Raw genomic sequence first — 144,179 nt, 5'->3', positions numbered from 1 at the left:
GTTTATATGTGTATTATTTTATTTGACTGTCAAATAACAACTCCCGGCCACAAAAGGGCCACATTAACAAGGAAGACCACAGTAACATCTTTTGCTAGTGTGCCTCATCAGATCGAGGAGTGAAGTTTACCCGTTATGTGTAAGTTTTAAAAAATGCAGGTGAGGGAGCTCAGTGGCCCAGCGGTAGTAAGTAACGCTATCAGACTTGGCTTTTAACGCGATCTACACGGGTTCGAATCCGCCTTTGGCAGAGCTCGCGTTTATTTTTAAATGAAAGTTATGTTCTAAAAGTGGAAATAAACTGCGAGCAAGTGTTTAATAATATTAAAAGTGTTTATTGGGTAGGTTCATGGGAAGGTGAAGGAAGGGTTTTTATTCTCTCAATTTTCTCATCCATTTAATAATTTTAATAAATATAATCATTTACATTCTATGATATTATTGCATCCTTTTAATGTACAAAAATACTGAGGTGAAGTATAGATAGCATCTAATCAAGGCAGTAATCATGTCTTGAACACGGGGGTGGGGGGTGTGAACCTTTTTTTTAATAAACCATAAAGAAAAAAAAAAAAACAGTGAACGAAATTGTTGCTTATACAATGCTACATTTTGATGAAAGAAAATAACATCACAATGTCCAGATATCAATTTTAATAGTCAATTGAGAACTTATGTTTAATGTGATAGTTTCATAATACAATATATTGTTAGTTCCGAGATCCTTCAATTTAGTCAATAAATACAAAGATCGGCATCAAGCGATCAAAGTATCTTGTGGTCTAGTGGTAGAATTTTTGTTAACAGTATCAAAGTTTGCGTGTTCTACTCCGCCCTCGCACAGTTTTTTCCCCCCTCATTAAATCCACATCAAAGATGTCCATCAATGGTTGTATATCAAAAGCATGGACATGTTTGTGTGCATATGTTTTGTGATTTTACCGGAAAAATTGAAAAAAGTTATTTTCTGCAAAATTAGTATTTTGTTTTAAAGTGTAGTTTTCTTGTTTTTCTGACATATGGACTCAATAAATTGCAAAATTGCAAAATAAGCAAGCAGACATTAAGTAGGGTGAATTGCCCTAAAGTGGGACACTGCCTAATGTGGGACACCTAAGGTTTAGTGTTTGTAGGTCCCGCATAAATACATGAATGTCAGTGAAACTATAGGTTATCTGAAGCTGTGGTGCCATGTGCTCAAAATCACATAGCCTCTCAAATGTCCAGTCATATATGAGACTGTAGCAATCATCAAAAAGGAAGGACCTTGTGTGAAAGCCACCCAAAGGTCAATGACATAGAGTTTTGACAAACTTGACATTAAGGAGTATAAATTAATTTTAAACAAAAAAATCATGATATCTTTTGGCCTAATGTGCTTATGAAATGTATGCCCATCAAAAAATACTATAACATTGTATGTGTAAACTATATATTTTATATTTTTATCAAATTTCCTAGTGTCCCACATTAGGAAATGTGGTTTCAAAAAGTGGGACAGTATTATTGCCTAATGTGGGACAGTACTTTAGTCAGTCAAAAATGTGTATTGGGGCATGGTTTGTGGGACAAAAATGGTTAATTACAGTGTTTTAATGTTGTTGTGCAATAATAGAATGATTGTGTGTGTTTGTTGTTTAGTGAAATAGAAAACATTATGCCAAATAAACATTTATGCAGTTCGCAGCATTTTTATGAATTTTGACTCAATGTTAAATCTAGCCTAAAGTTTGTTCAAGGTTTTTTTTTTATTTATTTTTTGCAGGTTGCAAGATTTTATATTTTGCCTTCAAATAAGCCTAGGCTATATGTTGAAGAGAACAGTGAAGAATTCTGACTGTGCATTTAATTATTTTCTATATATTACATAACATAGCCTATGAAAATAGATGCCTAATGTCTTTACAATAAATGCATCAAAACTATCATATTGTATTATTTTTCTGATGATGTTCAATTATCAATCAATCCATCCATAACCAAGATAATTACTAACTTAAGAAGATTTTTACTATTCTGCATGAATCAATTGATTTTGGCCTTTTATCGTAGACTTTGGCCTTTTCATAGACCTTTTATTATTATGATTATTATTATCATCATTATCATTATTATTATCATTATTCTTATTATTATCATCATAGATTTTGGCCTTTTATCATAGAATTTTCAGTGTCCCACATTAGGGATACAACTGTCCCACATTAGGAAACACCAGATTGTTTTAGACGACTTGCACTAAGAGCACTAATATGTCTATAATTTCTTTTATGAATGTGTTATCTCCATTTTATCTTTTGATTTGATTAGGAGACATCCTGGGGTTTTTAAAATGGTATTGTGTGTGAATTTAATGTTTTGGCTACAAATTGCAATATGTCACAGAAGTCTGAAATGCAAAAAATGTCCCACATTAGGGCAATTCACCCTACAATGTATATCTTTTATTTCAAATATATACAAATGTCTTTTACATAGTTTTTCAAGAGATTGTATGCCCCGTTTTTGAAGAGTGCGCATGTGCGCACGTCCGAGCCTATACATGGGTTTCATGTGACGTCACTGTATTCTATCGCCGCCATATTTGGGACCGGTCACAGCTGCGCGCCCTATTAAAGTCTATGGTGGCAGCAGCTACAACTACCAGAGGAAGGCCAACAAAACGCTCTCAGAAGAACAACAAGTTTATAATATATCTTGGATGGTCCGTGTACGTTTTGATAGTTTGTTTTCCAATTTGAAATGAAATACGCAGAAACGAGAAAACGGTCGTTTCCCGTTTTTTCGTTTGTTAAAAAAAAACGGAAAAATGAGATTTTGACTCGATTTTCGTTTTTTCGGGTCACAGATAGAAAACGGAAACACGACTTCAAAACTCGTTTCCACATGTGGGCCGTCATTACACGCCCCTTTCAGCCGATTGGTCAATCAAATCTGAGCCAGTGACGTCATCTTCAGTTCGTTCAACAAAATAACAGTCCTCTGCCGCTATATGGCTATATCAGTAGATGACATAAATCGTCTTTCTTCTGTGCAACCTAACGCGTATTTCACAGAAATATTTATTTCAGAAATGTTAATCAGCACACAGACTGTTGTAATGCTGTTTGTAGTTTAATATGCATAGTGAAACTGCACTACCCACACAGAGGAGCGGATGAAAAGCACAGATTTTTTATTTATTTTTTTTAACAAAAAAACTACAGTTTTTATTTTATTCTATTTTGAATAAATAGAATAAATCACAATAAATAAATAGTGTAAGCAATTTTGAAAAAACGAACAATAGCTCATCTCTCTTTATTTATTTATTTTATATAGCCTAACATTGCCTACTGAATGGCTAATGTTAATAACCCTTTGGTTAAAAGATTGAGGGAATATGTAAAGATCAAACATTAAAGATCAAAATTACAGCTACATAGCTATTTTAGTTATGACAAAAATAATATATAAATGTTAAGCCAAAACGAATTAATTTGAACTGAAACAGAAACCGGCGTTATAACTACCTCTCTAGTTTGACACAAATCCAAATGTTTCAATATTCACGATTTGGAGGCTAAACTATATTTATTATTTAAACGCTTTTATTGTAGCCTACACAGACTACTTAAAATGAGCAGTATAACTTTTTATATATTTGGTTGAATGTATGTTATTTTGACAGTTAACAGGCTGCGATGTCAAGTTACTAAAACTGATGTTGCGCGTGATGCGCCGACGAGTTCACTTGAATTTTCTTATCCTAAAAGCGGAAACAACTTAAAATACTCAGACATTTATGGTCAAATATATGTAACACCATTCGAATCTGTGAAGGGTTAAATAGGCCTATTATTTTTGTACACTCACAATAAAAACAAAACATTGCTCGTAAAATAAACAAAGACATTTTCTGCCGTCTCGGTTTCCTTTCTGTGAACTTCTCAAAAATGAACCGACGCTCATATTGTCGCAATTTTCCCCTTTCATTTTGGTAATATGTTAATTACTTAAGTGAAATACATTTCGCGCATATAGGCTATTTATTCCCTTTATATAATTGAATCCTTTTTTCTCCGTTCACAGAAGCGCTGCAGGTGCATGATGATGATGAACCCTCATTTTCTGTTGTTTATTCTGCTATTTGTTCATGTAGGCTAAAACTAAACCCCTGATTCACAGACATTTATCAAATTTCGTTTAATTCTAATTTAATATAATCTTTGTCGGTTAATGAAACGATGATCGCATCAGTTAAAAAGTCAGGGGGAAAAAACAGAAATTATATTGCAAAGCAACAATAATTTTCGTTTAGTTTAATTTTTTCAAAACATCCACAGAACTGCTGCTGCATACAGTAAATTTTCCCGCTGTTTAAGCCACGAATATTTGCTAAATAAAATAATTACAAAGATAATAAAAGTTCTATGTTTAATATACGAGAGTTTTTGTTATGCTGTTGTCCACTAAAGCAATTGACGCAGAATCGCCAATAGCCGTTAAATCGAAATTGAAAGTAAAATGTTCAGGGCCATTTATAGCTAATTCATTCAAAAGCGAAGGAAAGACTGAAAAAGTGAGGATAGCAAGTAAACTGTGACATATAATAATGTTCACTGTTCATAAAAGTGTTTAATTTAAGAGATAAAGTCAGCATGGCCATTTATAAGCTAAAAAAAACTAAAAAGCCCCCCGATGGTGATACCGTTATTAGGTGTTGCCACCTAGTGGATAGCCTATTTTCTAATATGACTGCATAGTCTACTGCAAGGAATGCGTCTGCTAAATGATTGAATTTAAATGTATAAAATGTAAACAAAACATTAAGATAAGAAAAAAAATGAGTGCAGTAGCCACTGATCTATAACAGAGAATAGCCTATCATTATGTATAGCCTATTGATCGGTGGTAGTAGCCCAAAGGATGTCATGCGCTTGGTAACAGATGTAGAGGCATTTACATTTTAAAAACAAAATGACAGCTTAAAAACAGACTTAATTAAATTTATTGTAGGTTTTTTAAACTTTTTTTTATCTATGCAAAAATATTTCTGTGAAATACGCGTTAGGTTGCACAGAAGAAAGCCGATTTATTACATTTACTGATATAGAGGCAGAGGACTGTTATTTTGTTGAAGGAACTGAAGATGACGTCACTGGCTCAGATTTGATAGACCAATCGGCTGAAAGGGGCGTGTAATGACCGCCCACATGTGGAAAACGAGTTTTGAAGTCATGTTTCCTCCTTCTATCCGTGACCCAAAAAAACGAAAATCGAGTCAAAATCTCGTTTTTCCGGTTTTTTTTAACAATTGAAAAAACGGGAAACGACCGTTTTCTCGTTTCTGTGCGTTTCATTTCAAATTGGAAAACAAACTATCAAAACGTACACGGACCTTGGATATGTGGTGCTGTTAGCCGTTTCAACAGTAGTCAGAACTACAAATTTATTTGATCCCAAAGTAGTTAGATCGGCAGAATTATTGGCTTCATTCAGAAGGGACCACACCACTGCCAGCCAAACAGCAATGCACAACATTAATAACTGCTGGGACTGTCATTTACATAACATTATAACGAGAACACTATTGTAATAAAATGTCGTGAATTCTCTGTGTTGTTGTTTCAGCGTGTTGTTGTGGTAAGAGCACGTCGACTGAGTTTGATTACATTGATTACATAACTTGTTCAAACTTCACTTGTGCATTCGCGTCATTTTGTACAGATAAAACTTATTAATTTTATTAAGTATAAATATCTAATTATTCTCATAAATGATGTGTTTCGTTGAGGTAAATAACCCACAGAGCTGATCATCTATAGCTTCAGCGCGAGCGCTCAAAAAGCAAGGCAAAACATTAATATGATTGGGACTGTCTTCTTATACATGATATTATAATCGTATATAGCCTACTTGTAAAATAACGTTGTGAATTATTTGGGCTTATTTGCTGTGTTTCGGAGTTTCAATGACGTTACTTCAAGTTCATCTGTGCGTGATTTTGTGCAAATACTAGTTGCAATATTATTTTTATTTTGTATTAATATCTGTAATATTTATATAGGATGTGTTCCGTTGAGTTAATTAACTTTCAGCTTCAGCGTGCGCAGCACAAACAGAAATGATTAAGTCATTAATGTTTAACGTTACTACACAGTAATATTAAAACTTTAATATTTCCTTTAGAAAATGAATGCATTATTTTTAATAACTAGCTCTTATATTGTTCTAGTATTATTTTCATCAACACATAGTTTGATTAATAATAAGGATCATGAACAATAACAGATTTTTTTTTCCTCAAATCATCTCATTTTGATAACAGTATTATTTGAGCTGCGCGCGCTGAATGAACACCCGTAAACTGAAGCGCTTTGCTAGAAGGTTAATTAACTCAAAGGGACACATCCTATATAGGGTAATTTATATATATTTATACAAGATATACATAAAATTACAACTTATATTTGCACAGAATCATGCACGCATGTACTTGAACTAAGTAATGTAGTCAGCTGGTGTCGTGAATTTGTTTATCCTGTAACAACACGCCGAAACACAGCAAATGTTTAATTTGTAGTTCTGACGACTCTTGAAACGGCTAACAGCACCACATATCCCAGATATGTTGTAAACTTGTTGTGAACCTTCTGAGAGCGTTTTGTTGGCCTTCCTCTGGTAGTTGTAGCTGCTGTCACCATAGACTTAAACAGGGCGCCCAGCTGTGACTGGTCCCAAATATGGCGGCGGGCATAGCGGAAGTGACGTCTTTGAAACCCATGTATAGCTGCATTCACGTCACCTCGTATTTACCGGAATCTTGAAATGACAACACGTGACGTTATATTCGGAGCTGTGTAATAAATCAATCTGCAGCGGTCAGGTGGTACAGCGGCCACGTGGTACATCTGGGAGCTTTCAGAAAACTCCCAGCTTACAAGCTGTAATTACGAGCTCTACGAGGACGTGAACGCTTTTTACAAGCTAGAATCTTGTAACTACAGGAATTACGAGGCCGCGTGACACTCATTGAAGTATATGCGCGAGACATCACTGCCGTTTTCAGAGCGCGATCAGACATCACTAAAGGAGTCCTGAACGGAGTTGGACATAGTGGTGTATTAGAGGTAAAAAATGATATAAATACTGTTCGGTTTCTCTCACAAACCGATCGTTTCGTCTTAGGACATCAATGTGCCGTCACGAGCCGCAGGGTTTCATTTGGATTTGTCTAAGCAAGGTTTATTCACTCTTATAGATGAAGTTCCCATCAACCGCCATTATTTGAATGACAGAGGGCAGCGGTTGCAGTTAAAAATCATCATTTGTGATCGACTGAAGAAAAAAAGTCACCTACATCTTGGATGCACTGGGGGTAAGCAGATAAACATCAAATTTTCATTTTTGGGTGAACTATCCCTTTAAGACTGAAAATAAAGTAATAAAGTAAAATAACTGAGAAATATGAGAATTAACCTTCAGATGTCATGTCTGTAATTTATAGTAAAAAATCTAGTATTAATTCAATCTCAAATGGATTCATTTAAAGAAGTTATCATTTACCATTGTAGCTGAACGTGGGTGTCTTGACTTGCTACTGTTGCTGATTTGTTTAACAATGCATCATAGTGAATCAGCGAGTTACGTTGTTGTACGGGAAATGCACCCCAGATTGGAATTAAACGTGGATCACCAGCATGGGAGGTGAGAACGCAAAAAAACAACAACAACAACAAAACTGACCGTCATTTTTTAATTGAACATAACCGACATTAAGATCTCCTAACCCAACAAAACTGACCATCATTGAGATCTTGTAATCAAATAAAAAGGACAATCATTGAGCTTTTGTAAAAAAAACAAAAAACCAAAAACAAAACAACAACAAAAAAACATTAATCTCGTCTCAGAATAAAACATTGTCAATTAAATCTCAAAACAGACCGTTATTGAAATGTATTAAAGGAACAAAACTGACTTTGAAATCTCACAAAGGATCAAAATTAACCGTCATTGAAATCTTTCAACGAAACAAAGCTGACCATCATTGAATCCCATAATGGAAACAAAGCAACTGTCTTTGAAATGAACAAATCCAACCATCATTAAAAAGAACAAAACCGGTGGCCATTAAAAACTCGTAACCAAACAAAACCATCCGTCACTGTAATTTTGTAAAGGAACAAAACCGTCAATCATTGAAATCTTTTAAAGGAACAAAACTAACAGTCATTTTCCCGCTAGAAATTTTACGTCTCCACTAGTGGTGGTGGTGGTGGTGGCCTCCCACTGAACAAAGCTATGACCAGAAGACGTCTTTTCAATGTCTTTGTCACAAAAGTCAGACGTTGAACAGACGTCCACTGAGGAGCCAGAATGAAAGTTTTTAAAACGTCTTTTTTTTTTTTGACGTCTTCTGTATGTCCGATATAGACGTTCATTGAACCTCCGTACAAGGTTAAAATGATGCTAACCCAGCTAGAAATGTGATTGTTATAAGAATGTTTTGAGAACATTATGCTATGTTCAGTGGCAAGTTTTATTTTTGTTACCAGAGTATTCTCCTAAAAAGGTAAGATAAAATTATTTAAAAACATTGTAAAAATGTTTAGTGATAACATTGTTAGAACATTATCCCCTAACGTTCTTATAAAGTTTTTAGAGGGAAGTTTCCCATCGGGCACTGGATATGGACTTCAACATCACCCATAGACGTCAAACTTTGATTGAAAATGAAAATCAGGTTGATGTCTAAACACAAAATTGTTTTGATGTCAAGCTCCAATGTCATTAAACATCTCCAAAAACAGCATTACCAGATTCACATTACAAACCAGACTGACTTTATTTCTGACATAAATCTACAAAAGTTGTTATTGAGAATTACCAGAGGTTTAGATGTTGATGATTTGTTGAAATAAGTTTGGTTTGATGTCACCGTGATCGAGGTCAATGCTTACTTCAGTTAGGCAGTTTGACTCTTGACTGTTTTAATGTTAGTGTTTCTCTGGCTGTTCTAGCTGTTTGCTATGGCAAGAAAAGCAAGAGGTAATGTGTATAGCTGCTGTCAGCTGATTGGTGACATGAATATGATTGTCATCATGTCTTTACTCACTGATGTAATAAATGTTATATGAAAAAAAAAAAAGTAACTTTGAGCTGGAGCTTTCCTAGAATAATAAAACAACTGAATAAACCAGAACAAAATAACAAATCTGAAAATACAATGTACACTAAACACTTTAAAACACCTGTAAGATTAATTCACACACACACATCAAGAATCAGCGTATGATTCTCAACAATGGTGACATGCTTCATGCCGCAATGCATTCTGGGTGCCTCATACAAACAGAGGTGGGTAATCCAGGGGTCAGAAAATAAAAGTCCTGCCATATTTTTATTCCACCCACTGAAGCATTAATGAGATAAATAAGTGTTTAATTGAGTGATGATTGAGCATTATTGAAGACACCTGATGATAACAAGCAGAATCACCAAAGGAGAAAATCACAATTTTTAAGTTACCATCATCGAGGTCAAGGTTTGTTTTAGTTGAGCTCTTGACCCTTGACTTTTTAATGTTAGATTTTGTTTGGGCAGTTTTAACTGCATTAAAACCAACCAGCCAAGCAAAGTTAAAAGATGATCAAGTGCTGTTGGTCATGTTTTCAAATCATTATTATTTGATCTAAATCACTGAACCTTATCTAAAAATGCCCTATCTTAGTTAGATTTACATTATTGATTACAGCAGCACTGTGATTCTACAGCAGATCAACTTTATCAATACATTTTTTTTTTTTAAAGTTGTCCTCATCACAAAAAAAAAAAAAAAAAATAGAAAAATTAGGCACACATACATCAAGAATCAGTGTATGAATCTCAACAACGGTGACAAGCAACATATTCTGATAAACAGATCAATTCTGAACATTAGAAAACAAGCTACTAAAAAGTCACAGAAAAACAGCAAATTTTAAATAGTGAGAATAAAGAAAATTACTAAGACAATTCAGCTCATAATTTATTCATGCAGCAATGCATGATGGGAGGCATGGATGAATTTTGATTGGTGGCACCCAAAATGCATTGCAACATGCTTTATTATTCTCACCACTGTTGAGATTCACAGATTGATTCTTGATGTCTGTATGTTTAAATGAAACTTTTTTTTAGAAAATTAAAAAAAAAAAAAAAATTGATAAAGCGGAGCTCCTGCTGTAGAATCAAAGTGCTGCTGTAATCAATAATGTCATTCAAACAGATTATGTGAAAACATTACCAACACCACCTGATGATCTTTTAACTTTGCTTGTTTGGTTGGTTTGAATGCAGTTAAAACTGCCCAAACAAATTCTAACCTTAAAAAGTCAAGGGTCAAGAGCTCAACTAAAACAAACCCTGACCTCGATGATGGTAACTTAAAAATTGTGATTTTCTCCTTTGGTGATTCTGCTTGTTATCATCAGGTGTCTTCAATAATGCTCAATCATCACTCAATTAAACACTTATTTATCTCATTAATGCTGCAGTGGGTGGAATAAAAATATGGCAGGACTTTTACTCCCTGACCCCTGGACTTCCCACCTCTGTTTGTATGAGGCACCCAGAATGCATTGCGGCATGAAGCATGTCACCATTGTTGAGAATCATACGCTGATTCTTGATGTCTCTGTGTGAATTAATCTTACAGGTGTTTTAAAGTGTTTAGTGGACATTGTATTTTCAGATTTGTTATTTTGTTCTGGTTTATTCAATTGTTTTATTTTTCTAGTAAAGCTCCAGCTCAAAGTTAATAATTAGTGATGGGATTTATAGCTCTTTGAGGGGATCCGGATCTTCGCGATCCGTTCCTTTCAAAGAGCCGTTCAAAAGAACGGTTCTTTTGGCTCTTTTTAAATATTTAGTCAGTTTTAAGAAGCCAGCTTGGGGGCATCTCAGTTTATCCTGGAAATAATCACTGGGAGGAATGATGAGGTGAGATTTGTAGTCAAATAATTAAAACTCGGATATCACACACCAATATCTGAGTTTGAATTATTCTGAAATATTGATTATTACCTCATTTGTCATGTGTGGACTATATTCCATACACTGTAAAATTTTTCCAGGATTTCACAAGATATAACTGTAATATTTCACAGTTAATTACATTATTACCACTTCACAGGCTTTAACTGTGATAATTCACAATATAATACCGTATTTAGACTTTTACTGTGAAAATAATGCAGGCGCGGGGCTTTTACAAGAAACTACTGTGAATGCCGTCTTTTTTGACTTTTTTGAGTGGCAACTGCGGCAGCGTCATCAGAGCGTCATCAGAGCTCTCTGATCTACGTGGTCCCATTCGGTGGATTCAGACAGCGGTAAGTGTTTAAATGTCAAACTTTATCAATTTGATGTTTTTTTATATGATAGTGCATGTAATTTAAAAGTATGAACCAAATTAGCGTTAGTTGTAGGTTCTGTTGTCATGTTTTTGTAACTTAGCTGGAGCAGACTCGCGTCGACGTTTAAGCGCGCAAATTTGAAAAGACGTTGGTTGTAGTGTTAATTATACCGTATTAAGTTAACTGTGAGATGTCTGATTAGATACACCGTCGAACATTTAACTTTAGCTTTACTTAAAGCTTATATTAGTTACTCTTAACAGCGTTCTCTCTTTTACCACAGCTTCTACATTGACCGACGATACATAAAGTTATAAGGTAAGATGTGGCCTTAATGTGGGTATTATGACAGTTATTATCAACTAGATAAATTATGGTGTTTGTGGATTTGGGCAAAGGTGGATTAAATTCATCTAAAATTAGTAACTTTATAATTTTCTTCCCTGCTGTGTGTGTGAAACGGAGCAACCGTTGTCTTTCTGGTCAACAGAAAAATGAAGTGCGCATGTCCATGTATTTTTTTTTTTTTTTTTTTATCTTGTCTCTGGAATTTTCCACTGCCAAAATAAATGTTTTGCGCGGCAGTTTTCCCGCTGTTAGACCAATGTGCACTTATCTGTGTTTTGCCAGTACATTAATGTTGGTTATAACTAGACAGTCCAAAGTAATTGCAGTGATTTGTATCTGTAGGATATACGTTTGTAATTATTGTCTTTTAATCGTCATCTGGTAATGGTGTTTGTATATTCAACTTAAATACAAACCGTATAGTTTAGTTTCCAGTAGCCTACAGGGTGGTGATGTAGCTTTCCTAGCTACACTACACACTGTTCATTTTAAAGTTAAAAACCCGAGTAGTCCTTAATAGATTCTATATTTTCACATTTATCTTTAACTAATGTGTATATATTGTTCATTACTTTTTATGTGGTTCAGTAGTCTTTAGTAATTTAGGTGTGGGTGATCCAAATACAGGAGATCGTATTCGTTTTAATTCTCCGTTTCAAACGAAAACGCAGTAGTGTGGACGGGGCCTTAATTTGTGTTTCTGTGCTGGAGACCAGACCAGATTAGACCAGAGACAAAGCTTAAAAAAAGTCAGAAACAACTAGAAAACTGGGTGCTTTATTGTGAAAAAGATATAAGAAATGAAATGTTTATCATATCATCTGTGAACGGGTAATAATTCTAGGAGGAAGAGTACAAGTAGAAACAGCCATAGGGAGATGGAGAGGCAACAGGCTCTTACTCCATCCTCTGCAAACGGAACATGTAAATTATGTAAATTGTTGTGTGCGAATGCTTTGCCTAGGTAAATCACACACCTCTACTTTGGTGAAGGTCTATTCTTGACTGTGTTTGTGATGGAAATGTTTTTCAGTTCAGTTCCATGCATTTTTTTTTCTGAATTACAGTACTTACACCTGAATTACACCTTTGTTTAAACTGAGCTAACTTTAGTTTGACTCTGTACTGCAAAAGCAGTGACCCACTGAAGGTGATGACTGGGAACTGACACCTTTTTCATCACACTTGAATTAAACTAACAGGTTTCTTCTGTCTTTTTGTTTGTAGGTGCTTCTTGGGCATCAACCCAGAGACAGGCACAAAATCTAAGAGGCAGAGAGGTCACATGAACCAGCAAGTCTGCACTCTTATCAGGAAGCTCATTGACTTCGAATGGATGTCAATCTAATGTAAGCTGTGTTCCAATTTAAGAACGGACTAATGAAACACAGTATCTGTGTTAAAGGAACACGCTGACTTTTTGTGACTTTATCTTATTCCCCGTATCCCCAGAGTTAGATAAGTCCATACATACCCTTCTTATCTCTGTGCGTGCCGTAACTCTGTCTGACGCACCCACCGCTAGCCTAGCTTAGCACAAAGACTGGAGGTAAATGGCTCCAGCTAGCATACTGCTCCCAATAAGTGACAAAGAACGCCAACATTTTCCTATTTACATGTTGTGATTTGTATAGTTACAGTGACTCTAACCATCTTCTAACCGTATACATACTGGGAACTATATTCTCAGAATATACTTGGGGAAGTAGCAGTGCTTCGCCTTCTGAGAATTTAGTTCCCAGTATGTATACAGTTAGAAGATGGTTGTCTCATATGACCTTGTTATTTGTACACACTGTGACTATACAAATCACAACATGTAAATAGGAAAATGTTGGCGTTATTTTGTCACTTATTGAGAGCAGTATGCTAGCTGGAGCTGTTTACCTCCAGTCTTTGTGCTAAGCTAGGGCTAGCGGTGGGTGCGTCAAACAGAGGCACTCAAGGAGATGAGAAGGGTATGTATGGACTTATCTAACTCTGGGGGATACGGTGAATAAGCTAAAGTCCCAAAAAGTCGGCGTGTTCCTTTAAGCTAGATGTAGTTATGCAGTAAGAAGTTTACTGAAGCTATTAAAGGGTTAGTTCACCCAAAATTGAAAAATCTGTCATTAATTACATCCCCTCATGATGTTCCAAACACAAGAATTTTGTTCTACACAAATTAAGAAAATTTTAAGCAATCTGAGAGCTTTCTGATCCCACCTATAGACTACTATGTTATAACCATTTTCAAGTCCGAGAAAGGTAGTAAAACCATCGTTAAAATAATAATGACTACAGTGGTTCAACCTCAATGTTATGATGCGACGAGAATACTTTTTGTGCGCAATGCAATCACATGCATGATCGAGAACACATCACGTGAAACGCATCGGATACTGGCACAGAAAGGAAAAAAATTGTTGAATCAAGTCGGTATTCTATTTTGTGTTGTTTTGTTTCTGCGCAGTAAAAGTATTCTCGTCACTTCATAACATTAAGGTTTAACCACTGTATACATATGGACTATTTTAACAATCTTTCCTGGCCTTGAAAGTAAAATAATTGCTGTCCATGGAGGATACAGAAAGCTCTCGGATTTCTTAAAATATCTTAATTTGTGTTCCAAAGATTTTTGGGGTGAACTATCCCTTTAATGTGTTCTATAGTGTCTCCTGATTCAATGTAGAGTTTAGATAGACTGCAAAATAAATGTGTAAAATTAATTGTTTTTACGTTTATTTGAATTTAACATGCCTTGACGTCTAAAAAACGTCAAATTTACAGTACTTTACATTATTTTTAAGTGTAAATTTACATTACTTGCTACTGTGTTGAATTACTATGCAATTTAGCATGCAATTTTTACTTAAAGGGTTAGTTCACCCAAAAATGAAAATTCTGTCAGTAATTACTCACCCTCATGTTGTTCCAACCCCGTAAGACCTTCGTTCATCTTCGGAACACAAATTAAGATATTTTTGATTAAATCTGAGAGCTGTCTCACTCCTCCATAGGCTTCTAAGGGATTGAAACTTGCTGGCCCAGAAAAGTTATTAAAGACATCGTTAATATAGTCCAAGTGACTACAGTGGCTCAATCTTACGTTTACCAAGCAACGAGAATACTTTTTGTGCGCAAAACCCCCCCAAAAATAATGACTTTATTCCACTATTTTTTCGGGTGAATTCATGTAGTATAACAGCGTAGCGCTTCTGTGTAATATGTCACATGCATCACACACATGACCAGCGTCGGCCAATAGTGAGCATACGTGTGACGTATAACACAGAAGCGCTACGCTGTTATACTACAAGAAAAAACTCAAGGCCCACAGAGAAGGAAATGAATTGTGGAATAAATTTTTTTTTTTTTTTTTTTTTTTTTTACGCACAAAGTATTCTCGTCGCTTTATAAACTTAAGATTGAGCTACTGGAGTCACTTGGACTAAAGATATCTTTAATACATTTTTCTGGGCCAGCAAGTTTCAAACCCTTAGAAGCCGATGGAGGAGTGATCCAGCTCTCAGATTTCATCAAAAATATCTTAATTTGTGCTCTGTAATTACTGACAGAATTTTCATTTTTGGGTGAACTAACCTTTAACCTCAATCATGTTACTTTCAGTCCTGTTACTCACGTGAAAAATAATAGGACTGGGTAAAAGTAACAGGAGTGATAAGAGTCCTGGTTTGTTGATTTAATATTAATTAAGAGTACTATTCACATAATTTTTTTTAAATAGTTGAAATTACTTAAATTGTAGACATTTTAGGATTAGTGTTACAATGCGAGCACCATACTTACAGGGAGTCAGTCCACCACAGAGTAACTTAAACTTTTTGTCTTTCTTATCTTTTGTATATAGTGGATAGAACCCACACTATGCAGGTGCCAGCTGCGATGGAAGGAGCGAGACACCTGCGACCCTCTCTATTCCCACCTTTTTGTCTTTTCTTACATCTCTCTCCCTCACTCTCTCTTCTCTGTCTCCTTCTTTCTCTTTTGACACACGTTCCTGTTACCCAGTGTCAATCCCTGTTGCCCAGTGTTTTATTCATGTAATTAAATTGTATTTTACTTCTAAAAAATAAAAGTTATGTCACTGTTTTTATCAGTTTTGTTTGGTCCTTCATTTATGCTAAATCACAGTAATAGATAGACATTCACAGTTATGTACAATAATTCTACAGCTGCTTACTGCTAAATTACAGTAATAGATAGACTAATTTCACAGTTAAATACATGAATTCTACAGCTGCTTACTGTTAAATTACAGTAATACATAGACACCAACTGTAATTTCACAGTTAAATACATTAATTCTACAGCAGCTTACCGCTAAATCACAGTAATGCGATGTCATAATTACTGTGAAGTCACAGTATACAGCTGTCATTTCACAATAATTTACTGTAAAAATGTTACAGTAACTTACTGTGAAAGTCATGCAATTATTAACCTGCAATTTATTGTAAATTTACAGTCAAATAATTAACAGTGTAGGGTTGCAGAAATCCCTCTGCTTAGACAGTGACATCACTATTTTGGATTTACCTTTAGTACAAAGTGTGTGTGTGTGTGTGTGTGTGTGTGTGTGTGTGTGTGTGTGTGTGTGTAAAGCTACGTTGACTTATGTTATTCATACAATACCTACTCACAAATAAACATCAAAAACAAAGCCGGCTGCAATGAATTTCTGTGCAAAACAGCTTTTAGTGAAAAATTTCAATACAAGAACAGTATCACAAAAGAACATTTTGATAGAAAACAAAAAATATTTAAAGTAGATAAAATTAGAATAAATAAAATGGAAATGTCTACATACTACATACTATTACTCAGTGGCGCAAAAAGTGGGTATGCGCTATATGCGGCGCATAGGGGCGCCGCACCATGGGGGCGCCAAAGCGATGGTTAATTTTTTTTTAAATAATAAAAGTTATATAAATTTATATAAAAGTTATACATAAAAAAAAAAAAGTTATATAAATTTTAGAGGACTAACAGGCTAGAGTAGGCGCCGGTGCCCTCATAAGATTCCATCATAGAATTTAGACATAGAAGGGTAATATCGCGAGTGAGCGGGGCGTAGCGCTGAGTGAGCAGCAGTAACGTTAGTGAGTTGTAATTGAAACTCGAAAAAGATGGATAAAGCAAAAAAAGCTATCGGGGGCTAAAAATAGAAAAAGAAAGAGGGAAAAGGAAATGACATGTCAAGGGATGCGACAGCAGCTAAATAAGTGGATGGTGAAAGGCAACAGGTAGGATTTAAAATGTGACGTCTATGCTTGGAGGCTTGCAAATACGTTATTCATGTTAACAGAATAGCATTTGCTAATACTGGGAATGTAGCAGACAGAATATGTAGCTAGCTTAGAATATGCAAAACCGAGGTTGCTGAGCTGAAAACTGAAAAAAATATAAGGTAGCATGTACAATAAATGACAAGAATCTGGAAAACAACTTTAATATCTCTGGTTTACCGTGGAATCATATTTGCTACCAAACTTGGAGGCTTGCAAATATTAATGTTGACTGACAAGTGTTTACTAACTTACTGCAAAATAATGTTGCTGATATCTACATTAAGATTTTGGTTAAACCCTTTGGTACCAATCCCATTCATGACACATCTTAATTTTATTAAAGTAAAATGACAACTGGTAAATATAAGGTAGCATGCACCAGGGGCGCCTGCAGGATTTTATCTCTAAACTCTGAAACTCCTCCTGTCCGCAAAACCCGATTAAATCAATCAGTGAGTTGGTGGAACGATCTAATGCACAAATCGAGTGATCGACTGTCTCTTTCATGTTCCCCATTTAGAAAATCTGATGCATGTAACTGCACTCTGATGTGCTTGATGCTTCGTGAAATTTTTGTTTTGTTTTTTTACGTTGTCTCTGAGCAGCTTTGTCCCGAAATGTGGGTATTGTTTTCAGAGAAACGAAGCGTCGCATTTTTTTCCAGTCAAGTGAATACTTTGCGTGTCAGAATGTTTGAATCCAGACCACCATGGAAGTTCAAATCCATTTACTAAACATTTTAAATATATAAACCTGTAGCCTATACTACATCATCATATGTTCTGTCATATAAACAGTATTTACAATAAAATAACAACAATTTACTTGCCTCAAACAACTCAGTGTGCATTATTATTATTATAATTATTATTTTTTTTTTTTATCTATTTCATCTATTGCCAAATTTAATATGTGAATTATATTATTGAAATAAACACATTTAGCGTCGTCAGGCTGTTTGTGCTTAATGGATAAAACAGCGGAATTGCGCATTCAAGTTTTTGGGTGCTGTAAATTTTACCTGCCACAAGATGGCACTGTTTTCGACACTCTTGATGCTTTGAAACCATAAACCTTTCCCAAAACCTTTACAGAAAAGCTTCATTTCTTCAACTACTCAATAGTTTTAGGCCATTTTGCAAATGTTTCAGTCAAATTTAGCTGTTTTAGAGAGTGTTTGCTCATTTTGAGCCTGTTTTTAAACATTAACTATTTGTAACGTAATTTTTCATATGTGGAAAAAAACGAAACCAAAGTAGCCAATCAGATTTCTTTTCACCCATATCCCCCACGCCCACCTATAGATGCACATACACACCTTTGACTTTACAACACACAAACGCACACCTTTATGTATTCTCATTCTCTCTCTTTCTCTCTTAATATGTCGAGTGTACGCAGATAGATTTTAATAATCAATTTAAAAATTATGTAAAAAATAAAAACGGCATTAATTAGCGTCCTCTCAAGGTACACACAGTGCGCTGCAGGCGCCACTGGCATGCACAATAAATGACTAGAAGCTGGAAAACTTACTTATGCAATAAGGCTGGTTTATCATGGAAACAAATAGTTTTTTTTTTTTTTTTTTACATATATATGTGTACATATATACCATATAATTATGGTAGGCTTACAGTGGCTGTCTGATATACTTTAAAATAAACATTTATTATTTCAAACCCATACATGATGATGTCCGGCACACTTATTTATTTAGAAGTAGGGGTGGGGGGGCGCCAAAAATTTTTGTTGCATACCCCTTTAACACTGGATAGTTGCGCCCCTGCTATTACTACTGTAAACTTTGCAAATAGGACATCAGCCCCTTCAAGTCAATGAACAATAACAAAGTGGGCTGCAATGAATGTCTGTGCAAAACAGCTTTTAGTGAAAAGTTTCAATACAAGAACAGTATCACAAAAGAACATTTTTTTTTTTAACTGGAGTAAGCATGTGACGGCAGCGTGCACACGTCATGGCTCCGCTCCTACCCAATGACAGAGGAACGCAGGGTTTTTTTCCACTGGAGTACTCACGTGAAGGATGCGTGCACAACTAATAACTAATATCATCACGCTATAAAGGGTTGGCCTGCGCTGGGTGCGCCCCTCTCCCTATAACTGTTCTGTCTCGCGGAGGAGCTCATTTGTGTGCATCTGTGTGAAACACGCATAGGAAAGAAAAAAAAAAAACGACAGAAAGAACGGCTCCCCTCCAGCCGCGACTCGGCTCCCATCGTTCATGTTTATGAGCCGTTCAAAAGAATCGGTTCGTTCGCGAACGTCACAACTCTATTAATAATTTATTTTCATATAACATTTATTAAATCAGTGAGTAAAGCCACCACATGAAGACAATCATATACTTATCACCAATCAGCTGACAACAGCTATACACATTACCTCTTGCTTTTCTTGCCATAGCAAACAGCTAGAACAGCCAGAGAAACACTAACATTAAAACAGTCAAGAGTCAAACTGCCTAACTGAAGTAAGCATTGACCTCGATCACGGTGACATCAAACCAAACTTATTTCAACAAATCATCAACATCTAAACCTCTGGTAATTCTCAATAACAACTTTTGTAGATTTATGTCAGAAATAAAGTCAGTCTGGTTTGTAATGTGAATCTGGTAATGCTGTTTTTGGAGATGTTTAATGACATTGGAGCTTGACATCAAAACAATTTTGTGTTTAGACATCAACCTGATTTTCATTTTCAATCAAAGTTTGACGTCTATGGGTGATGTTGAAGTCCATATCCAGTGCCCGATGGGAAACTTCCCTCTAAAAACTTTATAAGAACGTTAGGGGATAATGTTCTAACAATGTTATCACTAAACATTTTTACAATGTTTTTGAATAATTTTATCCTACCTTTTTAGGAGAATATTCTGGTAACAAAAATAAAACTTGCCACTGAACATAGCATAATGTTCTCAAAACATTCTTATAACAATCACATTTCTAGCTGGGTTAGCATCATTTTAACCTTGTACGGAGGTTCAATGAACGTCTATATCGGACATGCAGAAGACGTAAAAAAAAAGACATCTTAAAAACTTTCATTCTGGCTCCTCAATGGATGTCTGTTCAACGTCTGACTTTTGTGACAAAGACATTGAAAAGACGTCTTCTGGTCATAGCTTTGTTCAGTGGGCTAGTAACGTTCCCAGTACGTTCAGATACGGTCACGATGTGGAGTTCTTTAAGGTTTGGGGGATGTTATTTGGTGGACCTTCACAGAACATTCGGGATGTTCTCTGAACGTTTATGGAACCATACTTTATTTGGAAATGTTTTCAGAGCATCCCTGCTCCCCTTGTCAAAAGATTTAATTGAAAATAAGAGTTAAAATGATTAACAAAAGCTGCTACTCAAACAAAAACTATTTTTCTTAAATGTCTTACAAAAGACAAAAAAACAACAACTGCACATGCATGTGCTAACGTAAGTGCTGTAACTCAGCAACTACAGCCTTTAAATAAAGTGACATACAGTATAACAGCATCGTTTTTGGATCATCATTGACTAAAGCACAGGCGCTACTCTCCAGGACAATGGTAACCTCACAAAACTCAGATAACAGAAACAGAACATTAAACACTAACAGATCTCTCTAGATCTATGCATCTTCACTTATTACAAACCACTCTGACTTTTTTTTTTTCATACAAATCTTCTTAATAAGGTGTTGATATTTTATGAAAATGTATAAATGTCACCGTTACGGAGGTAAGCGCTTGCTTTAGTTGGGCTCCTGACTTGGAATCCATGATGTTTTGACTTTATTTTCTGAATGTTGTAACTAAAGGACATTTGTTACAAACAATAATAATAAAAAAATCTGATCAAATATATTTGGTTGCTCATTATTGGTTATTTTATCATCATGCAATGGCCTTATTTATAGATCTCTGAATATTTTGTTTATTTATTGTTGTAGTCCTATATATGTATAATCCTGTCTTGCTTTGATATGATATACTTTGATACTACACCGACCAACTGTCACGACATTTTTGCTGTATAGCGACATCAACAAACAGAGAACGAAACACAATGGATGAGAAATTAATATTGCTGGTCTCCGAACATACATAGCAAGTAATTCCACATTGTGTCAACATTTTTAGTCTAAACAAATTACCTGAAAAATCAGTTATATAAAAATGCTCTCAAGCGTTCACAGATAGGTGTTTTCAGCTGGCTTTAGTGAACACACGGCCTTAGTGTCACCATTGTTGGTGTTCATATGCTGATTCATGATGTCATGTGTGAGTCTAAAAGACATTGCTCAAAACTGTCTTTATAATGAATTAAAAAAAATAAAACTTGTAAAAAAAGAAAAAAAAAAAATCGAACCATTAATTAACGCAAAACTAACAGTTACCAACAGTTACAGTTACCACTAACAGTGTGTGTTTAAATGAGTTAATTTTTTTTTTTTAATCAGAACTTTAAAAAAAAAATTGTATTGATAAAGTTGATCTGCTGTAGAATCACAGTGCTGCTGTAATCAATAATGTCAATCTAACTCAGAGATTGGGCTCTAAATGAGTTCAGTGATTCAGATCAAATAATGATTATGTGAAAACATTACCAAGAGCACCTGATCATATTTTAACTTTGCTTGGCTGGTTTGTTTTAATGCAGTTAAAACTGCCCAAATAAAAATTAATATTAAAAAGTCAAGGGTCAATTAATCACTTATTTATCTCATTAATGCTTCAGTGGGTGGAATAAAAATATGGCAGGTCTTTTACTCTCTGACCCCTGGATTACCCACCTCTGAAAGCTGGACGTAACTAAGTCCAGCGTAGATCTTACACCCAACTTTTTACGTCCAGCTGGTACAACCACTGTTGTAGTCAATATGCTATTTGACCAGGAGACAAAGCAAATGCTGTAATATAATGGAAAGATAGAAAAAACAAAAAACAATCAGGAGATCAAAAAAAAACACACACACACAATAAAATTCTAGGATGACACACAAAGACATCAAGATCACGAATCTCAACAATGATGATATGAAAAGTGTCATGCCGCAATGCATTCTGGGAACAATACAAAACTCCCAGCATGCATCACAGCATGAATACATTATGCAGCTGAATTGCAGAGGTGGGTAATCCAGGGGTCAGAGAGTAAAAGTCCTGCCATATTTTTATTCCACCCACTGCAGCATTAGTGAGATAAATAAGTGATTAATTGAGTGATGATTGAGCATTATTGAAGACACCTGATGATAACAAGCAGAATCACCAAAGGAGAAAATCACAATTTTTAAGTTACCATCATCGAGGTCAAGGTTTGCTTTAGTTGAGCTCTTGACCCTTGACGTTTTATTATTAGATATTAATTGTTTACTTTTAACTGCATTAAAACCAACCAGACAAGCAAAGTTAAAAGATGATTAGGTGGTGTTGGTAATGTTTTTGTTGTTGTTGAGATTCACAGGCTGATTCTTGATGTATGTGTGTGCCTAAAAAAAACAAAACCAACACCACCGTCTTTTAACTTTGCTTGGCTGGTCAGTTTTAATGTAGTTAAAACTGCCCAAACAAAATCTAACATTAAAAAGTCAAGGGTCAAGAGCTCAACTAAAACAAACCGTGACCTTGATGATGGTAACTTAAAAATTGTGATTTTCTTCTTTGGTGATTCTGCTTGTTATCATCAGGTGTCTTCAATAATGCTCAATCATCACTCAATTAAACACTTATTTATCTCATTAATGCTTCAGTGGGTGGAATAAAAATATGCCAGGACTTTTACTCTCTGACCCCTGGATTACCCACCTCTGCTGAATTTCCTATTATTTTCTTTAATTTTAACTATTTGCTTTTTTTTTTTTTTTGCTGTGGTTTTTGTTATCTTTTATAAGTTCAACTTCTGTAGATGAATGACAGAAATAAAAGGCAATCTGGTAAATAATATGTTAAGCTGTAATGCTGTTTGTTGAGTTGTTTAATCCTCCTCTGCTGAGATCTGGAGAGATTTAATGCCTTCTTTTATCTTCAGCTGATTTCATCTAAGGCTGTGGCTGAAGTCATTTGTAGCTCTTGTGTTGCTGTTTGTCCCTTTTTTATGTTCTCTTCTTTCCTTCAGTGATTCTGCTTGTTATTAGGTTAATGCTAAGATGATTCTATAAATAGTATAGAAAGATTTTGTGGCTCAGATAAGGTCAAGTTCTGGTTTATTTCAATGCTCTTGGCTGACATATGGTCTGCTTGTGGCTCAGATACGGTAAACAGGAGCAGTCCACCCAAATCCCATTATTTAACGCCACATGTGGCCTAGATCATGCACCATGCATGGCAGATATATTCTGAATCTGGGCCGGCACAAAGTTGCAATCTGAGTTGCTGTTTTTTGGAACCAATACATGTAGAAATAGGTAGAACCCTTAGTATGACTGCAGTTCATTTGTGCAGATTCACCCTGTGGAAGCCATAATATTGCTGTCTGTGAAATGTCACTGGCTTCTGAAAAATAATGATACAATTTGTTAGATTTTTTTAGGTTAAGTCCAAAACAATGATATAGGAAGTTAATGATATCCTATTGTATAATATGTTGCAGACTTATCACTTGAATTATCAATGATTAAGTCGTGTTATTTCTCCCTGTAGATTAGAAATGTCATAAATACAGAAGGAAATTATGAACGCTTTAATGGAGAGACACAGGATGTGGCATCTCTAAATCTGTTCAGAAATTTGCTTGTAACAAAGTATAAGTTTTGTGAAAATGCTCTGTTCACAAAGTATCAACTTTAAATTTGTCCAGATTCTGTTGGACTTGGTACTGTAGATATGAATCTAGCTTTTCAATAATATACAATAGATAATGAGCTCCCCCTATCGTTTTCATTTAAAATTACAGGTGTTACACTGCCATATAGTACACACTATTTCTGCAGAATGCAGTATTTTCTTTATACATGAAAATCCTGGATGATAGTTTGATGATGTATTTTCCCAAAATACACAGTAAGCTAAACAACAGCACATGTAGTGTGTCCCATAATGCAACATGCTTGACAAATAAATTGGTAATATCACTCACAATTTTAATTATTATTATTTTTGACTCAATATTACGATTTTCATAGTTGGCATTGTATAAAGTACTCTAAAGTTATACAGTAAACTCTAGTTGACCCAGACTTGAACAACTAAGAATGATTTCTCCCAAACAAATTTACTTTGTTTTAAATAAAGTGAACCAGACAGAAAGTGTTTTTATTTTAAACATAATCTCATCAATCTGTTTGTGTTATTCATTTCTTTTTGTAATATGTTAGCTTAATAAGTGTGCTTATGCTATTTATCTTTAGAATACAAGCAGGATAATTGCCATTTCAGGCGCAAGCCAAAATTCATAGGTCTGCCCTCCAAGTGAACCATCTAGCTTTTTGATCAGTGTTGTTTAACTGGCAGTTTACATCAAATATCTCTGGTGATTGGCTGCTTATTTTCATAGAAAGTAATTAGATATAACAAGCACATACTTCACATCTAAGTGACGGGATCTCCTCACGAAAGCTGACAGTTTCAAACGGTTCTCATTATTGGGCTATGAAGGACTGTTAAGAAATGCTGCTATATTTTACAGGTCTACTTAATTGAGCTGTAAAACTCTGTGGCTTCTTTCGAGCGCATTTCATTGTTCCACAGTGAAGAGTGTGTTTGTTCTAATATTTGTTTTTAATGGGTTCTGCTAACAAGAAATTCTCTCTGTTCTTAATCTTGTAATTAGCTTGTTGTGACAACATGCAACAAGAAAGCAAGTTTTTTCTTTTCTTTTCTTTGAGTTCACAAGATGTCCACAATGTCATGTCCTCAATATTCTCTTTTACAAAGGCTGTTATGAAATTCACCTTCTCAGTTTGTGGGGACTCTGCATGTTTCCAATTTAAGAAGAAAGAAAGAAAGAAACGGACAAATATGCAAGAGGCAAATTAGAGCAATGTGGTTGGTATATTTGAACAAAATGCTGAATTTTTTTTTATTTCTTGTTTACAATCATATTCACATGATCTATCAGTGTTTAAATGGAAAAGAACGGACTGCTGTGAAACACATTGCAAATATCTCAGGGAATGCATATACAGTGAAAACAGTTTACATGGATTTATCAAGTAGTTTCGCTATTATTATACCTGTCAATATCATCAGTCAATTTGTTTGGTAGAATGTTTTTTCTTAATCTTGGCTTACCGAATAGATGACTGGAGTATACAAAGAGTACACAAACTCCTTTTGAGATTTCACAGTGTTATAAAAACTTATAAAAGGTTATGTTTTGTCTGTAAACGTCTACAAAGGTGGTCCAGTTTTAGAATATACATTGTAGATTAACATTTTCTGATTAGATATTCTATGCAGAATTCCTAATATACTTTGATACTCATTAATATGTAGCATAAACGCACCAGTTGCATTTGAGTTGATTACTGTTTAATGGTCCCGATAACCTCAAAGCTGAAAGTGATCAGCTAAACGTGTTAAATGTGGTCTTGTTATGTAGTGGAATTTCCTCGGCCCCACGGAACTCAGCCGCAATGTCATCAAAAGTGCGTCCCTTGGTCTCAGGAAGACGAAACATGGTGTAAGTGAAGGCGAGCAAGGCCATACACATGAAGAGGAGGTAGACGTAGGCTCCACAAATTTTCTGCAAACAAGGCTCAGCTGTTAAAGTAAACTACTGTTTATGTCAAATACAGATCTTATTCTATATGTGGCTGAAAATAAGAGATGCACATACCAGCAGAGGTGGAAAGAGCAGTGCTAGTAAAAACTTCCCTCCCCAGTTAAGCATACTAGTGAAGGCCATGGCAATGGGACGGGCCGACTGGTCAAAAAGCTCTGCGGCAATGAACCAAGAGATTGGTCCAGGCCCCACTTCATAAGCTGAGATCAGGAAGAAAACCACCAGCACTTGAATATTACGGATGTCTGGAATTATGGTCTGCGGATAGAGAAAAGAGAAGGGGTAGAGATGAGCAAAAGTCAAGAATTTTGATCTAATTTCTGGAGTATGGAAACAAGATGGATCCTCAATCTCACCAGTATGGAATATGTGATGGTCATAAGTAAGTTGCAGAGCACTAGTGACAGAAATCCAGCGAGCAACAACTTCCTGCGTCCCGCTCTCTCCACCAAAAAGAACTTTGCAGAAAAGAAAAAAAAAAAAACTTTTATTTAAAATATCTTACCTTTAAAGTCTATTCAAGGGCTCAAATAAACTTTTTCCACAATTTTTTTTAAAGAACTGAAAAGCACTTTCATGTAATGATTTAAAAGACAATTAATATTCAGTCAATATCATGATATGCTTTGGTTTCATGTCAATGTTTTGGTTTCATTTTCAAAGACTTTTAGTTTGTTTCTATTTGTTTCCTGTTTTCTTTATTTCTATGTTCCCGCTTCTCTTTGGTTGTCATGATTATTCATTGTTTGATTGATTTCTCACACCAGTCCCTCATTAGTTAATTATTTCTCTGTGCATTTATTGCCTTTAATTCAATAATTCTTTATCTGGTGTTGTTTGTGGTCATTCATGCTGTCATGTTTCCTTTCTCTTATGCTGGATTATTGTTCTGTTGGAATATACTCTTGTTTTTGTTAAGTTCACACTGCATTTTAAGATCCTCTAAATCTCATATTTCGTCATCATCATCATCATTCGTCCATCATATTTTTAAATTAACTATACTGACACTATTATGAGAACAAAATTTTAAATTAATTGAGTTGGATAATAAACTTTGCAACACTGACACTGTTATTGAACTGAATTGAATCAACATTGAACCGACTTGAACTGAATAAAATGCTTATGCTGACAGTGTTTTAACTGAATTGAAACACAGAACTAAATTGAGCTGAATAATGACACTTCTGTAGAGCTGCTGTACAGCTCATTAGTTGCATAACAGATGAGTTTTGTGAAGCTGCTGTAAAATTATATGTATTGTATTAAGCCCTATATAAATAAATATGACTTGACATGAGATAAAGATTACAGCCATATCAGATGCCTAGAAGTAGTTTTATTCTACAAAAAGCGGGTCTCCTCACTTCTCACTTCTTCTCAACCCTCCTATTACTCCACTTTTTTTATCTTGAAAAAAAAAAGAGAAAAAAGAACAGCTAAACTATATAGGCCAATAGAGTGCCCCAGGGATGACGCGTTTTTGTAGGCAAAACCCGGAAGCGAGTTAGCATTTTAGGACTTCCGGTTCCAACGCCGTAAAGTCAATGGGTTTTTTGAATGGGTTTTTGGTAAATCGCCTGAAATAAGGTCTGTGGTTAACAAAGCCTCTAAATACTTTCACGTTTTGATCTATGACATAAAACACACCAGTTATAACCCACTTGTGATTTTTTAAACTTTAACTGTGTCTTCAAATCGGCGGTTGCTAACAAATTGCTAAAAGGGACGACTTCCTTTGGCGGGAACTTTAGACATCATCATTAAAAACGAGACATTTGTACAGCATTTCTCATGAAAAAGTGGATAAGTATTCATACACAGCGCAGATCATAATCAGCGAGCATGTTTTTAAATAGTGTTGTTTTCTAAATAAAGTTTGAGGACGCTTAGTGGTGACGACGCTGATCCGCGACCATGGTGTGCTGTAGTTCGTTTATAGCCTACTGTTAGCCTTTTATATCTGACGACTTTATTTAGGCTTCAAAAACTATAAATGTTGTGTTAACTTGTAAAGATTATCTTGATAGACAAAACGTGTAAGTGTCATAACCCTTTGTTAAACACAGAGCTTATTTTCTGCGATTTTCCAAAAGTCTATGGGAAAAATGAATAGGCTTTCAGTCGAGGGACGCTAACTTCCGGGTTGGCCTACAAAAACACGTCATCCCTGGGGCACTCTATAAAACACATAAAAAAACAAAACAAATAAATAAATAAAAACGACTGCTTAGTGCACAATTCTTTGAACAAATGACAGTAATCGCCAATAACAGCAGACTGAAATTACATCATGTAATAAATCATGTGATAAATACTCACTGCTACTATGGTGAATGCCACATTGACGGCCCCCACCCCTAGTGTCAGATATTTGGCTTCATCAAAATTGGACTGGGCAAACATTTTTGTAGAATAATTTATGATCTAGAAGAAGAGTAAGAGACATTTGAAAGAGTTATTCTGGGCAATTTTACTGAGCTTGGAGGATCCTTACAGACTATTTACCTTTGGAAACCTGGAATGGTATGAGAAAACATTATAAGCACATTTAGCTTGTTCTAATTTGAAATCAGATTCTTGATTAAAAGAACTTTAGTGCAACTGGCACTGAAATTAGCTACAATATGGAATTTATTATTATTATTATCTTGTTATAGAGACATGGGACAAAATGGGCAACAAAAATAAATGCTAAATTACAAGGTAATTTTTGCTAATACTCAAAAGGTGTCAATAAATCATATACAAAAATAGTGTGTAAATCAAGCCTTGCATTTAACTATGACTAAGAATGAAATAGTTTCAATCCAATCTATTGAATTTGCTGTCATCATTAGACTATGGAAAGAGGCGTAAAACCTTTACATATATCATAAATCATAACTCATAATATAGCCTAGAAAAACAAGTTGTATTTTAGTGTACAATCATGTTTAAAACAGATATTGCAATGATGGAGATTCAGGCAAAGGAACAATTTTTCAATTGGAAAACTAACCGCATTGAATCCAGATAACTGGCTGCCCAAGTTTATGATAAGCACAAGTATTATTGGCTGCCTATAGCGTCGCTTCCTGAGGAATTCTCTCACAGTCACTCCTGTTTCACTATGGGCAGCTTCCTCTCTCATCTCCTCCATTTCTTTCATCACCATCTCTGGATTTCCCCGAAGTCTCCTCAGGGCTGACAATAAAAAGTAAGATGCTGGATCGAACTTCTCTTCACAATAAGTTCAACATGTTTGCTTCTGTTCCACCAGATTTGCCATTAACTCACCTGCCTCTGCTTCTTTTTCTTTGCCCCTGTTGATGAAGAGGTAGCGGGGGCTCTCAGGGCAAAATGGAAGGCTCATATATTGGAGCGTTGCAGGAATAAGGGACAGAGACAACATCAGGGACCAATATTTCTCTGTACCCAATACCGTTTCCAAGCCCACCACCTAAGACATGCACACAACAAACCATCAGGCTTGCAATGATGAGATCCAGGCCTCAGTTATTTACAATTCATGTAACTTTTAAGGGCAAAGCTGGAAATAGAATGGGAGCAGGTGTGTCTCACCATGCCCAGCAGAATGCCTGAGGCAAAGGAGACCTGGTTCAGAGTTGCAAAGGCACCGCGGAGGTTTGTGGGTGAGACACCCTGAATGTACAGCGGGTTCAGGCTCATCACCAGGCCACAGAACAAACCAAAGATCAGCCGACCCACGATAAGCACTTCAAATGATGCTGTGGCTTTGCTCATGAACATCAGGGAGGCACCCACCACTGATAAGGCATTTACTATCAGAATGGCATTACGCCTACAAGGAAATGTATTGATAGAATTATTTCAAAATAGCACTCACATACTGTACATACTGTGGGTGGGCCACATTTAGGAAAAGGTGCTATTCTCCAAATTAATACTATGCTTTCTTTCTATCAATAATATAATTTCTCTTAATCAGTACCTATATCACTTAGCTATTTCAAGTGTTCACTTGTATTGACCTTATCAAGCTCTGAATTTCATTTGGGTAATGGAACAAAAATAGAGAGATGTTTTTTTTAAAAGTTTGGTAACACTTTATTTTGATAGTCCACTTCAGACATTCTACTAACTACAAGTACATTTGCAGGTATGCATCAACTACAAGTCATTAGAGTATTAGTAGACTGTTTGCTTAATATCAGCTAATACTTTATTTTTAAGCTTCCCCAACAGACATTCTACTTACTATAAATTTGCATGTACATGTCAACTTATTCTACACTAGTCAACATTTGAAGTGGATCAAAACCTTTCATCAAAGTTGTCCTAGAACCTTATTCTTAGGACAACTGAGTTCTTAGGACAACTTTGATTAACTTTTTTTGATCCACTTCAAATGTTGACTACTGTAGTAACCCTAATGCTAACAATCTACTAATACTCTAATGAGTTCGATACCACGTAGCTGCAAATTAATCAGAGTTATCTGACATGTAATTGCAAACTTATTTATAGTAAGTTAAATGTCTAAAGTGGAGTATTGAAATAAAGTGTAACCAAGAGCAAAAAGTACAAAAAGTGAGTTATTTTTAACTAGTTATAGCATTAGGGTTAGTAATGATGAATAATTATTATTACAAGGTTTGGGGGTAATATTGTATGAATTGACCATTGAAATGGATGGATGGATGGATGGATGGATGGATTGCCACTGAAAAACCTATATTTGTTAAAGGATTAGTTCACTTTCAAATGAAAATTTCATGATAATTTACTCACCCCCATGTCATCTAAGATGTCCATATCCTTTCTTCAGTCGAAAAGAAATTAAGGTTTTTAATGAAAATATTTCAGGATTTTTCTCCATATAGTGGACTTCAGTGGATCCCAAATAGTTAAAGGTCAAAATTACAGTTTCAGTGCAGCTTCAAAGCGTTCTACACGATCCCAGACAAGGAATAAGGGCCTTATCTAGAGAAACCATTGCTCATTTTCTAAAAATAAAATTAAAAAATAAAAAATTATATATGTTTTAACCATAAATGCTCATCTTGAACTAGTTCTCTTCTTCTTCTTCTCTATTAGAATTCCGGCAGCGTAGACACTGCTTAATGTATTACTGCCCTCCATAGGTCAAAGTTTGACTTGCACAAGCATATTGTATATGACAATTTAGTTCAAACTAAGCTGCACTGAAACTAATTTTGACCTTCAACCGTTTGGGGTCCATTGAAGTCCAATATATGGAGAAAAATCCTGGAATGTTTTCATCAAAAAGCTTAATTTCTTTTCGATTGAAGAAAGAAAGAAATACATGAACATCTTGGATGACATATGGGTGAGTAAATTATCAGGAAATTTTCATTTGAAAGTGAACTAATCCTTTAACCACAGCATCCCCCTAGTGGATTAACAATGAATCCTAATTGTTAATTAATAATTATCATTACTAACCCTAATACTATATCTCTTCAGTATTTCAATCAATGAGAAGATTTTTGAAAAGTAAGATTTCTCACCTCCCAAAAGTGTCAGCAAGACCTTTGACCCCCAGTGAACCAAGCAGTGCTCCAAAGTCCTTAATACTAACAGAAAGGGACCACATGAATGTGAGACTGTGTTCTGGTATCGACTGATTGTGTCTGGATCTCCATGTTGTGTTGAAAAACTCTTCAATGACCTCAGTGAAAAAAAACCAACAGATGTTAATCATATACCACACCTTGCTACGTGCTTACACATGTAATTTCATGATATATACTGTAGGCTATGCAATACATAATATAGTCTGACAATCTTTCTGCATGAACACACTAAATATAATCAGTTGGCTTTCAAAAATATTCATAGCATTTCAGTCTTTAATGGGTCTGAGTAATTATTAAACGAGTCAATACTTTCATTTCAGACACTACATAATGCATCAACAAACAAACAGCATACGTAATGTTAACATGGACAAAAACTCAGAGCAGCCTGTAATTTTAATACTTTACTCTGAAAGTGCATTTCACTTGCTTGAAAGACATGACTAATATCTTGAGACCTGTCCCAATGTTTTCATAATGAAAAACCGACCGGAGGGAACTGGACTATATCCACACACAGACGATAAATCAACACAAGCTAGACATCATAGCTACTGGTGCTCAAATACAGAGCTTTCCAAATCCAACGCTGGCTGAAGAGAAATATTCTGTGACTTGGTAAAGTTTATTCAGTGTTTTATGAGGACCCCGAGAAGTTTGTATGTAAACTGAGAAACCATGCTAACCAGCACCTGGCCCCCAAAGTCAACTTTACTCACTCTGGCAGGGGCATTGATGTTGCCTGTGTGGTATCCTATTTGGAGGGAGCCAAGCACTGCCGCCACGATGGAGGTCAGCAGCGGAACGGTCAGCTGATTCTGAGTGCAAGAATGTGGTTTATTGATTCAACAGGGCAATCACATATAAAGCATTCTTGGTTGTGTTCATATGGTGTTCAAACTATACATACCCAGGTTTATAAAGTGTATCTATACCCAACAATACAACTAATTTGTTTACAGATTATAAAGGAATTTTTCTTATTAATCATTATTATAAATTAATGAGTTCATGATATGCACTAACCTCTTTAAAAACCATTGGCCTTGAATGTATCTCACCACCTAAAATGAAGGGGGTGAAAATGTATTTTAAAAAAAACAATTTTACAGCTTCTTGAATTGCTTTATGAAGGGAAAATTAACTGTCAAAGTTGCTCAAGTGGTTATTTAGACTGCTGAAATATAACGCAAGATTTATTGAATGACTTTGAGGTTCATTCATGCTCAACGTGTGACATGAATTGCTAGTAAATATCACAAATAGGCAATTAAAGCTTTGAATTAAATGTGAAACACTTTAGAATGACTGAAATAGTATTTTCTTGTAAAATGTATTCCAGTAATCTTTGCTTTACTTACAGTTTAACATGAGTTTCAAACTATTCAAATGTCTAATGTCACTGTATTTTATAACATACAGAGTTGATGTTTTTATCCCAACAAATATGTCAATGAAGTATTTGTGCTGACAAATTCTCTTCAATAACAAAATGACATATCGCTTACCGGTGTGTAACAGTCAGGTTATGGATGCCAACAGCTCGGCTCAGAAATGGCTGACAGTGGCTCAAAAATTTCCTCACTGTTCCCTGGCACTTCTTGTGTATGTCTTGACTTCATCCATGAAATTACACCTCACTGTTCAATAGCACCATTGGAGACCGGCGTTCTGCAGAATGGCACCCATCTATCCCAAATTGTCTCTGAAACCCCTGTCACCCCACCCATTCCCACGGTTTCTCTTTTTCCTCCCCCTTTCCTTCTACGTTGAACCATCTCTCACACCCCTACACCTACCAGGACTCACACCACCGTCTCTGGGACCCCTGAGAGCCGCAATGAAGTCACACCGGACTGGTGAATTTGAGCTGGGTCTGATGGAATTGCAGCAATGAACCTTCACTGCTCATGGAGCTCTGGGCCTTTTGACTTGGCCAGCATAAAGGTATATTTTCCCTTAGAAAATATTTGATTCATACATCTGGTGTTTTATCAATATTACATTACATTTAATTCAGTTTTGTCAAAACGTACATAGACATAAATACTTAATTTCAATAATGGTGACAACAACCATTAAGTGAAAAGAAGAGCTTGCATCACACCACACAACAAATAACTGACCTCATGACATAAAACAACAACTACAGTATACATATACTGGCAGTCACTAAAAGCAAAGCAAAAAGGTTTGTAACACTATAACCACATCATTTGCAATGCATGCAGGGAGCTTTATGTAATTGTATAGTTTAGTTTGGCCAGACAAACTATATTAGTTGTCTATGCATTATTATATATTAAAATAATATATAATAGAAGCATTTTTGCAGTGTCAGACTTTGGACTGCTTTGTGGGGATGTGAATGTGAGATATTGTCAAAAGTTGGCTCATAATGCTTAGTGCGGAGGACCACCATAGTTGCTTCAACCACTGCAATGCAGTCAGTAAGTAGAGCTGTACGATTAGCGCATATGTATTATTGTGTGTCTATGAGTGAGTGCGTCAAGGTCTCATGCATTTCACAAGAACATGCAACAATTCACAACCTTTGTAGTTCAGTTCAGTTCATGTGTGAGCGCTTGAACCGCTTCGCTTCATTTGCAATGTATGGAAAAGTTTCATAGTTGAAGTTTTCATTTAACTGTTAAGAAATTACATTTTTGCACTGTTGAAGTGCAAAACAAGATTGCCAAATGAATGTTCCAGATTTAAAATAAGTGCTGTCATCAGCAGCATTTTGACTCATCTCTCAATTTTTAATGTGCTGCTGTTATAGGCAGATTAACTTATTATCTTAAGTTATGCAATGCTAATGTAATTCCTGTGGGTGGAATTTACTTATGAACAACACTGCCATAATCTGTCCCTTTCTGGTATTTTTGCACACATCACATGGATATTAGTTCTGTAGCCTTTGCTGTACTGTATGTGTTGTAACTGTGATGCAGCAGTTTAAATGATATTATTAATGAATGTACTCAATTTAGTCTTTGTATCTATCAAAGATATTGCGTTTACTGTAAACCAGGGGTGTCCAAACTTTTTTAAAAGGGGACTCATCTGAGGGCCAGTTCCTTTTCTATTTTATAATATTAAATATTAAAATATTAAAATATTAAATATTAAATATTAAACATGGTTTCTTGAAAACAACAGATTTGTCAAAAGCTTGAGCTGACAGTAGAGTAGTTTAAGATAGGAAACAGATGCAAATTTAAAGGGTTAGTTCACCCAAAAATGAAAATTCTGTCATTTATTACTCGCCCTCATGCCGTTCCACACCCGTAAGACCTTCGTTAATCTTCGGAACACAAATTAAAATATTTTAGTTGAAATCCGATGGCCCCGTGAGGCCTGCATAGACAATGACACTTCCTCTCTCAAGATCCATAAAGGTACTAAAAACATATTTAAATCGGTTCATGCGAGTACAGTGGTTCAATATTAATATTATAAAGTGACGAGAATATTTTTGGTGCGCCAAAAAAAACGAAATAACGACTTATTTACTGATGGCCGATTTCAAAACACTGCTTCATGAAGCATCGGAGCATAATGAATCAGTGTGTCGAATCATGATTCGGATCGCGTGTAAAACTGCCAACGGCTGAAATCACGTGACTTTGGCGCTCCGAACAGCAGATTCGACACACAATCAGTGTCGAATCACATTTATGCTCCGATGCTTCATGAAGCAGTGTTTTGAAATCGGCCATCACTAAATAAGTCGTTATTTTGTTTTTTTTTGCCGCACCAAAATTTTTCTTGTCACTTTATAATATTAATATTGAACCACTGTACTCACATGAACTGATTTAAATATGTTTTTAGTACCTTTATGGATCTTGAGAGAGAGGAAATGTCATTGTTCCATATGCAGGCCTCACGGAGCCATCGGATTTCAACAAAAATATCTTAATTTGTGTTCCGAAGATGAACGAAGGTCTTACGGGTGTGGAACGGCATGAGGGCGAGTAATAAATTACAGAATTTTCATTTTGGGTGAACTAACCCTTTAATACACAAACAATATCTATAAAACTTAACCCAGTTTTTAAAGGGTGAAATTTAAATATTATAACGGAGTTAGAACTCTATTCTTATTTAAATTAAAAGTAACGTTACTCTAATTAGATCACCACAGGTAAAACCACACATGGCACTTCACTACATGGTAAAAAGTAAAAAATATTGTTTCTATATCTAGAATGGCTTTCAGGTATTTGGTCTATAAACACATTTAATATAAATACGAATGCACAAAACTGCAAGTTTATGACAAAAACAGTCTGTAATATGGCCTTACTGGCATTTAAGTCTACATTAAAAATGAAATAAAATCAGATATCAACCTACATTCCTGACAATATACCACGGTTACAGTTAGTGTTACCACAGTAAATCCATGATAAATGTTGGCGAATTGGTTGAAAAATATTCTAACTGGATCGGTTCAATGTTTCTCCTGATTTGCACATTAGTGTTGTTGATTAAGTCAGCGCTGTTTCAATGGGCTTTAAACTGAATTAAATCACAGAGAGATTTGCAGCTTGTACCTGAGACCTCTACGCCGAACACTTCTCGCTGGCTGTTTAGTGGTCGTGTGATCGAGACACTCAGCAAGTAAACACATTTGTAAGCTCGTGAGTCGCACAAGTAGCGCTGTTTCGTTCCGCTTTTGGTGCGTTAATGTTTCCTTTGCCTAAAATCTAGTACTGCCGCCTTGTGTTGATACTGCGAAACTGCACGATTTATATATTATGTATGGCGGGACACACATAATATATTTTAATAGACAAGCTGCGGGCCGCTTAAAATTCACACCCCAGTAGTTTGGACACCCCAAACTACCTATAAACTGTGTATAAAAAGCAAAATTGTAATATTTATTGAAGACATCAATCCTTCCAATACATGTTTTGTCTAACCCTTATTCAATATGGTAAGCCTATTATAAGTGTTTTTATTTTAGACCTGTTTTTTTTTTTACATGGTTTTCACAGGAAATTGCATACATACATTACTCACCCCTGTGTGTCTCATATCCAGAAATAGAGAAAAGTTGCTTAGGCTACTTTGACATGTGTCTGGTGTGGGAGTGGCTAAATCAGCTAAATCTCTAACCTAAAGGGAATCACCCCTAAAAAAAAAAAAAAAAAAAATGCAGAACAGAGCGACAGAGCTCATAATAAAACCAGAATCAACACTGGCTTAGCTTTTCAGAGATAGTGAGAACCGAGGGATTTGATAAAAGCGATGCTGAAATGGCGTTTTTATTAACAGGTTTTTATTGAATGTATAGATTTAGCTATTTAATATATTATATAAAGAATTAGTAAATCTTAATAATAAAGAGGAGTAACATGAAGCAAGTTCAAGACACTTTGTATAATAAAAGATGCACAGACGCACCCCGAACACGTTTCAAATGTGTGAATTAGCATATGTAAAAGTTAAAATTCCCATATGCTTCAATGTGTTGTGATGCATCAGTAATTTATCTTAATCTAGACTTCTACACATCACACATTTATCTTTTCCTCAAAATAAATAAATCAATAAAAATACTAGAACAAACCAATTGGAGTTGAACATGTGGGGTGCTTCAGCTGTAGCCAGATTTACCTACTCATTAAGGCTTTAGAACATGATTTATTGTACACTTCATATGCACTGAGTAAGTGAAGCCAATTGGGAGGCAAAGAATTCCCAGGGTACTTCATATGTGCAGCCAATCCAAGAGAATAAAAAGGGGAGGCCAAACACAGTGGGATAATGAACAGAGGTGAAGAGGCATTCCTGCGCACAGACCACATCACAAGTGGGCAGAAACAGCACGACAATAAAAGTGGGTAAAAACACTATAAAGTCAAAGTGCCCTCTGTGTGCCCTCAGGGGTGCTGAGTTCCAGGTAAAGCATGTGACTCGCTGCTGTTAGCGTAGTGACGACGTCATTTGGCTGCTCTCGTGTTTCACTGTGCTTAGATTTCTTGAAATTCAAATTTAACTGCCTCGCTGATTTTATTTCAAGGGGTTTTGAAAAAGTGGATACTTAAGCATAATGTCACTTCTCCTATCAGGGGCCAGAAGTAAAATTGGACGCATGTTTTTTCAATTGTCTCCCAACAGGGGGCCCACGTTCACACAGAATGACTTGCCCGTCTATAAATACTGCCAAAGAACTACAGTAAAGTTGCTGTTGTTCCATTTTAATAGACCATAATGTGCATTACATTAATTTGCTTTTCTTGTTTATGGTCTTTAACATAAGAACTAATCCCAAAGCATTTATGTGTGTCTTTATAAATTTGTAGCAGTACTATTGTATTTAGAATGAAGCAGGTCTAAGGTTAATGACTTGCAAAGAGAGTGGATTATGTGATCAAAAACGTCTGGCCTAAAACCAGTCCTTTTTTGTTTTTTTAAACAGAAATTACTGAAATTCATAAGCTGGAAACTTTTTCCATACTTTCCAAACTGGCAGTGCTGGTGGAATTGTTCATCAATTGCAGTAAATGGTGAATTTAGAAACAATCCGAATACAGTTTCTTCCAGTCCACAGATGTTCCAAAACTGAATCCAAAGGAGTATAAATGCCAAATGAGTTTTTATTAAATGTTTTAAATTAGCTCTCCATCACAAACAGATAATTTCTTATATACCATACACAAATTTTCACAAATTTTTGATTTGTTGTTGGTTTTATTAAATACCCTCTACTGAAATTAACAAAATAGTTAGGTCACACTTTACTTTGATAGTCCACTTTAGACAATATATTAGTAACTATGCAACTAACTCTCATTAGAGTATCAGGGTTCAAGAGAATAAGTTGACATGTACTTTCAAAGTTACTTATAGTTACGAATCTTTTATTTAAAATCAGTGGTTCGGAGTGTGTATCAAATTGCCAAAATCACGCCCCCCATTGGTGAACCGTTGAAATTTCGAAACACTTATGACGTAACAAAGCCTCGTTTACTTAAATCACGTGACTTTGACAGTTTGATTCACGTTCTGAACCACTGATTCGAAACAAAAGATTTGTAAAGCTGCAAAGCTTCATGAAGCAGTGTTTTGAAATCGCTCATCACTAGACATTGTTGAATAAAGTTGTTATTTAGTCTTTTTGGCACACAAAAAGTATTCTCGTCGCTTCATAACATTAAGGTTGAACCACTGTAGTCACATGAACTGTTTTAAATACGTCTTTAGTAGCTTTCTAGGCACTGAAAGTGTTAATTGTCTTGCTGGCAATGCGGGCCTCACTGAGCCATCGGATTTTATCAAAAATATCTTAATTTGTGTTCCGAAGATCTTAGGTCTTAGACCGAAGGTCTTATGGGTCTGGAACCACATGAGGGTGAGGAATTAATGAAAGAATTTTCATTTTTGGTTGAACTAACCCTTTAAAGTTAATAGAATGTCTACATCGAAATGAGATTCAACTTAAGTCAGTTTAATATAATTTAAGTGCAAATGACAAATTTAAGGCAGCAACTTCTGTTTTAAAATAGGTGGATGTTTATTTATTTATTATTTTAACATTGTAGATATCTTGCAACCCAAAATTAGCCACATAAAAGTGTAGAGTGGTGTAGTTAGGAGCTCCTAATCTGAACAAAAATGTCATAATTTGTGTTCTTACAGGTTTGGAACGACAGAATGACAGAAATTTCATTTTTGGGTGAATTAACCCTTCAAGTGCAAAGGTTTAATACTTAGGATAAATGTTTATTCAAATGATGTTCAACTTGCCCTTCCATTTCCAGTCTGATGAATGAACAAGAAGTAATATCTCCAAATATTTCTTATTTCTCCCTAGACTTATCATTTGATTGGACTCTGAAGAATGAAAATGCTTTTACAAAAGCAGTTGTGTGAAAATGGTGATACTTTCATCAAAATTCTTTGATGAATAGAAAGTTTTTGCATTTATTAAATGTATTTATTGAAGAATTATATTAAGCATTATAGATGTCTTCTCTTCACTGTCACTTTTGATCAATTTTAATGCATCCCTGATGAATAAAAGTATTAATTTCTTTCTCTCTTTTTAAAACATTTACCACAAATTGCAGCAAAAACAACAGTTTCAACATTGATAATAATAGCAATGATATAATAAATGTTTCTTGAGCAGCAAACCAGCATATTTGAATGATTTCTGTGGGACACTGTGACACTGAAGACTGGCGTAATGTTGCTAAATATTCAGCTTTGTCATCACCGGAATACATTTTTTAAAACAGAAAACAATTATTTTAAATTGTAATATTATTTTGCAATAATACTTTGTTTTGATGAGTTGAAATAAATTTTGATGAAATAAATGCAGCTTTGGTGAGCACAGAGACTTCCAATTTTATGGCAGGCTGTATACTTGCAGTAAACAGTAAGCAGTGCTTTAGTATTCCATTCTGATAAGTAGCTCAAGATGAAGGGTAAAAAAGGACAAACACCTGCCCTGATTAGTCCAGCTGTGTTCTCAATCACACATGCCCGTTTGAGATATGACCTTTGACCTTAGTCCTAGGCCTCCTGGCAGGTGACCCCTGGCCCTGGAGAGCACGGCCTGTTAGGCAGGTGCTGCTCCAGACAGACAGACAGCAGTGTGTTAGACACAAATGGTTCACACTGCTAGACCTAACATGCCCCTTTCCAATTTCACAAGGTATTTTGCTTTAACTATTAAGTGCATTATTGTCTAAATGACTGCCCTCCGTGAGCTCTAATGTGCTTTATAATGGCTTACAGAGTTTTGCACATGTGCGGAACTGCTTATGTAAGATCCTTATTTCACACAAGGGCTAAAGCTAGTGAATCACAACATTTGGACTGACTCTTACAAAATAATGCATTAAACGCATTAAATGGTCCATTTCTTTTAATCAAATCTGGTTATTTTTCTTTCTCAGAAGGAGTTCTTTGTAATAAAATAAAATTCTTTCTTTTTTTTTGTTTTTTTGTAATTCATACTAGACTGCTGAAATGACTTTAAGTGGAAAAATTTTCCTTTTGTTTTAAATTCTGGATTGTGTCCAAACCTACATAATATACACCCAAAATATTTTTAAAAAATGAAATATTGTTGTTGGTTTTATTAAATACCCTCTTACTGAAATTAACAAAATAGTTAGGTCACACTTTACTTTGATAGTCCACTTTAGACAATATATTAGTAACTATGCAACTAACTCTCATTAGAGTATCAGGGTTCAAGAGAATAAGTTGACATGTACTTGCAAAGTTACTTATAGTTACGAATCTTTTATTTAAAATCAGTGGTTCGGAGTGTGTATCAAATTGCCAAAATCACGCCCCCCATTGGTGAACCGTTGAAATTTCGAAACACTTATGACGTAACAAAGCCTCGTTTACTTAAATCACGTGACTTTGACAGTTTGATTCACGTTCTGAACCACTGATTCGAAACAAAAGATTTGTAAAGCTGCAAAGCTTCATGAAGCAGTGTTTTGAAATCGCTCATCACTAGACATTGTTGAATAAAGTTGTTATTTAGTCTTTTTGGCACACAAAAAGTATTCTCGTCGCTTCATAACATTAAGGTTGAACCACTGTAGTCACATGAACTGTTTTAAATACGTCTTTAGTAGCTTTCTAGGCACTGAAAGTGTTAATTGTCTTGCTGGCAATGCGGGCCTCACTGAGCCATCGGATTTTATCAAAAATATCTTAATTTGTGTTCCGAAGATCTTAGGTCTTAGACCGAAGGTCTTATGGGTCTGGAACCACATGAGGGTGAGGAATTAATGAAAGAATTTTCATTTTTGGTTGAACTAACCCTTTAAAGTTAATAGAATGTCTACATCGAAATGAGATTCAACTTAAGTCAGTTTAATATAATTTAAGTGCAAATGACAAATTTAAGGCAGCAACTTCCATTTTAAAATAGGTGGATGTTTATTTATTTATTATTATTTTAACATTGTAGATATCTTGCAACCCAAAATTAGCCACATAAAAGTGTAGAGTGGTGTAGTTAGGAGCTCCTAATCTGAAGGATGCTTATTTGATTCCCACAAACGGAAAGCCAGAAATAAATCTACTGTAATTGTGTCTACTAAATGGCTACGTTCGGTACACGTTCTTGTTTCCTTCTTTAAGTGAACTTGATCATAATAAATGAACACTTAATTGATATTTTAATAAATATAGTATGGCTGAAGTAAATTAACACAGCATGAAACCACCCGACATGACATTTCTAAATAATTCAATTTTTTTTTAAGGAGTCAATAGGTTTTTAAGAACAATGGAAATCTATTATCCTCCTCCGCAAAGCACCCACACACACTCTTTCATGTACACATCCTTAAGCAGCTGCGTCATTATAAAATTCTTTTGAACTTCACACTGAAAGTCAAATGCCACATGTGTCAGTGTTAGACACATGTATTCCAGCTGCTTTACAACCCTTATTTCATTTCTCCACCCCCACTATCACTAAAATCCTTGACCCCACCTCTGACACCATCCTCGTCTTCAAGAACTTATCTCTGTGCTTCTGCTTCTAAGGGAAGATTAAACTTTGATACCTCAATGCTCTACTGCATTTCAACAATGATCTCACTTCCTCTTTGGATCTGTCCTTGTCGATATGTATCACTAGACATCTGATCAGTTGCGCACCTGGGAACAGGGAGTTGTGGCCCTTTCTTTAATGCTGCCGGAACAGGGACGTTGGAATGGCGATGGTTTAGGTCAATTTGGTGGTTGGACGGATGGTTTAGACCAATTCCCTGTCTAAATACCTTTCTTTTGAGGCACCCTCTGTCTATCTGTGATATTAACAGTAATCTGTGCCTCTCTCCAGATCGGCTCCCTCGTTTGATTGGCCGTGATTACAGCTCAAACAATTTGAAACATTTAAAATGTGATGAGGCCTCAGCTGAGGTCTGGAAGTACTTCAGGGGATGCACAGACCTGCGTTTCAGGTGGGCGTAAAAGAGAAAATGGGCGGAAGCTGTGAACAAGGGTGTGTTTACTTCTCTATTAAAAAACATAGCTGTCCCAAGACTACTATTGCCATGCCCAGTTTCAGAGTTATTACTGAATGTGAACCATTAAATCTGCAGGCCTGCTTAAAACATACTTACTGACAATTTTTTTTTATTTTTTTTTGATTAAATGTTGTTTATTAAAAGAATTTAAAAGTAAATAAGAGGTTAATTTCATCAAAGTCAACAGAAGGGGTATAATTAGGCATTACACAATTTGTACATTTTCTTAACTTATGTATTTTCTCTTAAGATAATGAGTAAAACAACCAAGTTTAGTTTAGTGTGCTTAACTGTACTTGTAGTGTACTTAAAAATAAGTGTTCTTAAAGAGAGTACACTTTTAAAAGGTGCACTTTGTAATAATGTGAAATTAAAAGTTTTACTTTAAAATACATTTGAAATCATTGTTTTAATATTTTGTTGTGCTGTAAAAAACTTATTTTGATGTGGTGACTAGCATGTCTAATAAGTACTTGATTAGCATCATGACTGTAGTGTTATGTATGGGAATATATGATTTGAACTCCTATGAGCAAAAGATGCACATTATCGGATAAAAAACAAATGGACACAGTTAGAATTTTTTAAATGTGTATTGTCACTGGCTCTCATTTTTACATTGTGTTGAACAGACTTCAGAAAAAAAAACAAAACAGACATTTCATGATGAAAGCAAAACAGCCTACTTACAATTTCCTCAATGATATAATCTAATTGATGTTGACATTGCCTTCAGAGTTTGTTAAACAATGTTTTAAGAATTGGAGAAAAGACAAAAAAAGAAAAAAAAAAAAAGAAAGAAAAAAAGCACATGTGATAAATATTTACAACTTGACTATTTAAATTTTTTAGCCAAAGTAATGGCTTCCAAGTACATGTCCATAAGACACACACACACACACACACACACACACACACACACACACACACACACACACACACACACACACACACACACACACACACACACTTGTATATGTGGTTTATTGGGACTCTCCATAGACGTAATGGTTTATAAACTGTACAAACTATATTTCCTATCCCTCTATACTACCCCTACCCCTAAATCTACTTAATCACAGAAAACTGTCTGCATTTTTTTTTTTTTAAATTTTGAATCTTTTAGTATGTTTTTTGGTTGACGAGGACACAGGAAGTGTCCTCATAAACTATGTTTACGTTGTAATACCCATGTCATTATACATACTTGTGTCCTCATAAACCATGTATACAAGAACACACACACACACACACACACACACACACACACACACACACACACACACACACACACACACACACACACACACACACACACACACACACACACACACACACACACACAAAACAAAACACATCTTTCCTAAAGCAGAAAGTTATTGAAAAAGAAATAAGGGGTAAATATATTTATGTAACTCTATTTTTATTGTTTTCTTGCAAGACGCTGGAAGTCTCGCTTTTGGAATGGACAAGAATTCATTGTTCATTTCCAAGAATTGTTCATTTTCAAAGCCCAGTAAATGATGACATAGAATGTTATTTTGAGTCAATGTAAATACATCTATTTATTTACTTTTTAATCAATTACCCTTTGATATTTGTTCCTGCATCATTACTACACAACTGATTACATTGGCTGAGAAAAAAAAAAAAAATGCTTTCGAACATCTTTCGAAAATCCTCTTCTAGCCAGAGAAGAAAATGTGAAAAGAAAAAAAAAAAAAAAACTGTGGTAATACCATGGTTTAATTACGCTGTAATTTTCCATGTCACTCCTAAGTACTTCAAAGTATGGTACATGTCCAAAAAAAAAAAAAAAAAAGTATTACTAGTGAATTTTCTGTTAGTGTGTGCCAAAACCCATATATATGGAAAATTGTTACACTCAAGTATGTCTTATGAAAGGATATTATAAATATGGATCCTAAACTAGGCCAGTTGCGTGCATTTATCAGTATATAGCAATTGGAACACCCTGTACTATTTCATGTCATATTTAAGGTTCAAGATTTGATAAAGACATTGTGAAAAAGCAACAGAACACAAGTTGTTATGTATGTGAGACACACCATACTTACTGAATAATCCATTTGAAGAAAGTAAAGCTAAGTGAAGTGTTTCGTGACTTTTACAAAACTAATTTTGCATGAAAGTGTTTTTGAACTCTGACTTCTGAACAAACCATGTAGAACTTACTGCTAATTCTCAGGCGATGGTTATGTGTACATTACTAGTGTCCTGAGGTGCAAGACTGAGAGATTGTAGCTAATGTTTGTTGACAGAAAAGATTTTGCTCCATTTCTTGTTCACTAATGCTCCATTAGGTCCGTTGCTAAGGTGAACAATGGAGCAAACATACTGGTTGAATGGACATTTTTAAAAACATCAGCAAACACAAGAAGAGACATTTCAAGGCAAGCTAATTTCAAAATGGAGTGCTTGCTTTTTTTAATTTTTAAATTGACATTAAAAAGTTCTCATTCAAAAACAACTATATAATACTGTCTGGATTAACAGTGAATGTGGATGCGCTGAACATGTGGACGGTAGCAGGTAATCGATCAAACACAATCGGTGTTCTCTGACATACGTTTTTGTCAATCTTTAAGTCATATTAATAAAACGTTTATAACACAAACAAAGGACATAATAAAATGCCTAACAATGGGAGGAGAAAGTGCAAATATTTTGGCTCCGTGATATCATTTTCCTCTTTTTTTTTTTTCATTAGGAACCTCATAATAATTTCTCAAAATCCTTCGTTGTACTCTTCCAGCAGTGAACAGATGCCTTCCCACTGTGCTTTGTGCTACTGCCTCATCTTCTGGAACTTTCTGTCTTCAGACCAGACGACCTACTGGAAAACAGACAGTCTGGTGAGATAGGTGAGCGGCGAGGTGTTTGCGCTCAGCATGCTGGCTTACAGATGCGCCAAAACACAGCCATAGCGTGACAAGACGGCAGCATTCTTCAGATTATCTGCAATCATGCATGCACATGTTCACATATGCGCACATACATGCGGCCTAGATCTTGTCTGCGATCTCCCACACACATGAAAAATAGGAGGAGAGATATGGGGGCAAACAACATTGCGGATGTGTGAGCTTTGTCTGCGAGCAGAACATCTCCAGATGCACCAAACGCATTCAAGATGATATGTTCGATGTCAGCTCCAAAGATGCACTGGCTTCATTCAGATTATGTTGTGCATATGTGAGCATCTTAATGTTGATGGAAGGATGAGAGGCCATGTTTGTTCTCTCTGCAAAGTCATTTGGGAAACAGATACTTCCCCTGCGGCTGATGTGTAATTTTTTCTCTACTGCTACCTCCTTGTCTTAAGTTTTCTCACTTTTCCATTTTGCCTTTGAGGCTGGGACGTTTGACATTGGCTCACAAATTATTGGCGATTCGTGCTGCTTTTCAGTATAAAAATGTATTTACATAACATAAACCCAACATGCGGCAGAACGAGTATTTATCCCATGCAGTACAGTAAACATAATGGATTCATGTGGCGTATAATTGGATCATGATGGCATTGGGAACAGGGACATTTGGCGTCCACAGTTTGGGCCATAGGACTCCTTTTGGGGCTATCAATCAGAGAGAGTCTGAGGAACTTGGGAGATGGGTAACACAGACAGATTGCTTGCAGATGGTTGCTGTAGAAGGGAGTACAAGAGTTCCAGTGAAGAACCCCCTCCTCTACCCCATGGGGGAAGGGACTGACAGGCAGAGGGGGGTCCCAGGCCCTGGAGAGTCCATCAGATGTGTGTGTATGTGTGAGGTCAACAGCAGGCATTTGGGGGTGGGGAAATGCAGGTGGACGTTCAATCAAAAGAAACAGACCTGTTTTATCAGCTATGCTGAATTTATTACTTACACAAACGTATGCTTAAAGTATACTTCACATTTTACACAAACGCTTACAGTAGTGTATGCATATAGCCAAATGCATTGGCTTTCAAAGTATAGAGAATGTGAAGCTGACGTCACGCAGTGTTGAGTTCTGGGTCTTGTTTAGCCGCCATATTCGGACGATCGCGCTGCCTTTCTGCTATTGAGTTTAATGTGTTTTTTTTTCTTGTGATTGTGAAAAATGTCACCATTGTAGGTCGTCGACAAGTGCCATAGTAATAACGCGCCAACATCGTTGGCAATGGAAAAACTGACAATGTAAAAAATGTTTTCATACGTAAAAAACTAAGGGAAGCAGGTTGAGGAGGTCAAATAATCCAAAATTTCAAGTGAAAATTTTGTATTTTGTTTGCTTTAACATTACCTTTGCACAGTTTGTTGGCTTGTGAAACAGCAGAACTTGCACACAGCCACTACGAAACTGTTCACAAGCTTCTAGGGATTTGATTTTGGTGGTTGTGTGTTGAAATAATCAGAGAGATAGAAAATAAACAACAACAACAACAGTGTCATGTCTGCTGGATTGTGACCCACAGTCTTTGATTCCCCTCCGTGACCATGGGAAAGTGAATATTTACAATGACAACAATAAAACTTGAGTTACATTTAAACGTTTCTAACAAAGAAATGGATCAACTTCTTTCAGCTTGTTGAACACATTTTTATTTAGACATTTCTATGGCTGAAGCAGCGCCCAGTGCGTGACACTGTTTTCATGGTAACCACATACATTGTCAGCGGAATTCTACACAGTGAAAACATCAAATGATCATGCACTGCAATAAAATAGCTTCTCTTCCATGCAAACAATACCATAAACAATGTGCATATTTAATTTATAGGCAAAAACAAAACAAAAGGTGCAGGTATTGGTATTAATTTCAGTATCTGTAGCAGAGGGCCCAAGATGGAGGTGCCGCCCCAGCATGCAATGCAACGTGACTTAGCTTCACATTCGCTATAGTACATTTGATAGTGTGTGCGAACACTGGCGATCAACACATGCTCACTCTTCATCCAGTGCCTGTACTATCTCTCTCCAGAACTTATGACTGATAAAAATATACTCGTTTAAACTAGAGTTATGAGTATCCTTTAACCCACTTAGACAAGCGCTCATTAAAGCAGGCATTTACTGTTGTTATGGTCTAAAGTAGTTTTGTTCCTTCCCTTCCATTAGTTTTTCAACTGTAAAACATGACCTACCAGTGTTGCCACCTTGCGAACAACTTAATTAGAGCAAAGAAAAAAAAGTGGGGTGGGGGTGGTTTACACACGTACAGTATGCAGAAACATGCTGCTGGTGAAATGTACATTACACACTCTGTATGCATACCCTGGAACACATAAAAAACTAAGCATAGTTTTGGCTTTAGTTGAAACCACAACTTTGGGGATTAACTAACTAAAAATGTCTCTGCTCAATTCAAAAGTGTACTGCGGAATATTTTTGCCTTTTTTTGTTTACCCCATTTGGCAGAACATGATTTATGTCATTTGTCCTTGCATGCAGCTACAATGGTGTGATACAGTTACAGCTACTTATTTGTGCTGTCAATAAATTTTTTGCCTTGTATGACTTTCTTTTTAATGTCAGTGGGTCTTGGAGTAGAATGAATGACCTGTCATATAAAAAACCAGACGATGGCGATAGTGATGCTACAGTTCCATAGTGCATCTTTAACTTTTTCCGACTACGTTTTTACAATAATGTAGTTTTTACCTACTTTGAACAACTATCACTATAAAATCTTGATTTTTAGTGTCTGACTGAATTGTGCCATAGCTTAGTTCACAGTGCATACAGTTAACTGAAGTGAGGTTTTACACGCTACATGCGGTACTTTATCTGAAACGTCTGTTGGAGAGTCTGATTCATTCTAGTCAATTGGTTCACACATGTAAAACAAATCGATAAAAACAACTTTTGTTTGTTTAATCATGAGTCACTGCAGAATTTTACTTTGTACGTTTTCGGTCATTGCAACTGTTTTAGCTTTAGGTTCATTCATTGTTTTCACCCTGATTGCTAGAATTACCCTCTTAGCTTCAATATTGTTAGCAAATTTTCACTATTAGCTTGTAGAATAGATAACCTCTGTTTCAAAAGAGCAGTTTATTTAACTGTGGTTGAGCTTTTTTAAATTATATATACACTGTAAAAAAAAAATCCCAGTAAAATTTACGGTAAAAAAACGTAACAGAACTTTACTGTAAAAAATACAGTAGCAACGTAAAAAAAACGTTACATTTACAGTAAAATAACGTATTTCATTAACTGATATAATGTTAATTTACCAACCTAATGAAGTACTAATATCTGTTTTGTACCTTTATAATACACTGTCAGTCACCAATCACAGTGGTGATAAGAGTCACATGATGAATCAAAGTTCATCACAAGCAGATTTTCCACAAGCTGAGAAGGACAACACTAATATATAGAAGGTGCTAGAGTTGTGACGTTCGCGAACGAACCGATTCTTTTGAACGGCTCATAAACATGAACGATGGGAGCCGAGTCGCGGCTGGAGGGGAGCCGTTCTTTCTGTCGTTCTTTTTTCCTATGCGTGTTTCACACAGATGCACACAAATGAGCTCCTCCGCGAGACAGAACAGTTATAGGGGGAGGGGCGCACCCAGCGCAGGCCAACCCTTTATAGCGTGATGATATTAGTTATTAGTTGTGCACGCATCCTTCACGTGAGTAGCTACTCCAGTGGAAAAAAACCCTGCGTTCCTCTGTCATTGGGTAGGAGCGGAGCCATGACGTGTGCACGCTGCCGTCACATGCTTTGTATTTATTTACATTGCATTTTGTGTTCATTTAAAACTTGTTCTTTTAAAAACATTAAAAATGTTCTTTTGTGATACTGTTCTTGTATTGAAATTTTTCACTAAAAGCTGTTTTGCACAGACATTCATTGCAGCCCACTTTGTTATTGTTCATTGACTTGAAGGGGCTGATGTCCTATTTGCAAAGTTTACAGTAGTAATAGTATGTAGTATGTAGACATTTCCATTTTATTTTTTCTAATTTTATCTACTTTAAATATTTTTTGTTTTCTATCAAAATGTTCTTGTGTGATACTGTTCTTGTGTGGAAGTGTTTGTAGTAAAAGCTGTTTTGCACAGAAATTCATTGCAGCCGGCTTTGTTTTTGATGCTTATTTGTGAGTAGGTATTGTATGAATAACATAAGTCAACGTAGCTTTACACACACACACACACACACACACACACACACACACTGTACTAAAGGTAAATCCAAAATAGTGATGTCACTGTCTAAGCAGAGGGATTTGTGCAACCCTATGGAATATAGTCCACACATGACAAATGAGGTAATAATCAATATTTCAGAATAATTCAAACTCAGATATTGGTGTGTGATATCCGAGTTTTAATTATTTGACTACAAATCTCACCTCATCATTCCTCCCAGTGATAAACTGAGATGCCCCCAAGCTGGCTTCTTAAAACTGACTAAATATTTAAAAAGAGCCAAAAGAGCCGTTCTTTTGAACGGCTCTTTGAAAGGAACGGATCGCGAAGATCCGGATCCCCTCAAAGAGCCATAAATCCCATCACTAGAAGGTGCACACAGTGTCATTCACACGCACACTAAACACCATCATGGTAACATGCATGAAATTTTTAAAATGCAATAAACATTAATTTAACAACATTAGATGTAACATAAAACCCTAATGTACATAACTGATTAGAAAAAATTGAGAAAAACTAAAAAGAAACAGAGTTATTTCAACAAAAATATATCAAATGTGAAGTGTCACGCAGGGAATTGTGGGAATGTCAATTTACGTTTTTTCACTGTAAATTTTACAATGAATTGTTATTTTTCATTTTCATAAACTGTTAATTTAACGGTATTTTACCGTAAAATGACATTAAATGTACAGTTAGATCTATTAAAGTTATTCACCATATATAGTACGGAAACTTTCTGTAAACCAATTGACAGTTTTTCACCGCAGCATTTTTACAGTCTTTTACTGTTAAAATCACTGTCATTTTTTACAGTGTAGCTTGCAGTTTTATAAGCTACAGTTTAAGATAGTTTCCCACTGACAGAAACATGTTATACTGTAGGTATTATAAATTCATCACAACAAACATACCTATTAAACATAGTTGTGGGGGTGGTTTTGAGGTGAATTTGAGAGTATGTCTTGTTTGTCCGTTAGCGTGGAGAATTCTTTTAGCTCTCAGTGTCTGCATACTCATTCTCCTCAAAAGCCCAATTCCCTTCGGTAATTAACAGGCACCAGAAAAAGGGTCCACTTTGGCCTCTACTCTTTCAGAGCGGTAAAGTGATGAAATGACTGTGCCATTAAGGACACAAAGCCTCTCCCTGCTCACCCCGTCCCCCTCATCTGATAAAGGCTGGGGAAACCAGATCCAGTGTGTCTGAGAGCTGCCTTACCTGACTGCTGATCTCTGATTAAGCCTTACATTGGAGACCTGGAAGAGTAGGCTACTGCCTGGTGGCAGAAAAGGTGTGCAACCAGGTGCATATACCAAAAGTATATTTTGCATGATTTGCACAACATTTATAGGGGTACTACTAGTATTGTACAAAATCAAGTGTTGTTACAGAATATATAGTGGTTCTCAACTTGTCTTGCTTAAAGGGATAGTTCACCCAAAAATTTAAATTATCCCTTGATTTACTCATCTTCTCTCAGACGAACACAATCAGAGCTATATTAAAAAAAAATATCCTGGCACTTCTAAGCTTTATAATAGTAGTAAATGGTGCTCCTGATTTTGAAGCCCAAAAAAGTGTACCATCCATCATAAAAGATATCCACACAGCTCCAGGGGGTTAATAAAGGCCTTCTGAAGAGAAGCGATGGGTTTTTGTAAGAAAAATATCCATATTTAAAACTTTATAAACTATAATAACTGGCTTCCAGCAAAAGCCGTACGCCATACATGAGTATAGTTCCGGCGGAAGAGTGATCTCTGACGCATAACATATTGATGAATGCGGAAGTGCAGAGGATAAAGCAAAACAAAACAAAACACCAGTCATGAATTAGAAGTCTAAAACAAATGTCAGAGGATTTTGATATAAGAGAAGATTAGCTTGAGTTTGTTGACCAGCCCTATTTGTTTGAACCACGAGAGGCATCTACTCTCACCAATGCTTATGCTACTCCTACATCCTACGTCATACAACGGGTCAGAGGTCACTCTTCCGTCAGAACTCAACTTGCGTATGGCCGTTGCCATTATAGCTAATAAAGTTTTGAATATGGATATTTTTCTTACAAAAACGCATCGCTTTGCTTCAGAAGGCCTTTATTAACTCCCTGGATTACTTTTATGATGGATGGATGACTTTTTTGGTTTCAAAATCTCATGCACCATTCACTACCCATTACAAAGCTTGGAAGAGAGAGGATACATATTTTTTTAACATAACTCTGATTGATGTAGAAAATCTTCTTAAAGAAGATAGTCATATACACCTAGAATGGCTTGAGGGTGAGTAAATTATTAAAGACTTTAAAGTACCAATGGTGTTTTGACTCAAAAGTCAACAAAAATGTTCTTAAAATCAAACACTGAAATTTATTATTATCACCCTAAATCCAATAATGACCCAATAATGTGCAAAATAATTAACAGGACATTGGCTGAGGTGGGTTATTTTTTCTTCTCAATAATAAAATACATACATATTTTTTTCTTTTCTTTTTCTTTTTACTTACTCTCAGACCTGCAACTTGCTTTTCTGGACCACAACTCACTAGTTATAAAAAATATTGGACACTGCTAAAACAGGAAATTGAAAGCAAATGCTATATACTCTGAACATACAATAAACTAAAGTTAGACTTGTGCTTGTATACAAAAGACTACAGAAAAGGACAATTTAAAAAAAAGCTCCTAGACAAAAAAAAAAAAAAAAAAGCTCCCACTGTCTCCTAGACAGTGCCAAATTTTCCAAGTTAGCAAGTAGTCTGCTTTCTTTTTTACATACTCCATAGAAAACATCACCATGATGTCATCCATAATTATCGTAAATGACTAAGATGCAACAAATCAGTGTGTCTGCAACATTCTCCCAGCCAGATGCTTAAAGCGTCTTTTTCACAAGGCTAATGGCACGCACAAACAAAGCCTCTTTCTAACGTAAGAAATAAGAGTCGAGTCTCACGTCTGCTGTCAAAATTAAAGCAAACAAACTGACGTATTTTCCAGCTCACTAAAACTTCTTCAGTCTGACATTTACTTTTTGTCCATCCAAGAGCCACTGGCTAGTTTTACCTCTTAAAGCTCAAAAACAGTTGAGTGGCATGCATGCTATCTTAAATATGCTGCTAAAACACTTTAAACTGCATTAATGAGAGGAAGTACCAAAATAAGTGTTACAATGCACTGGTAGAATCTGTAGAAATGTGCAGAGCAGGTGGGTCCCATATAATGATATTACTCCTTAAACAATTAGCCTGGAAGGATGGCCCACCTGTTTTAAGAGCCCTCTTAATTTCCAACAAAGACATAAAAGCTAAGCGGTGCATTAGAGACTAATAATTGGTGCATTTAGTTCTGACATTCTTACATACAATGAAAAGAATGCCTGTGTGATAGATGGTATGATAGTGAATAGCATATTTCACTTTTTTAAAAAAAATATATATATATCTGGACCTCATGTCTAACTTTGTATTGCACCTCCCATTCAATAAATCGCAATAAGCTTTGTCCTTGATTACTTTTGATATAAAACAAAATCTGTCCAAAGTCTGTGAAATTCAAACAATAAATACCATTTTAGCACTCTTTAATGGGACATGAAAGATCGTCTCAGCGTCTTAGATCTCTTCATCTCTTCCACTTTACTACTAGTTACAGCCAGAGCTGGGTAGATTACTTATGAATTGTAATCAGTTACTGATTACAAATTACATGACAACATTTGTAATCAGTAATATAATCTCTTAGATTACACATTTTTAGTAACGTAATCTGACTACTTTTGGATTACATTTAGATTACTTTTGTGCTAACCCTTATTTGATGTCACATATATTGTAGGGTAATCTGCTATTTTCACAGATACAAAGAAAAAATATATTCCAAAAAATATATTCTATTCACCAACAAGAGCCTCGACAGATTCTTTTTAAAGTGCAACATATGGGCAGTTAATACTTCAAAATACTAACACTACTGTACCTGTTAGTGTTTGCTGATAGTAACACTGAATAAAACAAAATCACATCTTATGATTTTAAAACATATTTACTTAAAATTAAGTAAATTTAGAAAACGCAAACATTACAAAAACAAATATTGAAAAACATTTAATTCAGAGCAATATCATTGCTACATCAAATATTTAATCTAGATTTTATATATTATTATTTCATATAAATATTTCATCTATATTTCATATATATATTTATCTATATTTCCCCCTCACCGCCGGAAAAACTTGAAAAATTACGAACGTATATAAGCTGCAGGTTTATTATGAAAAAAATATAAACATAAAAAATAAAAAAAAAATATGCAAGGCAAGGCAATTTTATTTGTATAGCACATTTCATACACAAAGGTAATTCAAAGTGCTTTACATAAAGAAGAACCAAATACATAATAAAAATACAGAATCAATGAATTGTGAACAACTTACTGCCATTGTGTAAATAATATGTAATCATTTAATCCAAAAAAGTAACTGTAGTCTGATTACAAGTATTTCAAAAAGTAATTTACTCTAATTACAAGTACTTTGGAATCTGATTAAATAATCCAGATTACATGTAATTCGTTACTACCCAGCTCTGGTTGCAGCACAAAAGAAACATGAATGAACATCAGAAGGTATGTTGAATAATATAGTACAACTTATCGCAATCCGTAATGTCTCATGCATGTCTCATGCAATGTCATGTAATGTTACATTTACCTCAGAAAAGTCATTCAAGGATCACAAACTCGTTAGTCTACTATAAAAATTAACTCTAGAGAGGAATATTTTGTACTATATTACATATTCATTATATTTTTACTTAACGTGTTCTTCAATATTTAATGTATGTTTGAATAAGTAAACAAATTTCATCTAGTGGAAACTTTGGATTGTGCCCAAACACAATCTTACTAAAAGCTCATATTTTCAGACATCAACATCAAACTTTGATTTTCTCACATTATTAGAGTAAAACATATTTTAGAAAATATATTTTATATAAAAACTTGAAAATAATATTTTTGTGCATTTTTCATAACATACATAGCTTTTTTTTAAGTTTTTTTTTTTTTTTTTTTACTCTTTTCACTAGCAATAATCTACCAAGTGTCTTCTTTCAAAAGAGACAAAACTTAAGTCTGTGCTCCAAAGCATTCAAGATTTGACAGTTTATGACAGTTTATTAGGAAATTTCATTTTCAGGTCTATGCTGAAAAAGTGGTTAACAGGTAATAAGTGGATTATAATTACTGCATAAATATAATTCAGTACCATAAAATCCCTAAAAGTACAAAATTGTCCATAAAAAACATTATGAAACTAAAATATAGTACATTCATTTTATTTAAATAAAGAAGAAAAAAGACATTTTTGAGTGCCTCATGAAGAATACCAGAGGGTTAAGAAAACCTCGATTTCAAGACCTCTGTATTTATAAAACCCTGCGTATGTCCCTGGTTATAACCATATATCTAGTAGTAAGGAGCACCCTCAACATTTTTAAAAGATAATTCTGGTGTCTGGATTTCAGTAACTGGTATTGTACCTAAATAAATGTTACTATTTGTCATACATTGTTGTCAAACAGCCACAGCCTGATGAAGGAAACGTCCATTGGCTCTCATCATGTTATAGATATTTTGGCAGTGCGCAGTCCCAAATCATGACTACATCAGACTCATCAATTTTACTTCCAGTACACTTAAGCGACAAGACATAAAACTGTCTTTTAGGAGAAGCTTGGCCCAATTCATCAACCCTCAAGTGTGTACACGGGAGGGGGGTGTCGAAAAGCAAACTCTTTGGCTGTGGGCAGGAGAAGCCCCCTCAGCTCTCCAAACGAAGCAGCTGTTTATCTTGGCAGTGCTAGTCACGGTCCACTGGGCCTGACTTTCTGCCCGCTCCCGGCCACTGTTTTTAGGTTGAAGTGGGCAGCGCCAGGGTAAACACATGAGCTCAGCCCTCGCTGGGTCCTTGGTGAGTCTCTGCTAGGCTACCAGAACCCACAAGCCAGGGTAAACAGCAGCTATGCGACTAATAACAAGGAAATCCCACTGGTCGGAGAGCGAGCTGGCGAGAAATGGTGCTAGTGGGCTAGCGAGCCTGTCATCAAACGCTAAACACCTAACTACGGGCAAAACATTATGGCTGGCAAAAGTCAGACAGTGAAAGCAAATGAGCGAGAGAGCGACTTGTCATCGTGCTATGAGACAGAACGTCTCTGCTTTCTGCTCTGTCTCTGAAATAGTAAAAAAAAAACAACAAAAAAACATACATACACAAGTGAGACAGTCTCAGTCTCAGAGCTATTACAGTTGCCATCATTTCAAATAAACAGTCATGCTTCCAAATAAGTGTGTTTTTTCTCTGGCTCTAAAGAAAATATCACTGAAGACTACCACTAATCAAATGTGAAGTAAATGGTGCCACAAAGTCTTATTCAAACCAGTTATAAAGCTGCGCATGACTTCTGAGCGTCTACACACAGGAGCCCAATGAATTAAACCTCATGCTATAATTTAGCAAAGAGAAACAGGTGGGTCTGGACACACTGAATTATAGCATTTAGATAAATAATTTCTCCCCTTAAGTTCCACTTTAGAGAACCACAAACCAGAAGAGGCCAATATGGAGATGCACATCAGGATTAATATTAAAACCACACTTTCCTTCTCATAACCCGGTAATATACAGCAAAGTCATGACAGTACTGTAATTTTTTTTGCGATATAAAACGGAAAAGAGTAAAAAAAAAGGCCAGGGTCGTGACTCCTGGTAGTTATTTTGGAAATCGTATTCTCCTACTAGATTTATGAGGTTGGAAACATTTTACAGTCCTACTAATGCACTTGTCATTGCTTATCTATGAAGCAGAACAAATGATGTGTTTCAGGAGAAGAGAGTAACTCCAAACCTGCAACTTTTGTCCAACAAAAGCTATTAGACGGGATGTCTTCTTGTAATAAGTAACATAAGTAGCAAGTCTTTTGGCCAGTGATGGAGTGGCAGAACTTCTGGTAGAGCTAATGATGGGATATAACATTATTTTAACTCGATCACTGAGGAATCAGGTGGATTGTGGGCTGCCGCACCATCTGGCCTAGTTATCTGAAGTAAGAAGTAGTTGCTTCCAACCCAAGGGCTGTTCACCACAATTTACTGTAGCTGGTACACGAACTAACTACACCATTGTGGGGGCAAAAAGCACATTTTACTTAATTTGCTTTGTGCGTAATGCTGGAAACTCATACCAGCATTCTATATTGTCGCTGTCAGGCGGAAACCTTGTATGACCAAAAACGCTACTTTTTAGCAAATCTAAAAAAAAAACCTGTATTTGATATTGTGACTTGTATATGGTCAGGTGCTTGCATGTGTCATTATATTATTAACATTTTGCCAAAATCAAGCTCAAATGGAGTTTTTGACCAGCGTATTTCTGAGAATTTCGGACAAAGGTGTTTTGTCCGTCATTAGAATAGCCGCATGTGAGGCAGTAAGTGCATCGCATTACATTTTCATCAACTTACAGGTTATAAAAGTTATTGTAGCTATGTGGGCACTCAGTTTTGTGTGTGTGCAATTTGGCTAATATCTCATGTTTTTAAAGACTAAGTGCTATGCACAGGCTGTTTAAGACAGTACTGGCTATGACTCGATGACAAACTCTAGACCGAGACACTCTTCTCCGCTTCTCAAATACATACAACATTAGCCTTTATATACAGTGTTTCTTGAGTAAAGAAAACTCTGTACTTATTCAGATAACCAGTTCTTTATTTAACGTTGCATTGTATACAAGCAGAGATGCTCCAAACTGCGTCCGGCACTTCATTTACAATAGAGGTTTTACTGACAGTTTGAGGATCCAACGGAGTAACGAGGTTTAGTCACAAGCTTGTTTTAATACTCGTCATTAAATAAATAACCCACCAACAGATGTTGACCAAAAGCAATGATTTATGGAAAAAAAACAAAAAACAAGTTTGCATCTGAGCAAAATGTAAATACTTAGAACTATGTCACCTAATCAGAATTGTGCATATACTTTTTCCGTAACAACCTACAACGTGGACATTGAACAGCTAAAGCATGAATTCACAACATTGTTATACAATAGTGTACTTATTTGTAATGTTATTTCTAAAGTTTTCACAAAAGTTTTCACATGTTGTTTTTGTTGTGATTTCATTTCATTTGTACGTTCTTGTCAACTAAAAAAGTGCCTGTGAGCAAAGATTTATATTTTCCTCATTGAGATGACAGCTCAACAGTCTCTATGAGTTTAAAGTGAATTTTCCACTAAATTACTCTCTGTAATGATGTCACTTTCTTTTTATCTACTATTTTTTAGACCCTGATTATTCTCTGAGAATAGTTCACTTCTGACTCAATTACATACAGCACCAGGACTACTGTGAAAAACTATGATTAAAGTAATCATCTATTGAACCCAGCTCACAAAGAATACATGCACACAGACGCAGACTATGTGGGTGGCCATAAAGATGCATCATTCATGCCGTCTCCATCATAAAAGGCCAAGGTTTATACTGTTCACTATGTTGCTTGCTCTCTATTCATATTGTTAATATATTATAATTTCTGCTCTCTGCAGCTGCTGAGGCAAATGTTAGTGCGAAAGCAATTAGTCAGGCCTTACTGAACAAATTTGTCCCTTGCCTTGTCCCCTGACTGCTGCTGCTTGTGGTGCTACCTGCAAACAGAACAAACAAGAAAGACAGATGTATGTTAATAACAAGAAAAAGATCTGAGTAACATGTTTTCCCAGACAAGTGTCTCTACCAGACTACCAATTTTCCTGTAGTCAGAAACTACTGAAACTTACAAAGATGTCACTGTGCCAGTGTTTGACTCATGTCATACAGTCACTGCTCAGAACCTTGAGATTTATAAAGAATGTTTTTCAGTTGTCTTTCCTCAGCCTTATTTAACCCCATGTTCTGTTTGGGGTTTGAGTACACAGCAAAATCTCCAGAGTTAAATCAACTCTGCTCAGAGTACATATGGTCCCTCTATAAATAGTGTTAAAATAACGTTGAAGCAGAGTTAAAGTTAATGAGATAATTAAGCAATTAATTAAGTAATGATTGCGTATTAGTGATGAACACCTGCTGTTAACAAGCAGAATCACTGAAGAAAAGAGAAACCCAAGAACTACAACTGACTTCAGTCACAGTCTTATTAATTGCTTAAGTATCTCATTAACTTTAACATCGGCTTCAGTGTTACTTTAACACTATTTAGAGAGGGACCATATGTACTCTGAGCAGAGTTGATATAACTCTGAGGATTTTACTGTGTATGAACACTAAGCTTGTTTTTGACTTAGAAGTTAACTGTGATATAAAGTAAAAATAACATAACATCGTGAACTTTAAACTCACAACTGTGAGATTTAAAGTCACATTTTGAGTTAAAAAGTCATTGACAATGTCACAACTATGATAAAATAAGTCACAATATAAATATATAATATAAAGTCCCACAATTTGCAATTTGAAAGATATCAATTCACATTGCGAAATATAGTCACGTTGTGAGATATGAAATTGTAATTATGAGAAGCAGTCACAATTAACTGTTCCATAGGCTTCAATAGAGAACTTTGTCTAATCTTATGGGAACTTATAAACAAAATTTGCATTAATAATATGCATCAGTGGAGTAACACATGATACAGACACAATACACTTCAAAAATATATTTCTACTGATTTAGAGGAAACAAGTTTAATTTCAAAAGTAAAAGTACTACCAAAAGAAAGTAGAATTTCCAACAAAACATGAGGGGTAATGATTGACTAACTACTGCTAACTGAATACATTGTTACAGAAAACCTATTAAACAACCTGGAAAATAGCATCTACATTCATATGTTTATTCATTAATTTACAAATACTTTTCAGTCAAACGTTTAACATTGTATTATCTTCCTTGCAATGTAAATACAATTACCAGAAACTACTCAGTCCACCATATCAAACTGGTAGGAAGTTTTGTTGGAACACCAACTTTCATTGTGTATTCAGTGAAACAGGAAGTAGCAGGGGAAATTAAGTAACTTCCGTAATAACCTCACAAAATGTGGTTCCACCAAAGCACAACACTACCACTGCAGTTCCTTTAAATCACCAAATGTAATTTGTCATCTGTTTTTACATCATAAATGCATTTACAAAAATTGCACACCCTCTTTATTGACTCCTAGGCATCCTTTGAGTTCTTGAAGGGAGATGGTCTTGTCCTTGTTAAGGTCACAGTAGTCGGTGAACTTGCGGGCGCATCGTTTGGGTTTGGCTTTCTTCTTCACATAGCGCTTGAAGGGCTTCATCTCCTTCTTGTTGATATCGAAACTGCCATTATTATCCAGCTGGGCAAAGTACCAGTGAACCACCCGTTCCTCCAGTGTGTGGCTTGGGTCAGGCTCAACAAACCTGGAGCAGAAACAATCCCAGTTGGAGCAGTATACTGTATAATACATTTAACATAAGTCAAACTTATTTTTCATTTAAAAAGATAGTTCACCCAAAAATGAACATTCTGCCATTTACTCACGCTCAAGTTGTTCCAAACCTGTATGAATTTCTTTCTTCTGCTGAACACAAAAGATATTTTGATAAATGTTGGTATAACCAAAGAGTTGATGGGCCCCACTGACCTCCATAGCATGGAAAATGGGACCCATCAACATCTTATTTGTGTTCAGCAGAATAAAAAAAAATAATACAGGTTTGGAAAAACTTGAAGGTGAGTAAATGATGATAGAATTTTCATCTTTGGGTGAACTAACCCTTTAAGATTTTTTGTTGTTTAATTTGGCAGAGAGAGAAGAGAGACTGGAAATGGCTGAGGAGAAAGGGGGGATGGTATTGGGACACAAAGGTCTGGCTACTGCTCTGACTCCAATTGAACATTTTCACTAGAAGCAAATTAGAATCACTTCACACTTAGGCAGATTCAGATTTCCTATATGAATTGTATTCGACTTAAAAAACAATAAAATCACCATGCAACTTTCCCAGAACTATTTGTCCTATATGTACATTAATGATACCTCCTTTGAAGAATTGCAATTAAAACATGATAAAACTGATTGATCACACTGAACACGTAACACCTTTGGCCAATAGGCCTAGAATATCAGAGAGATGGGGGAAGTTAAGAAAAAATAGTCAGAATTTGTGAAAAATATGTCATTGTGGTGGGACGTTTTGCACAAGCAAAACTACTCATATATAATGTATACACATATCTAGTTATTATTTCGAGACTATTCTCACTCTGACTTTAATCTCAAAATAAAGCTTTTAAGTAAATGAAGTCATCAAGTTGTAACACTACATTAGTAATATTTTGAGAAAATAAAAATTACACATCCATTTCTAGCATTGAAAACTTTGAAATTTAAATTTCTGATAATTTATCATACTTTTTTCTCAGCCTTATTCTCAATTTTATGACTCTTCAATTAACAATACAGCTTATTCTCAGATTCATACAAATATATTCTCATATCATCAATTTCTTTTTTAATTAATGATTTATTTTAATTTGAACTAAAATGCTGTTGCATGACATCTATAAATAACACATTACTTTATTAAGTTCTTACCTCCCACCACCAGAGGGGGTTGGTGAGTTGATAGCTTGCACCATGTCAGTAGTAAGGGCATCCAAAAGGCTGGTTATGAATTCCACTTTCTTTCCCTCTGGACACCCTGTAACATTTAAAGAGAGACCCGCATTCCCATTTAGAATTGCAGCAGCACACAAAAGAAATATTTCACCATTAATTTTTTCTTAGACCAACTTGTTTTCAATTATGCTCGCCGTAGGAGAAGGAACTATTAAGCTGTCCCAATGAAAAATACAACATAATGCAATACGGTTGTTTATCAAGGCTATAAATGTCACCGCTGATATCAGTTTTAACATAGCCTACCATAATCAACAAAACATGGCAAACAAAAGATGTTAGCATTTGCAAATGCTCGAGTGCATGTGTGAAATGTGAAGTAGCAAATAGAGCGACAAGGTGACGAGGGCACTTTCGCAGACCACCGCAGCCCGTTAACTTTTACAACACATTGCTGAACACCTTGGGTAGCACTTTTTTAACTGTCCCAGATGCTTGGCTGCAATGGTGTGCTCGACTTGAGTCAATGTTTTGGCCTTAATTGTATCTCTTAAAGGGTGGCTTAAAACAGAAGAATGTAATAAAATAATCTCAGTTTTCACTTTGGTTAATTTTGGTTTTCTCGTGATGTACTCTCTACCTCAGTGCCACCACCTTTCTTGATTTTCCTCACTCTCATTTTGCTGGTTCAATTTTGCTGGGGCCCTGTGGCTTACCAGGTGACTCCAATTAGTATATGTAAGGTTTGGACAAGTGTGATGACGTGCCGGCTCAGTGCTTCTCAGCCCAAGTGTTAAATTAGAACATATGGAATCAGACTCATCTTGTCAAACGTCCCACACTGTATTCGACAGATGTATACTTCATAAAGCCAGCTTGTGGGAGGCTCTGATGTAGATCAGTCATGAGTTTGTTTGTTTGTTTGCACTAGTACGATGATGCTACAGGTAGGTCTTGTAGTGGAATTTGGCCCATGGCTATAAATGGTTATAGTACATCTATACAAAAGTTATTTTTTCCACATTTCTATATTGAAAGGATGAAACCAAGACTCTTTGCTTTGGTGCCAGGTTGCTCTCAAGTAGAGTACATAAAAATAATTTGACTGAAGTCCCCCTGAGCACTGACAGCACCTCTCGGCCCCCTGCCGCTGTCCTCCCCAGTGGTCCACGCCGTCATAAACTACTCCACACATCTGTTACCCAGTCAGGAGCCATGTTTTACTCTGTAAACTTACCAGATGGGGAATTAAAAAGGAGTTACAATGAAACTCTAAATGAAAAAGAAAGAAGCGAGAAACCAGAAAACAACTGGAACGAGCGAAAGGCTAATATTTCAAGAGAAAACCACTTTTAAATGCTAACATGTGGTAGGCCTACTGCATATTCTTGTTAAACATTTGTCAAACATTATTAGCAAGCACAAAACAAAATCCATTTTTTAGCAAGCAGCATAGTCAAGGAAAATTAAAGTGTAGAGAAACATATTAACAAATGTTGCACATAAAAAAAGCATAAGCTTTAGCTAGATCTCAGCAATAAGCCGTGATTTGCTACTTGCTAGTCAGTTGCAGGGGAAAAGATATTCTCATTCAAAAGTGCATCTGATTGGGAAAATAATAATCAATAATTTTGGTCCATTGTCCCAGAAGTGAAAATAGAAATGCGTAAATCTAGCAAGGTAGTCAAGCTAGCTTATAGCTTATATTGAGCTAATAGCGAATACACTGTATAACCAATCAGAAACTACCTATTTTAGAAATTATGTGCATATAAACTCAGAAGAATGAGTGAAATACACTCACCTAAAGGATTATTAGGAACACCTGTTCAATTTCTCATTAATGCATTTATCTAATCAACCAATCACATGGCAGTTGCTTCAATGCATTTAGGGGTGTGGTCCTGGTCAAGACAATCTCCTGAACTCCAAACTGAATGTCAGAATGGGAAAGAAAGGTGATTTAAGCAATTTTGAGCGTGGCATGGTTGTTGGTGCCAGACGGGCCGGTCTGAGTATTTCACAATCTGCTCAGTTACTGGGATTTTCAGGCACAACCATTTCTAGGGTTTACAAAGAATGGTGTGAAAAGGGACAAACATCCAGTATGCGGCAGTCCTGTGGGCGAAAATGCCTTGTTGATGCTAGAGGTCAGAGGAGAATGGGCCGACTGATTCAAGCTGATAGAAGAGCAACTTTGACTGAAATAACCACTCGTTACAACCGATGAATGCTGCAAAGCATTTGTGAAGCCACAACACGCACAACCTTGAGGCGGATGGGCTACAACAGCAGAACACCCCACCGGGTACCACTCATCTCCACTACAAATAGGAAAAAGAGATTACAATTTGCACGAGCTCACCAAAATTGGACAGTTGAAGACTGGAAAAATGTTGCCTGGTCTGATGAGTCTCAATTTCTGTTGAGACATTCAGATGGTAGAGTCAGAATTTGGCGTAAACAGAATGAGAACATGGATCCATCATGCCTTGTTACCACTGTGCAGGCTGCTGGTGGTGGTGTAATGGTGTGGGGGATGTTTTCTTGGCACACTTTAGGCTCCTTAGTGCCAACTGGGCATCGTTTAAATGCCACGGCCTACCTGAGCATTGTTTCTGACCATGTCCATCCCTTTATGACCACCGTGTACCTATCCTCTGATGGCTACTTCCAGCAGGATAATGCACAATGTCAAAAAAGCTCGAATCATTTCAAATTGGTTTCTTGAACATGACAATGAGTTCACTGTACTAAAATGGCCCCCACAGTCACCAGATCTCAACCCAATAGAGCATCTTTGGGAAGTGGTGAAAGGGGAGCTTCGTGCCCTGGATGTGCATCCCACAAATCTCCATCAACTGCAAGATGCTATCCTATCAATATGGGCCAACATTTCTAAAGAATGCTTTCAGCACCTTGTTGAATTAATGCCACGTAGAATTAAGGCAGTTCTGAAGGCGAAAGGGGGTCAAACACAGTATTCGTATGGTGTTCCTAATAATCCTTTAGGTGAGTGTATAATATTATAATGAAGATAGTTAAGCCAGTCGCACACTTGATGACAAACACCATGCCGTGTCTAAGACAGCTCACCGGTATCCCACACTGGCCGTGTTAGCTTCTGTTCAAGACGACAGTGCAGTGAACCTCAACACCAAATAGACAAAAGTTCACTTCAATGCATCAATGAATTTAAAGTTTGGTGTTTGGAAAAAGAGAGAAAGTGTGATCAATATTATTATAGGTCTCTATATGAAGCATATAGGTTTTTCCAAGCCACATAAAGTTAAACGTTTCACTGCAAAAATTCACAATACACAATGGTGGTGCCTGTGTGCATACACTCACAGAAAAAATGATTGAATATTAATGACATGATTCGGCTTCTCGTCCAGTTTGTAACCCCTTATAGTTGTATCCCAAATTACATAATATAGACTACATTATGCACTACGCACTATGTACTTTACCATCTAGTGTGTGACATTAATGACAGGTTCAGACTACACAATATCAGCTCGATTTTGGCATGATCCTTTTAACGTAGGGTGTCGTGTTGATTCGTCGGGATGCAAGAATCGATCGTTTTATCTTGTGTAACGTGTCATAATGGACGACAACCGATGGCTGCATCTGCAATGCTTCACAACGTCCCGACATAAAGACTAGCACGTTTAATTTTTTCCATCACATCTGTGACGATGACCAATAAGAGCACAGAAGCTCTTCCGTACACAGCTTTCAAACATGGCGAAAAGAAAGAGGAAATGTATGTGAAGCAATGCCAACAATACACCTGCTTTTAGTCGAGGGACTACAATGACAAATTAAAAAAAGATAAATGCTGGCAAACGATAGCGGTGAGTACTGGAATTTGCATTAGCATTAAGCTAACACTTTAGTTTGTTTAGGTAGTTTGTTTACACTCTTGTTTCCAGAATATTTCTGTTTCTCGATGACGTCAAGCACATTGTTAAAGACAAGCAATGATTGGTTGGCAAGCAATGTGTAGTCTGTGTAGTTAAAAACCACATAATCACAACAGAAAAAAAAAAAAAAATATTATGTAGTCTGAACCTGGCATTAGGAAGCTAGTTTGTCATTAAGTATCAGTCTGGCCCCTCCCCTTCTACAGCATAATTATAAATGTGATCATTAAGTGCACAAAGTGTCCAAAATTTTTGGGGTTAAAAATAAGTGAATCATCCTGGTATTTGAAGTACTCTTCTTGTTTAAATTTTCAGTAGAAACACACTATTCATACTATTTATACTAAGTATGCAAATTGGGAAAATTTGGGTTGTACCTCATGCCATGTCAACCATTCTGCTCACCTGTCAGATCTCTGTCTCTAAAAGGGTCTTCCATCTCTGAGTCTCGAGAACGAGCCGCACTGTCACACTCTGGTTTTTTATACCTGATGGAGAATAAAACATGAGGCACTTATACAAGATTCATACCTTCTCTAATATCTTCAGTATATTTTTCTGTACAAAGCTCTATCTGGAGCCACATTTATTCTGTTCAGTTTGTAAAAGTCAAACATCTGAGAGTAAAAACATCAACTTGCTGGAGAGCTGCTTTATAGTCAAATTGAAGTTGTAATTCTAATTGAAAGTGACATTGACATTTTTCATGTTTACTACTGTAAAGCTGCTTGCTTTAAAACAATGTAGTATATAAGGTGCTATATAAGTAAACATGACATGATTTGACTGGAATGCCGAACTGCAGAGCCCGGCATTGGGATATGCTCAGTATACTGCTGTAAAATACATTTCAAACTTATTTTTACCTCTAAGTGAAGGACGAAAAGAACTTTGCCATGAATATAATGGGGCTTTTAGGAATCTTTTGACAGTAGGCAACTGCCCAGAACTTCCAAGCAAATGCTTAGCAATTTGTCTACTACATCTCAGAACACATTGATGACCACAAAGTATGAATTTTGCAACCAAAATAATCATGGACAAGTATTACACATTTTCTCGTTAGTAAAGAATGTAGAGTTTGGCCTTCACTGTAACAAGCCCTCAGAGACAGGACCAAAAAAAAAAAAAAAAAAATGCAGCTATAGTCCTGTCTCAGTTAACACAGCTATCCAAACACATGAAGAAATGACAAACTCTAAGTATTTGATTTCATTGTTTAATCAGATTTGGTTCACTGGTTTTTACTACACAAAATTGTACTAAAATTGAGTAAGACAGACATAAGAATGCAAGCTCACACAAAAACAACAAGAAATCTAGAATTTAACGGAAACATCCAGAACATCTATCCAAAGGATCAAGCCATCACAGCATGGTTCAGAGGCAGCGTGTGCTCAGTGACTGAATTCAGCAAGAACCAGTTGGGTAAACCGTCTCAATATTTCCAGGGCAAAAAAAGAGAGCAATTTACACATCTCCAAAAGTGGAAAATAAATCAGAGCTCATAATGAGTAGAAACACATCAGGACGTGTCACGCTTTCAATTTGAGTGCTTTCTAAACAAAATTCAGCACTGACAACTTTGCTCATGGAAAAATAAAGACTGTGGTTTGGAGAGAAATTCGATTGTCATAACATTCCAATACTAACTAATCAGTCACATTGGATTGTATTACTGATGATTGCCATTTTTATAGCATTTTGAGATGTTTAGAGCATGCAAGCTCATCCAGAAACGTTGTATGAATAATGGGGTTACAGCACAAACTTGACTCAGTGGTAATGACACAATTACAAAATTGGTCATAAGAACAGTTTGTCTCTGTCTTACCTTGCAGAAGTTCCAGGTATGGGTCTCCCAGTGTCCACCAGCACACACCAGCAGTAACCAGTGGACTGGTGGCACTGCACCGGCTTGTACAAGCCCTGCAAGCCGCAGTCAGGGATGAAGATGGCTTCCCGTGGGTTCTGCCGAGCCTCATCCTGGGCCGTCTGCCTCTCCTGGTCACAAGAGGGAACTTTCTCTAAAACCATGAGAAACACACTCAATACAGAGAAATCTTTTAATGCACTGTAAATCCAAACAGTATAATTAACTTAAAATGGAAAGTACCTTTTACTCAAAATGTGCCAAAAGGTTTAACTAACAGTTATTTTTGAGTTCATTCAAGTTTTTTTAGTTTTTACAACTCCGCTAAAGTTTAGAGTTCAGGGAACTTGAAAAAATAGATTCAACCATAATCAAATATTTTAATGTAAAAAAAAAAACGCCCTCTAGTGGTGTTTTTTTATTTTTTATTTTTTTTTTATCAAAATGTGATGTCATGAACATGCACTCAGACGCTTTCCCTCCACACAGATACCCAGACGTTCGCAGGGCGGTTGGATTTGACAGCTGGTCAAATCAAGTCCAAATACATGCAATTTTATTTCGATAGCTACAAAATATGCAAGTATTCAGCTGTTTATAATAATGGTGCAGGCTGGTCTAATTAGTATCTGCTGCACTCACATCATCCGCCCACAGGCTAGGTTAAAACTTTAAATTGCATTAAATTAAGATAAACAAAACACTAAATATATATTTTGATTTAAATTAATGTTTATTTGTAATTTACAGTTATTCAAAAAACTAGCTCTGCTTACTGATGATATTTAAGTTTGCAAACGTACAAAAATAGAGGCAATCAATTGCCTCAAACAAAGTCCCTTTAAGACAAGTCATTTCACTCGGCGGCCATCTTTGAAACGCCTCTCGGGCATCCTGGGCATCATGCAATCTCTTTGAATGAGGAAACATCAAATTCTCTAAAACTGTTCACCAACCTTACGATTAAATTTCATATTTGAAATCACCAATGAAATCTAACAACAACCGGCTCATAAATTTAGTTTCTAAATGCTTGAATCATGACAAAAAAAACTATTTTTCAGGCTGGATCAAGCTAATGCGCACGGCAGACCTAAATGCGCATCTCTTCGGAGGCGAGCATCTGACTGTTTCTATAGAAACCGGTGATTCTAACGGCTGCTGAAGTGACGCGATGACTTTAACAGTCGGCGATTGGCTCTTATTTAGAAGGCGGGACTTATTCCGCCATATTGCGCGTTACACTTTCTCCCATTCAAAACAATACGAGTGACATGTCTTGTGTTATTCTATAGTCTTTGCTTGTCTTAAAGGGACTTTGTTCTAATGGCCGCTGAAGTGACACGATGACTTTACCAGTCGGCGATTGGCTCTTATTTAGAAGGCGGGACTTATTCCGCCATATTGTGCGTTACACTTTCTCCCTTTCAAAAAAGCATGAGTGACATGCCTTGTGTTATTCTATAGTCTTTGCCTCAAATTTGTTGAGTTAGTAGAACTTATCCGCATTTACAATGTGTAATTCCAGCAGTTTTCAAAATGGTCTTCTTAGGACTACTGTTAAAAAGACTATAATGTGGAAAATATATGTGGAATATATAATATCACTCCACTGTAACCTGGCCTCTTTATACTCAACTTTATACTCTCTTCCTGTACACTGTACAAAGACAGAAAAAGATTGGGATCAGTAAGTTGTTTTTATCATTTGAAAGAAGATTCTTATGACCAAAGCTGCATACTGTATATTCGGGTTCAGATTCAATTGTGTCATCAAAAATTAGATTTGACTGAGATCAGCTACAATAAAACTTGACCAAAATTGTGTTAAAATTAACACAAGGCAGAATTGACTTAAAAACTTTTCTGTTCTTTTCAGTTCTGAGCCATTAAGATTGAATTTTCTTGTATTTATTAAAACAAAAGACAATTGAGAGATGTTCTTTTAAATGTTTTAACACCTTGTCTCATAAATCTCTATTTATGTTGAAATCCATTTAGTACGCTGCTCACTTGTAGTGCATCGGGCCAAGTATAATAGCACCAGATGTTGAAGCTAATCCAGCTAGCAGGGTGCTGAAGAGCTTTTTAGCTCTCCTGATTGATGTCATTTTTAATCAGATGTTTAGTGAATAATGTGCCGCAAGAACAGTTATCAGAACCGCTGTTTTCCTCTGCACGACAGCCTGGGACAATCAAGTTGTTAATCATTAGATTGAACAGATGCATAAGCTATACAAAACTCCCTCAAGTCTTTTCTTTCTCCTTCCTCGTTACAGTTTCTTCATAACTAATTCTTCATCAACTTATTAATCACACAAATTACACATTAAATCCAAATATATCTATTTATATGTACCTCAACCTTAATTTTTGCATTCCTTTCACATTCCAGTACTATGTTATGACTTCAAAAATTTATAAACAAATACATTTCGACATTATGCATCACATATCCAGCTTCATATAGCTTTTTTAACTTGTTGGTGCCGGTTTAGCACTGCACTTGCGACGCAGAGAGTCCCATGAAGCACAAGTCAAGATAAAACCGCTCAAAGACTTGTAGAAGCAAGCTGAAATGGCATGGTTGCTTCAGCAAATGTGTTTTTATGTCAAGTTTAGTGTAGGGTTCAGTGTAGGTGGTATGCTATTTTCAAACGCGATAGAGCATTAACATTTTAACAACGTAATAAAACGTAGCTGTGTTTGTTTTGGTGATTTCAAATATCAACATCATTTCTCAGAAAACGCTTACTGCATCTTTAACCAAAGGATTGAGTTTGGGGTAGGATTATCTGTTTGTCCAAACAATGGAAGATGGAGCATTTCGGGCGCTAGGGTAGTGTGGGAAATATGTTTGGAAAACATTATTCTTGCAGTTCTATTTTTCCCTGCTCGTAGCACAAAAATTACACATCGCCCGCATTCTGTTTGTAAAAATAATGGGAAGAGACAGAATTTTGCATTGCGTACTCAAGCAGCACAATACAATGTGCATAAACGTGTCTAATCCAGATTCCCAAGTATTGTTTGGGCAGGGGGAGGTGGGGAATCTAAATGGTCCCTAAATGAATTTCTGCCGAAGTATAAAATTCCTGGCTGTAGGGTGAGGGGTGGTACTGAGGTAGGACAAGATCCGGAGTGTGAGAGAATTAAACAGAGAACAGCACCACCCACTCAGAGTTATCGTATGAGCCTCCAAATGAAAACCATGAGCTACAACCCCTTTCAGTGTAACCAAATCCTGCTGTTTTTGCTTTTGTCTTCATTACAAACAGTTCTGGTAAGGGGACTGACAGCGTTGGCGTGATCGGGAACAAGGCTTGGGGTGTTTTAAGTGGAACATGACTGCGAAGACAAGGAACAGGGGAGAGCTAGCCATCTGAGCATTAATATGTCCTCTTTTCCAGAGATGGGCTCACAATCCGCACTCAAGTGTTCACGGCAGAGTCCATGACTCCTGCGCTTCCCGCCAAGGTTCCTTCATATCTAAATTATTTAGCACTGTTTATTGTAGCTAGGGTATACTTGCGCCAAGCAGATGGGATTCCCAAAAGAAAATTGTTTTTTTTTCTCCCCTCTTTCTCTTGCCCTAATACAATAAAACAGGACAGAAAAGGATGGACAGTCTCAGATCCTATTTAATCCTATTTACGTCATGCATTTTTGTTATGCATTCATTTTTTTTAAGATCTGCACGTAAAACTCGATCCAAGCCCCCTCTCTTTTCAGAGTCATTTTTATGCACTCTGTCCCTTTTTATTCCAAGAAGTGAGTCGCATGAGTTCTGTTTAAACAAACAGACATAAGTGAGAGTACAGCCGAGGTGAGACCTCATTGCTCATTGCTCCCCAGAATGCTTTGCTGTGGTTCTCTCTCATTGTTTACAGGCTGGTATTGATTAGTTTATGCGCAGTATGTTGTAGGTAAACTCTGCTGATTTCCTCACTATCACGGCTGAAAATCAGAGCCTCATGTGTTTCATCGTGCCAAGACTGGCCAAACAAAATAGCTTGAAACTCAGACTTATCAGCCTCCTGTAAACACAGCGTTCTCTCTCCTTCTCTCTAACTCTCTCTGTCTCTCTCTTGTTATCCCCCTTTCTGTTTTAGATGCGTATATCTTACTCTCTCTTTCTATCGCTCTTTCTTCATATGCCATCCCCCCAATTGTTTTCAGCTGTGGGGCAAGTAATCACTCCAGTCTTGGATCTATGCATTCTGCGCTCATAACGTAACAGAAGAGGGTATAATGGGCCAGAAGAGGAGGGGTGGGCACCATGTTCTCCTTACAATTTTGTATTTGCTACATGGAAAGGTTTATAGGCAATCGAGTCAAACATTTCCTCATCCTCAGAAGTATTCTAACGTCTTCATTTTTTATTTCCCTGATGTGGCCAATAGTAGGTTTGATGACTGGATGTATCGAGAAACACAATGTATTGTTTTTCAAACAGAATAACCCAATGATGCGTAATCGCTTAAAGGGTTAGTTCACCCAAAAATGAAAATTCTTTCATTTATTACTCACCCTCATGTCGTTCCACACCCATAAGACCTTCGTTCATCTTTGGAACACAAATTAAGATATTTTTGATGAAATCGATGGCTCGGTGAGGTCTGCATTGCCAGCAAGACAATTAACATTTTCAGTGCCCAGAAAGCTACTAAAGACATATTTAAAACAGTTCATGTGACTACAGTGGTTCAACCTTAATGTTATGAAGCGACAAGAATACTTTTTACAAAATAACGACTTTATTGAACAAGATAGGCGATTTCAAAACTCTGCTTCATGAAGCTTGGAATCTTTTGTTTCTAATCAGTGGTTCGGAGCACGTATCAAACTGCCAAAATCACGTGATTTTAAAAAACAAGGCTTTGTTAAGTCATAAGTGTTTCGAAATTTCAATGGTTCACACTTGGGGGCGTGACTTTGGCAGTCTGATACACGCTCTGAACCACTGATTTGAACAAAAGATTCATAAAGCTTCGAAGCTGTTTTGAAATCGGCCATCACTAGAAATTGTTGAATAAAGTCGTTATTTTGTTTTTTTGCTGGAAAGAAAGTATTCTCGTCGCTTCATAACATTAAGGTTGAACCACTGTAGTCACATGAGCTGTTTTAAATACATCTTTAGTTGCTTTCTGGGCACTGAAAGTGTTAATTGTCTTGCTGCCAATGCAGGCCTCTCTGAGCCATCGGATTATATTAAAAATATCTTAATTTGTGTTCTGAAGAGGAACGAAGGTCTTATGGGTGTGGAACAACATGAGGGTGAGTAATAAATGACAGAATTTTCATTTGTGGGTGAACTAACCCTTTAAGAACTTCCTGGGCATGTGACACATCTTGGTTATTTGCCATATAGCAGATGCTCTTATCCAAAGTGATTTACCATATAGGGGCATTCTGAGAAGTTGGAATTCTGAAACAATTTGTGCCTCATTTATGTCCCCATGACTTACTACTAACTTTAATAAACATGATACATAACTTAGTCATATAGTGTAGTTTAATGGTTTTTACAAAAAAAGAAAAAAGAAAAAAAAAATAGATTTTGCATTTAAATGTTTGTTATTCATCGAAATATCAGCTAATTGCATTCACAGTCAATAGAGGGTTAAAAAATAAATAAATAAATAAATCAATCACACCGGTAACTATCAGGTAACTAAATTTGTCTTTCAGTCTCAGAGAATCGGTATACTAATTATGTTATGGGATAAATAATATAATATAATATAATATAATATAATATAATATAATTAATATAATATAATATAATATAATATAATATAATATAATATAATATAATATAATATAATATAATATAATATAATATAATATAATATAATATAATATAATATAATATAATATAATATAATACCCATAACAGTCATTTTATTTCAAAGGTTGGAATTCACTTATTTTATTCAAATTATAAATGGGTGGTCCCCAAATATCTATGGCAATTGTGACCCTAGTACTTTTTGGTGTGAGGTGGAAAAATATGTTTCCCTTTCATGGGAACTGTCGACATTACGTTATATAACGTTATGGGAACCCTCTGCGTGATTGTGTCGTGAAGCACTCTTGTATCTAACAAATGACGTCACGGACCAGGAAACTATAAAGCATCTATGCAGAGAATGATCTCACTTGCTTATGAGGTGGCCGGACAGCCATCTCCATTAGCTGTCCGTGTCCACTCTACTATGGGTATGGCGGCCGCAAAGGCCTTAATGTCAGGAGTATCCATTAATGACATATGTGGTTCAGCTGGATGGTCATCCCAGCACACATTTATTAGGTTTTACAACCTGGACGCAGGCTCCACTCCGAGGTCCTCAGTTCTGTCTACAGGATAACAGACAGGTACTTGGTTCTACGGCGTAGTTGGGACAGCGTTCCCATAACGTCATATGACGTAGTGTCGACAGTAGTTGGGACAGCGTTCCCATAACGTCATATGACGTAGTGTCGACAGTTCCGATGAAAGGGAACTTCTCGGGTTACTTGTGTAACCCTGGGTCCCTGAATAAGGGAACGAGACACTACGTCACGTTGCCGTACCCCCAGCATACCTGTGAGTGTCTTGCTTCAGCCATAATCCAGAAGCTAGCTTTCTTTGTTCTGGGTATGCTTTATAGTTTCCTGGTCCGTGATGTCAACCGCCTCTGACGTCTCGTCACATTATTGGTTAGATACAAGAGTGCTTCACGACGCAATCACGCAGAGGGTTCCCATAACGTCATATGACGTAGCGTCTCATTCCCTTATTCAGGGAACCAGGGTTACACAAGTAACCCGAGACGGGGTTTTTTCTACAGTACTAATTTCAACAGAAACCTTTTAAATAAATACATTTTAAGACACAAAGGGCAACGTTTCCTGAGAATGACAAAATTGCAGGTATACAGTCATTCTGGAGCATCAGGGGTTAAAAGAATTTTCATGAGCTTGTGGTGTCACGGTAACTCTATATATTCATTTTTTTTTTTGCCAAGTATCTATAACAGCACTTGATCCAGAAGGAAGCTTCGTATACCGTAGCTAGTCCAAACCTGTAATGTGACTACTAACCCCAAATCTTAGGGGACACTACGATAATTATGCTTGTTCTGTTTCATGGGGACCACAACCACAATTACCATAGAAACACACAATTTACCTCACCTTAGATGAGCATGTTCACTGTTAATGCTGCACGAGTTGATGTGTGAAAGATCTAACTGATGCATACCACCCACAATGCACAGAGATGGAAACTTGGCTTTCTCCGAGATTTACTTTAGCAGCAAAAGCAACATCTCAGTGTTTCAATTTACTTCAGATCCCACACACGCTCCCATGAGCAGCAACGGTGGAGCCTGATGCCAACTCCGTCACTTCTGTATCAAAAGCACCCCTGTGATGACCATGGATCTGCTATTCTTGTTGGAGTCTTGATGTGCAACAGATGCTAATTGGTCACAGGAGGAGACTCTGAAGTGTTCCAAAGACTTGTCAGTGTAGATATACAACTTGTCTGCTCAAGGTAAGTGTTTCTTTGAACACAGAATATTTTTTGTCAAATTTTTGTCAATTTTTCTCTGGTAAAATAAATAGATTATTTTTCAATGTTTACCAACTATAGAGCACATAGCCATAAAGCATACACGGGAACACCATAACTACATATAGATGCTTTGACGTATACACACACATACATTGTGTTTCCATGCTTTATGGGGATTTTCCATAGACATAATGATTTAGCGTACAAACTGTATATTATATCCCCTAAACTAAACCTACCCATCACAGAAAACTTTCTGCATTTTCAAAAAAACATAATTTAGTTTGATTTATAAGCTGTTATCCTCATGGGGACTAAAAAAAGTCAATAAAGTCCCCATAAAGTAGAGTATACCTGAACCACACACACACACATACACACATCTCTGCCCTCATTCAGTCTGCTCTCTTACTGTGCTACAAAAATTCAGATTTCCCTACCTCTCAACCTCACACTGCCCAAAAAAACCTCACAGAGCTTGACGGAGTTGACTGAGCATGCCCAGAGGGTGCTCGACTCATTTGAAGGAAATTGTAAAGGAGACACAGAAAGCTAAACAAATTACACAGAGGAGAGCTGAGACAAACAGAGAAAGAGGGGCGCCATAATTCTAGCGGTGTTAGGTTTCTCGTCCCTGGACATGCTGAATATTAAATCTAAGACTGGAACAGAAATGTTGCACAATCAAGTTCACTTGAATATACCAACTTGGACGCTGCAATAATGATGCTTTGAAATATTTTTGTAGTATTGTGTAGGCTAACCATCAGACTTATGTGTCAGCACAAAATTCTGCTTGAAAATGTGTTTTTGGTCATTGCTTATGGGGTTAGATTCATGCCTAAAGTATTGTGGTCACGGATCAAAAAATAAGCATGTTTCAATTATAAGCGTGAATCAAAAATTTAAAAAACACATGTAAAAATATATAACACAAACTTATTATATAAAAAAAGATTAGGGTTGAAGGGTCTGCACTTACCAATGCATGTTATAGAAATATTAATTTAAATGGCCAGTAGGTGGCGGAAAGTTACTGTCTTTGAGTGAGTCTTTCATTTAAACGTCTCGTTCAAATCAGGAATGCATTAACGAAACACTGCTGTGTTGCTCGGAGACGAGTGACGCTGTTCTACTGTGGCTTTGTTTGATACTCCTTTCATCAAAATTACACTCAAAATTAACTTATTGCTATATTGATTTATACAAGAGCTCAATAAACATTTGCAATCGCTCTAATATTGGGGAAACACTCTTGTTGGTGTGAAGGCTATTGCAAGCATAGGACAACAAGCAAGCATATATTATTATTGTATGAATACTAAAAATATTTAAAAGTAATAGTAACAGGTAGACGAGCCAGACACACATAAGAGTGATGTTGTGAGGCCGGTGCATAGTGTCAGTTGCGTTTCACGGTGCAGGTCCAGGTAGGCGCATTAAAGGTGAATATAACAGTGATGGATCTTTAGACAGGCACTGTCTGTGACAGGCTGTCATTAGGATGGTGAATTTAACAGTAAACGATTGTTCAGGTAGAAGTATATACCGGTGCCAGGTCGAGCTGCAGGTACATATACAGTATAACGATAAAGATTTTACCCCAGCTCCCTAGCCATGAGTCGCATTGAAGTGATGCCATCTCCATCTCGTTGATTGATTGGCTAGAGGAGGAGCTGTCAATCTCGAACTGGTGGACCAATGGAGAAGCTTAAAGGGTTAGTTCACCCAAAAATGAAAATGATGTCATTAATGACTCACCCTCATGTCGTTCCAAACCCGTAAGACCTCCATTCATCTCCGGAACACAGTTTAAGATATTTTAGATTTAGTCCGAGAGCTTTCTGTCCCTCCATTGAAAATGTATGTACGGTAGACTGTCCATGTCCAAAAAGGTAATAAAAACATCATCAAAGTAGTCCATGTGACATCAGTGGGTTAGTTAGAAGTTTCTGAAGCATCTAAAATACATTTTGGTCCAAAAATAACAAAAACTACGACTTTATTCAGCAGTGACGCTGCTGACGTGTTATCTAGTGCGCCCGAGCTTCGTTCACAGTCTGAGGGAGACGCACGCTGTATTCAAGCTATTCTACATCGTTTGCATTTTGGTATTGCTATATTTTTTAAAATGGTGCGTAGGTGTGCATGTCAAGGATGTCCTAATCGCGTCACTGTCCGGAGCAGAAGGGGGCGGTAATGCATCAATAAGCTGGATGCCAACCGCCGTAAAACAGGAAAGAAGAAGAAGAAGATGCGTCACTGTGGAGTGAAAGCGGATATACAACAGACCCGGAAGAGAATACAATGCTGAATAAAGTTGTAGTTTTTGTTATTTTTGGACCAAAATGTATTTTAGATGCTTCAAAAACTTCTAACTAACCCACTGATGTCACATGGACTACTTTGATGATGTTTTTATTACCTTTCTGGACCTGGACAGTCTACCATACATACATTTTCAATGGAGGGACAGAAAGCTCTCGGACTAAATCTAAAATATCTTAAACTGTGTTCCGAAGATGAACGGAGGTCTTACGGGTTTGTAACGACATGAGGGTGAGTCATTAATGACATCATTTTCATTTTTGGGTGAGCTAACCCTTTAAGCCTGGCCTAATTTACATGAAAATCGAACTGCAACATTTGGAAGCGCAAGAGTGGAACATGGAAAGAAGAGCAAAGAGAAGAACAGCACAAGCGTACAAAAGAGTAAAATATGAGCAGAAAATGTAAGAGAGCACAAAGTACAGAGTAATAAAAGCAAGGAAAACAACTTTTAAGAACACATAAACACAAGTTTAAGATTTGTGCAATATAATTTTTAATGTGTTTAAAGTTTTGATTCATGCTTGTTATTTTTTTAAATGCGCTTTTAATTTTTCGATTCATTGTTATTTTTTGATCCGTAACTGCAATACTATTGGCGGAAATCTAACCCCATTTTTGCTGCTCTAAGAAGTAAAAATGGACTGAAAGGATTTTCTTTTCATTTATATCTGTTTTAAATCAAATCAGCTATTAACCATTAGACAGGTATGTCTATTGTGAGACAACTTAATTTTGATATCAGAATTTCAAAATTAAAGTTACAAATGGACTGATAAAGTTAGAAATAATGATAGGGATAGACAAATTGATTGATTGATTGATTGATTGATCGATTCTCACCTGACTTCCTGCCGATTGTACTGTTCTGTTTGTTCTCTTTGTACACCAGCTGCTTAATCCACAAAGTGGGAGCTGTAATTTCTGTGGTGACACAACATTAAAATTGATTTGTACTTGAATATCAGCAAAATATACATAAATGCAAGACTCATGCTTGTGGTGCTTATTTAGCATGTGGTCCAAACTTACCCTCACCTTCTGGGACAACATGCGTCTCCATTGTTGGTGTGGGCTTGGAGCCATCATCTGGATTGAGGGTGAGAAAGAAACGGAAAGAGACTACCATTATTGAGGTTAATACAATCTACTCTCCACAACTGTTGAATGATTGGGATTTGCACATGGCCCGGCCAATAGCACAGAAAACAAAGTGGGTGAGGGATAGATGGTACAAAGAGAGAAAATACAAGTGAGAAAACACAGATAAATAAGAGTATTCATCCACTCAGTAACACACACACACACACACACACACACACACACACACACACACACACACACACACATATACACATCAGAATGCATAAATTAGCTTTCATATGCATACTGTTGAGATAAATAGGAATAAAATTGTGTATAAAAAGGCAACTGTAGATTATTTAACACACTTAGTCAAAATTGTCATGATAATTGAGAAAAGTCAAACGTCCTACAGTACTTACCCACTTTTGTTCTATTGCATTCTGGCTGATTTCCTTGTGGCTCACTTCATTGTAGGCCGTGGCAGTGGAGGGGCCAAAGCCACAGTGCTAAAGCCACAATAAGGTGGCAGTGTTCAAAGAATACATGTAGTGCGCTGAACTGAATTACAGTCAATGTTACATAGTAATTTTCCCTGTCCACTATGTTTACATTTAAAGGGATAGTTCACCCAAAAATTATTCCATGATTTACTCACCCTCAACCCATGTATATGACTATCTTCTTTCAGACAAACTCAATCGGAGTTCTATTATAAAATATCCTGGCTTTTTCAAGCTTTGATGGTAGTGAATGGTGCTTCTAATTTTGAAATAAAAAAAATAATGCGTCCATTTGTCATAAAAGATATCCACACGGCTCTAGGGGGTTAATAAAGGCCTTCTATAGTGAGGCGATCAGTTTTTGTTAGAAAAATTCCCATTTTTATATCTTTATAAATTAAAATAAATAGCTTCTGGCAGACGGCATATGCAAATCGACCCCAAAAGAGTAATCTTTGACCTAAAGCATGACGCATTGATGAACACGGAAGAGAAGAGAACAGAGCAAAACAAAACATCGGTCCTGAATTAGAAGTCTAAAATGAGAACTTTTAAAGAGAAATATCAGAGGATTTCAATATAAGAGAAGAGGAGCTTGAGTTTGTTGCCCAGCCCTATTAGTTTGAACCGTGAGAGGCGTCTAAGCTTACTCTACTTCCTACATCATACAATGTGTCAGAAGATACTCTTTTTCTAACTGCCATCAACTGGAAGCTAGTTATTTTAGTTTATTTAAGTTTTAAATATGGATATTTTTCTTACAAAAACCCATCGCTTTGATTCAGAAGGCCTTTATTAACCCCCTGGTGTTGTATGGATTACTTTTATGATGGAGGAATACACTCTTTTGGTCTTCAAAATCAGGAGCACCATTCCCTGCCATTATAAAGCTTGGAAGAGCCAGGATATTTTTTAATATAACTCTGATTGTGTTCGTCTTGAAGAAGATAGTGATATACACCTAGGATGGCTTGAGGGTGAGTAAATCATGGGATAATTTTTTGGGTGAACTATCCCTTCATTTATCATTTCTGTGTTCTGGAAAAATAAGTATATGTTCTGAAAGTGAATTTTATTATTCTTTGTCTTTTATATAAACAAGTGTAATTTACAAAAATAACATAGGTAGTAATATGAATTATAAATTGTTAAAAGCCAAAAACCTTTTTTGTTTGTTTTTAAAGACAAACATTTTTAAATCTGTGTCAGAGAATGTGTCATTGACAACAACAGTGTCAAACACACATTTGTTTTTGAAAAAAAAACCAAAAAACCAAAAAAAACAACCAGCTTCAAGATTAATTACACCATCACAGCATTTGATTCAAAGTAATTGAAAATTTGAGAAAAAAAGGTGCAAGATTGTGTTCGAAAATGTAGAATCACTACTGTGTTTTAGGCTTTACATGATTGTTCAATCACAGAAATGTTTCAAAATATCTTGTTTTGTTCTTCAGAAAAAAAAGAAAGAAAAGAAATGCAGGTGTGGAACAAAATAAGGGTAAGTAAATGATGACAGAAGTTTCAATTTTGAGTGAACTATCCATTTAATGCAGCATCACAGATTAAATAATGTTATGCATGTTGCAAGCTAGCTAGCTAAGGAGTGCTGACCTCCACTAGCCTGTTAAAAAAAAGTACTACAATGGGTTCTACACAGTCAGATTTTTGCTAGTCTTGTGTAGCCAAACCTTCAGACTCCATTGGACTCCACAGCAGCTTTCATTGGCCAAGGACCGCCCAAGAGGCCGTCTGACTGACATGCAGTAATGGGAATAACGGTTTTATAAATAAACAGTGTTACTAACAGCGTTACTTTTTTCAGTATCGAGTAGTTCGACAAATTACTTTTTCCCCCGTTACAACGGCATTACCGGTACTGACAAAAAAAAAAAAAAAATAAATAAATAAAAATGCTGCGTTACTATAACTGAGCTCACTGAAGCGGTTTTCATCCGAGTAGGCTCTCTCTCAGCCATAGGACCTGCAAAGTTTTTTTCTCTGGTGTGTGTGTGTTGGACTAATAGTTGTTCATTTAAGCCATTAGTTGACTAATCGCATTTATATTAATTTGATTTCTTAAATACTGGAGAGAATAAACCATAATAATGAGCGTTTATGTAATATAGGCTATATATCACTCAAGTGCACGCATAAAGCTTGCCATAAAGAACCAGCAAAAGTAATGATTATGAATGTGACAAAAATAGTAAGGAGACATTTTAATTATTTATTAATAAATTAATGTTTTCTGAATCCGAGGCGGGTGCAAAGTTGACATTGCTGACTCTCATCATCTCCGTGGACGCGCTTAGAGAGAAAATGCACATTTCATTCACATTACATAATCAGAGAGTAGCGTATTTCTTTTTGTTTTGAATTATTTTGTTTAAAAGCAGACATTTCAAGCTTTATATAGATATATTTCTCATGTCTGTGAGGCAAGCAGCCGCTGAGTTTCGGTTCATTTCGCCTATAAGACGCGCTCCAGTTCACGTGCAAGTGATCGTGCCGGCGCCATGATTATATTTTCATGATTAAATTTTCTGCTATATTTGCTTCTTATTTATTAAATCCAGGAAATCGATTGATGAAACATTGATTAAAATTAAGATACAATTTTTACAAAACGAAATTCACTTCGAAGAAAGGATTTCTACAAAACAAAACTTAATGTGGAAATCATGTCTGACCCACTCTATGTTGCACATCTTATGATGTATTCTATCTTACTCATGCTGTTCACTCTTCATAATCAATTAGATGAATTTAAAACACAACTTTAAAGAAATAATAATTTATTTTTAGACATATTTAATATTGGGGGCATCCAAGTTAATTGACAGTGTAATGCACTAATTACTTTCCCTGGTAATTAGTTACTTTTATAATGATGTAACTAATTCAGTTACTATTTGTGAGAAGTAACTAGTAACTATAACAAATTACTTTTTTTAAAGTAATGTGCCCAACACTGCTGACATGTAAAGCAACCAATCACGGTTTAGGGGCGTAAAAAATATATAAAGTCGATGGTCCTACAATAACAGACAGAGGTGCAACCAATAGATCATTCATTAAAGAACGCTGTGAAAATTTACTACAACAATGGCAAAAGTGAGTCGCCGAATTCCATTAAAAATCCAGCGTTTAGTTGACACGCTCATTGTGACAGTTGTAAACACAATGGCTTTTTTCTTCCATGAAGAAGGCTTTTGGTTCGGCTTTATTTCCAACTGCCTCTCCCAGAAATCTTGTAGAATTCAACCAATCAGATAACGACTTTAGTGTTTTCCAATTTTTAGCCAATGTTCCAGTGGCATGAGCAGCAGACTAGCAAAGGCTAGTTAAACTACCCGTTAGCTAACTACCTAGCTGAGTACATGTTATTTTGAAGCATTAAAGCCTAAAACACAATAATGAAAATATTCTTTATTTTTAACAAAATCAGAGCTTATTGTGGGTCTTTCTCCAAAAGTTTATATGTCAATTATGCTATCAAGAGTGTAAATGGCATTTATACTTCTGGAACCCTGCAGTGAACTCTATAGGGCTGAGTGCAAAAGACTCACGTACAGTGGCACACAACCACAGTCCACCTGCTGGTGACATAAACATCTGTTGCACATGCACTTTGTCTTGAGTGCAGCCCAATTCAGAAGAGGTGAAACAAGATCTGAAAAAACAGAGGCAAACTCCAATCCGAAAACCCTACCACACATTCCCAGCACATCCATCTCCCACCCCAGTGGTACAAACTAAAAACGCACTCTCAAACCCCAATACATCACCCTCGGGGCCTGTAAATGACAATCTGGCTTTCCTGAGTTAAGGCCCACAAAAGTAGGTGCCTGCCATTGCTGCTGTTAACATCTATATTAGCTGTTTGAGATTTCACTGCTGTAACAGAGCCCAGCCTTTGATGTGTGCGAAGTTCTTACACTGGCTGTTAAATGGAACAACTGGAATAGGTTTTCATCCTTTACGGCCCTTAGAGAAACTTAAGTCTGAAGTAAAAGCTTGACAAAGTTGAGTCACAGTCAGGCCAAATGAACATGTCAGAGTAACATGAGGCAAAAGTTGACATCTATTTAAATGTGCCGAAACACATTTATTCTTTCATAAATAAATAAAAGGAGACATAAAACACAAAGTTTAGTGGCGCTGCAGTATGACATCCTTCTGATTTGTTAGTTTTCAATATCTCTCATACATAAGTGCACGCACACTCACATTTCTGCGAAATTCAACTCACCTTTTCTGCCAGAGCTAGGAGGTCCTGGTGTCTTATCGGTTATTGACCCTTTAAAGAGAGAGCAGATTGTTTACTTAACTTTTGCAATGCAGTACAGTAACCACCTCACTTTGGAAGAACAGGTTAAATATGTCTAACTTGCACTTGTAGGAACACAGCATGCACTTTGGAAAGTCAGATACAAAAGAATACAAAATGTGAGTGACAACTGTAAAACCCTATCTTACGCAAATGGGAGAAACGGCTCAAGAAAAAAGTGAAAAGACACCCCCCCCCCCCCCAAAAATCAGACCACAACCACTAGATCACTCTGAAACCACATTTTCACTGCTAAATAAGTTGAAATGTTATTATCTGCAAATTAAGTTTCCTGTAATGTCAAACTCCATGTTATTCCAGGTGTTGGGGGCAATCATTCATTATGGATATGAAAAAAGAAATAAAATACACACACGCATGCATGCACACACACACACAAAATGTTTCCATGTTTTATGGGGACTTTTATATATATATATATATATATATATATATATATATATGAAGAGTTTCGTTGCAAAACGAGATAAATCCGTTTTTAACATTTTTGTCAAAACATGTTTATTATTATGTTATCATGTTATTATTTTGTTTTATGGTGCTACTTAGCTGTATTTTTTAAGTTATGAAGGTTTAAATCAAAACAAACCAACTGCAGTTGAATTGATATTAATTGGAATGCACAACAAAAAAACAAGATTTTTGAAAAATTAAAAAAATGGATTTATCTCATTTTGCAACGAAACTCTTCATATATATATATATATATATATATATATATATATATATATATATATATATATATATATATATATCGTACAAATGTATATTCTATCCTCTAACCCTAAACTTACCCCTAACCCTACCCACCACAGACAACTTTCTGCATTTTTACATTTAAAAACAAAAAACAAAACAAAAAAACAATTCTGGATGATCTATAAAAAAAATTGTTTACCAGTACCACACTCACACCCACACCCACACGGAAAAATGGTTTGCACTGCTACATTCATTTATTTGGGTAGTGAAAATCACCACATCCATTGTTACAGTTATTATACATTATTATTATTATTACTGTTATTGAAAATAGCACTGTAGACATACCTTCCTGCAGAATATATTTCCAACCGTTTTTTCTAACGCAGATGTTTTGAGAACTTCTGTTTGGAATGGAACTACAGTGTGTTTTTCATGATTGAAGTCTTCTGAGTAGACATCAGTGTAAGGATAATTGATTAGCTTGTTCTGTTGTGTTTGATTAATGTTGAAACAAAATTCTGCAGCAAGATAGATCTCCAGGATTGAATACCCATTAATAAAACACACTTTAATGTGACACAAAACAGATAAAAAACATTGAGGATAGGATAGTTACTGACTGTATGCACAAACAATCAACAATCACATTGATCCAAATACGTGCAAATGCTCAGGATTAAAGGCATGCATAAATTCAAGATTAGACAGTCAAAAAATTAAAATGCTGGAGAGAAAGAGAACTTTGAACAAAAGGGCTATTTGGAATGAAATTTACTACCTGACAATCCACTTGTCCCAGCATGAGTTCCCATAAATTCACGGAAGTTTCCTGCAAACGTGTGCAAGACATTTCACTTAAGTGGTGATTCATGGGATTCACTCATTTCTGGGACAGGACTGGTCCATCTTTTGAGCATTCATAAAATGTAGAACAGTGAGCCAAGGTTGAAACAAGAGAATGCATCTGAGTGTGATATTATTGCAAAAAAAAAAAAAAAAAAAAAAAAAAATGGTTAGCACCTCAATGTGAATCTTTTACTTTTGAATGAAACAATAATACAATTATGGGATCTTATGCAGGACAACAAGCAGCAGGAAGAAAAGCTAGAAACATTTGTTATTAAACCAGTATTAGAAAGAAATACTTTCAACTATTCCAGCTAAATATGCAGAGACAACTATAGCCTAAGTAAGCCTTTCATTTATTGAAGCACTGAAGCTGTGATCAGAACAGAATCTTGTTTACACTGAACACTGTCTATTATTTTTAAAAACTAGCATGTGAAATAGTATGCTAAACAATTCAAACAGTAGTGAGCTAAAATGTCATTACCTAACAGCATCTAGCAAGTGCCTTTCAATGGTCATCCAAAAAATGTAAACATTTCCTCTGCAATTTAATAAAATGTAGTGTAAACAATATTTTTTTTTAAAAAAAGAGAGTCAAATCAGATGTTATGGGAAGGTTTTTTTTTTTACAAATCTTTGGTTATAAAGAGTGCTGCAGGGATGACATATTTTTGTGGGCCAAAACTTGGAGATGAGTTAGTATTTTAGCTCTTCCTAAAGTCAGTGGGTTTTTTTGTATGGGTTTTTGTTAAACGCCTGAAAGAAGATCTGTGGTGAACAGAAGCTCAAAATATTTTCACGTTTTATTCTAATGACAAAATACATTAGTAATACTCTCTTTTGATTGTTTAAAGGTGCCCTAGAACCAGTTTTTACAAGATGTAATATAAGTCTAAGGTGTCCCCTGAATGTGTCTGTGAAGTTTCAGCTCAAAATACCCCATAGATTTTTTTAAATGAATGTTTTTAACTGCCTATTTTGGGGCATCATTAACTATGCACCGATTCAGGCTGCGGCCCCTTTAAATTGCGTGCTCCCTGCCACCCCAGGTCTCGACTATAATACAGTGCATTTAAAAAGTTCACACAGCTAATATAACTCTCAAATGGATCTTTACAAGATGTTCATCATGCATACTGCATGCATGCATCAGATCATGTGAGTAAAGTATCTATTTGGATGTTTACATTTGATTCTGAATGAGTTTGATAGTGCTCCATGGCTAAAGCTAACATTACACACTGTTGGAGAGATTTATAAAGAATGAAGTTGTGTTTATGCATTATACAGACTGCAAGTGTTTAAAAATGAAAATAGCGATGGCTCTTGTCTCCGTGAATACAGTAAGAAACTATGGTAACTTTAACCACATTTAACAGTACATTAGCAACATGCTAACGAAAGACAATTTACAAATATCACTAAAAATATCATGTAATCATGGATCATGCCAGTTATTATCTGCCATTTTTCGCTATTGTTCTTGCTTGCTTACCTAGTCTGATGATTCAGCTGTGCACAGATCCAGATGTTAATACTGGCTGCCCTTGTGTAATGCCTTGAACATGAGCTGACATATGCAAATATTGGGGGCGTACATATTAATGATCCTGACTGTTACGTAACAGTCGGTGTTATGTTGAGATTTGCCTGTTCTTCGGAGGTCTTTTAAACAAATGAGATTTACATAAGAAGAAGGAAATAATGGAGTTTGAGACTCACTGTATGTCATTTCCATGTACTGAACTCTTGTTATTCAACTATGCTGAGGTAAATTCAATTTTTGATTCTAGGGCACCTTTAAAACCTTTACTTGTCTGGAAAAAATGCTGTTGCTAACAAGTGGCTAAATGGAACTACAGAGGTTGTAGAGACATTAAACTTCATCATATAGAACAGGTAAATTCATCTACTCACTAGTTCTAAATTTCAGGGAAAATATTTTAATTATAATAATATTTATAATATAATTAATATTTCAATATTTTAAGAGTTGGTGGAAGTTTAGTGATTGTGATGCTAAAGTCATGTGACCATGGTGTAGTTTGTTTATAGCCTACATTTTGCTTTTTATTTCTGGCTTCTGTATTCAGGCTTAAAATTCATAAACGTTGTGTTCATTTGTGAAGATTATTGTGATGAACAAAACGTTTAGGCAAACTTTTGTTTATCACAGAGTTGATTTTCTGGAATAATCCACAAGCCATATTATCCACAGGCTGATACTAACTTCTAGGTTGGCCTACAAAAATATGCCATCATAACAGCTCTCTATAAATTCCAGTTAATTTTTCGAAAAGGAAATTGAATGTCAAGTCAAGTGCATGATATGATGTTTCACGCACCATGCCCTGTTGTATAGTATATATTTTGGCAAATGTGGTCTGTTATTCCAATCATAAAGAAATTAATGTTGTAGTGTACTGTACACACTGCATACTGCAGAAATAGTATGGTAGCATGCTATTATATTCTCAGTCTGTTTCTCTGTGTTGCTAACAAATCATTGCTGTTTATTTGAGTGGCCCAATATAATAACAGTAAGAGTGTTCGACTTCGGCTGGATTTAAACAATTGGCGAGATCTGCCGCTTGCAGTCAGGGGAGGAGTTGAAAATTGAGCCGTCAAGTCAGAGCCAAGTATTTGTCAAATACAGATGTTTTCATGTAGCAACATGAACATTTTTCATTCAATACTTTATGCACTGCTTAATACATCATCTGTATGTATAAGAATAAAGTTAAAATTTTTAAATACAAATAAAGTGGGATGTATTTGTTTTATCATTTTTATTTTGATAAACGTCACAATATAATTTATGATTACATGAAACTGTTGTAAAAACACAAAATGTGTAGCCATATAATTCCTCCAGTCCTACCCACCCTGCTCCGAGAGGGTCTCGAACCAATGTCATGGGAGGCGGGCGCTCTAACAAGGATGCTAAATACTGCAGTCTCTAGCGTCACTAGCTAGTGCGCCTCTTGAGATTAAAGGAAGTGAGGTTTACCTGCACAGCTCTCACCAGCTGGCCTCCGTTACACTCCCCCCTAAACCTGACTCCCATCCGGGTCACGGCACCAATGTAACCCCTCCTGTCCTACTCAGGGAGTGAGGTTTACTTGCAAAGCTCTCAATAGCTGTCCTCCGTTACAGCCGCTCTGGAGAAACTTTGCAGAATAAACCAACTGACTGCAACAGTGCAACATATGCAACAGTGACGTGGTGTCGCCGCCATCTCAAGTCAGACAAAATTTCTAACCGGCATGCACTGCTTCATGTTAGACACTGTTCAGACTTTGCAGTGCCACATGAAGTTGAACAAACTTACTGACTCAACCAATGTCATAAATTTGAGATCAAAATAATAAGTGTTCTGTCCCAATTTGCCTATTTATACTATGCACTAAAAGTTTATGTAAAGGAGGCCAGCTAGTAGTCGCTGTGTAAGTAAACCTCACTCCTCTGATCTCAAGAGATGCTCTAAACAATGATGCTAGAGGTTGCAGACCTTAGCCTCCTTGTTAGCGTCGGAGACCCAGGTTTGAAGTCTGGGGAGAGCAGGACCTGGGTGAGGGGTTACATATACTGTTTTTGTGAAGAGAAAGTACATGCATTTGAGTGTGTAGCAGAATGGTAGGCAAGCTTTGGGATTCTACTTCTAATTGCATCTTTAACATTATGTTCCTTAGTTAAGTTTGCATGCTCTCACCATTTAAACTGCCCCATCAATCATCATGTCACAGTTCAAATCCTCCAAATTCAATTTAATATAATTTCCTACTGTATCGGTCGGAGAGAAATGTAGTAGCATGCTGATCTGCCAGCGGTTTTGCATAATAGTGCATTTAAAAGTTAATGACCAAACGTATCATTATAAAAGTGCACAGTGCTGTTGCAGATGACATATAATGTAGAGAACACTAAATAAATATCTTTTTGTCAGGTTAGATACTGATTATTAATCACTCAAACTCCTTTATCTAAACCTCTCTACTTAACTATTGATCTCACACATCCGTCATGTTTGCTGTTTTTTAACACTTTTTCTTCTTGTTTGTAGTTCTAATCAAATCCTTTTCCAACACGCAATGGGTTGTGGGAAATATTAGCTATTAGAGTATGCATGGATCTGCACATCACACACTAGTTTTAATTTTCACGGATAATATGCAAAATGGGACGTAGTGAAAATGCTAGGGAAATATGTTTGGAAATTGTTTGGTAATTACATTTTGCAATTCTTTGTAGAAATAGTAAAAGTGTTAAGTCAACTTAAGGTAATATATTCATAATAAAAAGAAACATATTTGAATACAATTATTAATTATATGGAACAAGCAAAAATTCTAAAAAGTTTCACATGTGTCTCTGCAATGCGCTACAGATGAACTGAACTGACAATGGTTGAAGGTACCATCCAGTAAACTAGTAGAAATGTAACATCAGGGTTAGGTAAGCATGTAATCATAAAATGTCAAGACACACACACACACACACAAGACTAGAACCAGGTGCTCCAATCATAATGTAATCCAGCTCTGGCAGCAGTTGGTGGTGTTATCTCCAACAGAACAATCAAGGCCATTAGAGCAAAGTGTTCCCATTCATTTATGAAGAGAAAAGCTCCCTCATTCCAACCGTCCACTGAAAGCAGTTATACAATGAAAAGAGAACGAGAAAGCAATGATGGAGAAGAAGGAAAAATTGTAGAGAATGAAACAGATTAAGACAGAGATTGATTGAGTGTGAATTTGGAAAGCGACAGAAAGAGAGAAAAGCAGAAATGTAGAAACCGTAGAGAAGAGAAAAATGGATGAACTTTCGGAGTCTGCCTAAGTCCTCCAGGATATTATCCATCACCTCTTGGTTCCATGCACAAACACAGTAGAAGTAAACTAAACAGAGCGGTGGCTAGAGTTTAACATCACGCTGACTCCACCAAAACAAAGAGCACAATTTAAATCAAACAAAGTCTAATGGCTTTGAAAGTGATGGACTACAGGCGCAACTTCTTGACCGAGGCACCTGATGGTTTAGCGGTTCTGCTTTTCAGCACGACCTAAACACAAAGCGATAATCCAAGCAAACAGTCTAGAGATACTATCTGCATACATACAGTACCTGAACACACTGGCGTTTTGTTCTGGACAGAAGAGCCGCTGACTGGCTTGCCATCTGTCGTCACGCACCAGCAGTATCCTGTGAGGGTGTGACATTGGACCTGGAGGAGATACAGACGGATAGAGGTGAGAGGAAATTCCAGTAACTGCTCTTGTATCTCCTGGACGACCCGCACGAAACGTCCCGGCGCTTGCGCTGGGGGAATACAATTATTCAGAGTGAAAAACGACTCTCATAAACGATGAGGCATTAAAAGCTTAGGCGGACCGGATGATCGCTGTTTAACAAAGCAGAGGCGCAGGTGAAATAAAGGCTGCGAGTCTATAAATGCGATTTAATGTACACTTTCCATTCAAATTCCCTATGCGGCCGTGCTGATGAGAAACACAGGGAAGTGCAATTTTTTTTGGAATCCTATCAAGGCAGGGGAAGATGTTAGAGGGCTAATTTGTCCACTTTGCTTTAGGATTCATCGATGTCAAAAGCAACATATTAAGTGTAGCCTTCCGGGACTCTGACAGACCTGGGCAAATGTTCCGTCGTCATTGCATTCTGGGATAAAAATGGATTCCTGTGGCCTCTTGGCCTGTTCCAGAGCTTGAATCCTCTCAGTCCGACATTTCGTCTGGCCCGCTTCTGCAATACAGATGCAAACATGCCTAATTATAAATTTGCCGTACAAGTATTGCTACACTTTATATTTATAAGAAATTATTCCTTGAATTCACTATATGTTGCTTTGGAAAATATTATCTAGGAAATTAATAAATTGAATAATGTTGCTGAGTAATAAGGGGTAAAAATCACATAAGACACCAAACACACATACACATACATACACACTCCCACACTTTTCCCATACTTTTAGTGTACTCCCGTGACTTTTCCAGTTGTTCATGATTACTAAATAGGGATTTTTAATAGAAATTTCACTGAGAAATTGCAATTATATTTAAGCACTAAGTAACTAGAGAAATGTATATTCCTGATATAATTTCCATGTCATGATCTTTTAAGATATCACTTGAGTTGATAGTTTAAGATATCACTTTTGAGTTTTTCAGGCCTGGAAATCACCAACTGAAATTGCTTGACCATGACCATGGAAATCCTAAAAAAAGAGCATTTTTGAAGATATGATTATTAGAAAAGCAATCTTATTAAACAGCTTTCATTTGTTTTTATTTTTAGAAATTTTACTCACAAAGAGCAATTCTATTTTAGATATGATATATGTATATATAAAATTGCTGGATATTTCCATGACCATGGAAATTGTGAAAACAATTAACAGGCGGATTTCTGAAAATAGGATTATTGGAAAAGCCATCTCATTCAACAGTCATCTAAAGAAGTCTCATCACTTGCGGCAAGAAATGCATCATGAAGATTCTTAATCTTGAAACATCATCTAAGCAAGGAAAATATGAGGTATTGAAATGGCAAAGCTGAGTGTTGTGTTCCAACATGTAGGCACTTTGTATGAATACAGAGAGTATTTAGTCATCCTGGTCAAATAAACAACACTTACAAGTTGGACCTCAGTGCTGGACTGAACCCAAGAAGTAGGGAGGCTAAAAACCGGCATACCAGCAGTGATACCAGCAGATATTTTAACTTTTAATCTATCCACAGTTTAGTCCTAAAATTCTTGCATGATACATTCTTGAATATATGAAATCAGATAGATGTAAGTTTAGCAAGCACACAAAGACAAATTGCAAAACTGCCCTATGCATGCCTGTGAGCAGATGCTCTTAAATCATCCATGATGCAGAAATGAGAAACACCTGTTGTATCTGTGAAGTCTGTGACCGATCGTTTGGAAGAGACAGGTGGGCTGCAGTCAGCCCCCGACAACACAAGTGCTTATTATACTGAGATATACAGAACAACCAAACTACAACACATCAGTTCTTAATCTGATATTTTTTATTGTAGAATATATAGAAACAAGCCTTCAGACAAATTATATATAATAATAAAAATTAATATAATATATTCACAACTCATTAAATTTACATATGTATCCAAACTCAAACATCAATGCTTTACTCTCAAATGTACATTTCTATGGGACAAAATATGCAATATTTTTGGGTAAATGTCTTTCTTTGTTAGTCTGGAGCCCTAATAAAGCTAACTTTCCATTCATTTTTAATGATCAATTTCCTATTTCAGTTTGCTAAAGAGTATTTTTGTTTGTAATGTATGAACTTTACGCCGAGTAAATAATGATAAAGTTTCTATTTAGCTGTACGCAACCTGAAATATCTAAAGAGAGTTTGTTAATAGTCACCGATTAGTGTTTTTCCTAAAAACAGTGATGACAGCGATCATTCCTGTCACCTTTAACTGACAGTTTAACACGGTCCAGTCTAAGAAACTGATGATGCTGCAGGCTGACCTTGACTTAAAGCCAGTCAATCTGCCTTTTAGTATGTGAACACGGCCTGCAAAAACTTACATGCATACCATTGGGCATACACATTCCCTTGGTAGTTTGCTCTAATGCTCCAGGGACTGTATATTCCTTCTAGACTGACACACACACAGATGTGTTGATTTGAGATCAAGCCAACAACACATAAAAGACAAAACCGCATCCTAATTTGAAAAATGTCACAGCAGATTTAAACACATTAAGCTAAATGCTAAAGGTGTAATATATATATGAGCAATATCACATGAGTAGGAGTGCGATATGGCTCACTTCCTTCTGCCAGGAAGGAAGTGAGCGTTTAACAGATGAGCCCAAGCCTCTGTTACTAATTCGAAAATGTCACTTTAGAACTAGTATTTTACACTTTAGAAGTTTAAACAACTACATTCAAGTCTAAAATCTCTTAAAACTACATTCCATGAAACAACAACAACAGTAGTATTTGTAAAATTATAGTGGGTATAATACAAATGTTGAAACGGTCATAGCTCATACCTTTCATACCTGTTAGCTCTTTGACCTCTGAAACCAGTGTTGGTGCAGGAAGAGGCTGATCAATCCTCACAAAGTTTTTACCTGAAATTTCAATATTAAAAAACAAAAACATTCACATATTTATTATTAACACAAACACTCAAGGAACAGTCTAGCTTACTGTCACTTACTGTTTAATTTTGTTCTGGCTTCATGTTTTTGAATTAGGTCTTTTATTTTGATATGTGCTTTCACGTTGAAGTTCTTGTTCCTAGTTCCTGTTGCCTTGTTCATTGTTTCCTGTCTCTCATGTTCCTGTTTCCTTTATAACTAGTTTTCAGCACTGCGTTCGAATATGCATACTTCTCTAAATAGTATGCAAAAAGAGTAGTATTCATAAAACAATAGACAAAAAGTATCCAGATGACCTACTACTGATTCTGTAGTGTACAATATTTGATGGACGCTTTTACTATCCCAAGAGGCCACAGGAAAGAAGTCATGAATGCCAGGTAAGCAATGCAACTGATGCCTTAGATCACATGACAGTGCCAACACGGAGGACATATACATCCAGTTTACATTCATACTAAACACATTCATAGAGATTGTTTTAAAGAAGTCATTTAATCACGTGGTACCTACACGACTTCGGACAAAGCGCAGGTTTTAGGATTAGCTTTCATGTGTATAGACCGTAGTTAGGGTTGTGCTATATTCAGTTTTTGACAGAAATTAAAACAAGGCTGTGAGGGATAGAATAATAGTCTTGCTTTAGGGATATTTAAATATTCAGATGATGTGGAGTGATGATGCACTCCATAACTACATAAACAGATGTGTTATCAGTGTTACAATATCATGCATCACTGGAGTGCTACTGTAAACCGCATCTGTTTTCTAAAAGAAATTATACAGTTCTCACATGCAATTCAAGATGCCTCAATGGTTTTCAGAAGTTATCACACAAAAGTTTCTGATGTCCACTGACCTTTGCATCGGCCCCTGTGGGCAAGGGTGAGAGTGCGGTCCTTGCATTTCGCCCTCTCCAGGTCACAGTTGGTATCATAACTGCGTCCGTCTGACCCACACACAGGCTTGCCGTGACTCCTGGAGCATGCAGGGGAACATGGGCTCTCTCTGTCCCCTATAAGCCACTGCACACACATGTACATTTATATGAAGTTTATTTAAATGGAGCAGTGAGGGCATGAAAGTACAATAAGCCACTGAGCACTTGACAGAATACCCTGACTAGACTCTAATGATTGAGCAATAAATTAAACAGAGCTGCTGAGCTTTAAAACAGCTCAATGAGTTTCACAGGTTTTAGTAGCAGAAACGCTCAGGTCATTTAGTGGAATTGCCGGGAATCATGAATCTGAAAATAGCTCAGCTGAAATATCTATCCATCCATCCATCTGTCCGTCCATCCATCCATCCATCCATCCATCCATCCATCCATCCATCCATCCATCCATCAATACATCCATTCATCTTTTTCTGGTTATCAGTCCATTAGTTAAATTCTGACATGCCTGACTAATGTTTAATAGATGATTTGATTTATTACAGATATAACTGGAAAGAAAATCCCTTTTCTTTCCAGTCCATTTATGTCTTAGAGCAGCAATGATCTTTTTAAGCAGAGCTGCTTGCTGGCCTGGTAAAACAGAAATATTTCAATTTTTTTTCCTTTCTTTCTTTTTTCTTTTTTTTTTTTTTTGTCAAATTCCATAGACTGATTTTTTGCTTCAAGTCAACTTGACACTCCATTCAAAACTAATTTTACTTCCAAAATGTGTTGTATTTACAAGTGGGACTGGACTTAATGTGAAAATAGTATTCCTTACCAGAATGGAGGCATTTTTATATCCATGGAATAATGTGCACTCATGAATCATGATCGATAAGACTAGGAATGTGCATTATAAACTAAACAATATCATTTCTGATTTCATATTTACTTTATTAAAAGATTTGTTGATGAAAAAGTCAAATAAAAATATGATTTTCTTATTCTCCCTCACATTGAGAAGTCAATTCATCAATTGTATCTTTTTTTCTTTTTGCTTAACTGCATTTATAATGTAACAGGCCAACTCATATACATAATAACATTCTTGATTTTCCACTATTTCAGAAGGGCGCATATTTCCCCAACCTTTGAGAGGGATAGAAGAGTCAGAACAGTTTAGAGGTAGAGAGAAAGAAATGCCAGCTTAACTCAGTGTAGATATATGCTGGCCAGCTACCTAGTACACAACAAATTTGCTATAGATTGTGGTGTAGCTGCTGGACTATCATGCAGTGCGGCTTTTGACAGCACAGCAGGTATACAAAACTGGAAATCCTCTACTGGAAAAAGAGTAGCTTTAGCCAGAAACAGGGCACATTTTCCATTTTAACCAGACCCATCTGAATAAACAGAGCTGACCGTTTCTGATCACATACACATACATAGAGTACACTGCAAACAACAAAAGGTTGCTTCAGGACTGAATCTCTTGAGTTGAGCAATTAAGCAAATGGAACCAAATGATGTCACTAATATACTAGACATGGAGTGAATCAGTCTGAATGCCTGATGTCAGAAAGTCCAGCTGAGAGTATGTCAGTATGGTTCCTTTACAACACTGTACTAAATGGTGCTTATATATTAATGCTATATTAGTTCAGTATACTACATTAGTTTTGTTTTGTTTTGTTTTTAATACACGCTAAATGTAATTCACTCACAAGTTTCCATTTATGTCCATATCACAATGTATACTTTTTAATTCTCACTTGGGTAAATAATCCAGAACAGCCACATTAAAAATAAATGCCAAAGCAAATCTTTAGTGTTGTTTAAGACAGGCCAAAATATTCCTAGTGAAAGCTGCCCTGTCTAAGTAGCACTATAAAAGCTTCATCCAAAGCAAGCTGTTTTAAAGGTGATTTAGAACTGAGTACACGTCCAGATAGTGAGTTGACTATTTGTGCATTTTCTGTGAAGAAAACTAGAAAAAAGAAAGCAACAGGCAAAGCTTCCATAGACAAAAAAAAAAAAGTTGTAGTTTCTCTCAGAAAACTAAAGTGCACTAAGATACTGTAATATTTTTTCACACTCATGTTGCCAATCTGCATGATTTTTTTTTTGTCTGTGAAACAAGATAATACAATATTTTACAGGATGCCCAGGCTTTTAAACTCTAAAAACGACATGAAAACCACTACAAAGGAACTTGTTAGGACAAATTAAGTTTACTTTAAAATTAATAAATATTAAAATTTAATTGATATTTAATAATTTTGTTGTGCTTTAAAGAAGTACACTTCTTTTGATGTTTTGACTAAAGATAGTTAAATAAATATACTAAAGCACATGTAAAGTACGTGATCATAATTTTAACTGTAGTGTACAATATTACATTTGAAGTTAATTTATTTTTAAACATACTAAATTGCAACTTTATTACAAATGTGTAATTACAAATATATTTAAAGACATGCCATTTAACAAATTTAAACTATAATAAATTTTCCTTTTATTGTAAACATAAGAAGGGGTTTTGAGAAGTTAACCTACACCACTGATATGGTGCAGATGACATATTTGTGCATCACTCGTATTGAAAGCATAGTGACATATGACTAAGTCTGTGAACGTGTTTATTTGTAAAATATGAGCTTAAGTGGAAATGAATCACACCCATTCTGTCAGTTTGTGTGGGCAGGAGTTTAGTTAAGCATAGAACTCAGAGGAGCACAGAAGCCTACACACTTTTGCCACTGTCACATTTAACAATTTATAACGTCCCCAGAAAGTATTTGTAGATTTTGGGGACACTTAAAGGTGCCCAAGAATGCTTTTTCACAAGATGTAATATACATCTAAGGTGTCTCCTGAATGTGTCTGTGAAGTTTCAGCTCAAAATACCCCATATATTTTTTTTAATAAATTTTTTTAACTGCCTATTTTGGGGCATCATTAACTATACACTGATTTTAGCAGTGCGCCGCCCCTTTAATTCGCCTGCTCCCTGCCACACAAGCTCTCGACTATATTACAGCGCATTTACAAAGTTCACACAGCTAATATAACCCTCAAATGGATCTTTACAAGATGTTCGTCATGCATGCTGTATGCATGCTTCGAATTATGTGAGTAAATTTGATGTTTACGTTTGATTCTGTATGAGTTTGAGGCTACGCCAAATGGCATTTACAAACAACTGATTCTAATACTTCTCTTACAACTAACATTTTTGCAGTTACTTTTAAAAAGTGGCCACAAGGCACTTTAAAGGGTTAGTTCACCCAAAAAAAATGAAAATAATATCATTAATTACTCACCCTCATGTCATTCTACACCCAAAAGACCTTCGTTCATCTTCGCAACACAAATTAAGATATTGTTGATGAAATCCGATGGCTCAGTGAGGCCTGCGTTGCCAGCAATGTCATTAAACCTCTCAAGATCCAGAAAGGTATTAAAGACATATTTAATTTTTATGTGAGTACAGTGGTTCTACCTTAATCCCGAATCAGGGGTTCGGAGCGCCAAAGTCACGTGATTTCAGGTCTTATGGGTGTAGAACGACATAATAAATGACATAATGTTCATTTTTGGGTGAACTAACCCTTTATGTGGATGTATAAAGTCAACTCCCTCAAGTTCACACAACAAGCAGTGGGACCAATATGAACAAGTTCCAATAATACCTAACATTTTGTCAATTTTACCATTAAAACCTAACATACATATATTTATGATATCTCTTTTGCACATTTATTTGTTTTTATAACTAATATGATGATATTCATGCATTTATAATTGTATTTAGCTGTAGCATAGCTGCCTAAATATCTTTTGCGGTCGCTGTATGTAATTCATTATTGCATTGCGAATGTTTCCTAATCAGTACACATCTTTCCTATAGAGTGAAATATTTGTTCAGTAGTCAATCCATAAATCCCACTAGTTCTCTGACACCGCTAAACTCTTATGTAAATCATTAAAACAATCCTCTTGTTGATTAAACAATTTGTCAAGCACATTTTCCTAATTAAAAGTGATCTCCAAAAATGTTCTTGTTTTTCAGTTTGGGGGTTATGACTAATGTTTCTTCTTAGCACTCTATTTTGAGAACAAGGATACTCTTAACTTTTGCCTGGACTCCTCACAATAAAGTGAAGATTTCTGGACGAGCTGGAGACACCAGAGAAATCTCATTGCACAGATGGATTTTTATTCTTGGCAGGCGTGTATGTGTGTGTGCATGTGTGTGTGTTTAAAAGTGTGTGTTTGTTTGTATGTGTGTGTGTGTGTGGGTTTTAAAAAGAGTGCCAGAGCTACTCACGATAATGTGTGAAGCACCCATTACCTTTAGGAAGAATAACAGCAAAAATAATGGGCAAAAGCGGACTTCTGATTGGCTGCTACAGAAATAGCGGGCCAAGTATAGCTGGCATCCATCAAAAAGTTACAAAAAAAAAAACAAGTGCAAATTCTGTTTCAAATTAGAACTCAATTTCAAACAATATTTTGCAGATTTTCAACTTATAAGGTTGCTACACTTAAAGGTGCCATTGAACTGAAAATTGAATTTACCTCAGCATAGTCGAATAACAAGAGTTCAGTACATGGAAATGACATACAGTGAGTCTCAAACTCCATTGTTTCCTCCTTCTTATATAAATCTCATTTGTTTAAAAGACCTCCGAAAAACAGGCGAATCTCAACATAACACCGACTGTTATGTAACAGTTGGGGTGTACGCCCCCAATATTTGCATATGCCAGCCCAATTCTTTATAAATCTCTCCAACAGTGTAGCATTAGCCGTTAGCCACGGAGCACTATCAAACTCATTCAGAATCAAATGTAAACATCCAAATAAAGACTGTACTTACGCGATTAGACATGCTTCATGACGAACACTTTGTAAAGATCCATTTTGAGGGTTATATTAGCTGTTTGAACTTTGTTTATGCAGTGATAGAGTCAAGAGCTCGGGAGGGGGCGGAGAGTGCGCGATTTAAAGCGGCCGCAGCATGAATCGGCGCATTTCTAATTATGCCTCAAAATAGGCAGTTAAAAAAATTAATTAAAAAAAATCTATGGGGTATTTTGAGCTGAAACTTCACAGACACATTCAGGGGACACCTTAGACTTATATTACACATTGTAAAAAAATGTTCGATGGCACCTTTAAATATGTAATGACCAATGTTTATGTAATAATAGTGAAAAAATATATTTTAGTGCATACAGTACATGCAAATTGGAAAGCAGACAGAGTGTGAGAAACTGGTTATGCAAACTTCAAATCCCCTCCTAAAACAGCTTTGCATTATTAAGTAACAACTGTCAGATTTTAAACAATGAAGATCTGAAATCATAATCCCTCTTCTCTGATCATTAGACTAATTAAATCCAGGCTAACAGGAAATCCGCTTCCTGAACTTCCTACTTTGTCACTCTAATGATACAACTTGGCTAAGGAACAGTCATGTTAGTTCTTCTGGTGAATCTCACTGAATGTCTGATCATCCACACACACACATAAAAAAATAATAATAAAAAAAAAAAAACGGAAGAAATTTGAGGAACAAATCAAGTGTAGCGTTAACACACACAGCATCCCAATATAAGTTTAATTCAGTATTATGAGCAGCTTTATCGTGTTGCTCAGGAGCTAATTATCCTCCTCCATCCACAATCAGGACTTGGCATTCTGATATTCCTCTTTGACTCATTTGTCTTGTATTATGCTGTTACATTAAATTATTGTCATTAAGAACATTAATGATATCTGCAATGCATTCTGTTTATCATAAGAACACTGCTTTCCCTGCTCTTATACATGCTAGGCTGCATGGATGGGCTGGGAGTTCTTGCCCAGAGCAAAATCATGACACCAATCCAAACTATATACTAATTGTCAATCATCTTTGACGATAGAGGTCCTAACAGAAAATATATCTAAAAAAAACATCATGTTTGCTACCAATTTCTATTTCGCATTTCAGTTCTGAGCATCAAAGTAATGAATGGCCTTGACCCAGTGCTTTACTATCAATTAAACTATTCATTGAGTGAATTCCACTCTCTAGGTCTGGGTTTGTTAAAATGGACAGTCTGTATTTAACCAAGTCAAAAACAAATAAGGTAAGCAGGTATCCATATTCATTTCAGTATCAGCAGACGCAAAATGCTATTAAAGGTGACAACTTTTAAAGTTAAAAAATTATATAAGTTATAAAAACGGTATAAGTTATGTAAACGATATAAACACCTTCTGGGTTCTTGATTTTATCGATTTGAGCAACCATAAATGACGCAAAACATACGAATTTGAGTTTTTTATAGATTCCTATATAGAAAAATCACTCCCTGCCCTCCAGACTCATTTGCGCTGCTGCTGTGACGTCATGTGCAAACAACCTATTGGGAATCACCGATTTCTTCTAAATGCCAATCCAGATTTCAGAGACACATACAAACACACAACAATTTTTCACATTCTTTGTAGGAATTTGTTGTTTACCAAATGCCTTTGATAATTTGTCCCAGAGCTTGTAGCAACAAATGAAAACACGCAGACTAAATAACAACTAAATGTTGTTTGTCCATTTCAGTAGCACAATAAGTTTTGCAGACATCAGTAAAACACACTTTAGGATGCCAATACGGCAAATTTGTGACATGCTTTTCAGTTGATGAAACCTGCTATGTCATGACTAATGGCTGTCCGGTGAGGAAAAAGAGACACTATTTTATCGGGCTGTAATTGAAGCCTCTGGGAGGCTGGTAATCTCTGGTATTTTCTCAAAGAAAGCCGTATCATTAAATGCTGATAGTCATTGCTATCTCTCCACAGCAAAATGCCATAGCACTGACCCAGAACACATTCTCTCTGTCAGAAAACCTTCCTTATCCAAATCCCAGCTGTCGCTCACTGTATATCAAGCACACAGCACTGCTTTTGGCCCACACAGGGAGAACAGCCTTTTGTCCCCTTACTCTGTCTCCCAACTTGTTGTCTATCTCCTTCACACACACATTTTCTCTCTCTCTTTACTTGACTATCTAGTTCTGTCTTGCTCACACTATCTCTCTCGCTCTGTCCGCTCCAGCCCTTGTTCAACTCTGCTGTCTGCCTAGTGTAATTTAGTCTGGAAAGATGATGCATGCACACACACACACACACACACACACACACACACACACACACACACACACACACACACACACACACACACACACACACACACACACACACACACACACACACACACACACACACACACACACACACACTATAGGGGCTGCACTCTATGGTTGTGCAACAAATAATCATTAGTCGTTACTTTGACATACTGGGGTTTTTTGATACTGGGTTGTACACATTTTTCAGGCACTTTTGTATCGCTTGGTATTTTTCATGTGACTGACATCACAAGAACTTCTGTAGAAAGATCTTAAGTACTTACTATAGGTTTAAATAATATCAGTATTCCACTGGGCTACACTTGGAATCTTTCATTTTGCATGCTAAATTCTCAGTCACGCATCTATCCCAGTCTATTTTTGCAAGGGTGCTTTACATTATATTTTTTTACCCCATTTTCCTCGCTTTCAATTCACATTTTCATCCTTTAAAATCTTTATCTAGATATAAAATAATTTCAACCATTGTAAGGAACAACTTCACATTATAGTAATTCTGCCTGAAATTAGAGATGTTACCAAATTAAAGGTGCCCTAGAATCAAAAATTGAATTTACCTCGGCATAGTTGAATAACAAGAGTTCAGTACATGGAAATGACATACAGTGAGTTTCAAACTCCACTGTTTCCTCCTTCTTATATAAATCTAATTTATTTAAAAGACCTCTGGAAAACAGGCGAATCTCAACATAACACCGACTGTTACGTAACAGTCGGGATCATTAATAAGTACGCCCCCAATATTTGCATATGCCAGCTCATGTTCAAGGCATTACACAAGGGCAGCCAGTATTAACATCTGGATCTGTGCACAGCTGAATCATCAGACTAGGTAAAGCAAGCAAGAACAATACCGAAAAATGGCAGATAATAACTGGCATGATCCATGATATCATGATATTTTTAGTGATATTTGTAAATTGTCTTTCTAAATGTTTCATTAGCATGTTGCTAATGTACTGTTAAATGTGGTTAAACTTACCATCGTTTATTACTGTATTCGCAGACACAAGAGTTGTCGCTATTTTCATTTTTAAACACTTGCAGTCTGTGTAATTCATAAACACAACTTCATTCTTTGTAAATCTCTCCAACAGTGTAGCATTAGCCCGTTAGCCACAGAGCATATAGCCTCAAACATTCAGAATCAAATGTAAACATCCAAATAAATATTATACTCACAGGAATCGATGCATGCATGCAGCATGAATGACGAACATCTTGTAAAGATCCATTTGAGGGTTATATTAGCTGTGTGAACTTTGTTCATGCACTGTATAACTGCACTTATAGTCGAGAGCTCGGGAGGGCAGGGAGTGAGAGATTTAAAGGGGGCCGCAGCCTGAATCAGTGCATAGTTAATGATGCCCCAAAACAGGCAGTTAAAAAAATGTATTAAAAAAAAATCTATGGGGTATTTTGAGCTGAAACTTCACAGACACATTCAGGGGACACCTTAGACTTATATTACATCTTTTGAAAAGACATTCTACGGCACCTTTTAATGACAGCCATATCCTTTATTTCTTATAAATTGGTATATGTGCTAGACAACATTATAAATAAAATAAAGAAGACTTTCCTCCTCCAAAAAACGACCCTATAGGTTGTTTTTTCAAGCACCTTATTATGACCAATGTATACGTTTTAAAGTCATGCAGGTGTAAAAATGTTACATGTTATGTCTGACGTCATGAAATGACGTATGACTGTCGTTACCAATCAAAATGTGTGTTCATTTAAATGCAATTTTACATGGTCCCTTACCCGCCATTTGTCCTATTTCCATTTAGCAAAACTCTTTTTTTTTATTTTTTATTAATGACTACACCTACCCCAACCCTAAACTTACCCTTAGTGATTTATAGTGCATATACACTTTATGAGCTCTTGCATTCCCTGGGATCAAACCCATGATCGCATATTGTAATGCTCTACCAATTGAGCTACGCGAAACCTGAAACCTTTTGACTTTATTTTTAATTTTGTCAAAAAGACAAAAAAAGCTTTCTGAAAAGCTTTTCAGTCTAATTGCACCAGAGTTTATTTGGAAGCGGACTGAGCCCTTTCTATTCAGTGGTAGGGCTCGTGCCAATGTTCGAATGGCAGCATTCACACTTATTCAAGTGAACTGCACTAACAGAGCAATCACACTAACCAGAGTTCATGTTAATTGAACCAAGCCTGCCAAATGTGAACACACCCTTAGTGCACATAACCAGTTATAGTGAGTCTGGCTTGATTTTTATGACAGTACAAGTTGTTTGAATTGAAAGTGAAAGCTTTTCTTTCTCACCCGCATCACCTCAGCTGTGTGGGCCTTCTCTATGTCAACAGAGTGCTGAAGCCTGCTGATGCTGTACAGTGTATCATGAGTTATATATACAAGGTAAACAATGAACTGCTGACTGACTACTTTTCTAGAATATTAGATGCCTGGTTAAAATTATTACTTGTGCAACACACACCAAACAATCACTCTTTCGAAATACATTTAGATAAGAACCTGCAAATACATGATTCCCACATAAACTCTCTCTCTCTCACACACACAACACTAACACCTGCATCATTGGGTCATTGGGTGTGATGTGGGCCGCTCCAATAAAAAAAGCAGAGAGGAGGGGGGCCGGGGGCTTGGCGCTCATCTGCGGAGTTGGGAGAATGTTGTCTTGGCATGGAACTCACACTCGCCTCGCCGTGTTTGTTCTTTACATGACTTTACGAGGTTTCAGTGATGTACTTGAGCAGGTATGTTGTATACACCGCTTTCCCAGGCCACCTCCATGTGTCCATTTTTCAATCATTGTTATGTTATTTTATGTTAGGTTCGTTTTTACAGGGCAGATTGACCAGATGATTTGTTTGTGTGGATAGCTATGTCTGAGAAATGAACGTTTTGGGAATGCTAATGTCGTATCATTTAATTGAACTACTGAATGGAAACAGATTAGACTATGTTTTTGTCATGTTGGAAAAAGTTCACACTCTATTAAGTCCATACTTCAAAGGGAAGGGAATATTAAAGTGCTCTCAATAGGTCTTGTACGAATCATGATTGTTTTCTTGAAAGTTGTTGGGAAAAAAAAACAAAGAGCTTAAGAACACAACGATAAAAGAGTCTTTCAATTAACCCACAAATATGCCAGTGACTAAAGTCTATATTAAAAGCATTCACTTTGCAACAAGAAACCAATTTAAAGTCACTGCAATGCATTAGTATAAGGACATAACCTTAACAACTTTAAATTATTGTTACCAAATTATATATTAAGTATGAACTACTGTAAAATGAATGAATGTGAATGTACTGGTTACTTTCTGATCTGCACAATTGGCAACTGTTATTACACAGTAATACAGTACATTATTATAATTTAATTTTGATAGATATATAGATAGATAGATAGATAGATAGATAGATAGATAGATAGATAGATAGATAGATAGATAGATAGATAGATAGATAGATAGATAGATAGATAGATAGATAGATAGATAGATAGATAGATAGAAGGAATTTTAAATACGTTTATTTGTCCTTACACATTGTGTTTTGTAATAATAATAATAATAAAACTACCCTGTTTGTGTCAGCCCAATGCTAAAGTCAAACTCATCACCATTTTTAATGCTAATAATGTGATTTAATTCACCATTAAACTACACTGACAATGTGTTTCCTATTGTGGTACTCAAACTTTGAAGTTTTATTTGTTTTTTTCTGTTGTTCTTTTAAATGCTGATGCCAAGCTACCACAAGCATCAAGTTTGTCAGACTGTTAACAAGTAAATAACAGCGAAAGTTCCCAGTGACCTTTGCACAGCACCAGATTAAAGGTGAAGTGCATGATTTGTTTGATGCTAAAATACTTTAACCAGCCTTATACAGACTGACAACTCTAAGAAAGTTTGATTCACTGTGGCAATATTGGCTCAACCGATCATGTGAGTTTGGGGGAGGGACTATCTGTTTGTCCAGACAATGGAAGATGAGTGGAGTGTTGTTTATTTGGAAACTTGTTTATTATGATTATTTATGCAATTCCATTTGGTGATGCTGGCAGAAGAGAAATTATACTTTAACCCAAAGATCTTAAAATGAACAGACCAATGCCTACTGACAGTCGGTATATTCACTGTGCTCAGATGCATCACTGCATATTGACAGAATTAAATCCTCACAAAATATTATCTTCTAAGTCTGCGGCATGTCAGAATTGGCTTGGTCAAAGAGCTCTGAATTACTGTGACTGGAAAAGTGTGCTAAATTCATGTTAAATGTGGAAAAGGAAACCTAAAATCCCTCTACTGTCAAGGGACGCTTCCTTTCTTTCTTTCTTTCTTTCTTTCTTTTTTATATATAAACCCAATCACCCAATTGGCTTTCAGAAAAGAGCTTGATCCTGTTATTGGCCCAAATACATCCTCCAGCCCAGCACAGCAGCCATAATTCCTCAAGAAACTTTGGGTTTCGGAGCTGACAGCATTCAGAGATAAGATTTTACAAATGAGGCACAGAAGGGAGTATAACTTTTGAAGCATTTAACTTCAGATTTTTTAATAGCTTTTTTAACACAACCTTTCTGGCCTCCTGTAATGATTAGATGAGGATGATGAAGGATGTTTTAGCACTGTGGAGATGTTTCTGCACTCTTTTCTGCTGTTGAGCACAACAAATCACATATGTACATGCACACACACACACACACACACACACACACACACACACACACACGCACACACTCTGTATGGCTACTATTACAGTACATTTCAGTCTGCAGAGTTCTTGCCAAAATAAAACAAGTAAGCAGATATTATATCACAAGAGATAAAAGTCTGTGAGTGTTAATGGCAAGAGAAATGAGAACGCGGCTGCATAAGTACAGAAAAAGGGCAAAATCATTAAAAGGAAAGAAGTCATTAATGCAAAGATTATCTAGCGCGCTTCTCAACTCTTCTAAACAGTCAGAACTTCATTTCTTTCGATAATCATGCAGAAACTGGTGCTGTTATCAAAATGCGTAATTGTTTCTTATCCATAATTAAGAAAGAAATTTAGATGCAGGGCTATACATGTGAGCTAGATACAGCTGATTAATTGCATTCCCAAAGGAATTTATTTTGATACACTTTTAAAACCTAGTTATGTATCTCAATGAGGTCCAAAGTGTTCCATTCAGATTAACTGGTTCGGAAAATATTTCCTGAAGGCAAAAATGTGATGTTTTTGTACCTTGCAGTTAGAATCTTCTCAGCAAAACAATTCTTTAACTTCATCTTTACTTTGTTCACTTTTGGAGATACAATTGTAGTGTGCTTTTAGTGTGTGCGATTTTTATACTGACCACCCCCTCCAACCACAAGTATTACAATACCTCAGCAGCATCCACAAATTTCTCTCTTCTGCTCTCTTTCTGATTTGTACTCACTTTCACTCTCAATGGTCAATCTCAATGGTCTCAGTGCACAAATGAATGGACATTTACCACAAGAGCTCTGCGGCAATCTTCACAAACCATTCTTCTGTCTGAATTGCTCAAATACTTGAGGACATAAAAGAATGCTGCGGCAATTTGATTTCTGGGGCAGGTTGTCATGCCTTGACCGGTTAGTGTTATTAATCACGTATCCAAGTTCCTTTAATTGTCATTTTTTAAACGTTAAAAATCCTAAAACAAGAAAGGATGTTAAGCTCACCACCTCGACACAAACTTAGTAATCCCGACTGACGCATTTGTATTTTTTGGGAGGATCATTTATTAAAGACATCATATACTATTCAAATCTGCAAACTGATTCAGCCGCAGAAAGAAATACTCCACTCTTTGTTGAACTCGTATGAAATGCTGCATTGGAAAAGCAATGGTCCTCTTTTCTATGGGCACAGAGGGGTGCACAGGAAGCAAAAGACCTTTATGACAAAAGGTCAATGGGTGTACTCAAGTCTCACTGACAATGTGCCTCAGCAAGCAAAACCCAACTATTCAGCTGAATCACTAAAAGATGCTCTGACGTTGGGTTATTATGCATTCTAGAAAGTTTAGTTAATCCTTCTAATATGTATAAAACTAATAATAAGTCAGGACAGAAAATGAGTTACCCTGGTATTCAGGATGCAATGCAATATACTTTAAGTCAGGGTCACTGTATAAGGCAACAAAAATATGCTGTAAAATTTGGTTTATTCTGCCTATGTCTGGTTAAGCTTGGTGGTTACGCTGGTCAAAACTATATTCTGAGTAGGATGCAGTGACATATGTTTGGGGCACTTTGATTTAATGGCATTGTCTAAAGTTTCACACATAGAAACACTGCATCAGAATATTGACTTGCAGTCTTGCATTATTATTTTATCACAATGAATTGTCATTGATACAGTATAAGCAGTGTATGTGTCACACTGACGCACTAAAGTTATCAGAATGACAAATGCGTAAATGTGAACACATGAGGCGGAGAGCGGCGTTACGCACGGACTTACCCGAGGACCACTGGACTTCTGCGCTGAGGCTGGTGGCAGGCACTTCATCATCAGTAGCGTGTGGGAATACAAAAATACAAAAAGGACCAGATTGTGGCAATACATTCTGTCTGACGTTGAAGTATTAAGACAACTGACAGCCTACGGACAAGATTAACTTAAGAATTGGCAAAGGTCCCAAAGTTGCAGGAAATTCCAAAAGTTTGCTCCCATATAAATTGGTCCTCAGCGGGTTTCTCCTTCACATATGTGCGTTTTCATAGTGCCAGAGAATACGCAGACAAGATGATGATAGTCGTAGTGATACACTCTTTCCACTGCGTGGGATGTACTGTCCTTTCCAGAACTACAGGTTGAATAGTTTTGTCTTACACTTTGGGACGCGTTTAAAACCTCAGGAGGTGGGATTTCTTGGCGTGATTGACAGGGGGAACGTCCAATGACAGCGCAGTTAGGCGGGGTGGGGGGTGCAAAAGTCCGCGGATTAATCATCAGTCCGCTTGGTTACAGCAAGAGTAATGACGCACAAAGCTTTCTTTGACGCAACTTATTTCTTGTTTATGGTTGTTTAATTAGCGTTAAAGAGATTTATATTATTATTTTTTATATGAGGTAGCCCTCATATACAAATAATATAAATCTATTTAAACATATGTGGCAGGTTGTCATATATGTTTAATCTTCCTATTATTGTTATTAGCCTACTTATTTCAATAGAACTTAGTTCAAATATTCTCAAATATAAAATATAAATAAAATATATATAATATATATATATAATAATATAAAATATATTATAAAATATAAATTCTCAAATATAAAATATTCTCAAATATATATAAGCTTAAAAATATAAAGCAAAATAAAAGCTTATATTGTTTTAAATATTGATATGTTGTGGATGTTTTGTTTTACATAAGATGGTATTATTAAATATATATATTTTATATATATATATATATATATATATATATATATATATATATATATATATATATATATATATATATATATATATATATATATATATATATATATTGTGACACCTTAAGCCAACAATTGTGCATTTTTTTATTTATCTTATTATTTTTCTCTTTTTTTTCAAAATATTATTTTTAGCTAACATGATTGTGTATCATCACATTTTAACTTTTTCATTCATTCTTAAGATGTATGTCTAAGTGTGTGAGAAAGAGCATTCTGATAGCATTCTCTCTCTCTCTCTCTCTCTCTCTCTCTCTCTCTCTATATATATATATATATATATATATATATATATATATATATATATATATATATATATATATATATATATATATATATATATATATATATATATATATTATACATACATACACAGAGTCAAACCAAAATGTATTCAGACACCTTGAACATTTCATTCATTAATACAGTTTATTCACTATAGTTTAAAAAATGGTAATAAAATATGACAAGATAAGTTAATATTACAAGTTAAACTTTGTCAGAAAAAAATTATCTTAATTATGTCAGATAACACTTAAGCAAAACATGGTCAGGTCAAAGTTTCTGAATATTTTTGGTTCCAAATTTTTATCAATTTTACTGGAAGTCCATTGTATGAAGAATATTTGGGTATAATATGTCACATATTTATTTTGCTATCCTCACTTACATAAATGAACTATAGTGTCCTACACCCACTAGTAAAAATATATCAAAAATATCAGAAATGTCGGAATAATTTTTGGTTTGAATATATATATATATATATATATATATATATATATATATATATATATATATATATATATATATATATATATATATAAATATATAATTCAGTAAATCCAACCAATAATTAAATTTTACTATATTCAATTGCATTTTAAGGAGAAATGGAGAAAAGAGAGGCAAAGCTCTGGAAAGCAGGGCTCAGGTCTGCCTCCATGCGGTACTGCTATCAAAGATGTGGGATGTACCTTGATCTGCCGTTACGTTTCCGATGGGATCTCTCCCCGTGGGGCTCGGTTATGCCATGTCCCACACCGTGTCAGCTGGTCTCTGCCTGGCCGGGACTGTGTGAAGTTCTCCTGGGGGAGGGACGAGGGGGGACAGGAGTGTCTAATGGAATGTTAACGAGATCACTTTATGTCCTGTATCCACTTTCCTCCTGCCCGCTCCTTTAACCATGTCCCCATACAAAACAAAGCCGCTCGCTTTCTGGCGTGTGAAAAAAAAAATTGTTGTTGGAGAAACGTTGACCAACACAGACGGCTGTTGTCACTTGGCTGGACTTGAAACAAATGTTTGACAAGGGCAGAGAGAAAGGAGAGGGCGAACAAGCTGAAAAGGACTGTGCTGCCCAATTATCACACCGACCCTTTCCACAGATCCTCAATGGCGGTTCACTGTCTGTTTATAGCAAGCAAAGCCGACAGAAAATTAGCAGGTGTCTGTAGACAAGACCAGCCAGCCCAAACCAGCGGGCACCCTGCCGACTCCAACGCAATTATTGCCAGGCTATGCACATTTCGTGGCTTTAATCAACACATCAGTACAGAGAAGAGGTCTCTTCCCCCACCCTTATGTTATTATGATGTCTAAGATAACCATGACAGGCCGCTTCATGTTAAGTGTCCTTAATACCTTTGTACTTTAAATTGTGTGGTTCTAACTGCTGTTAAACCCATTTACAGCTTTTATAATTAGACATCTGGACCAAGCTTTATTGTGGTTTTACCAGCTTTCAGAGAAGTTAAAGTTTCAGTCCTGAGAGATTCCTTCAGCTAATGTCTTTGACAGCAATTGTCTTTTTAAAGGTGTACGAATCCTCACCAGATGTCTTATTAATCCATGAAATGTTTTATTATAGATGCACTTTTTTTTTCTTTTCAGAAATGCATGGTTTCAGTAAAAGACATTCTAAATGAAGACATTCTAAATGAAGTTCAAATATACTCTATGTAAGTCTCTTTTGTAAATTCATATGAAGAAATGAAGAGTAAGTTGCTGACATTCAGTAAGTGTATATTAAGGGAATATTTCATGTTCTGTACAAGTAATGCTCAGCTGACCACATTTGTGGCATAATGGCACAATGTTGATTATTACAAAATAAAAAAGTTTACTCTATTTTAAGATGAACATGTTACAGTGTAATTGTACAATTAAGTAGGCAACTGAGTATTAATCACCTGTACTTATAGGTTATTAGGGTTTGGTTTAGGGTTATTTGCAAGATTTACTGTTATTACTAGATGTAATGTAATGAGGTCACTGTAAAAGAAAGAAAGAAAAAAAAAAAGAACCTTAAAAAAAATTAAAGGCACTTACAATGTAAGTAAAAAGGGCCAAGGCTGTTTTAAAAGTACTTATATTCATTCTTCAGTTAAAAGTACTGTATTACTTGAGCTGTAAAGCTGTTTAAATCGTAATTTCAATACAATTATTAAATTGGTTAGAACTTTACATAGAAAAGTTAGTAAACGTTTTTTTGTTTGTTTGTGTGTTTATGCCCCATATAGTACTTTTAAAACTGTGAGTATTTTAACTTTTACAGATTCACTGGCCCTTATGTCTTCCATTATAAGCAAGATTTTTTTCTTAAATAGAAGGGATAAGTGTAAAGTGTAAAGTGTCCTTTAATTTTACAGACAATTAAGGTGACACATATTATGTTGGTTACTTACTAGCTGTAAATTATGTTTAATTTCAAACAACTAACCCTAAACTGAACCCCAAAGCCTAAACTACACTCTATGTAGTTATTTGTGCAATTAGACTGTAGCAAATATCTTAAACTAAAGTTTAACCAATTATTGTGCAGAGTTATGATTGGATAAGTTTAATGAGGAATATTGAAGTTCATATTGAAATCTCAGACTTCTGATTGCAAATAAGGTCTCAATTGTTAACATTAGTTAAAGAAGTAGTTCACTTTTAAATAAACTTTTCCTGATAATTTACTCACCCCCGTGTCATCCAAGATGTCCATGTCTTTCTTTATTCAGTCAAAAAGAAATTAAAGTTTTTGATGAAAACATTCCAGGATTTTTTTCCTTATAGTAGACTTGAATGGGCACCAAACAGTTGAAGGTCAAAATTAGTTTCACTGCAGCTTCAAATTGTTCAACACGATCCCAGATGAGAAATAAGGGTCTTATCTAGAGAAACCATCGCTCATTTTCTAAAAAAAAAAATGAAGTTTTTACCTTAAATGCTCATCTTGAACTAGCTCTCTTCTTCTTCCTCTCTATTTGAATTCCAGCAGTGTAGACACTGCTAAGTGTATTACTGCCATCCATAGGCCAATGTTTTAACTAATTTTTATATGCAATATGCTAGTGCAAGTATATAACAATTAGTTCAAACTTTGACCTGTGGAGGGCAGTATTATGCTTAGCAGCATCTACACTGCTGGAATTCAAATAGAGGAGAAGAAGAAGAGAGCTAGTTAGATGAGCATTTAAGGTTAAAACTTATATATAATTTTCCATTTTTTTCAGAAAATGAGCGATGGTTTCACTAGATAAGACCCTTATTTCTCATCTGGGATCGTGTTGAACAATTTAAAGCTGCAGTGAAACTAATTTTGACCTTCATCTGTTTGGTGCCCATTGAAGTCTACTATAAGAAAAAAAATCCTGGAATGTTTTAATCAAAAACTTTAATTTCTTTTCGACTGAAGAAAGAAAGACCTGGACATCTTGGATGACGTGGGGGTGAGTAAATTATCAGGAAAAGTTTATTTAAAGGTGAACTAATCCTTTAATACTGTATATTAACTAAAATGGACAAACAATGAGCAATACATTTGGTATTTATCATAATGTTAGTTAGGAACATTCATGTTCATGTTAGTTCTCAGTGCATTAATGTAAATAAAAACAACTTTTGATTTTAATAATGTATAAGTAAATGTTGAAATTACCATTAACTAACATTAATAATTAATAAAAGCTGTAGAAATTTTGTTCATTCTTAGTTCATGTTAGTAGTTAATTAATGTTAGCTAATGAAACCTTGTTGTAAAGTGTTACCCAAATTTCTTAGAAAATCTGTCCTGGAACTGTAGAAAAGACACTGTGAAGTCTCCATTTTGTCTCAGTGTAATCTCAATGGACAAATAATTTAAATGTCATTAGAGACTGTACATTCCTACAGGTGTGTGTAGCAAAGACTATAGAATAACACAAGACATGTCACTCGTATTGTTTTTTATGGGAGAAAGTGTAACGCGCAATATGGCGGAATAAGTCTCACCTTCTAAATAAGAGCCAATCGCCGACTGGTAAAGTCACGCGTCACTGCAGCGGCCGTTAGAAGCACTGGTTTCTATAGAAATAGTCAGACGCGCGCCTCTGAAATGTGGCACAAGAGACGCGCATTTAGGTCTGCGCATGCGCATTAGCTTGATCCAGCATAATAGTTTTTTTTTTTTTTTTTTTTTTTTTTTTTTTGTCATGATTCGAGCGTTTGGAAAAAGATTATGAGACAGTTGTTGTCAGATTTCATTGGTGATTTCAAATATGAAATTTAATTGAAAGCAAACAGCTTTGGAGCTGCATGATGCCCAGGATGCCCGAGAGGCGTTTCAAAGGTGGCCGCCGAGTGAAATGACTTGTCTTAAAGGGTCTTTGGTGTGTACTCAGTGCTGTGTAACTGATTACATGTACTCTGGATTACAACAAATAAGTACTTTAAAATACTCGTAATCAGACTACAGTTACTTATTCATTGATTGCATGACAATGGCAGTAAATTATTCATAATTTATTAAAATTAGAATTCTTTTTTTTTAGATTTCTAGATTTTTAGAATCTTCTAGATTTTCCTTTCGAAAAAAAGCTTACCGCTTATACACATTCAGAAAGTCTTGCAGTTTTGATTAGTCAAAAGTGGCTAACATCATAAAATTAAGAGGCCACACTGCATTTCGATTTACAGAAATCATTTTGTCCTGTCTTAGTAAACCATTTAACCATGTCTTTGCTATGTCTTTGTAAGGCTTTAATTATATATATATTTTTTATTATATTAAAATTATTTATTATTTAGGCCAAAGTAATCTAAAAGTAAGGGTTAGGGTTAGATTATAATACCTAAAATGGGTAATGGATTACGTTACTACTATAATTTTTGTCATGTAATTTGGAATCAATAACAGAAGATTTTTATGTAATCTACGCACTGTGTATACTGTAAGTGTGTGCGTTTCTGTGTATGTGTACTTGTACAACTATCTTAGTGAGGACTGGTTTGAGTTTTAGACCATCAGAGTGAGGACAAAGAGAGTAAAAGTGAGACATTTTGGCTGATCCTCCTTTATAGGCCTGTTTGAGGCTCAAGATTTGGTTTTAGGGATAAGATTTAGGGTAGGGGTTCGGGTTAAGCACTGGGTTACGAGGGTAAGGGTAAGGAGCTAGAGATTGCATTGTGTCAGTGTTCTCAGAAATATAGATGTACAAGAATGTGTGTGTGTGTGTGTGTGTGTATTCCTCATCACTTAATACTTTAAGATGAAGCATTGTGAGTTTAGGGACTCATATAACAAGACATTTCAAATCTGAGGATTGCTCAATACATCTTTGTCCATATTTCTCACAAGTGCCTTTTTGACCTAATCGTGGAAGAATGAAGAAAAGAGATGGACAGAGAGAGGACTTCAAACAAGAGAATGTTAGGTCAGATGCAGAGCCCTTTCACTTTAAAGTCCCTCATCTGGCTTTAATTTGTTGAATTCCATGTCTTTTACATGTACTGGCTGCAGTTTTCACAAGCTCCCGTATCTGGTGGAGTCACATGATTCTGAGCCTGGCCAAAGGGTTCAGATGGTCCAGTCACTGATATTTTCTTTCTTTTTTTTTTTTTTTTACTTTTTACACCTTCTTTGGGGTCTTCTATAAAAGGATACCTCTCAACCCTCACAAACATGTTGGGTTTCCATGACTTTCCATGGGCATAATGATTTTGTACAAACCCTATATTCTATCCCCCTAACTTTCTGCATTTTTACATTTTTAAAAAAAACCTCACTTAGTATGATTTTTAAGCTGTTTTCCACATGGGGACCAAAAACATTTCCTCAAGGACAAAGATTTCGGATATTGCCATCTTTGTGTGGACATTTTGTCCCCATAACATAGGGTTTACCAGGACACACACACACACATGGGTTATCATGATTTTTTATACTGTACCCCCTAACCCTACCCCTAAACACAACCCTCACAGTAAACTTTTTGCATTGTTACATTTTCAAAAAAACATTATTTAATATGATTATAAGCTATTTTCTTCATGGGGAACAAAACAATTTCCCCATAATGTAGGAAATACCAGAACACACATACACATACACTAATGAAAATCATTAACGTCAAGCTCCTCGATTTATTCTTCGACCACCCCATCTGATGGACAAAGAGAAAAAGAGAGTGACTGTAAGTTAAGCTCAGTCGACAGCATTTGTGGCATAATGGCTTTATGTTAAACTTTATTTTAAGGTGTCCTAGTCACAGTGTAATTACACAATTAAGTACTGAGTAATAGACGTAAGAGTGATTGAGACAAAAAAGAGAATGTTCAGAGGAAAGCGGGGTGTGAAAAGAACCATTGAGACAGTGTCCAACGAGTGGTGTGTCCAACACCTGCACCGCCTATTCACCCAAGTGTTTACACACTGTCATCTACAATTAATGGCTCTCAAGGGTAGGGCTGCCTGCCCTCTGCTGGGGCCCCAGACCCTTCCTGGGCCCTTATGAGTGCCTAATTGAGCATACCACTCTCCTGATTGAATTAACAGCTTGGTCCCAGGGACCTTCAGCCCACCAGAGAGGGGGGCGATTCACTCCCTCTGTGCCAGCCCGATTGAGGAGGAGGGGGGGGAGAGCAAGGGGTCGAGAGCGCAGAGTTGTCAAAATGTCAGCAAAGCGTGGCCCTTGCTGTTGGCAAAACCAAGCTAGAAATGTGAACTGGGGGCATTCAGAGGTCCCGGTCTTCGCAAGGACAGGCCTGCCAGGTGGACGCTGGGTCCAAAGGCTGGATATAGTCGATTCTGCATGTTTGTGGCCTAAAGTATTGTTTTTGTATACCTTCATCAAGGAGTAAATGTCACCAAAAGAAAGAAAGAAAGAAAGAGAAAGAAAGAAAGAAATGTTAGGTGTCACTGTTACTGTGTAATTATAAATTTAAAGTCCCCCTGAAATCAAAATGTAAGTTTTTTAGCCTTTAGTCTGAATATGTTAGCCTTAAGGTTCTGAATAAGCTGGTGTGTTCCAAAACAATGACAAAATTCGCATTTAAGGGATATAAGCATTCAAAACTTACAGTCTCTCACTTCCGCTAAAACAGATCATGGATTTTCATTATATCACATCGCACTTCAGCTTCTCATCAAATCTTCTGTCCAATCAAATGCTCTCTAGAATCTGAAGTCCCGCCCCCTCCTACACTGAACAGACACTGAAGCTGCGACTGAAATCAGTCATTTGTTCACACATTTACATTTACATTTACATTACCACGTTTCTACATGGTGAATGGCACATTGTGCACTATTTAGAGAATAAGGAACGATTCAGACAGTGTAAATATGCTTTCCATTGTCCGTTTTCGTTTTAGTATAACGTGAACCATCACAGCACGAGCACAGTCTGCTCTGGCCCAGGGACACGAGAGCACAGAGCGGACCATATCCGCGAATCGGCTTAGACCACAAAAAGTATCGGACCTATTTAAATTCTGCACAGAATGCTGTATTTTAAAGTGATATAGAGGACATTAGGAGGATAAACGAATAAAAGGAAACAGAGGTTTTCAACATGTACTTACTATAGAGGGTATTCATGTGATGTCACCTGTTATGACTGCGGTTACACCCACTGAGTGGCAGCACTGGTTTTCAGCGTGAATGCGGCAAAAACACACAAAAAGCTTTGCGATTGACTGTACAAATACAGCTTTGACGCAAAATCTGAGGTATATTTTTACAGAATGCCAAAAGCTACAGAAAAAAGAAGCAAAATGATTGCTGCAATTCACAGAAAAAAACTGGACTTCAGGCAGAGAAATGTGGATTTGCAGTTATCAATTGTTGGATTTTGGGGTAAAATCATATTGTATTGTTATATATTATGTTGACAACTCATCAATTAAAGGTGCCCTAGAACTGTCCCCTAAATGTGTCTGTGAAGTTTCAGCTCAAAATACCCCATAGATTTTTTTTAATTAATTTTTTTAACTGCCTATTTTGGGGCATAATTAGAAACGAGCCGATTTCAGGTTGTGGCCCCTTTAAATCGCGAGCTCTCCGCCCCCAGAGCTCGCGCTTGCCTTAAACAGTGCATAAACAAAGTTTACACAGCTAATATAACCCTCAAAATGGATCTTAGTGTTCGTCATGCATACTGAATACATGCGTCGGATTATGTGAGTATTGTATTTATTTGGGTGTTTACATTTGATATTGAATGAGTTTGAGGCTGTGCTCTGTGGCTAACTGGCTAACACTACACTGTTGGAGAGATTTATAAAGAATGAAGTTGTGTTTATGAATTATACAGACTGCAAGTGTTTAAAAATGAAAATAGCGACGGCTCTTGTCTCCGTGAATACAGTAAGAAACGATGGTAACTTTAACCACATTTAACAGTACATTAGCAACATGCTAATGAAACTTTTAGAAAGACAATTTACAAATAGCACTAAAATATCATGTTATCATGGATCATGTCAGTTATTATCGCTCCATCTGCCATTTTTCACTATTGTTCTTGCTTGCTTACCTAGTCTGTTGATTCAGCTGTGCACATCCAGACGTTCTGCCCTTGTTTAATGCCTCGATCATGGGCTGGCATATGCAAATATTGGGGCGTACACCCCGACTGTTACATAACAGTCAGTGTTATGTTGAGATTCGCCTGTTTTCCGGAGGTCTTTTAAACAAATGAGATTTACATAAGAAGGAGGAAACAATGGAGTTTGACACTCACTGTATGTCTTTTCCATGTACTGAACTCTTGTTATTTAACTATGCCAATTTAAATTTAATTTTTAATTCTAGGGCACCTTTAAATATTTACCATCTTATATTCTGCATAATTTGGTGTTTTAAAAAAGTGCTGGATGATATGACGATATATATAACACTGATATAAGTGATCACTCTGATTTAAACCTATATTGTAGTTATATAAAGCATTCACAGGCAGATTTGCTTTTCCCCCGACGTCGAAATCAGGCACATATAAATGTCAGGAAACACTAGCTGCACGTCAGTATCCATGGATTAGGTTTATGTTATAAGGAACACTTTCCAGCCCAACCTTTAGTGTAATTGTTTGTTTTACTTGCGTTTTCACAGTTTCCCCTATTAAATCCAGCCATGCAGCAGGTTCTTTTGCTACTCAATCCAGCTGAGGGAGCGTGTTCCGGCGGGAAAGTGATGTCAATGCATACCCTCTATAGGGTTATTAGGGTTTGGCTGAGGGTTAGTTGCATCATGTAATTATGCATATTTACTGTTACTATGGTAAGTACATGTAACATAGCAAGGACACTATAACAAAGTGCTACCTTATATTTTTATATTTTGTAGATAAAGATTGTTTTTTTAGAAAACAGGTTTTTTTTTTTTTTTGCAGTGTAACATTTTTTTTTTCATTACAACTAAAATCTATTTCACAAGATTTTGTTGAGCTTTGTATGAATGCATAAGGGAAAGTTGTTGCGTTATATGACAAATTATTTTTTAAAAGTGCAAATATCCCATGTATTCTCACAATTAATGTGAGCTACAGAGCATTAAAGCTGCATAGGAATTCAAACAATACATATTATTTCTAAGAGAATTGGAAAATACTGTTTAAAATTTTACATATTTCATGAAGCATGTCACAACACAGAATATGTTGACTTTTCAAAATGATTTAATGTCAACTACTAATAGATTAAAGGCAGTACAATGACTACTACCATGATACCACCATGATATATGCTATCATTTTAAAGAAATTAATAATTTTATTCAGTAAGAACACACTAATTTCATCAAAAGTGATAGAAAAGACTAAATGTTATATTTAAAATATATTAAAACTTTTCTATTTCAAATAAATGCAGTTCTTTTGAACTTTCTGTTCATCAAAGAATCCTTTAAAAACAAAACTTCTTTTAAAATAATTTTGACACTTTTGAATGGCATAGTGTATAACCTTTACAATTTTTTTACTTTACAATTGAAATATATAATTATTTTTGCATTACAGTAGCAAGAATTGGTCAGAAATAATTTGTATAATAATTTTTTTTACATAATTTATTTTGAATTTTACTTGAAATATGACCAAACATGTTATTGCCACATAAGATTCACCGCAAGAGAGTCATGTGCACCATGCTACTTTCTTTATTTTTTTAACACATATTTTATTGTTCATAAACATTTATTACAAAATGTCATGTGAGTAGGAGGCAGCTTGGGTTCCTATACTGGCAATTAGAGAAAATACAGCATAGATGATTATCTGAAGTGAGCATAGTCCTTTTAGATAAATCAAATCACTCAAAAAATCCCAATAAGCTTCCACAATCAATTATCCAACTACAGAGGACTTTTTACTGTGTGGACAGCTGGGGTTCGCTGGTTGCTTTTTATCCAGAACAAAGTCCTATGAGGAAAGATATCATGCTCTAATATAATAATAGAATTCATAAGTTTACCAAATAAAAGAGATATGTCTCATGCTGTGTATCATTTCATATAGAGAGCAAAGCCTTTTATCCATCTACAATGCTCCAATTCTAAAATCCAATAATTGGAATTTGAGTGAAATTAAAGGTGCAGTAAGAGATTTCTGAGAAACACTGTTGATATTTGAAATCAACCCAAACAAACACACACCTCCCTTTATGGCATGACCCAAAAATGAACAAACATGCAATGCAAGAGTGAATGTCTCTTTATCATAGCTGAAGTGAAAAAAATAATGCTTCACGAAAAATAAGCCATTTCACTTTCTACAGTCTTTCTTAAGTTTAAAGGGTCAGTTCACCCAAAAATGAAAATAATGTAATTTATTACTCACCCTCATGTCGTTCTACACCCATAAGACCTTCGTTCATCTTTCAAACACAAATTAAGATATTGTTGATGAAATCCGATGGCTCATTGAGGCCTCTATGTGCAAAGCCATTCAAACTCTCAAGATCCATAAAGGTACTAAAAACATATTTGAAACAGTTCATGTGAGTTCAGTGGTTCTATCTTAATATAGACGAGAATACTTTTTGTGCGCCAGAAAAAAAAAAAAAAAAAGACTTTTCAACAATATCTATATGGGCCGATTTCAAAACACTGCTTCAGAGCTTTACAAATCCAATCAGTGAATCGGAGCGCCAAAGTCACGTGATTTCAGCAGTTCAGCCGTTTGATGGAGATCCGAATCACTAACTTGAAACAAAAGATTCATAAAGCTCATAACTGAAATGCAAAAAAAAAAAGAAGGAAAAAAAAAAAACCTGTTGTGTCTTAAGGCATAGAAACTTTTCCATATGCTATGTCTTCATCCGCTAACCTCAACGAGTTTCATCACTATACCATGCAACTCACCTCTCTGTGACCCCCAGCACATACCACTGTGAACAGTGAACTGTGCAATGACTATATTTCCCATAAACTCCCCACACCACCCCACTTCCAGATCTCATGCCCTCAAATGACAAGGCAGCCTGCACATTCCCTGATGTCATCCTGTGCTCACAGCTTTTCTGATGGAGTCCATGGACGGGGCCAATTAAATTCGCACTGTTCTTACACTGTGTCAAAAGTTTAGTGGGTCACCACCACAGTATCCAAACCCCCCCCCTCCTGTTATCTAATCCTATTCCATGAAAAGTCGCACCAGACACCACCGGAATTAAAACACATCCTGTTTGTTTTTAAATTTCATTTAGCACAAATGATAATGCAATTATTTATTGTTGAATGAATCTCTTGACCAGTCTGTCAAGTTTTCTTTCATACTTTCTAGACAAAACGCTGGCAAAATGGGCTTTCAATAAAACTTTGTTGCCTGTATAGAAAGGATTTTTGTTTTAATCGGTGCTGCCTGACTAGAGAAAACAAGGCTGCGTCTTCACTTTAGCCACTTAATGCACTGGGCATGTCCCACCAGTCTGATATGGATACTTGACTTACAGTCAAATACCACCTTGTTTTAGTAGGAAATACTTCTTAGCAAACTTTTAATCATAACGGTGTCGACTTTTATTGTTCCCAGTTGCAAGAATTCAAAGAGTAAACCATACGAGTATCAAAAATTTCCACGCGATTTCTCCAGAGAAAAAAAAAAAAAATTGCCTGTGAGCTTGTACAACAGCAAAAATTGTATTGTGTATTGTATCATACACCGTATGATTTTTGCTGTCACATGAGCTTGCAAGCGACTTTTTTCTCTCTGGAGAAATCAAGTGGAAATTATGTGCCGAACCAAGTGCCTTACGAACACTTCCTGAACTACCGATAATTTTTAAGCATGTTTAAAAAATTTGGGGAGTCGGCCCGATTTTGACCAGTGTATAGGCTGTCCCTTATTGGCAAATCATACACAACTACATCATATATGAATATTATTATAGCCCAGTGGCTGCAACCCTCAGGTGTGTCCAAACACTGACACAAATATATATTCTCATTTTTGTCAAAAGAAAATGACTGTTGTTTTCTGCTTTTCACCAAATCATTTGCACACCATTTTTTTATTATTATAATTTTTATTTCTTTTTTCTATCCGAACCTATAGCAGCAACAATGAAATCTCCATGTGTTTAGCACGAAAGCGCATGCGATTGCCTCCAGCTTGCCCTGCATCACAGTCGTGCCATTTACCAGCTGAGTTGACACGATTATCAGGTTAACTGACTCGTAACGCATGCAATGGCTCCCGGCATTCCTAGTGTCCAAACTCGCATAGTGTACTTTCCAGTGATATGATCCATCGTGTTGTAGGTAATGGCTAAAGGCTGCAAAGAATCATAAATACGGAGAGAATGTCATGCAGAAAATCTGAAAAACCTCAGTTTTTGTAGTCAATATTTCAAACTGGATGACCATGAACAGTTTTTTAGGTCAAATATAGTGGAAAAACTGAAAGAAGCTACCATTCTGTCAGTTACACCCAAAGCAAGCAAGAAAGTTGTTGCCATAATGTTTCATTTTTACCATAATGCTGTTTAAAGAGTAGACACAGAACAATACAATTTTCACTGATAAACCTACCGTTACAATACCTGTTCTGTTAATAACCCTCTTTCGATCAGACCATCCGTGGGCAGGATATAAATTGCGGAAATCTGTAGTTTTCACAAAAGTGCTTGAGCTGTGAAAATGTGTCATCCGGTGGACTTTTGCTCACAAATAAACATGAATTTCTCAGTCCAGGGCTGCGTTTATGGCCTTCCACGCCAACTTCTTCATTGCTTCATTGCTTACATTGTACGAATGCCCAAGGAACGCCCAAACATCTTAATCACTCGTAATCAGCAGTGGAGCTGATTTATTATTTACTTTTTTTTTTTTTATACTTACGAATTTGTTTTACGCCCATCACACAAACATATTATATTATATTATATTATATTATATTATATTATATTATATTATATTATATTATATTATATTATATTATATTATATTATATTATAGAGAGAGATGTTAACAAATGTTAATATAAGTACATTAACTAATGTGCTTAAATTAACATTCGTTGTTAATATAAGTACATTAGTCAGCATGACTAACAATGAACAGTACTTCTACAGCATTTATTAATCTTAAAGATAATCTGAACATTTACAAATAGGCTACATTAGTTATATCAAAAGTTGTCTTTTAACAGTTAATGCTATAAAAATACACTATTGCTCATTGTTAGTTTTTTAATTAATGCATTAGCTACACTCTAAAAAATGCTGGGTTAAAAACAACCCAAGTTGAGTTGAAAATGGACAAACCCAGCAATTGAGTTGTTTTAACCCAGCGGTTGGGTTAAATGTTTGCCCAACCTGCTGGGTAGTTTTATTTAACTCAGCTATTGTTTAAATTACTGTATTGCTTAATTAAAATTAACCCAAAGTATGTTGGAAATTAACATTTATTAATGTTCAATGAATAATTATTAAACAATAAACATTTATTAAATTGCTTATTAATAAATTTATATTAATAAACAAACTATTAAATTTATATAAATAAAATATTAAAGCTTATTAATAAACATTCACCTTTTGTCTATTATTGTTGCCTCTAATTGCATCTGGTTTTTAATTTCCCAACTATTTTGGGTTCATTTTAAGCTAGCCATATAGCTATTTTTAAATAATAGTTGGTTTAAATAAAACTACCCAGCAGGTTGGGCAAACATTTAACCCAACCGCTGGGTTAAAATAACCCAATCGCTGGGTTTGTCCATTTTCAACCCAACTTGGTTTGTTTTAATGTTAACAAATGAGACCATATTGTAAATTGTGACCAATAAATGTATACCCATGAAAGAGAAAAAGTAAAAGTAGTAAATAAATAACTCCCTGCAAAGATCTTTTACAGTGTCCAATTGTATTTAAACAATTAAGATGTAGTTAGAAATGTATGAATGCTATTGCATTAAATAAACTATCAGCATGCAACTTTCAAGCAAAACAGTTCACAAAATATTTGTTAGGTTACACAATAAAACAATGCAGATGCTGTTCAAAATTAATACAAAAGATACTTGGAAACTTTTGGGCAGCAGCGCTGATTTTCTCAGAGCCACAATATATTTGTGCATTGTGCGCCCTCTAGTGTATACATATACTTATTACAGCATTGAATTGTGTCAGAACCCTTTTTTTTTTTTTTACTGCCGAATTCCTGTGAAGTAGCATTTGCAAAATTTAGTTTGTTTAATAATCATAGACTAATAATATTAATAATAAAGTACTATTATTATTATCCTTACTATTTATGTTGCAGAAACAGAATACATCTACTAGCCTATATCCATTTCAAGTCCAATCTAAAGTGTAAACAACAACGATATGCACAAATAAAATAACGCATGGCCGTCCTTTAGCATACTCATCATGACAGCATCGCATAATGGCTCATTCTCCGTTCATATGGTCATAAAATGGGGGGACAAAGGGCTGAATATTTACGATATTTTTAGAGCGCAGTCACATGGAGGCGGAGCACGGATGCTTCAACGGCCAAGGATGAGAGTGTCAAACAGCAGGTGGAGACTGACTGCTGAAGGAAAGAACGACACGAGAACCGACCACAAAAGCTCATTTGATGAAGAAGAGAGGAAATATCAGCTACCTGATCCTCTCTGAACGAGTGGGCCCTGATAGCGGTAAGGCTCGCTTTTAATTATTGTGATATGTTTGCAATATCGTCGTGTGCTGTGTTCTTGTGGCTAAGTGATTTCCAGCGCATTCATGTAATCAGATATTATTGCGCTTGATGTGATGGTAACCGCATACTGTATGTAAAATCAAAACATCTGCTCTGGAAACCGTCTGAGAAATGAGATGCTGTGTGCATTTGTGCTTGTAGAAGAGTCGTGCTTATTCAGTATGTCTTCATTAAAATCAGCGTTTCTTTACTGTACAAACAACATCTGTCTTTTTAGGGCCTATGAAACTAGGCTGTTTATCGAGGCTTGCGATATACATACACAGCCTCAGTGTCACTAATGTGAAGGAGTGAACGAAACAAGACATCATTTAAAAAAAAAAAAATGTAATATGACATTAAAAAATAACAAAATTTTGACAATTCTGTTTATGAGTGAGTAACTGTTTAGAGGTTTAGAGGCAGACAGACAGATGATAGATAGATAGATAGATAGATAGATAGATAGATAGATAGATAGATAGATAGATAGAGACATGAAACATATTGAAATGGTTTTACATACATGCATGAGTGCATCTGAATCACAGACTCCAAAAATAGCAACTGCATGAGTTCTTTACTATTGCCCAGCATGCATGTAACCTTATTTAATTACCCTGAGGCAGGACTCGTCATCACATACAGAAGCAGAGAGTAAAAAATATGCATGCATGTACAAGCTTTGCGGCGTCCCTCAACCTTAGATAGCACTCTTAAGCCATGATCTCAACATAATAATCCCTGTGATTTCACTCTAGAAAATCTGTGTGTTGTCCAGCGCTGTCATTGAAACACAGTAGAGTTCATTATTTTTGTCTTTTTTTTTTTTTTTTTTTTTTTTTTTAAAGTGAACCATGGTGGACCCATTGGAACCTGATGACCAGGGTAAATTCAGAGGGGCCCAGTTTGAAAGCCCAGCTGCTGCCTCTGAAGCACCATGTCTACCTGAGCCAGGTGATGATAGAGAGAAAGATGTTACTGTGGATCCCAGTCCACAGACTGAGCCCAGTATTGAACCTGTACCGAGCTCTCAAGAACCATGCCAGCAGCAAAACAGTCAACCAGAAGAAGTAAAACTACACCTGGACCTTTACAATTTTGACTCGCCAGCTGCGGAAGGCAGTCGGTATGTACTGACAAGCCCTCACTCTCTTGAGGCATGTGCAAGGTGTGGAGTGAAACCCGTGGAACTTCTGCCTCGTCCACTGTCTGATTTTGCCCGCGAGGCACCCGGCCGCAGTATGCGTGTCGCCACAGGAATGTTTGAGATATACGAGAGGGATAGACATGCTAAACTCCGACATTGCAGAGAGGAGAGAGAGCGGATTATCAGAGAGGAGAAGAGGCGAATTCTGCAGGCAGCTCTCAATAATAATGGTGGTCCACTGGCTTCAGGGAAGTCAGAGGAAACTGTAAGTGCTGGATTGCCTCAACAAACCAATCAAAGTTTAACAAATCAAGCCAACAAATTGGCCCCTACCTGCAGTGGGGCACCCAAAAAACAATCTACATCAACTACTAAAAGCATGACAGCGGGATCAGGGCAGGTTACTTCGGTGCCCACATCCAGCTGTCCTCCTGTCTCAAAAGCCAATCCAGTGAACTCTGCTACTACTGCTACTACTAAAGGAACTTCAGCAAAAAAGTCCAAGTCCTTTGAAGTAGAATCTGGGGGAAAAGCTCAAGGTTTAAAACCTTCATTAATCCAACGATCAATTCAGTCAGCTCCAGGAGGTCAGACCACAAAAAAAACTTACAGTACTCCTACAAAGGCTCCAAATACCTTCCCCAGATCAATACCAAAACCTACTTCTTTTCCAAGGACACCAACTTCACTTGCCCCAATAGTGTCAAAATCTGTTGTCCAAAGTCCTGCCAATGGCATCACAGGTACGTTTGCGCAGCATAATGGACACATCATCTCCAAATCAAAGGTTAGATGCAGAAGCCACTCACTGGAGTCTTTGCAACGAAGGCGTGACACGTTTTGTTCCTCGACTGCTTCGACAACGAACACCACAACTACCACATGTACCTCCTCTGAATCTGCTTCCTCATCCTATAGCTGGGATGGGGCAAGAGATCACTGGGCTAAGACATCAAGCCCTCGTGCCCGCACTTTAGCTACCTTTAACTCCTTGATGGGTCGCAGTTTGAGCTTAGGAGACCTTAGCCACTCTCCACAGACTATGCAAAAAGTGGAGCGCATTGTGAAGGAGGTGAAACGCAGAGGACTTAAAGCTGTTCCAGAACGTGACCGAAAGATTGCTGCATTAATGCTAGCCAGGTACCAAGAGGAGGACATAATGAGCCAGACTCGCTACGTAGCACACCTGCAATGGGACAGTGAGCGGCGACTAGAAGAGCTGCGACGGGAACGTGAAGAGCGGGAGAAACAGAGGGCCGTGCAGCAGTGCCAACGTGCATGGCAGTCACAAGTTTCTACCCGGCAGCGCTGGCTTAACCAGCAGGAGCGAGAGGCTGCAGAAGCCAAACTTCGCCAAGCAGTGGAAAATGAGGAGCGTTGGAAGGAATTGGCTGAGCAACAAGAACGAAGCCGGTTGCAGAAACTGCAACAGGCTGCTCGTGAGGAGAAACACAAGAAGGCATTACAAGAACAGAACCTTAAAGCTCTGGAGGAGGAACGAGCTGCCATTCTTGAGCAAGAGAAACTGCTCCTCAAGGAGAAACTGACTATTGCTGAGCTGAAGCGGCAGGAGCGAGAGCACCAAATTCAAGAGGAGCGTCGTGGACTCAACCGTGCTGAGAAGAGGCGCCACGCAGCTCTTATCCAAGAGATTGCACGTCGTGAAGCAGATGAGCGCGAAGAAGCGCGGAGAACAGCCGATGAGAAGCTAAGTAGGTCTTTGGAGAACTATGAGCAGATACAAGAAAAACGTGGGCAAGAGTTAAAGGAGAAAGCTAAGCGAGAAGAGAAGCAGATCCAGAAAGCGAGACGGGCTGCTGAGCTACGTGAGCAGCAGCAGAAGGAACAGATGGAGGCAAAGGCTAGGGAAGCCGAAAGACGAGCACAACAAGCCGCTCAAGTAGCCGAAGAGCGGGCGCGGGAGAAGGCCCAACGTGCGGTGCAAAGCAGGCAGGAAAAAGAACGACTTCAGAGGCTTAACCGCCAACGTGTAGAGGAAGAGGAGAAACAGCGCCGACTAGAGTTGTTGCAGTCCATTGAGCGCAAACTGGAAAAAAGTGAACAGATTTTCAAAGAAAAACGAGCAGTTTTGGAAAGCGCCCGATCCGTGGCCCGTGCATCTTTCCATGTGCGAGATCGTGTTCGTGAAGAGACAAACATGCGCACCTTTGACAAGATGGCCCTGGAGGCTCAGTTAAAAGCAAATTTAGTTGAGAAGTGAGCGCTTCAACACTTGCTCTTTCCATGCACATCTGTCTAGAAATAAGTTGTGCTTGAGCCTACATGCTAGCCTCTTCACCAAACTACAGCAACAATATTGATGGTCATGCCCTCAAGTGTTTTATCTAAATATTCATTATTCCTGATGCTGGATCATTTTCATCATGTCATCTAAAGAAATATTTTTCTGTATTTATATCTTTTAAATGTTAATCTAAGAACTTTGTGCTTATGTGTGGATGGAAATATGTCAGGGCATGATTGTTTTTTGTAACTTGGCAGCCGTGTTGCTTTGAGAACTGTATATAAAGAGTTCATTGTTTACAAGGAAGTTTGGCACTATGGCAACAGTGATGGCTTCTTTCTAAGGGTGGCTTTATTTCTTAGAAGAAGAAAAAGAAAAGGGGACAGGATGCTTCTCCCAGAGTAAATCTTTTGAGGGAGACTCAAGGCCATAGCAGGGTGAGCCCATGACTTGACTGTGTTTAAACCAAACTCTGACGAAATGCTGACCCAGCTTTACATCCTAGAGACAGGACACGACAAAGAATGATCTCAGCACAGTTAACTGCTGATGAAGCACAGGAGTCTTTGGTCAGCAACAGATCCAAATCCACATTGACATCCCCTGCATTCCTTCAGGTGTGTTCATATTTTTTTTCTCTCTCTTTTTTTTATTCCTCATACGCTTCATTCTCCTTTACTATATATTTGCGTGTTCAGAATGGAATGCTGGCTTGCTATTTACTGTGCAGTATACAGTGTATACTACATACTTTAAAAATAGTAAGTGAAACAGAATGGATCATGTATGCAGTCCTTCACTAATTTTTGTGAAATAAACCATGACATGATGAACAAAAATGCAAAATCAACTCAATCAGTGGTCATTATACAGAAATAATTGAACACTGAATACAATTGACCAATCAGAATCAATTATTTCTACATTACTGTAACATGATATGATCTCATCACATGATGTGAGGACCATCCAGTCATAATCTTGGAAAAAAATATGATTCATTTGCATTTTTAATTCAATTTTCAGTTAAAATACTTTTAAGATAATGACTAAAAACAGAGAAAGTGGAGAGCATTGCGTTGTGGGATATGGTGTTCTGCATCTGTTTTATACTGCACATTTTGGCAAATGTAGCAGGTCATACAGAAAATGTACATAGTATGCACAAAATGCATACAGCATTGCAAAAATTGTTTGCTATTTCGAACAATGTCTGCACATTTGCTTGTGTGAATGAAAGTGCACTGAAGCAATATGAATGTTCATTCTACATAACACCTAGGCATTTGCATTTTAACCGTAATTAGGCATAGTCAAACCTTTGAAGATGACATTGGGAACTTGTGATAAACAGGGCGCTAGTCAGAAAACATTTGACTAAAAATGCCAAGTCATCCTGGTACAAATCTAGAGGACAGGATTGGAGGAGAGCTCACATCGATATCCACGAGAAAAGCACTGCAGCAGACATTTCAATTCCTATGAGAGCTTAACCCACAGTGATGTTTGTGACGGTAGCCATCTGTCACAGGATTTTTTGTACTGTCAGTCAACAACCTGGACAAAAACTGTATTTTAGGGATAGCAAATTTTTCAGTGGCTCTACATACAGGCTCTTTAGATAATTATTTTATTAATTTATATGATAATTGCACAACACATTTCAATCATTGTCCTCAAGAGGTCAGTTAATAAGTCAAATAAAAAATATATAAATATATCCTCTAAATCCCTTCTGTAATTAAAATTAAATTATATTAATGCAGCATTTTACAAAGGAACTGCTGTCAAAATTATGCCAAATCTGTTATCCAAGCAAGTATCGCAGCTTAATTATTAGTTAGCTGATATAAGAGAAAACAGCAAAGCTTCTGTTCGGTAAATGACTTTTATCTGGTTTGTCTTTTCTGATGCAGATTTGAGACTGGAGAAGAGGATGTTGACATCTGCGGCCTGATTCAGTGTTAAATAACCCCCAAGAGACTGCAAAAGACATTTCACTTTGATTACAGACCCTAATTCCCTTTCTGCCAGTGACTCAGCTAGGCATGATGTAATTGGAAGGTTTAATAAACACTGAATCCATTTTATTTCCAGCATATCCAGATGGCACGACAATGCCACTTTTTTAATAGCATAAAAAGCCAGAAGAACCATTTCATTGTGTAACAGGTTAAATTATGGGCTTTTAAAATAGGAGCAAAATAGTGGCGCAGGATAGTAACCAAGTAATCGATTATTATTGTAGCTAATAAGTCACAACTATCTCAGTTTTAATGATGATAACCAAAAGAGTGTTCTGAATACAACTGAGTCATAACAGAGCTTTTGAGGCCGATCTGGAAAGTAAGCTATAGGGAAATAAAATACAGATCTTGATTGGCTCAAACTGACATCTCTGCTTATCATTTTTGCTGAAGTAAATTTCGCCAGCAATGACTTGAAGGTGATTGTAGCATTCTTATTTTAAATCTAAAAAATATATCTTATCAAGGTGTTATATTTTTGTCTCTGTACCATTCTTTTGTTAATTATCTAAATGAAAATATCTTTCCTGTTGGCAGCAGATGTTTTATTTCTCATTCCATAGCCTATGGCAAAGAAATATGTACTTTATTAATAAGGAACATGCAGGGTGACACTTTAATTGAGAACCAATTATTCGGTTTTGAAAATGGCATTCTGAATTAAAAAAATAATAAAAAATAAGTTTAAACAATTTATATTAGATGTGTTATGTATCTGGACATAATGTTATAAGATTTCACTTTATGTTTGTTTTCTTTATTTTCTTTTTTCTTTTTTTTTCTTTTATTTAATTTGGAGAAGATCATAAAATGTTGCGATATATTTTGCCAAAATTCAGCTATGGCTGGAATTGGGTCCTATGATCTCTGCCCTGTGATCAATTGGATTGGCTCAACTACGCCATACTATGCAAAAGTCGAGTTCCGGAAGCTAAAATGGCATTTATTTTCTCCATATAGGAACTGATTTTTAATGATAATTTATAAATCTTTGACAAATTACAAGCTACAAGGTTCTTAATTGAATATGCTTTTGTTGAAGCCATGGGTGAACTACATTACTCATGAATCTGTCATGAATCTCTCCACCAATCATAGAATATCAGAAAATAGTGTCAAACAGATCATGGCAAAAGAACTCCCATGCATATATATATATATATATATATATATATATATATATATATATATATATATATATATATATATATATATATTACATACAGTACAGTCCAAAAGTTTGGAACCACTAAGATTTTTAATGTTTTTAAAAGAAGTTTCATCTGCTCACCAAGGCTACATTTATTTAATTAAAAATACAGTAAAAACAGTAATATTGTGAAATATTATTACAATTTAAAATAACTGTTTTCTAGTTGAATATATTTGACAAAGTAATTTATTCCTGTGATGCAAAGCTGAATTTTCAGCATCATTACTCCAGTCTTCAGTGTCACATGATTCTTCAGAAATCATTCTAATATGCTGATCTGCTGCTCAAGAAACATTTAATGTGTACAATTGTACAAAATATTTGTGTACAATATTTTTTTTTCAGGATTATTTGATGAATAGAAAGTTCAAAAGAACAGTGTTTTTCTGGAATCTAATCTTTTGTAACATTATAAATGTATTTACTGCCACTTTTGATTGATTTAATGCATCCTTGCTGAATAAAAGTATTCATTTCTTTCATTTCTTTTCAAAAAAATAAAAATAAAAATTCTTACTGACCCCAAACTTTTGGACGGTAGTGTATAATGCTACAGAAGCTTTGTATTTCAGATAAATTCTGTTCTTTTGAACTTTCTATTCATCAAAGAATCCTGAAAAAAAAGTACACAACCGTTTTCAACATTGAAAATAATCATAAATGTTTATTGAGCAGCAAATCAGCATATTAGAATGATTTCTGAAGGATCATGTGACACTGAAGACTGGAGTAACGATGCTGAAAATTCAGCGTTGCATCACAGGAATAAATTACTTTGTCAAATATATTTAAATAGTACACAGTTATTTTAAATTGTAATAATATTTTACAATATTACTGTTTTTTACTGTATTTTTAATTAAATAAATGTAGCCTTGGTGAGCAGACGAAACTTCTTTTAAAAACATTAAAAATCTTAGTGGTTCCAAACTTTTGGACTGTACTGTTAATATATATATATATATATATATATATATATATATATATATATATATATATATATATATATATATATATATATATATATATATATATATGCATATTTTGCAATAAACATAACATATTGTTATGTATATACAGTCAAACCAAAAATATTCAGACATTTTTAAAATATTTTTACTAGTAGGTGCAGGACACTATAGTTCATTTATGTAAGTGAAGATAGCAAAACAAACTGTGGAATATTATTCCCAAAAATTCTTCATACAGTAGACTATCAGTAAAATTGATAAAAATTTGGAGCCAAAAATTATTCAGAAACTTTGACCTGACTATGTTTTGCTCAAGTGTTATCTGACATAATTAAGATAAATTTTTCCTGAAACAGTATAACTCTGAGATTTTGTCATATTTTATTAACATTTTTTGAACGGTAATAATGAATGAAATGTTCAAGGTGTCTGAATAAATGTGTGTGTGTGTGTATATAATTTGTTTTGTTTTTTGATTATGTCATTACCTAATTAAAGCCATTAAGTAGGCCTATACAGTCTTGTACCTTTGTCTTTTTGTCCAATTTTGATACTTTTTTACTTCAAATCAAAGTTTGTACTGTTGTGATTTACCTGGTAGCTGATTTGTTTGGTTCATGGCGTAAAGGGATAGTTCACCCAAAAATGAAAATTTGATGTTTATCTGCTTACCCCCAGTGCATCGAAGATGTAGGTGACTTTGTTTCTTCAGTAGAACACAAATGATGATTTTTAACTCCAACCACTGCCGTCTGTCAGTGGTATAGCGGGAACTTGGACTATAAGAGTAAATAAAACACGACAGACAAATCCAAATGAAACCTTAAGACATGAAATGATCGGTTTGTGCAAGAAATCGAACAGTATTTATATCATTTTTTACCTCTAATACACCACTATGTCCAACGGCATTCATCACTCGATTCGTTTGGTCTGATCGCACTCTGACAGCGGCAGTGATGTCTCGTGCGTATACTTCAATGAGAGCGAGACATCACTGCCGTTGTCAGAGCGCAATCAGACCTCACCAAGCGAATGCTGAATGCCGTTGGACATAGTGGTGTATTAGAGGTAAAAAATGATATAAATACCGTCCGGTTTCTCGCATAAACCGATCGTTTTGTGTCTTAAAACATCAATGTGTCGTCACGAGCCACAGGGTTTCATTTGGATTTGTCTGTTGTGTTTTATTTACTCTTATAGTCCAAGTTCCCGCTGACTTGCAGTATACCACTGACAGACGCTGCCGTTGGAGTTGGAGTTAAAAATCATAATTTGTGTTCTACTGAAGAAACAAAGACACCTACATCTTGGATGCACTGGGGGTAAGCAGATAAACATCAAATTTTCATTTTTGGGTGAACTATCCCTTTAAAGCTCTAATTTTTTCTTTCTTTTTTTTTTTTTTTCTCAGTTCCAGTTTTGACAGTTACAGCATAGCTCAGCATACAGACTCTTAGGTATTTTTCATCTAAGCTATGTGTCATTGAATAAGTTATATTATTTTCACTAAAATCAAATATTTGTCATTTCATAGTTATACAGTGTTATACATTTAAAATTGAAGGAAACATAGTCCCAAAGTATGACAACAGAAGACAGCACACTGTGTTTGTATAGTTTCCCCTTATTGAATCATGTTAAACTTGTTAAACTTGGTTAAACTTTCAACAGAAGTTGCACAGCAGAGAGCAGGATGACTAAACAGCTTCCCCTCCCTCCCAGGTTGATCTGTCAGTCCATCTGTCTGTCAGAATATTATTAGTCCTCAGACTGAACGGTGTCCTGGCGGTTGATTATCTTGTAGGCTTGCCGTCTCAAACAGCTGTCTGAAGTCAGACGCCGGGCGGTTTCTCTCAACTCTTCAAGACTGGTGGAGGAGGCACCGCGAGAGGTGGCAAATGATTGAGAGTGCTTCACTACAAACAGGAAAAGAGGGTGGAACATGATTAAGAAAGGTGGAGCAAAACAGAAAAAATGACTGACCGCACACTGAATCCAAAAAAGACTGAAGTCTAGAAAAATTGCATGGTGCAATAAAGTGCAAGTGAGGAGCATGAGCAGATTGCTATCCTCAGTGCTCAAAATGCAACAAACAATCACCCTCTTTCTAGAAAGACGAGCAATTCAAAGCCATCAGCAAACTTGAAAACCCAACGTGTGTGTGTGTTGTGCTGTTCAAAAAGGGTTGGTCTTTTATGTCTTTTATGCTTACCAAGGTTAAAAAAAGTTCTAGTGTAAAAACAGTTTACAAATTGTAAACAAAAAAATTCTATTTTAACTATAAATAAAATATTTGTATTTGTTAAAATGTAATTTATTCCTGTGGCTTTCCTTTTTTAAACTAAGTCCAAACCCCACTGATAAAAATAATAATATGAAAAACATAATGGCATAACAATCTATCAAAACGTGATCAGAACTGCCATCCCTGTTACTTTTCTGAAGACAGCTGTGTCCCAAAATATATAAAATGACACTTTACCAAAAAAAAAAGTTACATTTGTTAACATGTTAACAGGTTAATGTTAATTTATAATAATAATAATAATAATAATAAATATTACATATTTTAAAGAAATCAAAACATTCTATTATTGTACAGGATATTTAAACTTTTACAAAAAAATATCCTTCAGTCAAATCAAATCAAATCACTAGTTTTATAGATTTACTCAATAGGAGTGCTGCTTCTGGTAATAGCAGAATGGCAGATTCACCAGCATAGATACATATGTTACTTCAATATAGAGTTGTGGCTAATGGAACTACTTGGGTTATAATTTCATCATGTGTGCATGCATGCACCTACGTGTAACACTTACACCAGTGCTGTCTGGAGGCCCGTTTCTGGATACGGCAACTTTTGATGCGCCGAGCAGCAGCTTTATGCAGATAGACTGCGTTCTTCATGATGGATGGTAACTTGGCCTCGATCTCAGCAGCACAGATACATTCCTCAAAGAACTCTGGGAAAACAATATCCAACTGTATGTTGATATGCAATTTAGTAAAATTTAAGAAGCCACTGCATTTTGAACAAATAAATCTATGAAAAATAAATATGCATTGTTTGTCATTTTGATCTTTCATTCACAAAGCTTCACAAAATTTTAACCTTTCAATTGAAACAACTGACTCTTGTTACTCAATATTAGAACACGACTAATGTAATGTACTCACTGCGGAGATGGCTGACGTCTCCTTTCATTCTTTCATCCCTCTCGCGGGTACGTTCTATTGCATTTAGACCCTGTTCTAGATCTTGCAGGGCCTCCTCGGCCAATTTCAGCCTACGCTCCAGTTCTACACGAGACTCCATCTCCGCCTGACACACACACACACACACACACACACACACACACACACACACACACACACACACACACACACACACACACACACACACACACACACACACACACACACACACACACACACACACACACAAACACACACACACACAAACAAACAACATATTAAGTATATTATGAAGACAGATTGTAAGGGAGTCACATTTTAGATGTGAAAGGTATGAAGGAAGGAGCAGACATGAGCGTTTATAGAATTTCAATTGATTTTTGTATCACTGGAAGTGATGATCCAGCAGACAGAAATGAGATAGAGATAGAGAAAAGGTAATGTAATACACATGCTGTATGTAATTTAATAATTCTGTATACTGGTAGATCCAAAACAACCTTAAAATATTAATTGGAATTTTTGCAATGTTCCACATTCAAATTTACAGCAAATCCAGTTTCTTGTATCCAGTTTTTTTGTGCTCCACAATTTCAGGGCATATTAGTTTTCACCTTCAGCTCTTCCTCAGTGTGCTGTTTGTCTGCTGTGAGCTGTGTGAGGGACTGCTGGAGAGTTTGAGCCTGAGAAGAATAAAACTCTCTCTCCTCCTGCAGAACTTTGGCTCGCTTTTCATTCTCTTTCAGCCTGCAGGGGGCGACAGAAAAAAAGGTTTTGCTTACTGGCTCACTGCCATAAACACTAGGGGGTAGAAAAGAGAGCAGTGGAGTGTAGTTTGTGATGAGAGGCCACATTTACAGAGGTTTGTTCTCTGCTTGTTCTCTCTCCTGTGTAAAAGTACTGAATAAATTATTTTCATATATATATATTTGCTAGTTTGTATCTCAATTCTGACTTTTCTTGCAATTCTGACATTTTTTTTTTTTTTCTCAAAATTGAGTTTATAACTCGCAATTGCAATTTTATGGCCTGGTTTCACAGACAGGGCTTAGCCTAAGCCAGGATTAGGCCTTAGTTCAATTAGGATATTAAGTAACTTTTATAAACGTACACTTGAAAAAACATTACTGGTGTGCATCTTGAGACAAAACAATGGCACTGACATATTTTAAGATATGTCAGTACAAGTTACTTTCAGTTAAAACAGCTCAAACATGCATTTTAGTCTAGGACTAAAGCCTTGTCTGTGAAACCAGGGGTACATTTTGTGAGATAAAAACTCGCAATTACCTTTGTGTGTGTGTGTGTGTGTGTCTGTGTGTGTGTGTGTGTGTGTGTGTGTGTGTGTGTGTGTGTGTGTGTTACATACTTAGTATTCCAAAGTATTCTAAAGTATTTAGATAAGTTACAAAACTTGGGTATTCTAACAAAATACGTTACAAATTATTTTTTAAAGCATGTATTTTGTAATCTGCAGTGAAATACATTTTAAAAGTAACCTACCCAGCCCTGGTTATTACTATATTACTACAGTAACAACATGTAACGTGTAACAAGGACACTTTAAAATAAAGTGTTACCTAAACTATTTATTTCTATAATTTCAGAAATAAATAACGATATTTTGAATTTTAATGCAAATGTGCAAATTTATGCAATGAAATTTAAATACATTTCCAGAAGATCGAGCACATTGAATTGTGGGATACATTACCCAGTGCAGTGTTCTCCATTGCATACTGCACTTTTTGGCAAAGTCATCCAGAGTATTCTATGCATATTCATGTACTATGCATATTTAGAAGTATACATACAATATAAATCGCAGAAATAGTAGTAGCATAAATTCAATCATATATTTATGTAATCTGACATTTTTTAAGAGTTACCAACAGCAAACAGAAATAAGATTTCATTTTTAAAACCAAGTAAAAAAAAATCAATGACATCTAATCAGGTTGTTATTTATAAATTTGTTGTATCATGCGTAATGGACCATACAGCAGAGTCACATTTATTTATTTATATCCTGCTTTTGAGGTCACTCATACCCGCTAGTCAATCCACTCTCTGTCTTTTGTGCTTCATTCACATCTAATCAATAGACTGGCTTATTTAGGGATCAATATACATTTCCATTGTCACAGTCTCAATGGTCCATTTATTCTACTGCATTTCCTGGAAAAAAAATTGCTCTACACATGAACAGTGATATATATATATATATATATATATATAAATATACAGGGGCGGATCTACCGGGGTGGCACCCTAAGAAAAAGCTTTGCCACCCCAAAATTATCAGAGAATAAAATATAAATGTTAACAGTGTTTCAAGTTCTACTGCTTTTCAGCAGCGGCGCTTCAATCTGATGACATAAAAAAGACAGCGTATTGCAAAATAATGGCAAGAAAACACGTCTTCCAATAAGCTGCATGACGGTTGCGCGTCCAATGTAGTCAGCTTCATTAACAAATGACTCTTATGAACCGGTTCTTTGGGAGTCAAAATACAGCGCATCCAAGTTCACTTACGAATTGTTTTCCATTTGTTCGTGAATCGGAAAATTACTGATTCTCGGCTAACTCAGAAGTCCTCGAATTTTCGATTTTTTTTGCGTGCTGATTCACCGACCGCCCGCTCCACTTTCATCATGGATAAAGGTCTTTTTATCCACAATAACATGAAATCAATAAGAAGATCCCGATCACAGAAACGAGGTAAGAATCTAAATGTATTTTAGCTTATCTCGATTGCTAACACATTATAAGTGATTCAGTTGGCCCAGTTTCCAAAACCATTCATTCAGTTATCAAAACAAAGACACATTTCTCAAAACGTTTAACAATGACTACATTAGGTAGCAAAACTGATGACACACCAGTCAAAATCTGAGAGAGAGCTGAATGAATAATTTACAGGGGTTTTAAACTTACACAGTACCAGTACTTTAGATGAGGGAAATTTCACTATGTATGTACAGTAAACTGTAACATGTTGTACACCCTCAAACTTGTGATTGACTGTCTTGTGTCAGAAGACCAATACACTGCTATACTACCTTATATACTGTAATACAATCTGGCCAAACGTGCAGAGGATGCTGAATTTAGTTTTACTGTAATTGACAGTATACTGTATTGTGGTGCATACCAAGTTCATACATATCTACTGGCAGATCAATTTACAATAGTAAAATGAAAAAAGAAAGAAAAAAAATCACTGCTGTATTTTACTGTATCTGTAAATTTATTTTTGTATAGTGTAGTAGACAGTGAGCTGCTAAATAATTCCTGAATCACAGTAAGCTGTATTTTTGTTAGTGTTATATGAATTGATCTCTCTAGTGTTCACTGGGCAGTGCAGTAGTTTGTGTATTTGTTAAGTTTTGTGTGTCATCTGAGGCCAAAGTTTGATTGTGTCAGACAAGAATAAGTTTTTGACAAAAACATTTTATTTTGACCTGGAAGTTTGAGGTTTGTACAAGCTGGTGCATAGTTTTGAGACTGTGTTTATATAGTTGTGAGAAAATTCTGAATTTTTCATTTCAACTAGATTAAAAGTTTGAAAGACAAATTTTTGCTGGCATGTCATGAAGCCAACTTAAAATCTTGTTTAAAAAACATAAATAGTTTGGTCAGTTAGGCCAGAATATAGATGTTCTGGGTGATTGCTAAAGTGTTGCTAGGTGGTTGCTAGGAGATTCTGGGTGGTTGCTAGGCTCTTGCTGCAATTGCTGGGGTGGTGCTAGAATATGTAGTTGATAGGGTGTTCTGGGCGACATTCCCACTTCTGATAATAACAGAAACTCAAAAATTGTTTGCAAAAAACATTGTTCTTTAGCTTGCACTAAAATATGTTTTATGCCATCGAAGTAACCTGTGTAATATTAATAAAACTGCTCATCTCCTTTAGTGATACAAGGTCAGACTCATTTTAAATCTGTTGATGTTTTTCATATAGTGCCTTTACTTGGTGCCATGATGGATATTGAAATCTTGTTATATATTTTGGCAATGCAATGTTTGTGAACACAATTGTGTATGTCAGGCCATAAATCTCCAAAAACTATGCATTGGCGCTTGCTTTGGTGTTGCCACCCCTCATAGACCTCATGCCACCCCTTTGCCACCCTATAAATAATTTTCTAGATCCGCCCCTGTATATATATATATATATATATATATATATATATATATATATATATATATATATATATATATATATATACACACTCTAAAAAATGTTTGGTTAAAAACAACCCAAGTTGGGTTGTAAATGGACAAACCCAGCAATTGGTTTTAACCCAGTGGTTGGGTTAAATGTTTGCCCAACCTGCTGGGTAGTTTTATTTAACCAAACTACTGATTAAAAATGACTATATGGCTGGCTTAAAATGAATCCAAAATAGGTGAGAAATTAAAAACCAGATACATAATTACTAGAGGCAACAGTAATAATCAAAAGGTGTACATTTATTAATAAGCAATTTGATAAATATTTATTGTTTATTATTCATTAGCTTATTAATAAATGTTAATTTATTAAACATATTAATAAATGTTAATTTCCAGCATATTTTGGGTTCATTTTAAGCAAGCAATACAGTAATTTTTATACAACAGTTGAGTTTAATAAAACTACCCAGCACGTTGGACAAACATTTAACCCAACCACTGGGTTAAAACAACCCAATTGCATTTTTTAGAGTGTATATATACACACACACACACATATATATATATATAGAAATAGGAAATCTTTGTACATGTAAAGAATCTTTTGCAAATTTGTTATGAAATGTTCTTATTCACCTGTCATCTGCCTGTTCTTTCTCTTTAAGCAGATTCCTCATCTGCTCCTCGATTTGCCGCAGGTTGCCCTGAAGCTGCACCTCTGGATTATGGGAGTCTAAAGAGGCCCGACGATCACTTCCTCTTTCAGCCACATCCTGTCCTCTTTCTCGCAGCATCTCAAGGGTACGCTTTTTCTCTTGGGATAAATCCTGAATTAATACAGAGTCAGACGTTTGTTATGGACCTTATCAGGACACATATTAATATTCAGTAATATTATTGATTTCACTGACACCACTGAATGAGAACAAAATTTGAACTGAATTGAGCTGGATGATAACAGTTTTCTGCAGAGCTGTTTTATAGCTGATTTGACACAGTTTCATAATTGACGAATTTTGCAGCATCAACACTGTTATTGAACTTAATTGAATCAACATGAATCCACATCTGGGTTCTGATCGGTTTATGGGTTTATTTTGTAATGATGATAGTCTGACAGTACATTGTTCCTAAACGTCTGTAAGGACTTATTATTTTATTTTTTTTCCAATTCTTTACAATGTTTATTTTTTGATACCTCTAAAGACTTCTGCAGAAGTGTGGTAAGATTATGAAGTTCCTCTTTCTCATTTTCCACTCCTTTCAGACAGTGAGCAGTACCATCCAGATCTCTAACAAAACAGAGCAGTAGAAAATGTTCAGAAGATGGTCATTAATGATCAGGGTAAATTACATATAATAATGTAAACATATTTGATTTAATATCTATTCTAAAGCTGGATTGCTCTCAAGACCCATTTTTATGGCTGGGCACAATTTGATTAAATAAGTAGATGGATGGATGGATGGATGGATGGTATAAACAAAAATGTTATATGTTTGTAAAACTGTTAATAATAGTAAATGTGCTTAAAAAAATGGTAGGGTGCCTTACAGTTTAATTTGCTCTTGTTCTACTCTCAGCTCTTGAACCACTTCCTCAAACTTCTGCTTTTCTTCTTCCAGCAATTGATTCAGTCTTTCCAGCTCCTACAAAACACAGGTACAGACATATACAAACACAGACATATTTATCCATTATTCACTTTACATGCATGGACCTCTAAACCTATAATCTGTGTACAAACATTTCAGAATATACTAAAAAACAGGAAAACTAAATATTTGTGGGTGTAAATGTAATCATAAATCCAGAGCTAACCGCCTTCTCTTCTCTTTGCAAGCATAGTTCCTCAGTCTCCTCCATGAGCTTATCTAAAAAAAAAAAAAAAAAATGTTTTTAATTTTAAATCAAATAAAAAAAAAATATACATCACCCTTAATATATTAGACCTTTATGAAAAAGTATTGTGAATTTTCCATTTGAACAAAATTGACCATACCCAGGTATTCCTGCTTTTCCTTAGCCAGCTGTAACCCCTGGGCTTCAAGACTCTCGATCATAGCCTCACCCAACTGAGCATTCTTCCAAGTGCTTTAATGGAATTAAAAAAAGAAACACTAATGTCACAATCTATTTAGCATCTAAGGGCTTAAATGCATGGGGCTATTTTTAAAAGTGATGGAAATTATATGTGTGTAAACATTTACACTTTCAATCTTAAATTTGAAATTTGCTTAATTTCACAAAGATGTTGTTAGAAGTCACTCACACTTTTCCTGACTCTTGTAGCATCTCCACCCACTGACTCTGCTCTGACTCCGATTCAGCAGCCAGGACAATGTTTCCCTGTACAGGGTAAGGAGAAAGATCTTAAATACCAAGATTTATTTGTTTATTTTATTTATTTTATTTTTTTGAGAAAGACTCGTCTCTGTGATTATTCAATGTGATTATTTCTTCCATGGTAAAACAACAAAAACATAGTTTTGTGATCTGTGGCTATAGAATTTCAGAAGACAATGAAATTACACCAAAAATGAAGTCACCATAAAATCAAATTTGACAGACTATTGCAGTATATATTATGAACAATTTATCCATGTACATTTAAAAAAAAAAAAAAATGTATAACCTATTTAGTATAAATAGTAGTATAAAGGGTCTGTAAAGTTTTAAAGTTTAAAGTACATGACAAATAAAGTTATTGTCTCCTAAAAGAAATAATTGATTCTGAACAATTCCAGTCTGACTTCCTGTTACATACATAATAATGCATCAAAATTGCATAATGCCAGTTCTATGGTCTTTATTGGCTGCCCACGAACGATGTCTACTTTGACCCGTCCTCAAACACTGTAGTTGCAGCTGAGGCCTGGAAGATTTTTGTTTGTGTTTCCGACACTGTTTTCAGCTCTGTGAATCCACTTTGCTGCACTTCAAAAGGATAAAGTGAAAAAGGAAGATCCGAAGCTGAAATTCAGTAATGGTAATGGGTGTTTCGTTGCTGACACGCGATGTAAGTTGTAGACAAATTACAACAGATGGGGCTGTCTGACCAGTCAGAGCAGTGTACGCTCATTAAGAAGGGGTTTAAAGAGACCGAACAGATGTCAGACTATTTGAGAAATTAGGTGATGACGCAATGTGCATTGCAGACACTGATCTGCATAAATGACTAATCATTTATGTATTGCAGACTTTATTGTCAGAAAATTTAAAGGTTTGTTTTTTTTTTTTAATGCATGTAAATCAATTGTAGGAGACCTCCAAAATAAAATTAAGAACACACACACACACGCACGCACGCACGCACGCACGCACACACACACACACACACACACACACACACACACACACACACACACACACACACACACACACACACACACACACATATATATATGTGTGTGTATATAGATCTATATATATATATATATATATATATATATATACAGCTATGGAAAAAATTAAGAGACCACTTAACATTGATTTCTAAATTTGGAGTGGTCTCTTCATTTTTTCCATAGCTGTATATATAATAGGGACACTTTAAGTACATTTCCATGTGTAAAAAACAAAACAAAAAAACAACAACAACAACAACAAAAAAACAACAACAACTGATTATGTAATTATGTAAAATACAAGAAAGAAGAAAATGCTTTTACAGTGAAGCCCTCGTGGTTGATGACCATGGCAAATGGCATGCTTTGATCTTCTTTAGGCTCAACAATGCATCCACCTAATGGAATCACCCCCTTAGATGGAGAAAAAGGTTAAAACAATATCATGCCTATAGTAAGAAATATATTAGAACAAATTGTATATATTTTGCTGAATTTACTCTGTTATTAATATCTTGGTTAGAAAACCTTTTAAAAGTAAGCAATCATCCAACAGCTGTGCTGATATCCAGTACACTTTAAAAAATGAGTGTTGGTATAACTTAAAAAAGTAAGTTACCTGTTTGCCTTAAAATTTTGAGTTCATTGAAATTAAAAAAAAATTTAGTTAAAACAATGAAGGTGATTGGTTTAATCAACAGAACCTAAAAATATTATGTTATCTGTTATCACCACATTAATTATCTAAGTTGATTTGACAAAAGAAAAAAAAAATGTGATAACAAATCATGAAAATATTTTTTTTTACAGTGTACCCTTTTGCTTGAGTGATATATAATATGATTATATTTATATATATATATATATATATATATATATATATATATATATATATATATATATATATATATATATATATATATATAAAATTAGTTTAAAATGCATAATAACAAAAATAATGTGCTATGTAAATGTCAGCTTACCTTAGGGTGAATGTTGAAGTACCGATTAGTCTCAAAGCTTTTTTTCTCATTTTCAGCATAATACAACAGAAAACTATCCTTGATGATGAAGAATCTGTTATGTAAGCACGAACAGTCATAACGATTTACAGCAACAAGAAATTCAATAAACACCTCAAGCTAAGCTACATATAATAAACACTTTTTTTTTTTCTCTTTAAAAACAGGAAAGCACTAGTTGAAAACTCTCCATAGCTTTCTCCACAAATTCATAAATTACCAAATAACCATAAATAAAACATTCATTTTACTGGAATGGATCTTTATAATTCCTAATGTACGCACAAAAACCTCCTGGCAGCACAGAGAGTCCTCATAGATCTGACTTACTCAGCTTTAAAGGCACATTTAAAGCATCTCGGTTCAGTAAGCTATAATGATGGGTTACTCGATATCTTCTAAGCTGCAAAGCTTTTATAGTGCACTACATAACAAGGTACCACACAAAAAAAAAATATTCACTATGCAGTAAAAATACCATAGCTGCTTCTTATGCTTCACTATAACATTATATATTTAATAACACTTCATTATTGACCAAAAACAGATAAACACATTGTGAAAACATAATGAAAAACAGCTAAGTAAAATAAAATAACTAAAAAGATTTTCTAATAAAAGAGTCTTTAGCTTTATTTTTGTTAGTTTGTGCATAGCGCCCAATGTTACCTGCGGGACCACTTGGCCGAGGGCCTCCCGAAAGGTCTCTTCCACAGTACCCCATGCAGTTGCACTTTGGTGCTGATATCCAATGCGTCTGAGTCAGCTTGCTCCATGGAGGTCCAGGTCGAGAGTAGGGAGGGCTTGGATGAGGAGAACATAGCTGACAATTTCACAGGAAGTGGGAGACGAGGAGGTGTGGTAAAAAAAAAAATGTCAATGAATTTAAAATAGTAGCATGTACACTCTCCAATAATCCTATAGAGACGCAGTCAATCAGGGAAAAGTCTGTGATGATATCCTCCAGTCATTCAGCGAGGTGGAATGATCTATCTGCCAATAGTGACATCAGCTGGTTTTGGACAGTGTGGAAATAGAATCAGAGAGGGAGGGAGGAATTGATATGAGAGGTTTAGACCCAAGAGGCTTTGGGAAAGAGTGTTTTTTTTTTTTAATCTGAGGGATGTCAAAGCAGTATTTTAAAGGAAAATGCTATTACTTAATGGATTATGTCACTTATGACGTAGGATCTTTATCTCATGACGTTGGACCTAATATATATATATATGTATAAAAACAGTATTTTCAAAGCTGTTTACCATGCCTTTATCATTTCCTATGTTCCAGAATTTTAAACTTTGAAAGAAAAAATAGAAAAA

The 144,179-nt window shown here is 35.9% G+C and overlaps 3 protein-coding genes and 1 long non-coding RNA gene across 28 annotated transcripts; 2 read left to right on the top strand and 2 right to left on the bottom strand.

The window, feature by feature from the left end:
• Positions 1 to 10,922: 10,922 nt before the first annotated feature.
• LOC137006978 (uncharacterized) lies at positions 10,923 to 15,716 on the top strand. Its single transcript, XR_010892547.1, has 4 exons — positions 10,923 to 11,357; positions 11,665 to 11,699; positions 12,957 to 13,078; positions 15,580 to 15,716. It is a non-coding gene; the product is annotated as an uncharacterized lncRNA (long non-coding RNA).
• A 9,149-nt stretch (positions 15,717 to 24,865) lies between these two features.
• On the bottom strand, positions 24,866 to 107,453 carry smoc1 (SPARC related modular calcium binding 1). 25 transcript variants are annotated; one of them, XM_067368157.1, is made up of 25 exons: positions 107,088 to 107,453; positions 93,378 to 93,543; positions 92,408 to 92,488; positions 89,993 to 90,105; positions 89,470 to 89,569; positions 84,275 to 84,325; positions 82,693 to 82,740; positions 77,890 to 77,973; positions 77,695 to 77,775; positions 66,924 to 67,116; positions 65,495 to 65,577; positions 64,254 to 64,307; positions 61,134 to 61,239; positions 59,711 to 59,955; positions 58,161 to 58,214; positions 32,339 to 32,376; positions 32,032 to 32,130; positions 31,244 to 31,404; positions 29,313 to 29,553; positions 29,028 to 29,190; positions 28,750 to 28,934; positions 28,071 to 28,175; positions 26,102 to 26,203; positions 25,800 to 26,003; positions 24,869 to 25,723 (listed from the first exon to the last, which is right to left on the bottom strand). In XM_067368157.1, exons 1-25 carry the CDS (start codon positions 107,190 to 107,192, stop codon positions 25,511 to 25,513), a joined length of 3,075 nt encoding a protein of 1,024 aa, XP_067224258.1. In that variant the 5' UTR covers positions 107,193 to 107,453; the 3' UTR covers positions 24,869 to 25,510. The 25 variants fall into 25 exon arrangements, with proteins under 25 accessions (XP_067224275.1, XP_067224274.1, XP_067224280.1 ...); XM_067368156.1 differs by having other exon boundaries at positions 24,870 to 25,723; positions 77,884 to 77,973; XM_067368160.1 differs by having other exon boundaries at positions 24,870 to 25,723; positions 77,884 to 77,940.
• Positions 107,454 to 123,333: 15,880 nt separating this feature from the next.
• On the top strand, positions 123,334 to 127,080 carry ccdc177 (coiled-coil domain containing 177). Its single transcript, XM_067368323.1, has 2 exons — positions 123,334 to 123,463; positions 124,356 to 127,080. The coding sequence occupies exon 2, from the start codon at positions 124,362 to 124,364 to the stop codon at positions 126,873 to 126,875; it is 2,514 nt and encodes an 837-aa protein (XP_067224424.1). The 5' UTR covers positions 123,334 to 123,463; positions 124,356 to 124,361; the 3' UTR covers positions 126,876 to 127,080.
• A 5,791-nt stretch (positions 127,081 to 132,871) lies between these two features.
• On the bottom strand, positions 132,872 to 143,681 carry plekhd1 (pleckstrin homology domain containing, family D (with coiled-coil domains) member 1). The gene is made up of 13 exons (XM_067368298.1): positions 143,530 to 143,681; positions 142,822 to 142,915; positions 142,163 to 142,252; positions 140,764 to 140,840; positions 140,494 to 140,585; positions 140,313 to 140,365; positions 140,046 to 140,140; positions 139,689 to 139,782; positions 139,127 to 139,317; positions 134,926 to 135,058; positions 134,294 to 134,438; positions 133,936 to 134,079; positions 132,872 to 133,029 (listed from the first exon to the last, which is right to left on the bottom strand). Exons 1-13 carry the CDS (start codon positions 143,679 to 143,681, stop codon positions 132,872 to 132,874), a joined length of 1,518 nt encoding a protein of 505 aa, XP_067224399.1.
• Positions 143,682 to 144,179: the final 498 nt, after the last annotated feature.

The sequence above is a fragment of the Chanodichthys erythropterus genome, chromosome 18 (genome assembly GCF_024489055.1).
Source record: "Chanodichthys erythropterus isolate Z2021 chromosome 18, ASM2448905v1, whole genome shotgun sequence".
Lineage (NCBI taxonomy): Eukaryota > Metazoa > Chordata > Actinopteri > Cypriniformes > Xenocyprididae > Chanodichthys > Chanodichthys erythropterus.
This window is presented reverse-complemented; position numbering and strand designations above follow the sequence as displayed.

What these genes read in the sequence shown, in the direction of transcription:
- smoc1 (XM_067368156.1), bottom strand. Translation starts at nt 107,192, where the DNA reads ATGTATTGCCACAATCTGGTCCTTTTTGTATTTTTGTATTCCCACACG. An exon ending in TACAATCGGCAGGAAGTCAG is followed by an intron (nt 67,117 to 77,694) that starts GTGAGAATCGAT and finishes TCATGGTTTTAG; the next exon opens with AGAAAGTTCCCTCTTGTGAC. An exon ending in GGCCAATGGTTTTTAAAGAG is followed by an intron (nt 32,131 to 32,338) that starts GTTAGTGCATAT and finishes TCTTGCACTCAG; the next exon opens with AATCAGCTGACCGTTCCGCT.
- plekhd1 (XM_067368298.1), bottom strand. Translation starts at nt 143,681, where the DNA reads ATGTTCTCCTCATCCAAGCCCTCCCTACTCTCGACCTGGACCTCCATG. An exon ending in ACTTCAACATTCACCCTAAG is followed by an intron (nt 142,253 to 142,821) that starts GTAAGCTGACAT and finishes TCTCCATCTAAG; the next exon opens with GGGGTGATTCCATTAGGTGG. An exon ending in TCAACCACGAGGGCTTCACT is followed by an intron (nt 140,841 to 142,162) that starts GTAAAAGCATTT and finishes TACCCTGTACAG; the next exon opens with GGAAACATTGTCCTGGCTGC.
- ccdc177 (XM_067368323.1), top strand. Translation starts at nt 124,362, where the DNA reads ATGGTGGACCCATTGGAACCTGATGACCAGGGTAAATTCAGAGGGGCC.